The sequence below is a fragment of the Anastrepha obliqua genome, chromosome 5 (assembly GCF_027943255.1).
Source record: "Anastrepha obliqua isolate idAnaObli1 chromosome 5, idAnaObli1_1.0, whole genome shotgun sequence".
Taxonomy (NCBI): Eukaryota; Metazoa; Arthropoda; class Insecta; order Diptera; family Tephritidae; genus Anastrepha; species Anastrepha obliqua.
In genome coordinates this window covers 80,244,781-80,388,959 of record NC_072896.1, presented here as the reverse complement: position 1 = coordinate 80,388,959, position 144,179 = coordinate 80,244,781, and the positions used below count along the sequence as shown (strand labels likewise).

At 36.1% G+C, this 144,179-nt stretch overlaps 1 protein-coding gene across 1 annotated transcript; it reads left to right on the top strand.

Annotated features, from left to right (window-relative positions):
* The first annotated feature begins 53,155 nt into the window (after positions 1 to 53,155).
* Positions 53,156 to 114,345, top strand: LOC129248848 (uncharacterized). The gene is made up of 7 exons (XM_054888459.1): positions 53,156 to 53,224; positions 54,009 to 54,254; positions 73,727 to 73,966; positions 85,485 to 85,620; positions 113,501 to 113,763; positions 114,021 to 114,144; positions 114,230 to 114,345. The coding sequence occupies exons 1-7, from the start codon at positions 53,156 to 53,158 to the stop codon at positions 114,343 to 114,345; spliced, it is 1,194 nt and encodes a 397-aa protein (XP_054744434.1).
* The last annotated feature ends 29,834 nt before the right edge of the window (positions 114,346 to 144,179 follow it).

Here is a 144,179-nt window from a genome sequence, read left to right as displayed (position 1 = left end):
ATATACATTTTTTTTACAATTCTAATTACCTGAAGCTGTCTTAATACCGCATGTGTCACTAACAGTTTATGAATAAATGAATTCTTACGTTAAATATACTGCTTTTACACTACTCCAAGCAACCAAAAATTAAACTCGTTCCACATGCAAATATTTTCTCAAATAAGTCCGTACCTAAGGGATTAAAAATATAACTATATGCCTTTGAAAACTCTATAGAATCTAACATACCTGCCCACATAACAGCGCTACTCATCTGCAAATCACTATTGAGAGCGCTCTACTGCTGTTAGTGCACACGGAATACAGCACAAGGCAAGTGTTGTGTGTGAACTTGTACATTTACATACATATACGTGCTTGTGTTAATGCTGTTGTTGGGTCTTATGTTAAATTTCAAAATTGTACAGATCATGGAGCAACAATCCATTGCAATGTAGAGAATTATGTTGAATCGTTTATGTTATCACAGGTGAATATTTACATGCAGCAACTAACATTGCTGTTGGCATTTACATTTTCCTATACTGTTGTGGTTTTTACTACTTTTAGCTAATATCACTTTTTTAGACAATTTTAACTTTTTTTAGATAATAATCCAGATAAATTCAGAATTAGGATGTATGTATTAGAAAAAAAAACTATGTTTTAAAATGCTTGATAAGTATTTTTTAAATGGCATTACTACTAGAATCCATAATACTTCTCGAATTTGCTACGATCGGTATGCTGTATTAACGCCGAAAAACGGGTGCTCAGCCATAATAAACCACATAATTCGGGGAAAACTGCACGGTGATGTATACTTCGATAAATGAATCAACTATTTATTTAATAAATTTTTAAATTATTCTGAAAAAAAAACGCCAGAAAGTTAATCGGAAAGAGACATGATTTGTATTTACCTTTCAATAATTTATTATTCTTAGGGATTTTATAAGTCTATAAATATAAATATTAGCTATTTAATTTTATATACAAACGGAGCCGCGTGCATTAGCTTATAATTTATAAATATTTCACTAAAAGTCATATATGAAAAATAACTTACATTCCTTTCATACGAAAACACCACTTGCCTTACTTGCTACTCGAGTCTGTTTGCTCACTGTTACTATTACTAAAAGATTACTAATACTTTTTCAGAATCAGAATCATCCGACTCCACCGTCATCATGTGAGAGAAAGTTAATTGTTTACGTATACAGGGATGTTGCTACTCTCAGCTTAAGTAGCGAAATAGTCACTGGTACTGTTACTAGTTTTGTACCAGAAATTTGTTTCGCTAGTTGAAGTTCTCCCTGCTGGGTCATGCGAAATTGTGGTTTTGTGTTCTTATAATTGTATGTGTGGGTGCTGTCAATTCCTTCCTTGTGCTCGAGAATGTTTTCACTTTTGTCATCTTCTTCGACATACTTCAAATTCCAACCATTCGGAAATATATTTACAAAATATTCCTGTACGAAGTTCATATCTGTTTTTTGTTTTATTTACTTTTCGCTATTCAGAATGCTTTCCTTCTTCGCAGCAATAGCTCCTCAACCTAGCGGTATTTCGTAAAATTTGAGTAAGCTCAACGTCATACTCATGCCGGCGGTTATTTCATTTCTTGTGTAAGCAGTTGTCCAAAGATGTGGACGTAAGCAAAATATTTTAGGACAAAGGAAGATAAGTTGGGAGGTAAGCTGTTATGTGAGAAAATAGTGAATATATGGATATGGTACAATACGTTTTTACAAAAGCAAAATGTAAAATTTTTTGAAAGGGTAATTCTAAAGCGCTTTGGACGCTCTACTGCTCTATAACAAAGGGGAAACATTTTTAAGTTCACAAAAATACAGAAAATTATAATTCGAAAGTTTTACTAGAATATAAAATTGAAATGAAAGCAAAAAATAAAAATCAATAAATAGATTCCTCGTTTTTTTTATATAAAAACAAAAAAAAAACTGAAAGGATAAAACACCTTGTTTCATACCTCTATAAGCTACTTATTTTCGTGATTGGTTATCATCTCCGTCTATTAAAGTGTTTTGAACATTTTTGGCCTTCCAGAGCGCTACTTATCCATCAGTATCGAGATCACCACTTTTGAGCCAATTAAACCAAATTTCAATCGTAGGTTTCGCTAACGTAGGCGTCTCCAAGAAGAGGAGATGCTGCAATCGCAAGTGCATATATGAGGTCGCTGGCAGTAACTACGAGTCAAGTCCGAAAACTTAGTAGCGAAACTAATAACTTACACATTTCCACCTACCTTGTCTATATAAGTAAAAGTGTAAATTAAATTGAAATAACTATATGCGTTTTGACTTTTTTTTTAATTATTACTTGCTCATCTAATATTCTTTTTTTCAATTATAATTTAATATTTATTCTTTCCACTCTTTGAGTTAATTTTTTTTTAAAACTCGCTGTTTGAATGGGAAATTTTGTTTTTGTTGTTTTTAGCCCTCATCATTATACTCAATACTACAAAAGCAGTCTCTCCATGCCATCAAATAATGCCGATGGCCCACTTTAACCTTGAAAGTCAATACATTTTTGCATTCACTTGATCCAAATTTCGATTTGGCCACTTAAAAGTGGAGGTCTTCAAAACGAGCTGATTAAAGGCTGTATCAGCTTCTTCAGATATTGGAAAAGTTCACCTAGCATTTATTTTTGATGTAGAAGAACAAGAGGAACTCATAGATACTAAATTAGGGTTGATGACCCATCAATTGAATCTTTTCAATACTCAAAAACTAGATAGATGAGAGCAGGCATTGTCTTGATGCATAACGATTCGTCTTCGGTAGTGGTTCTCCTTAATTCTCCGAAAACTTCTGCCAAATAAATGGTTGTGCACCACTCAGAATTGACTGCTTTAAGTTCCTCTAGTGATACAGTTGCGAATTTTACCAGATTTTCGGAAAAAAGCGACCTTCTGCTTTGAGGTACTTTTTGCGCAAACAACTTTTGTTGGATTAAGCTCATCTTGGAACACCAATACTATCCATTGCTGTTTTGTTTCCAGCTCATATGCATATATCCAAGATCCGTCACAATGTCATGGACATGCTTTGAACCACCGTGGTTGAATTTCTTCAATATTTCTTTACACCAATCAAAACCAGTCTTTTTCGAGCAATTGTCAAACTATGCGGTAGCCAACGGGAACAAATCTTCTTGACGATCAAATGTTCATGCAATATTGAATGCCCAAGGATGCCTCTGTCTCCCGGTATGCAACATGACGATCTTGCGTTATCAACTAATGCACATCATTGATTGTGTCTCGCACAACAACCGTTTTAGAGGATCTTCGCGAAACTCGTTCTGCAGTTTTGGACGGGCACGTCAAACTCGTTGTATTTGCGTTTCACAGTGGCTAAGTGTAGTGCTTAAACCCAAAAGTTCAAAATAGGTTAATCAGTGCCTTGATAATCCACGTCAGGAATCATACTAATTCATCATACGAAAATTTCCACATACTAATTCCTTTTTTTGGATGAGTTAAATTTTTAAACTCACTGAGAAAATAGCAAATAAAGCTCGTAAGAGAAAACGCTATATATGTATAAGTTTATGCTAAACAAACACGATAGTTCTAAAGAATATGATCGCTTTATAATTCTGACGTCATTCTAAGCATCTTTATCAGCATCGAGTCAGTATTCCAATGAGAATTGCACAACCTTTCAATTGTTTGATGAATTGACGCTTTTGTGAGTGAGAGGGAGTTAGGGGCAAGTAATTTTAATCAATTAATTGCTTCAAATAAAAGATAACTCACTAGATTGAAGAGGACTTAAAACTTTTCCCACACATCCTCTGTTATTCTTAGTAGTTTAAGAAATGCTTTATTTAAGAGGAGCAAGCTTTAAACGTGAAACTCTATCACTCACAGATTGACAGCTAAGTATAAGTATTCAATGTGGGTCAAGCAAGCTGTAACGCACGACCGAACGATGAGCAGTTAAAACACACATTGACATACACTCCAGCTTCCTACGTGCATACTCAAGCTTTCATATTTACGGAATGCCAATCTATACAATGTGAAAGCGTAGATATGTAATATACAAACTGTATATGTACATATTTATGTATGGAATTACTTATCCGAATGTCCATCTCAGCGGTTTGTGGTAAGCTGCTGATATGCAATATAAGTAGAATTGGGCTATGAAAGCGAAAATGGTGAAAGAAAAGAGAAACGGGATAATACTATAATTCCTTATAAGTGCAATATCGAATTGAAACAATATACGTATGTAAAACGGAAGCATTTGAAGAGGAAAAGGGCTATGGGCGAATAGTTATAAAGCGTGATGGAAGGATAAAGCTGATAGAGGGCAAATAGTTATGGCTCTTATGCGCAAACAGCCAGCTAACCAAGAAAAGGCAATCAATTTCTATGTGAATATTAGTACGAATATGTAGGTAGTTATGTATGTGCGTTACATATTTAATTATATATGTATGTATATGCATTCACATTCCAACACATATCTACACAATACAAATATTTACATAACTGACATGCAACGAAGTGTAAGTGCCAGTAGTTTTTATGACTTGATAGCCTTCTAGTAACCTCGACGAAAGGTAATGAACAGAAAAACCTCTTCAAAATACATTTGCCAAGGTTGCTGGATTTGAGCGATAATCGATGAGATGATTTTATAGTAACCTTAAACCAAAACCAAATATTTGTATGCGTGCACACACGTACATATATAAGTGTGTTGTGTCGGTGCATGCTACCTAGCGCCCAGCAGGGAAAAACCAAACTTTCTAGTATTTAAATATTCTAAATATTTGAAATACTCGTATTTAATAGCAGAAACCATGCCAGTTCCTTATTGACTAGAATAACACCGGCGGTGAAATGATTAATGATCGGCCACCGTAGCCAAATGGGTTGGTGCATGACTACCACTCTGGAGTACTTAGGTTCGAGTGTCCATGCATGAAACACCAAAATGATGGAAAACGTTTTTTCTAATAGCGGTCACCCTCGGTAGGTAATGGAAAAGCTTCGAGTGTATTTCTGCAATGAAAAAGTTCCTCGTAAAGTTCCTCCCTTCATTTGTGGAATAACATCAAGAGGCACTCCACAAATAGGAGGAAGAGCTCGGCCAAACACCCAGAAAGGATGTAAGCGCCAATTACATACATCACTTTTATGCCAAAATGTGCTGTGAATATAGCCAAATGAGTCTAATGTTGCAGGCAAAAAAATATTTTTAAAAGTTATTTATAAACCTTGAATTCGGTGATAGAGATGAACTGGGAATCCAAAAGGTGCTGCTATGTGTTCAGGACTTCGTTTAAAACTTCAGTACAACACTGAATACAGATAACACAATTTTACATTTACGGAGTTCTTCGCCATAATTGCAACAGTGGAAATCGTATCTAAAAAAAGGTTCGAAAAAATAGAAATTAAAATACTTTCGGACAATCAATCAGCCCTCAAACCTTTAAATAGCTTTACATATATTTAATTCAAAAGTCCTTATAGAGTGTAACAATGCACTCAATAAACTGATGACTCTTTATCAGGTTTGCCCGAGATGACGGACACGAAGGAAACGAGAAGTCAAACTTTTATGCCACAAAATTGGCGGAAGAGCTATTTATTGAATCAATTCCACTTTTCGGCTTTAACAAAAAAAAACAGATAATTAAAATTAAAAAATTGATCCTCAATCACTCTAAAAAATTCCTAAAAACGAACAGATAATCTGCTCTAACCTTAAATAAAAGGGGTATACGATTACTCTGGCTGCAATAAACATTTCACTACATTAGGACTATCTAGCACCAGGCTCTGCTGTGACGAAGGCTCTGCTGTGACGAAGAGCAGTCCATGGAATACCTAATTACCAATTGTGAAGCATCAGGTCACAGGAGACACAGAATCCTGGGTTCGTACCTACAAGAGGATAAAAACTTAAAAATGTTCACTCCTAAGCAGCTGGTTCGATTCCTCAGACTACAGTCTGCGTCAGGTGAAAAGAGCCAGTTTTTTTCTTGTAACTTCAAGATATATTTCGATTTGCTTTTTGTTGCATAATAGTCCCACTCAAAGGCTACGACGCCAGTGCTAATTCAGGTTAGTGTCGTGCGAAACTCTCCCGTAAGCGCAACCAAACAAAAATGAGTGAGAAATACGCGTGGAAATGTGGAATCAGCGGTATAAAGTGTACAAAAATGTTGATGAGCTTTCCGAGCGTGCCTTGAAGCGAGTGACGACAAAAAAGCATGATAAGGTGATATACTCCAACGGCTTCTTGAGTAATTCCAACTCGTAGTTTTGTAAATAATTTCATGTAAAAAAAAATTAAAAAATATATATTCTATACTTCGTGAATAATCGCGGTTCCTTTTTTCTGACACAAACACACATAATTAAAATTATGCACTTAGGGGCGCACATAGATCAATCTGGTCGCTGTGCATAAAGGCCTTAGCCCCTCCCGCACAACCATTACCATTACCACAGACGAAATCCACGGAAATAAGAGGCACAAGACACATACAAATTTATATGCGGTTTTTTTTTGGGGGTAATGAGCTTTTACAAAATGTCAAATTAAATGTGAACTTGTATTTTAATTAATATATTTTGTTTCAAAGGATATTTGTTATATAAAAATTTATGTCCTTAAAATATATTCTCTGTGTCTTTCTACATTCCATAGCTTTCTGATATTGCCGATTCCCGTCCAGTACCTAATATTTCGCAACCATGATATCTGTTTTCTACCAATTCCTCGTCTTCCTTCGATTTTCCCTTCCAGAATTAATTGTAGAAATGTGTACTTTTTCGTTTCGTAGTATTTGCCCTAGATAAGTCATCTTCCTTCGTTTACCCGTCATAAGAAGCTGACCACCTTGGTTTATTTGACGAAGAACTTCGATGTTGGTAATTTAATGGAATTTTAAGCATATGTCCACAATTCCAAGGCCTCTATCCTCTTCATATCTGCTATTTTAGGGGTCCATGCGCCGATTAACTTTAAATGCAATTAAGAAAAGCTCTTCAATTGTTAAAAAAAAAATAGTTTCTCCACAAAGCCCATTGCAGTAACCCTGCATATCAAACAGGAAACCAAAACTTAACTACTGTTAATTTTATTAATGTTCTTAAATTGAATTTTTTTTTCCTTGTTCACTCCGGGAGCATAGGGCCTCGACAAGACTGATGTATGGCCGGATAACTAGCATTTCATAGATGTCCGCGATATTCTTCATAATATGGCAAGAAGATAGAACACGAATTGATCGAGCTAAAAAGTGGCCTGTTAGTATTCCAATTCACAAGCGGTAATTTTCCCTGCAGGGCATTTACTCGTACTCGTAGAGCCTTACACACATAACCGATAATCCCGCTTAATAGGTTTTTAGTATAATTTACAAGTGTGTGATAAGCATCCCAGCCCAGCCAAGCTGCCGTCGCCGTCACCGTAACTGCCAACTCCACAACTATCATCATCAGTAATTATTGTGTTGATGATGAAGGCCATAATGAATTGGTAGATTTAGTTGTTGAAAATGAGCTTGGCAACGTGCCGCACATTATTTTAGTTACATACGATTTGAGGTTTCCTTCACTTTAAACTAAAGGTCAGACAAAAAGGTGAAAGTTTGTGCCTATTAACTTTGGTTTGATTTCAATTAGCGCACAAAGGTTGAAAAAGAAAAAAATATATATTGCAAATGGGGGGTTGAGGCGTTGCCAGCAAATTATATGTAAGCCAAGCTGATGAATTTCGGCAAATGAAAAATGAAATAACAATAGTAATAAAATTACGGAAGCTGACGCAGTAGATGTGCAAGCAAAATACTTGCTGGATACGGTATTTTATTTCTGAAATGTGTTTAAAGGACTACATTCTAATGCTTATTTCTCGCAATATTTTTGGAAAATAAATTGCAACTGCCTGGTTGAACTTTTTTTTTCAATGCTCAAAATCCTGTATATGAAAGGTAATCTGTATGTATGTAGAGTTTGTTTGAAGATTCTTTAGCGATAAGTGACGCTGGCGTCAAGATATAATATAATGAATTTCTGTATAGTCCTCTAGAGTGTTTATGGTGGCTTCTTCTCAAACATTCAAAAACAAGAAAAAAAAATTACATAAAAATTATTTTTTTGCTGCATTGCTCGAGCAAACATTGTCATTAATTATGCAACAGGACTTCATTAATGTGGCTGCCTCTGCTGGCTGCGCAGTGTATAAAAATGAGGGGTGACTTTAACTTCATTGCAATAAATGCCCCATTTGGGCTACACAACGCTTTTAAATAAGTTTGCAATATTTTCCAATTTTGTTCAAACATAAAGCGACTAAATTAATTTTGATGTGATACTCACTTAGCTGGATTCAAAAGTATTCCGCGCTATAGGCCACCCTGTATATATTGTATGCATACTAAATTATGAACTTTATGAAGGATTTTCTTAAGGAAGGCTTTTATGCAAGCTGTTTCTATATTTTCTGTGAAAATAAGTTTTCAGTTAGCACGAGGTCTTCATTATTTTATTAGGTGCGCAACAAAGTTCTCGCTGTTTTTTTGATGAATATACAATTTCATTCTGAAAAAATTGTTACAAGTGAATCATTGAAAGTATTGCACATCGCTGGCTACTACCATTTCCTATCTTTCTGGTAGATCTCGTATACCGTCACGGTAAGACTGTTCATCTTTTGAGGCTATCCACGGATCAAGCCATTTTTTGATGTCTTTCGATGTCGATCGGAACATGTGAATATGGCGGTTGGGGTAGGATTTCCCACTTCAGTGTTTGCAGATAGGTTTTAACGGGTTTGGCAACGTGAGCCCGAGAGTTGTCATGCTGTAAAATTACTTTTTAATGCCTCTCCGCGTATTACGCCTGGCACTCGTGCAGTGCTGGGCTCAATCGCATCAATTGAAGTCGATACCGATCCACAGTGATGGTTTCGCTTGGTTTTAACAGATCATATTAAATAACACCAACATGTTCCCATCAAATGCATAGCATAACCTTCCCAGCGTGAATATTCGGCCGAGGTGATGAAGTAGAAGCATGACCGGGCAGTATCCATGACTTTATTTTTTTTTAATTGCTGTGATGAATCCATTTTTCATTACCCGTCACGATGCGATGAAGAAACCCCTTCCTTTTTTGCCGCTGGAGCAGTTGTGCACAGGCGAAAAAACGACGTTCAACATCCCTTGGTTGTAACTCATAGGGAACCCAAGCCCCTGTTTCTGAATCATTCCCAAAGCATGCAATCGCTTGGAAATGGATTGACGGGTAACTCTTCTTGCATTTGACACGGATCTTCATTGAGCAATGCCTCCAATTCAGCATCTTCCCAGGTTTTTGGTCTTCCTTCACGCGGACGTCGTCAACATTAAAATCACCGTCTTGTAAACGACGGAACCAATCTCGGCACGTTGTTTCACTTAAAGTTGCATCTCCATAAACTTTTTGTAGCTCTCAATGCGCTTCAGCCGTCGTTTTTTTCGAATGAAAGATTAAAATCAACACTTTCTGCAAACGACGATTATTCGGCACAAAAGCAGACATTTTCACAAAACTAAAAGTATGTGATACCAAAACAAAATCACTAATGTGTCGAAGCAGTTTGTTTACCATATGTCTAAGCTTGGTTTATGACGTTTAGGCTTAGTTAGAATCGACTAGCACACACTGCTGGCGTCATCTATTAAGGAACTTAGTTGCGCACCTAATATATATATATATATTTTTTTTTTCGACCGACATCCGATACAAAGCGTTTTTTTGTAACAATTGTTAGTTAATATTTTATTTAAAGCCACAACTTTTTTAAGTTTTCAATTTTATAAAATAAGATTATGATAAGAGGCTGTGAAGTATGGACATTTCCACATTTTTTCATTTATCTTTTGTGTCAACACTGCGCTTTGTGTTCTTGATCCTGTGGTGGCATATGTTTCTACTGGATTGTAGAAATTGCGGATAGCGGAATGGCAACTCTAAAATGGAGCAAATGTATTAAGTGAGCTGATATATTGGCATAGAATTGACTTCCTAGCAAGACACCTGTGGGCGCATCCGTATTTGTAACTTCACCGTTTCAGCAGCCCCCAATTAAATCGTTACGAGTATAAAACATTTCACAAATAAATATTATTTATAGGAATTATAAAAAAAAGTGATTTGAATGATTTTATGTACTCGTATAAGTAGCAAAATGCATTAACCAACCTGTGCTAGCGTTGATTGCGTATACGCTACGTAATACGATTAGTTAAAAAGTCGTTGCTGGGGATTTCAATGTCAATAGTTTATATTTTTATTGTATGTATCGGGGTATCAGGGCACAACTTTCTTAAACTAAGGAAACATTTAATAAGTTTAGTGTTTTTTTTATAAAAACTAAAAGCGCTTTAACATGCCGTGGTATAGTATTAAATAAACGTATCTAAAAATTTAAGATATGGTAAAAGAGCATTGGATATATTTTATTTAATGTAAAGCAATTTCATAACTTCACAACTTTTCATAAAGTAGGAGCTAATTAATATTTTCTTACATTTCCTAAAGTGTATTTTACCTAGTCTTTGTGTAGAGGGATCCGTGAAATCAAAAGGCGAAGGCCATATTGAAAATAACCCCAGCAACCAATTTTATGTGCATATCACTTAGTTAAATATGCGTAGCTTATGAGCAAAACTTTCCCACGATTGTCGGTTGTACGTTAGCGGATCTACCCGGGTTGTCATCTGGATAGGGACTGTCGCTACAGCAGGATTCTTCGTATATGTGTGGGGAATAGGAAGCCATATAGGCAAATGTGGAACTTTATCATCTATTTGTGGCGTTGAATCCTTTTCTCAAGAGACCCAACTCGAAGTAATAAAATAGAAAATTTAACTTTGAAATGTCGACAGAAAGATCAAACGGCTAGTACATAGATATATACATAGACTTTTTCCAATTCAAGCTTTTGCTTTTATTGGGGGCTAAATTTTGGAACATCGTAAAAAAAATTCGATCTGGTTCGACGAAGCTTACTGACGTAAGCAGTGTTACTCTAAGCCCATTCAAATAATATAAAAGAATATATGGGTTAAATTATTTTGGATTGAATGGCACAGCTCATTAAATATTTATTATTTTAAATATTTTAAACTATTATTTTATTTGATTACTGTCAAAATTACGATTTTGGCGTCGGTCCACTTTTTATTAAATGTTGCTTCAAGAGTTCTATTTTTGTTCTATTTTTAGTCAAAGGGTAAGTCAGCTAATAAATATATAAGTAAATAATAACTAAATAAAAACTAATAAATAATGAAAGTTTAACTAATCCTCGACAGCTAAATGTAGGCGCCTTATAAAATTGTGAATTTACGCTCTCTCACTTAATGTTTCCTGTTTCACATCATTAAACAACAATTTTTGTATGGAAACTATTCCCCAAATTATTTTGAAAATTAGTATGCCTTTTTTCCGAAAAGGTGCAATAATTAAACTAAATAAGTGACCCGTAAGTGGATTTCGGGCTCCACTAGTGGAGGGTAAAATATCATAAGAAGGAAAAATAGTAAAAGTTCGTAGCTAAATGTGATAATTTTTTTATTTATTTATTATTAGCAAAAACTTAATAATAAAATTATTCAGACACTCTAGCTGCCAAAACTTTCAACGGTCTTTAACAATTTAAATAATAATATCCTTTAGCATCTCACATGACTTTCCCGGCAATGCTGCATGTAAAAAAATGGTCTCTCATTTTATATGGTTTTTTTTATCAAAAATCCTGCATTTTATTTAATACTTTAGACATGGTTATTTGCACTTAAGAGGTTATATACAGTTAGAAGGCCGAAAAGAAGCAAATTTCTGATATCCGGGAGCTCCTCTCAAAAAACACGTTTTGCGGTGACAACTATATCTCTCAACTGGATCTTCTGCAATTACAAAACCAAAACGATTTCGCTAAAGTAATTGCAGATCTAGTATTTAATCGAAGGAATAAGCAAAATAATTTTTTTTTTTGGCAAAATAGTGGTTTCTCTAAAAGTCAAAATTTCGGCCTTAAATTGTTTATAAAAAAATATTTAACGGTGAGAAAAAATTTTCAATTAATTACTAAAAAATGTATTTAAGAAGCTCGTGTTAAAATTTGAGACTAATTGGTTTGGCCGTTTTCTAGTAATTTTGGTCACCGACTTTGAAAACACCATTTTGAGAAAAACGCATTTAAAGTTTGCCTTGTACTTTCAAGCACTCTGAAACGCATTTTCAAATTTGCGTAACTTCGAAAATATTCACCGGAATGATATGAAAATTTCAGTGCGTATTCTTAAATGTACCTGTATGATATACATTATGAAAATAAAATAAAAAAAAAAAACAATTTTTTTGAAAATTTTAACTGTATACTCTGTGGGCAAAAAATAAGGTGAATTTATTTGTCAAACTTCGCGGGATTAAAATTTCGCTCTAGTTATTTTTTTCATGAGTTGGCAGCACTGTTAATAACATCTGGACCAACTGTCATGTGAATGTCATTATCAGTAATATATTTACGCTTGTGTTTACCAAACGACCAGGAGTGCATTTTTCGATTTTTACAATGTCTGATTTGATTGAGCAGAAAAGTGCCATCAAATTTTGTTTGCGGAATGAAATTTCGGCTGCGAAAACGTTTAGCATGCAGAAGGCATTTGGTGATTCGACCATGTCGCAGAAAAATGTTTATAAGTGGTACAAAGACTTGAAAGAAGGTGGAGAACGTGTTGATGACTTGGAGCGCTCCGGACGACCTTCGACGTCAACAGATGACCAACACGTCAATAAAGTGAAGGAGCTAGTGTTCAAAAATCGACCGTTGGCTGTTGAAGACCTTACTGATATGATCGGAATATCAGAAGGATCTATAAAAACCATTTTGAAAGACCATTTGGGCCTACGAAAAGTCAAATCTCGTTTGGTACCGAAAACTCTCAATTTCTTGGAAAAAAGTCGTCGCGTTGATGTGTGTGTAACAATGCTTTCAGACTATCAGGACAAGCTCAAATGCATCTTTGCGAGAGATGAGACTTGGATTTATGCTTACGACCCTGAAACAACCGACCAATCAAGCGAATATCGTGCTGAAGGCGAGGCCAGACCGAAAAGAGCACGTCAAAGTCGTTCAAAAATAAAGGTCATGATGACAGTTTTTTTCGATTTTCGTGGTGTAGTGCACTATGAATTCCTTCCACCTGGCCAAACTGTTAATAAGCAATATTATTTGAGCGTTATGCGTCGTTTACGTGAAGCAAATCGTCTAAAAAGACCAGAATTATGGGCCAACAACTCTTGGTTTTTGCATCACGATTATGCACCGTCTCACTCTGCACTCGTTCTTCGTGACCATTTCGCCAAAAATTCCACGCATATCGTTCCGCAACCACCGTATTCGCCTCATTTGGCTCCGTGTGACTTCTGGCTATTCCCAAAACTCAAGAGACCACTCCGGGGAACGCGTTTCGAGTCGATTGAGGAGATAAAAGCTGAACAAAAGAAGGTGCTGATGGCTATACCGGAAATGGACTATTTGGCATGTTTCGGGGATTGGAAAAATCGTTGGCGTAAGTGTATTTCATCGAGAGGAGATTATTTTGAAGGGGATGAAATATATTTACAAGAATAAATAAAGATTTTTCATTTTACAACAAATTCACCTTACTTTTTGCCCTGCTGAAAAGGAGAAAATTTTGTAATTTGGCTTAATGTTATGGTTCATTCAATAATATTTTATTTCTCTTTGTAAATTATGCCCGCATTCATATAAACTAGTCCAGAAATGTTAGCGGGATTTCAGGACTTCGGGTCGCGGGATCCCGAAATCGACCTCCCTAATAGCCATCAAGTAGAATGTATGGGCATTGGCATTGAAATGCAGTTCATAACTACGTGTGCACATATTTTCTGAAAGCACACAAGCATACCCATTGTGTGTTTGATCAACTGATGAAAATCTCGAGCGCACAAAAAGTCATTTATTCCATTTTTTGCACACATTTTAAGGGTAATTTGTATGCGCAAAGATTTTGCTCGTTGTTTGGTTTTATTACACTTTTAGCACTGGCAAACTGTCTGCTGTATCTGCTGTGTATCATAAAGGCTGACGTTTACTTTGAGTGTCTTGCACAAGCAACTGTGTATGAATGTGTGTACACGCACAACTACACTTGCATGGACATACATACATGTAAGCGCTCACACTTTCAAAGTTTCGTTTTTTGTTTGCGCACTTTCGCAATGCTTTTGTGCCACACTTTCACATTTTCAAATAATACTTTTTTTCTCTCTCAACCCAGTAGGTACCATAAAGTATAATTTTGCCAGGCTCATGCCTATTTCTGAGCTTAACTTGGGCGCCTCTACTTACAGCACGCATAAAAACCCATTCGTCTGGCTTTGGCGGGAAATTGATTCCAATCAATCAAACTCACTTATTGTTTTTCTCCTTCATACGCCCTTTTGCATTGTTTATTTTAGTCTTGTATGTGTGTTAGTGTGTTGTATAATTTACGCTAGAATACGTTCTTACGTATATTCGTTTATGTACAGGTGCATATGTAAATATGTGAGTATGTATGTGTTTGTATATAAATGTATGCGCATAAATACACAAGAAAATGCAAGGTGAGTAGGTAGCCGACAGCCGCGACGCATCCACAGTTTTGTTTACTGTTAAATCTTTTTTCGCATTTTCGCCCTTTTACTTTATTCATAGGTACTCGCAGCTTTGTATTGATGCGCTTGTATTGGTGTAATTGTACACAACTGCAATGAGTTATTAGGATTAATTTAGATAAATGACTGTACAATGAACGTAAATGGTGCGCATAAATATTTCATTGAATTTCTATTAAAGGCATCCCAGGGCGCACATTTGCCCACATACAATAATCTTGGCGGCGGGTGCATATGCGGCAGCTAAGCTAAGGCAAAATAAGCACTAAATGGGTACTTGGCCTAAATAGAAAATTGAACAGTTAACACAGCGTTAATTTAAGTACTTTAAAAAAGTGAAAAAACCTTTGAAAGAAATTGAAATTCAAGCAGAAAATAATGTTGGAAATAAAATACTATTTTATGGCAGGCTATAAATAATACAACTGACATACGAAAATTATCACATTTTATCAAAAATAAGCTACTTCATAGAATTAGCAAATGTTTTCATATGACTTTTCGAAAACTCAAAATTGTAACGCCGAAAATTATTCGATTTTAAACTATCAACTTAGATTAGATAAGATTTGTGGGAAGCTGAAAAAGTCAAAGCACTCTGTCAGTAGACCATTGTACTACACCCGATAGATATCAGAAAAAGAATAAAGATATGAAAAATAAAAGGTGGATCGCTGTTGAAAATTTCTTGCACGGCGGGTGGCGCATGATTTCCCAATTCCGCCCCTCTTAATATTTCAGGATCGATTTAGCAACGCGTTGTCGTGCCGCAAAATCAGTTTGTCATGTCTACCGTACCATTACTGCAGCCTTGCTTTGAGAGCTCGATTCAAACGCATTGGATGCAGTCGGTAACGATCGCCAGTGATGGTTTCAGATGGTTTAAGGAGTTCATAATAGATAACACCCTTCTGATCGCACCAGATGCACAACATAACCTTTGAAGCATGAGTTTTTTTTTGGCTGTCCATGGACCTGAACATTTTTGCGATGCGATGCAGAAAACCTCTTCTTTTCGGCCGTTCAAGAAACATCTCACATATCACCAAACGTCTCTCTATACTCCTCTACTTGAATTGATGTCACACCCAGTTACCTGCTTTCTGGACTGGAGTGTAAAAAGTCACAGCATAGAGAATCATCTTGTCTGAAATCTCGTTTGGTATCGAACGGCTCGGAGAAGTTATTTGCAACTCTGGTGGAGCTTGTCGTAGCGCTTAACATCATCTGTTATAGCCGTACTAGTTATGTGGAGATACCAAACTCAGCCATAGTGATATAGAGGTCATTCCTATCTGTGCTAGTCGTGGACTTTATCGGTGAAGAGATAATGTGTGTCAAGTTGTCTTTCCTGGATATGGCGTATCGTGAAGATCAAATCTATGGTGGACTTATCAAGTCTAAAGCCCAATTAGTTTCCTGACGATGCGCTTCATTCTCTCATATAATATGCTCGACAAGACCTTATGTGCGGTGCAACTTTATCCCGTGGTAATTTGCGCAGATTGTAGAATTATCCCTCTAATGTATTGGAGTATAGAGTGTTTTTTAGCTGCTTGGTTCTCTCGATATCGTTAACTATGCTTTGACAGCAGGAAACGGCAAAATATCTTGAAATTTCTGTTCAGTATGGTTCATAGTGAATCGTCTTACGCCAGAAAAAATTTTCTGCGCTGTTAAATATACTTCGGAAAAAGTTGCATAAATCTATTTGCAAATTTCATAGAAAGAAGTGTTAAAGAAGACGCCAAAATGCCAATTAGTTTTCGTTCTCAACTTTTTGGGCTTTGTTTTTCGACTACGTTAAAAATTTTACTCAAGGATCTTGATTTACGTGCTTATAAAATACAGCTAGTACAAGATAAAAGAGATTTGCTAAAAGTAGTTCTAAAATAGTAGTTTTTTTCACTCATTAATTTGCAGGCATAGAAATTTGAACCCGGCAACGCTGGAGTTTCCCAAAGGCGTGAAAAAAAGATCATCGTGAAAAAATGAAACTCGGAAAAATTGATGAGACGTTTTTTTTTATTTGTTTTTGGTAATATAGAAAAATAGAGAACTGCAAAAGTTTTATCTTTTTGTAGATATTATTATGATATGATTTTTCAAAAAAAGAAAAAAATTTATACAAAACCAAAAAAATTTAAATATTTTTTTAACCATTTTTAATTCGAATAGAAGAGATTTCATTACTAACGAGAAAAAGCTATGATTTATTCTAAAACATCGACAATTTTTTTCATTCCACTTACCAATGGAGATAAATCATAAAAGCTTCAACTTTTCTGAAGTTTGAGAATAAAAGAATGTTCTTCGATTTGGTAAGATTAACGAAAAAAAAAAATTTGGAACCTTTTTTTTAATTCAAATAGAAGGGGTTTTATTGCTGAATTGTGCAAGCTATAAAACTCGTTAGTTTTTTTTTTTTAATTTTTAGAAGTTTGCGAACAAAATATGACTTTTTCAGAAAGAAAGAATCCACATCAGTGGTAGAGATAAAACTCGGAAAGAAAAGCAATTTTTTTTCACAAACTTTTTAATTAATATAGAAATTTAGAATTTGGTACTAAATGTTCATTCCAAAGGATTGCTTAATTTTTTTTTTAATTACGCACGCCAAATCACAGAATTCATAAAAATAAAAAGTGGAGAAAACTAGCTTTAAAGTTGTAGTTTCACCTCTCAGTTGCAGTGCAACAACGGGACTTCTCATCATTTTTAAGTATTACTTTGAGTTTATATTCTCAAACACAGCTTTGTTCCCCAAGTTTTTTGGCACACACTTGTAAAAGTGTGAAAAAGCAAAATAGCTCTCAGAGAAAGAGGGAGACATAAAAATACGAGAATAACTTCTGGGTAAAAACAGGGCAAATTCTGTCACATATTCTTACGAGTATTATCTGTTGATTTTCAAAGTTGAAGATCTGTAATAATAAAGTTTTTGTAAACAAAATTGTTGACTTATATACAGTCAGTTTGACAGTTTTACAAGTTGAAGCTCTTATGATAGAATATTAAGTAAACAAGAATCATCGAAATATTTTGCCGTTTCTTTGAAAACTTCAATCAGTCTGGAGCTTATGTATTTCAGCTAACGTTTATTCAAAGCTCTGTCATCACCCGATGAATTTATTAGCTCAGCAGCCATGACTGTAGCGCAAGAATCTTTGTCAATTTCTTCTTCATAAATTTAGAGTTATGTAAGCAAACTCTTTAAGTATATACGAAAATAAACAAAAATACTTGCAAAACTGATATTTCTTTACAACGATCAGTTTCTATTCCAATAATTATTTTTTTAGCAATATATCATTTAACTAAACTTTCACTTGGTTGGTTGGTTGGTTTAAGGGTAACCCTGCATCGGAGTGCCACATAGACCGCAAGTTGGGTCCGTTGTGTTGCCCTAGAGCTCATTATATTGTATGATTTCCCCACCTAACCGAGATTTTTATTATAGATTTTGGTCCAAAATATTGATTCGTTTCGATAATTTAATGAGAGATTCGATTTTCAGGTCCGAGAGTATTGAAAGATTGTCAATTGTTGGAGAGCCTAGAAGAGCGAGTCGACTTCTGGCTAAGGCGGGACAACTGCACAGCAAATGCGTGCTCGATACTTCCTCATCTTCGTCCTCGCAGTACCTGCACAGGTCGTTTTGAGGAACCCCGAGCCGACGTGCGTGAGTGCCCAAAAGGCAGTGGCTGGTGATAAGAGATATTATATGCCTTAGTTCGTGTTTCGATAGACTTATAAGGGTTTTTGTCTGTTTCAGATTGTAGGATGGCCAGACTTGCCTGGTCGTAACGCAAATAGTTTCCACTCGCCACCTCCGATCAGCACTTTCACTTTGCCTTGACAACATAGAACAGCTGTTGATTTGATACTCGTTAAACACTTTATCGGATTTTTCCAGCAAAAATCATTCGGACAATTTTTTCCCGCCTCTCAAATTTATCTTCTCATTTTCCAGAAATTCAAGTATCAGGCCATTTCTGGCAAAAACTGGCTACCGGCTCTGGAGCGTCTGGGCACAAAATGTATATTTGAGATCGATTGTGGCGAAAAAAGTATCAATATTTTAGTGCATCAAAGCAGAGTGTTAATATATTTATTAATACAAAATTTTGTCACTAAATATGCAGTTGTTTTTTCCTTTTATTTGCAAAAAATTCGCTTTATTTCGGAATAGAGAGTGCACACTTGTGCGTCGCATATGTATGTGTTTTTATTACTTAAGCGAACGCAAATACACAAACGTATTTACATGAATGAAAGTTTTTATTCAGTTCATAAAAATCAATTGTTGCTTTTATATTTGCAAATAATTGGCAACATTTGTCAAAGCCAGTCAAGGGGATTTTATGTTAAAATAAGCAAGTTTAGGTTAAACCTACAATTATTATGCGCTCGTCAAACAGCTTCCGGCATTTTATGACAAACAAGTACATTGCCTTGGTAAAGTTGCATACGCAGTTAAATATAAATGCTTGAGCCATATTGTTGTGTGTACGTACGTATGTATGTATGTGTATATATAATTCACAAAAGTCAACAAATTTTCCTTATTTACATGCATTCCAAGCAACTACATACGTATAAGTATGCGAATTTTTAGATACTTCCTCTCACTTATGGTTTGGTTGCGCATACGCCGTGTAGCTCCCGCATTCGAATGCTGCTGATTTATGTTCATACAGCAAGAAGTAGATGAAATTGCAGGTTTTGTCTTCTACTTTTATGACCAAATCAAAATGTGCGCTAGCTTTATTATTTTCGCTACATATAGTATGCACCTATGTATGTGTGAAAGCTTGTACGGGTTTGTATGTGTGTAGCTACTCATGTACCGTGGCAGAGTTCAACGTTAATAATTCCATTTTGCGTATTTATATTCGGCTATATATACATATATTTTTATGCATAAAAGAATATTTTGTATGCTTCATCTGTATCGTCCGATTTATTCGTACTTGCATTTGTTTTTGCTTAGTTCGTTATACTTTTTAGCACTTACTTTTTATTACATTTTATGGCCATCTGCATTAATCAATTCTGTGCTGATTTGAAGAGATTATATTTGCTAGCTGCGCCGGCCATACTGCTTCTGTATCGCCAAAGATGCTTCCCACGACTTCTGTTGGAGGGAGAAAGAATGAAATGCTCCGTTTTTGTATGCGCCGTTTGCCCCATTCTTTTAGCTGGAGAAACAATTGTGCAAGTAGGCTGCATATACAAGTACTAAAATTATGTAGGTTTAGGCATGCGTGTAGATGTATTCATACACATCTAAAATTGATGAGCTATAAACACAGCTGCTGCTATTACTGCCGAAGGCGGTTTTATTTTCAAATTGTGTTTTTACTTTTTGTTGTTTTTGTTTATGATTTTTGTTTTTTTTTTTTGGTTTTTTGGATATCTATTCTTTGCTTTGTGCTCTCAGTCGCCAAACTTTATATCCTTTTGTTTGTATTTTAAGCCTCTGGAAAAAATATTCATGATTTTTAAATTTCCGCTATGATTAAGAAAATTCTGCATATATAAAATTTTTGCGAGTTTATCGAGTTTGTGTGTGACTACCGTTGAGTGATTTTGGTTCCCAAGTCCGTTGGATACTTGCAATACCAAACGATGGAAAATATCTTTTCTAATAGCAGTCGCCGCTCAGTAGGCATTGGAAAACCTCTCCGTGCATTTCTGCTAGGCAAACATTTGCAGAGGCGGCATAAAAAAGGTGAATAGCGCATAAAATTTAAAATACTGCCTAGGCCGTAATTCTGAACCGATTTCGACAAGAAATTTTACTCTAAAGATTCTCGAATAATATGGGGTTATTGAGTTGTATATTTTCAGTCAAACTATATTTTTTATATTGTATCATAAAAAATCTTTATATTGTAGTTTTTAGAAATCGAATTCAGCGTGTTTTTGAAATGGAATAAATAATTCTGACTGTTTCCATAGCCCCAAAAAATCGTCATTGCTTTCCGATTTTACGCTAAATGTGGCACTGTACGAGGGAGTTCAATAAGTACCCGTGCTAGAAATAAGGACACAATTTTTTCCAATTTTTTTCATTTTTCAACATAGTCGCCTTAAGAAAACACACTTCTCCCAACGCTCCGGCCTTTTTTAACCCATCCAAAAAATTACATTTGTCAAACACTCAAAATTACGCCTCTGTCTGAGATGACTTCCTCTTTTGAACTCAATTTTGTTTCCCGCGAGCCATTTCTTCATGTTAAGGAAGAAGAAAAAGTCACAGGGGACAAATCGGTTGAATGAGGGGATGCAGCAGCAATTCATAACGCAATCTATGCAGTTTGGCGACGACAACTCCAGATAAATATAATGGTGCGTTATCGTGGTGAAACAGCACTTTATTTTTTCCCCTACAGCGGCCGTGTCTCCTTCAATTTTTTGTGAAAGCGGTCCAATAACTCACTGTATTATTGTTCCGTGATCGTTCTTCCTTTTTCTAAAAAAATCTTGAGGATGATGCCTTTCGCATCCCAAAAAATCGTCGCCATAACCTTTCCGACCGATGAGACCATCTGCGCCTTCTTTGGAGCAGATTCACCGGGAGAAATTCATTGTTTTGGTTGTTGCTTAGTTTCTGGTGTGTAATGATGAATCCAAGTTTCATCAACGGTGACAACTCGATGCGAAAATTCCTTCGCATCTCGCTTAAATTGCTCCATCACTGGTCGCTCCTCATCAAAAACGGATGTTTGCCCACGTTTAAATTCTTTGAATCAATATCCAACTGTGATCATAGATGGCGAAGCGTCCCCATAGACAGTATCCAACTTTGTTTTTATCTCCTCGCATTTTTCTCCACCCAAAAACAAAAGACGAATTACCGAGCGAAACTGCACTTTTTCCATCACGAAACTCGTCTTACTCGAATAGCTGCCAAAGTCAAACTAACCTATCGAACAGTCTGAAATTTGTTTTGCCGTCGTGTGATAGATGGCAGCATACGATGCTAACACCAACTTGGGAACGCCATCATGTGTTCAAACACGGATACTTATTCAACCATCCTCGTATTATGAGAAAAAAAATTAAATTTTTCATTGAGGTTAATGTTGAATTTGTTTAAATTAAAGAAAATCGCCTTCCAACGTGTTTGCATGTATAAATTGTGGTTAAGTTTTAAGGGTCGGTGTTGATTTTGAATAACATACAGTTTTTTTGGGACAGTATTGTCATTTCTCTTCATTATGATAATATTGAAATGGCTCAATTACGAATGAAACAAAATGTCGGCCAAATAGTCACCGCGACCTCGGCGGCTTCGGCGGCACACTTCCATCCGATGGTCCAAATTTTCGATGATGCTGAGGCATATTTGAGGTTCTATGCCGTTAATGTGCCGAATTATCTCATCCTTTAACTCTTGAATTGTTGCTGGCCTATTGACGTACACCTTTTCTTTCAAATAACCCCAAAGAAGGAAGTCTAACGGTGTCGTTGACGTTTACGTGTGGTTCACATTCAACATCGGCCCTTGAAATTTAACCACTCTTATATTTTTCATAACCATTTAAGAATTTTCAGAGTTTCACCGATTTTGCTCTAAATGCGAGACTATATGTATAAAAATATCTAGTGATGTAGTTTGATTTCAATGCCGAGTTTTATGAAATTATGAATGCAGAAAGTTCAAGTTGAAAAAACATGCTGCCTTAGTTGCAAAAGTTCCATACCGATAAGAAAAGCTGCTCAGTTGGAGCTAAGGCATGACTAATTAACTTATTTTCGAGGACGCTTAAACCACTTGAGGAACCACTGTTAAAGATTTCTCTCCAAATTGGACTTCCAATATATATATAAGGAGTCTTCCAAAGACGCTCATAAATGGTTCTTTAAATAAAACATATAAAAATTTAGATTTTTTTAGGTCTCACTATTTTTATTCAAAAAACACGGTTCGTAGGAATTATGTGCAAAAAATGTGATATCATTTAAATGTCAACCATGAGCACATCTGCAGGTGAAATCAGCTAAACAGTCGATCCGTCGGAGGTTGCTGAGCGGCACTTTGCACCACAATAGCAATATTCTCAACAGAACATCCAGCTTTTGGTCTACCAGTCCTTTTTCTATGCTCAACAAAACCAGTTTCTGGACATTTTTTTACCAACCTTTGGATTGTCATCCCGATGATTATTTCCACCAAATAAATCATGAATTTTGCAATATTTCGTTCTTACAGATCGACCATTTCCCCTAAAAGTTTCAATAATTTTGACGCGTTGTTCTATCGTGTATCGTAATAAAGGTTGTCAAAAAAGTCTTGCGGTATTTTTATTGAATTTTCAATTGTTCATAAAATTGGTTATAATAATGCGATTTAAGTCAAATATGCGCCGTTTTGTTCGATGACGAGTTCCCAACGAGATGCCAACTTCATAATGCCCCTCTTATAGAAGCTCGCTTCCCTATTGTCAAAAAACTCGGAGAGCCAATTTTCACAGGACTCTCTTGTGGACAACTTCCGACTACCAAGCTCGTTCGCCATGGACAGAAATAGGTGGTAATCACTTGGTGCGAGATCCGGACTATACGGTGGATGCAAAAGAACCTCCCATCCGAGCTCCCGGAGCTTCTGGCGCGTCACCAAAGATGTGTGTAGCCTGGCGTTGTCCTGATGGAAGACAATTCGGCCTCTGTTGATCAAAGATGGCCTCTTCTGCATGAGTGCTGCATTCAAGCGGTCCAGTTGTTGGCAGTACAGGTACAAATTGAGCGTTTGGCCATAGGGGACCAGCTCATAGTGGATGATTCCCTGCCAATCCCACCAAACACACAGAAGAACCTTCCTGGCCGTCAATCCAGGCTTGGCCACCGTCTGGGCAGCTTCACTGCTTTTCGACCACGACCGTTTGCGCTTCACGTTGTCGTAAGTGACCCACTTTTTATCGCCAGTCACCATCCGCTTCAAAAACAGGTCGATTTTTTTGCGATTCAGAAGCGATTCGCATGCATCCATACGGGCAAAAATGTTTTTTTGCGTCAAGTCGTGTGGCACCCATACATCGAGCTTCTTTTTGAATCCAAGCTTCTTCAAATGGTTTATAACGGTTTGATGACTCATGCCCTGCTCTTGGCCGATGCTACGGCTGCTACTATGCCGGTCTCTTTCGATCAATTCAGCGATTTAATCGCAATTTTTGACGACAGGCCTTCCGGACCGTGGCGCATCTTCGATCACCTCTGCACCAGAACGAAAACGTTGAAATTGTCGTTGTGCGGTGGAAATGGAAACTGTATCGGGCCCATAAACTGCACAAATTTTATTGGCAGCATGAGATGCATTTTTGCCTTTATCGTAGTGGTACTGTAAAATGTGCCGTATTTTCTCTTTATTTTGCTCCATGTTTGCGACGCTATAACTCACGAACGACTAAAAGCAAACAACAATTAATCAAACACGTGTTAGCACGTGAAAAGAGCTTTCCAAAAAGCTCTAGCGTTAACCGATGCGACGAATACAACTAGAACTACGCGCTTGCAAAGACAAGCTTGCGGAAATACCGCAAGCCTTTTTTGACAACCTTATATAACAAAGTTACCGTCTAGCACTTATTCACTACTGACATTAAGACGTCACTTGTGAAAGATCTTTTATAACCTTAGAGCTTTTGCCATATTCCAGAAGATGACTAGTGTGCTTTTTATACCTATCTTCACCCACTAAAATTGTAACATTTACACTCATATCATCCATTTTGCTTGTATCTTCATAATATTTCTACTACAAAAATATTGTGCAACTTTTCACAAGAAAGGTCAAGTGACAGTCACCACAGCGATAAGTGGAATTAAAACGAAAAGAAATATGTATAAAGTTGTTTAAAAAAAAAAATAATAATAATAAAAACAGAGAAACAGAGAAACAAACAGCCAAGCTGATGCAAAAAATATGTTTTAACTTTTCAATTATTATATCGAACGCAACTGCCAACTTTCACTATTTCTTTCTACAGCGCATTTTACCACAACTTTTTATGCGACAACCATCTCGCTTATGCATGAACAATTCAGCTATGTTATGTATGTTAGTGCATTTGTTTGTCACATACACTTATGGTCGGTACACAACGTTTTTAAATCCACGAAAATGAAAATGTGGTTTTCTTGTTCAAACTTATCTTATTTTACAGCTTCCGGTACGCGCGTGTGTGGATGTAACCTTCACTTGGCGTTGTCAGCACCATTTTTACCGTAGGAAATAATAAAGTGTATTTACTTGCAGCCACAGTCACAAACTTTGGTTCAACTCTTCGTCGTCGTATTTATCCTTGCTGCTGCTTGCCAAGTTTATTATTTTATTATTTGTTTTTTTTTTCTTCGCTTTTTCTTGTTTTCGTTCGGTGTGTACGGTTCCTACTTTAGACGGAAGTGGAAATCGACTGTCGATTGGAGCCAAATATGTTTTCTCAATAATTTTACTTTCGTAATAATCAGCCAGCAATCCATAGAGTCTCCAATTTTTAAATCTGATTACTTGCTGTTCAATATCTTGTGACATAAAACAAATGATTTTTTTTCTTAAATCCAATTTTAGGCGACAATGTAAAATTTCGCGTAACAACGTTTGCCCAAAACTGCATGTCAAATTAAGTAGTAGAGTTTAAGTAATTTTCCACCGTTGAATCTTGATATTTCCTACATTGTTTTATGCTATTTTAAGTGGCTCCAAACAAAAGCAAAATTCGGATGTATGTTGCATGACAGATTTTGTTCCTCAAAACATCTGGTTAAATTTGCTTATGCAGCACCCAGTTCTTAAAAACTCTGCCTCCACCACTATTCTGAAGCTCCTTTTTTGCCAAATATCTTGGCGATTATTTCTGAGAAGACCCGGAAAATTTACAGGGAGGGACTTGTTACCCCTTAGAAAGGTCTAAGGGGTTTAAGCAACTTAGCTAGGGGATGGAAATCAAAGGCTGTGATACCTGCTGTGATAAGCCTTAGGACCATTGAGTATCCTATCTTAGACAAGCAACCTAACTTAAGCTAAAGCTTCTTGTTAAGAACAGAATACAATGCAAGATAGGTTTAGAGTGGAAAAAATGTGTGCTTTATTACTTCTCAATGAAAATGGGCAGCATTGTCTTCCTCTATGAGACTAGGTGAAATGGTTGAAGTGCCAGTCTGGCACTCCTCAAGTACCACTAAAGCGCCGTTTTGGTAATGAGACTACGAAACAAAAAAAATTGTTCGGCATTGCCATATTTCGTAATGCGTTAGCAATAAAAAAAGAGTTTGGTTTTACAATTTTATTTTTTTTCGAATAGCAGTAGTTGTTCAATTGCCCATCGTACTTTTCACAGATTCAAATTCCATTGGTCATCATTCACTTCGTCAATTCGTCAATCCATATTCCTGAACACATCTTTTTTTTGCTTTCAATGGCACAGAAACTAACTCGCTTTAGTACAGGGTGGCTGATGAAAGCCGCTACCAAAAAAAATTGAATACCTTTTTTTCTTTTTAAGTTATCTGTTCCATTTTTGTTTTAATTTGCAGATTGATCTTTAAAATTTATTAAAATGGATAACTGGGACACGCAAACAAGAATTTGGATAGTCCGCCGCTATCACGCACTGGAGTCCGTAGTTTTGGTACAGAGAGAGTACAGGCGGATGTTTGGCGGCAATCCCCCGAGCAGATGGACCATAATGAGACTGGTGAATAATTTTGCTGAGCAAGGAACAGTCGCAAGAAGGCCTTATCATCGAAACCCACCAGTTCGGACGGAGGAAACGATCGCTGCTGTAGCTGCAGCTATACAAAGCAATCCAAGGGTTTCAACAAGAAGCTTATCTGCTCAACTTGGTGTCAGCCGACAGTCTTTGCAAACAATAATGCACAAAGATTTAGACTTATTTCCCTACAAAATTCAAATGGTTAACAAACTGAATGCAGCAGACTTGCCGATTCGCTTGGAATTTTGCCAGAAGATCCTGCAAATGGTGGAAGAAGACCAAAACATGTTAAACTGCCTTTTCATGTCTGATGAGGCCCATTTCGATTTAAACGGCAATGTGAACAAACAAAATTGTCGAATATGGAGTACTTCTAACCCACAGATACTCCACGAGACGGAATTGCATCCTCTTCGCGTGACAGTGTGGTGTGCGGTTTCTTCACGCTGTATTGTCGGGCCTTATTTTTTTGAAGAAAATGGTCACACCGTTACGGTTACTGGCGACCGTTATTTGAAAATGCTGAAAGAATTTTTCTATCCAGAACTACGCCGAAAGAGAATTCCTTTCAACTCTGTGTGGTTTCAACAAGATGGGGCAGCGTCTCACATAGCCCAGACTGTTATGACAGAGTTGCGACGAAAATTTCCCAATAAACTGATTTCAAGAAACTCCGAATTTCGTTGGCCCCCCAGGTCGCCTGACCTTACTGCACCTGACCTTTTCTTGTGGGGTTTATGTAAACAAGAAGTTTATAAAACAAAGCCAACAAATTTGGATGAACTAAAGCAATCCATTCGGGCAACAACTGCGGCTATTCCTGTCGCAACTCTCAAAGCAGCAATGAACAACTTTTTACTAAGATGCCGCACTTGTGTCAACGAGCATGGGGGGCATTAAAATTAAATTATTTTTAAAACTAGTTAAGCTACATTTAATAAAATTTTATGACCTTCAACTTGAAAAAAAAATAAATGAATTCCATACACTAAAAAAAAAGTTATTTGAGTTTCTTAATGTAGCAAAATTCATCAGCCACCCTGTATTTACACTGCTTTTAAAATAATTCTTTGGCTAGTTATCAAAAAAACTGTCAAAGGCCTAAAATCAGGGATATAAAGGTTCATAAAGAGAAAGCTAATTCTATACCACTAATGCTTGAATATCATCCGTGATATTCTGTTTGCATACAACAACATCTTTAATGATCGGAGGTAGAAAACGCTTAATAAAAAATCGTAAATTCAATACTTTATTAAGCAGCTATTTTCAACTGTCAGGACGTGGTTTAAATTTTTATTCCAGTGTTTTATGCATTTATATAGCCTTTGATGAAATAGGTAAGATATGACTTCAAGGTATTTTATACCGAAATGCCCTTCAACAAAATACAGAAAAAATGGACCCTTGATTTAACATTTAAAAAAAGTAGATGTGCAACAAAAAATATTATTTTTTTCTAATAAACTTTAAAATCGAGTATTTTGAAAATAGTTAAATTTTGCGCATCTGTCACAAATTAACCAAAAATAGTCTAAATAATACACCAAGAGATTTGGTGGCTCCAAAAACACTCAGGCTATTTAAAACTCTAGAAAGGGGGTAGACAGTCAGGGAGGAAAGGAGAAAATTGTCAGATAAAGAGATAAGGAAGAATAGAGACAGAGATAGGGGTATTTAGTCCAGTGAGAACTTCTCAGGTTTTTTGGTAAATTTGTATATATCCTCCAGTTTTAGAGAACGAATATTACTCATTCTCATGACATTGGAACCCAAAAGTCGTAGCCTTGCTCTAGCAAAGGCAGAACACTCACAGAGAAAGTGCTGAGTGCTATCCGCCTCCTCCAAGCAAGACAGGCTCGTTGGATCCTCAATGTTTCCAATGGTGGTCATATGCTGACCCCATGGGTTGTGTCCTGTAATACTACCGACCATCAACCGAACGTCTTTCTTTCTAAGTTTTAGTAAAAAGTTTGACAGTTTTCTGTTCGGACTTGTCACAAAACACTATGCAGTTCTGCAGCGTTCTAGACCGGACCATCGCCCTTTATGTAAATTGCATATATAATCGCTTATCCAATTCATGATTCCTGCAGAACTGATTCCGATTATTGGCTCTGGCACCTGTGGGGGAACGGCTGATCTACGGCTGATCTACGGCTGGCCCCTGTGGGGGAACGGCTGATCTCGTTTCCTTGAACACCGAAGGGTCTTGGAACCCATATAACTATAAGCCTATTCTGTCTTGCGACAGAATTAAGCTTATTTTTACATTCTTGAACAATCTTTGAGGTTTGCTTCGCGTTCTCCAGTGCAGCCTGACTGTCACTGAATACTCCAATCCGTTTCCCGCTCCTCCTCCTCTCGATTATCCATTCGGTTACTTTCAGAATGGCACACATTTTCATTTGAAAAACAATTGCCATTTCCCCCATAGCATAGTGATACTTATTACTATCGATTAAGTACCATCCGGCTTCAGACCCTATTTCATTCTTGAACCCATCGGTAAAGAAAATATCTGTCAAACCTCCCTGTATGTATTCTGAATTGTTCCATTGCTCACGCAATCTAACTTCAAATTTCCTTCCAAATGAAACTATGAGTATCAGGTCGTCTTTAGGAGCCAAAAATAGTGGATGCTGCTCAGATAGCAAGTTAAAGATTTCTCTGTGTTCCAAATTTCCGTCTTGGTGCCACAAACTATATTTACGGAGTCTATACATTGCTTTTATTGCTTCTTGCTGTATCTTAAGATCAAAGGGGTGCAAATCAAGCATAGCATTTAGAGCATCACCAGAGGTTGTACTCATGGCTCCCGTAATACATAAAAATACACCTCTCTGCAGTCTGGGTAATTCCCGGAGTGTAGACTTAACCATGCTCCGCCGTCACCAGACCACAGTGGCGTAAGTGATGATTGGTCTGATAAGTGCCACAGCAGGTTTCAGACCCCAGGTTCTACCAAAGGCTATGCGACATTGCTGAAAAATCCTTATTGCGCGATTCATCTTCAGTGAAACGTGTGTCTGCCAAGTCAGTTTCTTATCCAAGATTAGTCCTAGCTAATATATATAACTTCATCGAGAAGACCAAGTGTCACACCTTTCAGTGTTGAAAGACTAAGTCCTTCCAATTTCCGTTTTCTCGCCAACAAGACTATGGTGGTTTTGTTCGAATTAACGGAAAGACCTTGTCTCATGCACCAGTCAGCGATTTTGTAGAGAATCCTCTGCACTTTCGTGCTAAGCCTCCTTAAGTATTTATCAGATGTTAGCGCAGACACATCGTCCGCATATGTTTGAATATGAAAACCGAGTTCCTGCATCTCCGCTAGTACTTCCATTTAATACTCTGTCCAATAAGGTGTTGACAACATCTTTATTGGTCTTTCAAAATTGCATGACAGTCACTTAACGAAATTCTTACAAAAGAATTTTCGAAATATTCTAGATTTCTTTACTTCAAAGCAAATCAGAAATTCAGTCAAACGTCAAAAATATGTGGGAAAGAAATATTGCTCACTTTATCCTACATATACAAATACCCAAATAGCCAAGTTTCCTAGAATTGTTACTTTAGGAGTTACAGAATGAAAATTAATTGGATTGAGTTCACGCAAATTCTGGGGGTGTACATCAATCTAGCGTAACAATTTTCCACTATAAAGAGTTTTTTAAGATGCAGATCTTATTTTTGAAACATGATCTATACGAGAGTAAGCGTGGAGTGATAAAAATACGTTTTTTACATTTGGGTGCTTTAATGTTTTTAATATATCCACCTATTAAAAAGAAAGTTTTGTTTACATACTTTTTGACAATAATTCACAATAATTTCCTTTGATTGCCATTCGCAAGTGTGCAGGTTCGAATTTCCACATTTGAAATACCCAAGTATGGAAAAAGTTTTTTTTTCTTAATAGCGATCGTGTCTCGGTAAACAATGGCAAACCTCCGAGTGTATTTTTGCCATGGAAAAGCTCCGCATAAAAAATCATTTGCCGTTCGAAATCGGATTAAAACTGCAGGACCCTCAATTTGTAGAACAATATTCAAAACACAAGCTACAAATAGTAGGTGCAGCTTGACCACATACCCGAAAAGGGTGAAAGGGCCAATTATATATATTTTCAAAAAAAATATAGGTTAAATCGCTGTTTTTATGTATATATGTAGTAGTGTAATAAATACCACAACTTCATTATGCTTGCTGTTTTATAAAAACGTACAAAAAATAGTTGAGCTTTTCTCCATTGAAGTAAAGCATACGCAGTGGATACCACAATTATAATAGATTATTCACTTTGAAATTTTTAAGTCTTTTAATAATTTAATTTATTAGAAAGTAAAAAACTGAGTATGCAGCATTAGTATATAAAATCTATAGCTTGGTATACATTGGGAATTTTTTGTTTTGTTGCGTAACAAAAAAGTTGAGGTCGCACGGTGTAATAATTTTAACCATTTGAACGTATTTTTTAACCCATTTTCGGCAGCTGGTCGATTTTTCGACCACCAACTTCGGACTACTCCAATATCTCAGAAACTAAATGTAAATTTATTGATCAATTTTCACAAGTTTTAAGTTTGGAATTTAGTTAATTCCTAGAGCATAATTTTTTAAGAAAAAAAGGTTCAGGCAGATTTTTGTAAAAGGATGAAATTATCACTATTTTTACGTGTTTTTTGTGCAGCTGAAAAAATAATGAAAAACAAAAAAACAAATAATTGTTACTAATTTATTGTGAAGAGAAAAGCTGAAATTAAGAGAATCGAAAAAGTAACATATCGATATTGCAATAATTTTTACTGTTTCATGGACGTAAACTTTAGTGGTCGAGAAATCGACCGCTGGCCAGGAACTGTCATGTAGGATAGAACAAAATCTAGCAACATTTTTTTTCTTATTGAAAGAGATGAAAGTGAGTATCTTTGTGGTATAGGAAAGGTACTACCCCTGCAGGGAAAATCACTACTAGTGAACCAAACTTCTAGTTCAGCAGGTATTGCAGGTATTTTCTAATTGGAACTGAAAATCCATCAACTTCCAACGCGGTAGGCTTAAAAGTAAATCTGATTTTGCCCGTCCCATATGGCGTAAACCCAGAGATTTTCAATACACAAGGACCCCAATAAATGTGGAAGCAATCAAATTGGAAGAAATTGGTAAGCAATCAATCCTTTTTGTATACGTATATATAATTGCACCATTTTGTAGGCTCAAAATCCCCCTATGATCTCTTTGCATTGTTTTCTGATAATAATATTATCACAAATATTATATTACCACTTTCACAAATGAGTATACAAACCAACACAATGCTCCAATTAACATCACGCCAATCGAAATACGTAGGTTTATTGGAATATTGTACCTATCGGGGTACCATACTTTGCCACACATTGACCACTACTGGTCTGTTCGACCGGACATGGGAGTTACAATTGTGAAGCAGGCTATGAGTCGTAATTGGTTTAAAAAAATTAAGCAGTTTTTCCATCTCGCTGACAATACGAATTTAAACGCAACAGACCGTTTTGCGAAGGTTCGTCCTATTACTGACGCTCTCAACAAAAAGTTTATGCAGTTTGGAGTCTTTAGCCATAATCTCTCTATAGGCGAACAGATGATTCCATACTTTGGACGCCACTCCTGCAAAATGTTTATCAAGGGAAAGCCAATCCGGTTTGGGTTTAAAACATGGTGCTTGTGATCTGAAAGTAGGTACTTATTTTCTAGTTCATTGTACGGGGGAGCAGCAACCCCTCACGATAAAACTATTGGTCTAAGCGCACAAACAGTCTTAGACTTGCTTGCCAACGTATCTGACCCTTGGTGCCACATCATATTCTTTGATAATTTTTTCTCTTCATACCATCTAATGTGCCTTCTGAACGAACGTCGATTTTTTGCAACTGGTACTATTCGCGAAAATAGAATGGGCGATTCTCCTTTGAGAAATTTAAAAAAAGAAATACGAGGAACATTTGACCAACTACTTGATCATCAGCAAGAAATATTGACTGTTCGGTGGAATGATAATGCTGTAGTAAATGTTATAACTAATAACTCCGCAGTCAATCCAATTATTAGCACTAAAAGATATTGTCGGAAGAAAAAACAAACTATCACTATCCCGCAGCCAAAAGTTATTCAAGAGTATAATCATGGCATGGGTGGTGTGGATCTCCATGATAATTCGGTGGCAAATTATAGAATATGTATGAGACGAAAAAAATGGTGGAATATGGACAAATGCTCTTGGCATTCCAATGGTCAATGCATGGAAACTTCATTGTATGATGGCAAAAATTAAAAAGATAAAACCGCTGTCACAAATTGATTTTCGTTCCAAAGTCACAACAGAATTATTGAATTACGACAAGGACGAGGACGAGTATGAAAACGAACATGGAGAAGAAGGTCCATCGAAGCTTCCTCGGATCAATGAAAGGGTACACGCCGTCATGAGAAGCATTGAAAACAAATTTCGGCGGTGTAAATTTTGCAAGAAACATACTATTTTTACTAGCAAAAAATGCAATATTCATTTACATACATGTTTTGATGATTATTATACAAATTTGTAAACTGACTTTTCTATCAATAAAACAACAAAAAAATATTTGTATTTGAAATAAAATGAAATAAATTGACTTCGTGTGCTAAATTTTTTCATAAATGTTGTATTTTTTTTTTTAATATATTTGACGGTTTTTGGCCAGCGGTCGATTTTTCGACCAGTCCATATCTAAAACACCGATGGTCAGAATTTTTTTTTTGTTTTAATTTTTCTTGATTATGGTCCTATAAGCACTGACTAAAAAGGAAATGGAAAAATTATGTCGAATTCTTGTAGCGGCCGAAGATGGGTTAATCACATGGCATTCGTTAATTAAATGTCAAAACTAATTAAGTATGGACACCAAATTTTCTAGCTGCTGCTTTATCAAGATGGTCGCTGCATATTTCCAAAGTTTGAGTGCACCTAGTAAAGGAGCCCTTACTTCGATATATACACGTACGTAGTGATTTATGTATGCATAAAAATAAATATTTTGTAGGAAAATATAAGCACTTATTTGCATACGTACTAGTCGATAATGCATGAAGCTTGCAAATTTATGCTTTTCTATGCCATGAAAATATGCAGTCAACTCCGCCCAGCGTCACGCTCACTATTTACTACTCTTTTTTCTACTTTTCATATTAAAACTTAGTACTTACTACCCTTCGTGCGCTACCTATTCACAACAATATCTAGCGTATCATCAGACCACTCAGCCAGTCAACCAGTCAACCAGGCAGTCAGCCAGTCAGTCACTCAGTCAGCTGTGGCGGTAACTGCCGCATGCACTGTCTGATCAAATCGCTTTGCGTTTTTGGCGTGTAATGACACTTTTCCACATGTTGACTGACATTTAGTAGCACAACTAGCGCGCTACCCAGCTTGCCACTTTGGAAATATAAGCCACACATGTCGCCAACTTTTCAGTTTTGCACTTTTATGAGCGTAACTGAGCTGGTGTTGTTGCTTTTGTTTGGCGTTGCAGGCATATTACATGTCTCATGCACAGCACGCTTGCGCCTTTCCGCTATTTTTACTAAGCTAACTACTCACATATACACACTCACATACACAAACACGCGTATATAGCTATTTGTACACCACATGCTCAGTTACCCACTATGCCAACATCACCATAAATTCTCATTATTATTGTTGTTATGACATTGTTTTCCTTGTGCTGGCCCAACTTCTTGTTTGTTGTTGCTATACTAGCGTTCTAGTTATTTGTAGCTTACTAAATAGTGGCATTATTTTTCAGCCTTTGAGAAGGGGAAAAAAGCTTCTCACCATGTGGCCACCCCTCCTCGCGACATTCTTAGTCAATATGAAAGTTGGTTGTTTATACACCTAAGTACGAGTATGTATACACGAGTATATTGTTGTACTTGCTGCTGACGCTTGAGGTGCCTCCAAAAATCGTTGAGACTCTTTGCGGTGTCATACATAATTTCATTGCTGTTGTTGTTTTTCTGGTAGTTGCTTTTACTGCTTTTCAGTAATTTTGTTCAAACTTTCCTCTACCCACATATGCATACAGGTATGTATGTGTATGTGCATGGATGTGTAAATGAGGATGTGTACATACATATGTACACTTGCAGGTGTAAGCATATTTGCATAGCAATTACTGCACATTTTTATGCAGATACGATGTGCAACATGGATTTGCTAAACGTTTCGCGGAACTTGTGAGGATTAATTCTTTTTTACAGTTTTTTTTATTTGATTTTTTTTCAAACTGGATTTAAATCCCACACAAAGTAGCGCTCATGGGTAATGAAACTAGTATTTGATTTATAATTATGGGAAATTTAATACTTCTATGATTTATGGAGAAAACCGGACCAGCTACTAATTTTGAAAAATTATAAAGTCCAAGAGAGAACAAAAATAATATTGCAGCTAAAACGTTGCGATCATGTTTTTGAAGCTTTTGTCCTAAAACTTTTTCCCTTTTTTTGGTCTACAAGTTTTGCTCACTTTGGAAGTGACTTCATAATTATGCGATTTGATACTAGTTTTGTACAATCAGGAGACTTTTTTAAATATTTCAAAAAACCATAATCGCTTGGTAAAAAGTCTCAACTATACATTAAATGCAACAGAGCCTCCTATCCGAGCTCTTAAAGCTTTTCGCGCGACGGTAGCGTCGGCAGCTGTAAATAACAATAGAAATAAAACTTCCTGACAATTTGTTTATTTTATTTATTTTTATCAAATTTTTTATATGAGTATGCAATTCATTCTCACACAAAAAGTTTATCAATTTAAGGTTACAGACTACAAACAATTCAACAATTTAGTAAAAATTTCAAACCTTTTAATCAGAACCCTTAAAAACGTTTTGGTGTATGCAGATTTTTAGCACATACAATTTTGATATAACAGTCCAAGTTTCAAGTGGCTCAAAAGATGCATAGATTTTTGGCAAAACATTTTTCCATGAAAATTACACTAAAATGAATTTTGAAATATAAGCCTGAAATACTAGCCTACAAATTAAAAAAAAACAAAAATTTCTCATAAAAATTTCAAAATTTTTAATAATTTTTTTTTTCTTTAATTTCGGGTAGAAAGTTTCATAGACCATTAAGTTTTGCTATAATAAAATGCAAGTTTCAACTCATCTACAAATTGCAATAATTTTTGGGAAACATTTTTTTTTTGTGATATTACCCTAAGGTTTTTGACATATTAGCCCAAATGCAAGTTTCAAATGATTCAAAAATTGCGTAAGTTTTAGGGGTTTTTTTCAAAAAATTCTCTTAAAAATTTTCCACTTTTTAATAAAAACTTTTTAAAAAATTTCATGACCAATTAAGTTTTGGTATAACAAATTGTTGATTTTTGATAATTTTTTTGCAAACTTTGCACAAATTAAAAAAAAAAAAACAATTTGTTAATTTTTCATAAAAATTTCAAACTTTTCACAAAATTTTAATTAATTAAAATTTAGCAAGTGCAAGTTTCAGACGATTCAAAAATTGCGTAATTTTTAGTTAATTTTTTTTTTTAAACTTTATACAAATTACAAAAAAAAACACAAAAAATTCTCATACAAATTTTCAACTTTTTAATAAAAACTTTTTGAAAATTTTCGAGAAGAAAGTTTCATAATCCATTAAGTTTTGGTATAACAAATAACATTGAACTTTGTACAAATTTGAAAAAAAAAAATTTTAATTTTTTATAAAAATTTCAAACTTTTTAACAAAACTTGTTTGAAAAATTTGGGGTAGAAAGTTTCATAGCCCATTAAGTTTTGGTATAATATTAATATTATTATTATAAGTGCAAGTTTCAAGAGATTCAAAAATGGCATTGATTTTTGGTAATTTTTTTGTACTAAAAAAAAAGGTAGATAAACTTCATAAAAATTTCCAGCTTTTTAATAAGAATTTTTCGGGTGGACATTATTAATCACTCAATATTGAAAAGGAAAGCTTTAAAGGACTCAAAAATTTTCGACATATTAGACCTTTCTAGTGATGTTGCATAAGAGTAATCGTACTCTTTCTTTTGTGAAACTTCAAACATAGGTGCGACATGGCAACTCACAAGATTTACTTTTTTTTAATTATTATTTCAAATGAATTAAAAACAAATTTAATGCGAACAAATTTTAGTGAAATATTGGAAAATCCCTCAAGATTTTTCTGAATCTGCTTTTTCACAAAAAGTTGGTTTTAATCGTTAACCACTTTGCCCAAAAGCGGTTATACTTAGAACATACACAGTGCTAAATAACTCTAACTCAGGGTCTTATTGATAAGTTTTGATAACTTACTTATTTCTCATTAAACTTTAATATATTTTTATGTGATTATAGATCATTTAATTACAATGGTCATATAAACCCAAGCTTGACACTTTGTTTGCATGAAAATTTGAAAAAATTTGGCTGTTTTTTCAATATTAAATGAGTGTCGAGCATTTGTTGTATGTATGAAGAAAATGCACAAAACTGCCAGGAATAAAACAAAATTTAAAAATATACGCAAATTCTCAAGCACTTCAAACTTGCACTTTTTTTTCCATAATCCAATAATGAATGAAACTGGGCATCCGAAATTTGCACAAGGTTTGGAAATGAATTTTGGATTTATGCTTTTGTTCTGTTTTTTTAAGAAAATAAACTATATTTGCATAAATGAAATATTAAGAATTAAAAAGAGAACAATAAAGTTTTTAAAACTTTTGAATAAGTCCATGTGACTTAGTTATTTAACGCAGGGTACATTGTTTTCTATTTGGCTGACACTGAGATAAACTGCCGACTTTGGTATGAGAATCCTATGACATCTCAACAAATTTTCGGTAAATGTCCAATGTTTTCAACCAAGGTTAAGTCGGGCAACTCACTCCAACCATAGAGGTACCACTGCGTAACCACGGGCACCTCACTGTTCATTTTTCATGGAACCATTTAGACGCTCTTATGAAGCGTAGAATAGCTTTCATCCCACCACTGGATATTCTGTAAGAAAGCCAAAATGGTATTTTCCTTCCTTCAATTACAGAGGAAGTGTTCCACTGTCTCCTCCTCTTCAGCGTCTCTACAACTTCTGCGGTACTCTTGCGAAAATATTCCTAGCCTAGGAGAATGCCTACCAAACAGCCAATGACCGGTGACAAAAGCCACGATCTCCGTCATGTACATCTTAGGTAATTCCCCTGATATTTTCTTATCTATTTGCGCCCAAATTAGCCTGGTTGTAAGGCAAGTATTTTCTTTTCTTCATGATGTATTGGTCGTTGGCTGGGTCATATCGTCCGAATGGATACAAACGCTCCGGCTTTGAAAGTATTCGATGCGGTACCCGCTGGTGGTAGCAGAGGAAGGCCTCCTCTGCATTGGAAAGATCAGGTGGAGAAGGACATGGCTTCACTTGGTGTGTCCGATTGGCGCCGGTTAGCACGAGAAAGAAACGACTGGCGCGCTTTGTTAAACTCGGCCAAAATCGCGTAAGCGGTTATCGCGCCAATTAAGAAGAAGGTGATGATGTATTGATATCAACTCTCATTCTTTCAAAATTTTAATAACGTGGGATGGTCAAATATATTTGTTCGCATTGTATATCGCATAATTTGTCAATTATTAAAAACAAGACCATTCCAATTGCTTCGAAAGTTAGTTCAAGTGCATAAAAAACAGTTTACTGATTTTCATTTTATAGTTTAATAAACAGTAAAGTTTCTATGCAAAATATGGTCGGATGACAGCATGGTTGCCGATTGGCTTTTAAGTCTGCTCTGCCCAATCCATAAGAAGGATGATCCGGCAAACAGTGCCAAGTACCGCGGGATTAATCTTCTAAATATCGCCTATAAGGTTCTTGCGAACGTAATTTATGAAGGACTGAAGCCCACCATCAACCAACTGATTGGACCTTATCAGTATGGCTTAGACCTAGAAAGTCTACCATCGACCAAATATTGACAAGTTCCAAGTTTTGTTTTTATTTTTATCCAAGTTTTGGGTAAGACCAATGAAAAGAGAATCGACACACAGCATCTTTTCGTCGAACTCAAAGCCGGATTCGACAATATGGAAAGGAGTTATCTGTATGCCGCCATGTCTGAATTTGGTATCCCCGCAAAACTAATACGGCTATTGGAAAGGATCTCTCCGAGCCGTTTGCTACCAAATGAGGTTTCAGGCAGGGTGACTCGCTGTCGTGTGACTTCTTTAACCTTATGTTGGAAAGGATCGTCCGAGTCGCAGAGCTTAATTGCTCAGGCACAGTAATTTATGAGTTAGTTCTGCCTTTTCGAACTAGATAAAGCGGCAAAGCGAATGAGTCTGGTGCGAAACGAGGATAAAACGAGGTACCTTCTGTCATCAAACAAACAGTCGGCACGCTCGCGTATCGGCACCCATGTCACTGTTGACAGTTATGATTTCGAGGTTGTAAAAGACTTCGTTTATTTAGGAACCAGCATTAACACCGATAACAACGTCAGCCTTGAAATCCAACGTAGAATCTTTCTTGCCAACAAGTCCTACTTTGAACTAAGTAGGTAACTAAATAGTTAAGTCCTCTCTCGATGAACAAAACTAACACTCTACAAGGCTCTAATCATGCCCGTCGCTTAGTGTGTTTGAGAGAAAGATTCTGCGCAAGATTTTTGGACCTTTGCGTGTCGGCAACGGCGAATATTGCAGGTGATGGAACGATGAGCTGTATGAGCCTTACAGCGACATAGACATAGCGCAGCGAATAAAGATCCAGCGGTCACGTTGGCTGAGTCATTTCGTCCGAATGGATACAAACGCTCCGGCTCAGAAAGTATTTGATGCGGTACCAGCTGGTGGTAGTAGAGGAAGAGGAAGGCCTCCTCTGCGTTGGAAAGATCAGGTGGAGAAGAACCTGGCTTCACTTGGTGTGTGCAACTGGCGCCGGTTAGCACGAGAAAGAAACGACTAGCGCACTTTGCCTAAGAGACAGGAAAAATGTGTCGCTGAGGATTAAATTTGTAACCATTTTTTGTTAATAAACGTTTGAGATTGAAAAAAAGTCTCATTTCATAGGTATACACCTGTGTTGCGCGTTTTTTCCATATGACAAATACACGAAAGACGAAACATCGTCACTTTAAACTTGTACTTTACTGTACTTAAATTTAATAAACTATTAAACTCAATTTTTGTTTTTTGAATTCTGATTTTTTTTACTGAAAATTTGTGGTACTATTATAAATCTTTTACAAAGTTTGAAGCTTGGATAAATATCGTTTTTGTTATAGGATGAGTTTTATTTTTTTTTTTAAATAGTAGAAATTAAAAATAAAGAAATAGGTTGCGCAAACATGTCGAAAATTGGAGGTGCCATGTTCTCATTTAGAGGGTGGGGATACTTTATTTTCTCGGTAGGTGGCTGTATCGATCAAACAATTTCAAGTTTATCCTCGTTGCCAAGGTGACATTTCACATTAAAAAACGTATTTAGCTGTTAGGTGTTAACAATGGAAGTCAACAAAGAGAAAATTCGGAACATTTTGCAGTTTTCGGCTTTGATAATGGATTTCTTTTTCCCCAAACGGTATTAATCAGCCTCTATTCTGATAAACTATGATACTTACATATATCAAATAGGTGCTTACTTATTTATACTTGTTTATAGTTGTATTTTAGCATATTTGCAAGTTTTTGTATCTCTTCAAATTTTTAAAACTTTAAATTTGTGTACCCCAAAAATGTATGCGCCATTTTTTAAAGCACAAAGACTTTACGTACTTAAAATTATTTGCGTAGTATAATTAGGAGTATTACGCAGAAAAGCTTCGTTAAATTTTCTCAAAGCCTTTGTTGACAGGCAGTAAGCTTTGGATGAAGAAAAGCTTTTTTGCGTTGAAGTATGCAAATAATGAATAATAAATAATAACTTTTTGACTCAACCAGCGTTGAAAGATTTACGGTGCATTTTTTCACCCCCAATTTATGTTATTGTCTTTAAAATGAAGTGGCTTACAATTTTACGTTGCTTTTGAGTGGCAAATGATTCGACATTGCTCGACGAGGGGCGACTTTTACTATATAAAAAAAAAAAAATATAAATGTAAAGCTAGATATTAGACTAAGCACACACCCGCTGGACAACAAGTAACGGCTGGTATGCAAATGTGGGCGCTAAAAACCCATTTCTCTAAAAATACTTCACGTATCTAGATACTCAGCTTAAAGACTTATTTTGTTACTTCTTTTCACGTTTTGACATGGGTCAGCCTGTCCTATTCTCAGTAATGTCACAAATAATTACAGCTATTTATATTTTAGCACACAGGAATACAGCGCAGTCATTCATAATAATTTCCAACAGTGAATTAAACGCCATTTATTCTTAGTAGGGGCATTAGTAGGTAGCAGAATTAGTTAAGAGCCTCCGCTGATGGGCAACCATAAAATTAATAAAATGCAAATAGTGTTCAGCTATTTTAACAATAACTTAGTGCTGTTTTTAAGTCAACAAAAAAACTTACCAACGCCTTTTATGAGACATATCATCTTGATTAAAAAGTTGCCAGAATATATTCAAAAAATTCAAAATATAAATTTATTCCTTAAAAGTGCCTTTATCAACTTAAAAGTACTCCCTATCAACTGTAGTGCACTTATGTCTGCGTTTGATCCAACTCTCGAAATATTTCTGGGACTCTATTTTCGATATAACCATAAGGCTGCTCTTTGATTTTTCCATTACTTCACTTCAGTTGATAAAACAAGTCGCCCGTTGTCATTTTTTGAGTCGCTCAAGTAGAAAAAAAGGGATCCATATCGTGTGGTTTTCTTTTCGTTCTTGGTGAAAAATTTACGAATAATGATGGCACTGTGCGACGGTGCGTTATCATGGTCCAAAACCCATGAGTTGTTTTCTTGCAAATCCTTTCTTTTTTGGGGAATTTCTTCAAGTAAACATCGCATAACTCCCAAACCTAATTAACTATCTGACTTTTTGCCAAATATTCGAGTAGCCCAATGCCGTTGTAATCTATAAAAACCCTGAGCTTCGTTTTTGTTTTGACTGACAACGACGTGGATTTTTTGCTTTACATTCGGTATTCTCCACTTACTCGCCTGATGTCTGAATGGTGTGTCGTACTCAGAAATCCACATTTCGGCTCCAGTAATAATGCGTTTGATGAATTTTGTGTCGGATTCAGCATTGGAAATCATTTTTTTGGCGGTATCAACGAGGTCTCTCTTTTGAATAAAATTCAAGTCCTTTAGGACCAACTTTCTAGCAACACGGCGCAAGCACAAATCATTAACTCCAAAGACCAGAATGGTTCTATAAGCAATGCTCAAGTCCTCTGCCTCCGCCGACTGATAAATTTTTCCTTCACTTTATTGATGTTTTCATCAGTCTACGATGCAATGACATGCCACTACGTTCGATTGATTCACGATCTCTTCTGAAGCGTCATGCCCCTTCTTAAACGGTTGTTCTCTTTAAGGTAGCGAAACAGTTTCCCAACATTTCTAAGGTTCTTGCACCATTGAATCCATTTTTAACGCAAAATTTAATACAATCTCGTTGTGCAAATTCAAGTCCATTTTTAAAACTGTAAAAAATCGAAAACACGTGCAGAGGTAGATTTACTCAGGACGGCGTAACTTTCATGAATGCCAAACAAAGGCGATGCAATAATTTGAAGGCAATTAAATAAATATATGCTAATAACATTGTACGACAGCAAAAGTAATCCAGAAATAATTTCATATCCACGTGGAACTAGAGGTTTTACGTGGTAAGGCTGCATATTCAGTTTTAAACTGTTTTACCAACTAAATTTTGTAAAAGGCTTTGAAGTTTGAAAGTATTGAGTTTGAATAGAAAATAACTCTAAGTTCTTATACTCATTATCTAGTATGTTGTAATATGGATATCAAACGAAAGAGGAGGCTATTAAACAAATTGCTTGCTTTCCGCCCAGGCAAATAAAGCATTTGAAAAATTAGTCCTCGAATACCCGTGAAATTTCCATCTAAATTTCTTTGAAAAAAAAGTATGGGTTACAGGTTTATATATGTAATAATACATACCTGAATTCCATTATCCTTGCAGTCTTATAAAAACGTAAATAAAATAGTTCAACTTTTCTCCTATGGAATAAAGCATGGCAATTGATACTAGAAAGATCCAAATTTATACTAACAAGAGTTTAAAAAAAATTACTGTAATAGCTGGATATGTGCATTTTTATTTTTATATTCAAATTGCTATCATAAAGTGAGTAGATTTTAACAATTTTTTGAACATTTACTTGTTCTAAAATTTAAGGGGACAGAGACCTGTAAAATTCCGAAAAAAAAATTCTTTTTGTTTCATAAAATGTTAATATAATCCTTTAAAAACATGTCGAAAAATTTTTAGAACGTAAATTTAAGTATTTCTTATATTATAAATCGTCAACCGTGACGACTCTATTCTTTGCGTTCGAGCGCTGGGAGAAAAATTTTCATGTATTCAAACTTTAGACGCGTTTTTCTCAAAACTATATTTTTCGAATTGGCATACACGATAACTCGAAAAGTTATTAATCGATTTCCCTGAAATTATGCACACATCTTTTTCATGATATTAATTTCTATGTGAATTTACAAGTTTTCGAACATTTTTCGAAAAAATAAATTTTTCGAAGAAAAATAGTAGGAAAATTCGCCCCAAAATTCATTTTTTTAAGCATTTTATTCCCCGATTTTGTTTTCCATTTTTGTTTAATTCATATAGAAATTATGACATTAGTAAACAAAAAAATGTTTGGTTTTTTGTATTCAGGTCACTCACGCCGATGCTACAATGCCCGCCGATTGAGAAGCCCTGCTGCGACCTTCCTGGAAGAATTGAGTGTACATCCGCCATTTTAAACGATGAAAATAAAAAAAAAATATGTTTATATTATTCTAATGTGTAAATAAACTGTATCCCAATTTTGAAAAAAATATATTGACTCTTTCATTTTAAATATATTAGTTTTATTGAAAGTCAGGGAAAATATGGCCGTTTACAGATATCTGTCCCCTTAAAGTACTTTGTAAAATATTTTTTTATGAGAAAATGAAAAACTGTGAGAAAAAAAATCCTGCATTACTTTATAAAATATTTAGTTTCATGTGCTCAAGAATTGTTTTCTAAACAAAAAAAAAAGACTTTTGTCGCACGGTGTAAAAAATATTATTATGAATATTAAAGAATAATAGTATCTCATCATTTCTCTCATGGCTTCTTCGCCTAAGAAAGGAGTACTTGTATGAACATCTAGTAAATATTTTGTGTTTTATTAACTCTGGACGTACATTCTTTTTGTTATTTTATTACTGATTCTGCTCATTATTTTTCTTTAACTTTTCGTACATCTTTAGTTGTGTTCGCACTTTTAGCTGCGCGAGTTGCTTGTAAGTATCGTTTCCCTCGGATGAGGATGATGGTGTGATCGACGAACTTGAGTCTGACTTGGGAGAGCTAAGTGAAGATGAAAATTCTTCTTAGGGCTTTTCTTGAAACGAGAATGATATCCCGTTGACTATTTTGCGTGAAAGATTTGATATAATCACATCTTCCAACATTTTTTTACGTGGAAAAAACCATAACAAGTGGTCGAAGTAAATGGCTAAGTCTCCTAGACTGAGTGCGCTTGACTCTACTTGCTTGTCCAAAAATATTGTGGACCTACTACAAGTTTTCAAACTTTAACGGACGGTATAATTGGAGAAGTTGCTCAACCAACATCGAAATCAACTAAGGCGCGTTTTTTAATTCCACTGATGCAGCGCAAATAAAATAAACAAACGCTGAGGAAATTGAAACTGAGGAATTTTGAAGCTAAATCTTTTTACAATGACTCAAATTAGGTTCAAATTACTAATGTCTTACTTGCAATTCGATGATAAAGCATACAGCTTACAGCTATAATAAGGAAGTTATAAAAAATGTTTATTGATAAATATCGGGATAATTACACACCTGTGTGGTTTGCCAACTCTCGAAGGTAACTAATAAAAAATGAAAAATTTCCGCGATTTCTCTGGCGCCTAAACGAAAAATGACTAAATCTTCATGTGTCAAATGTCAAAAAACTTAATAAAGTTCAATACTTACAAATAGAATTTTTATTTTAGTCTTAAGCGTAAAATGCACTTTCAGAACGAATTTGTGAAATTGAAACTGATTTGTGCTTCTTTTTAATTTAATTTTTTTCGAGGATATGGAAGAAAAAAACAAACATTAAAAATAAATAACTTAATTTTTAAGTTATAAATAAGCAAGCAATCAAATTATCAAATAAATATTCCGAACAAGAAACGGCATTTCTATTATGTGGTGTTTGGGTCTAGGTGCAATGTCCATCTTCATCATTGTTGGCTGGACAACCCTGATCGGGTTTTCGCCTGCTAAAGCATATACCTCCAAATGTCTCGATTTCGTGCCTCTGTCCTCCATGCTCGAAATCCCAAAAAGCCTGCGTCTTCTTCTACGCCGTCTATCCATCTAAACTCGGGCGGTCCCTCCTTCTCTGTCTGTGGCATTTAACGAAGAGTATTTGTTGAGGTGGGCCCGCAATATCTGACCTGCCCATCTGAGTGGGCATATAGTTTTTCGAATGTATGATTGTAGCGTTTCCGTCACTCGCCTTTATCGCATATCGCGCCAAAAATATTTCGCAGAATTCTTCTCTCGAAAATCAGTAGCTTCTGTTTATCTGCATCTTTGAGTTTTCATGTTTCACTATCGTATAATAGGTTAGAAATTATAATTAAGCGATAAAGTAAAATCTTTCTTTTTCTGTTTAAGAGGCGACTCTTTACGTGCTGGCAAAGTCAAAAATAGCAGCGGTTGGCCATAAGGATTCTGTGGCTGATTTCTGCAGAAATTTTGTTGTCATGATTAATAATTACCCCGAGGTATTTAAATACCTTCACTACTTCGAAACCACAGTCACCGATTTGTAGTATTTAACCCGCATTGGGTCTGACAGAGTCCGATGTAGTTGAAAATAGCGCTTTAGTTTTTCATTTATTTCTAAACCCAAATATTTTGCTGCTCTTTCAATACTTGCGAAGGCTTCTTTCAAGCTCGGAAAGGTGCAATGTTGAATAAGTGTAAAAGTGAGTGTCGTCGTTTAGACAAATAATGTTTTTACAGTACTAATAATATGAATGTGCTTAAAGGATTACCCAATGCCTGGTATTTTTTGAAGGAATTTAATTATTCTGAAGGTCGCTGAATTCTTATTATTTTTTATTAAATTATTAAATATTCTTATTTTATTCCAAGTCACTTCTTCAATGGCATGCTTAAAAGTTTAATCAAAATTGAAATTTTCAAAAGTCTAAACTTTTATTACATTTTACATTTACAGTTATATATGTATATAAATATATACGTATAATTGGAGCGTACACCCTTTCTGGGTGTTTGGCCGAGCTACTCCTCCGATTTGTGGCGTGCGTCTTGATGTTCTTCCACAAATGGAAGACCTACAGTTTTAAGCCGACTCCGAATGACAGATGTTTTTTATGAGGAGATTTTTCGTGGCAGAAAGTGTTTACAGTTACGCAAAGCAAATTCAAATATTTTTTACGGTAATATCTGCGATATTCATCGGCTCCAAAGATCGAACATAAAATTTACTTCAATATAAAGTTTTCTTTCTATATAAAATTCATTTAAATTTATGTACGAAAAAGGGTTTAGCATCAACCATTCAACCAATGCATACAAAAGTCACCAATTATTTTCCATTCATTAGGTTTTATGTTATGGTTGAAATGAATACTTTTTGCTGTTATTTTATTCTATTTTAAAGTGGTACTTAAGTCGGCATTATCAACTCGAAAAATTACCATTGCCAAAACAAAGAATTAAGTTCATAAAATTCCAGACAATTTGACAAAAAAGGCTTAGGCTGACTAAAGAAGAAGGCAAAGGAGACATGCCTACATACACACATACAGATGTGGTATGTAAATACAATAGAGACACATCTAAAACCAAAGTAAAAACAAGACGGTATGTTCTTCAAAACAGCAACAATAAAAAACAAAAATAAAAGGCAATCAACAGACAGACAGCCAACTAAAGGAACAGGCGCCAAAGTGTGCGACTAAAGTTGAGGCAATTTGAAACAAATAAACACCGACATTGACACCAACAATAAACAGAGCAACAACAACAATGGAATTGAGCAAACAATCTAGTCTCTTAGAACACAGTCAACATCACCATACGAGGCAGAAGCTACTAAGAGCAACACTTTGCCACCTCCAACAATGCGGACAAGGCAAACATTGCATACAGCACACAAACACACAAACAGATATGTGAATACATGAAAAAGATTGTATTTGGTGTAGAAAGAGTGTGCATTACCATGCGCTTCATATAATTTTATTTTGTAAATTTTCATCAATTTCAACTTCTTGGCAATTTCTGTTGAGGAAGTCAAGGAAAAAACAATTTTATTTTTATTTTCCCAAAGACTATGAGAAAATATTCCAAAATGAAAACAAAATAATGTGATTAAAATGTATATATGTATGTGTGCAACTAGCCAACAAATAGAGTAGCGAAATAGTTTACTGAGGCGAAAAAAAATTGAATTCAAAAATCAGCTCAGAAAGCTGGGAGTCCTTACAAGCAAACGTATGCCAACAATATGGTGTTGCATGCAATTGCAAAGTACTCGCCATAAAAGATAGAGGCGTTGGGGGTGGGTTGTAAGGTGAAGTTCCGGAGAAAACTAAAGTAATGACGGCAAAAGCGCAAAACAGCACAAATTAAACCCGAATGAAAATTAAACGATGCATGAAATTACTTCTTCAACAAAATTCTCCAAACCCCTTCACATAGTTTACAAGCAGTCGGCAGGCAGTTTTTTTTACTATCCACGTTACACTGACTTTATCACAGCTTGCACCATTTGCAAGCATTTTTTCAACACTCCTAGTAATTTTTTCGTCTTACAAGTCTTTTATTTAGCTATTTATTTTTTTATTCATCTGTTTTCATTTTTTTTTTTGCATCACATTTTTATACAAAATTTGTTTTCCTATTTTCCTCTCCCGTGATCACTTGCAGGAACCAACGGACATTATTGCAACCAAGTTCATATATGACATGCAAATATGCAGACATATGTACTTAGATATGTATAAGTATGTAGCCCAACATTTAAAACACTTGGAAATAAATAGTCACAACTGCTTTGTCGCCCACTCGACACTTCAAGGCTCTCATAGAGAAAAGTGCCGCTTCCATATTTCTTGTACTCAAAACACTTTAACAGCAACAAATGCTAATAAAGATACAGGTACGTTAGACCGTACCGAAAAACAAGAACAAAGTTCAGCATACACCCCTAAATTTGCAAATTTTTTTCAAAAAAATTTCTAAAAAAACTTTAAGTTTAAAAAAACTTAAAACTTTTTTAAACTTAAAAAAATTACTGAATGTAGGGACCGCTTTTTTACATTTTAACTCAAGTCTTCGGCATTTACTGTCCAGATTTCAAAGGTTGATATATCGAGGTTTTCGTCTACAGGAGACAACTTTTTTTATTTCTAGTACTTACCTACCAGAGCTCTGCTCTTATTTCCCAATAATACCACCCTAATGACAGTAAATTAAAGCTCCTCAAAATTATTAAACTTTTGCTAAATAAATATTTTAGTTTAAAGGTAATTTCGAAACTTCTCGAACATAGGCCATGCGGCAAACTTTATTCTCTTTTAAGATGGTACAGTTTTAGGTACACTCCCATTTAGCATTTTTTTGAAGTTGTGTTAGATTAAGCGAGACACTATTTTATCAAATGCTCACGCTATACCAACATATAAATTTTGTGATTTCTAGGCGATAATTTTTCAAGGACTACTCTTGTGTCCGCTTAAGTGATCCCGATCTATTGGTAATCCAATCAGCTTTTCCCAAGAAGCCTGTCCCTAAACTCTCTAGATAATCATAGAAACGGTCCACCAGAACCTTAAAGGGCGTTCTTCTTAAACCTGGATATTTGAATAGGCAGTCCTGAATGGATTCTGTCTCTTCTTCAGTTCAAAGGGCCTCAATTCAACAGAGGTTTTTGTGCGGTGTTTCAAACCAGGAAGCGATTTGGCCAAAAATCCAATATACCAGGAAGAGTTGAAGATCGAAAATAGTGAGAATGTTGAGAGAATTATCTGGCCTTTGATTGAGTTCACTTATTACTTTATTTATTTATTAGTTATTGATATTTCTTTATTATTAAATTCTTGTTATTATTTTTTTTTTATGCGACTTAATTTTATTAAATATTTATTACTTTATTTACATTATTTTTTAATTTTATTATTCGGCTGCAAATCTTGTAGTTGGCCTTCATTGAGCAGACTATATCTAGTCTGTCAAGCGCTAGGCACACAGATAGTATCCTATTCACTATCTCCTCCTCTACTCTTTATCTCTTGAAATACCCAGGATAGTCAGGCAACTAACTGAATTGTCAGCCTTTTCATTTTCTTATAAGGTTCTATGATCAGGAAATCAAACTGAGATTTACGATTCTAAGCAAAACCAACATTCCATGTGCATTTTAGTTCATTTATTCCAGAATATTCACTGAATCAGTTCTCTGATACCTAGAGCCATTACTGCACTTTAGGCAGCACCTTACTGTCCATATAAAGATTTGCACGACTGCTAGGTAGGTTGCTTACTATCTGCAGTAAGAGCTCTTAACTACATTATGAAGTTGACAGTGGCACTCACTCAGACGTGCTACAACATAACCAGAGTTTACGGCGACCTGTCCGCCGCAGTATCTTGTAAAATAAATTAAGAGCTATAATAGAGCCTGCCTTTTAGATTAGAGGTGACACAACCAATCACTATCGATTGTGGCAGTCAAGATGCTATAAAATCTCTACAGTGCAATAATACTTCCTTTAAAGTAGCAATTGAAGGTTGGCTAAGAGTTGCACCACGATTGTTATTTGCGTCTTTGGGCAAAGAGAAATTCCTGAAAATTGCATGGCAGATGAGTTCGCTAGGCGAAGAACTAATCTCTGTACAGTATGTGAGTTTATCTTTACCTTCAAGCAGACTTTGGAAAGATCAGACATTCACAAAAGGCCAAGTCTTGAAAAAGGCCTATGAAAAGAGAATCGACACACATCATATTTTTTCGCCTTTGAAGCTGCTTTCGACAGCACGAAAAGGTGCCGCCTATATGTCGCGTTTTCTGATTTTTGTACTCCCGCAAAACTAGTAGGGCTATGCAAGATGACGTTGTTCAATACCAGACTTCGTTTATCTAGGAACCAGCATTAACGCCAATACAAATGTCAGCCTTGAAATCCAACGCAGAATCTCTCTTGCCATCAAGTGCTACTTTGGACGAAATAGTCAATCGAGTAGTAAAATCCTCTCTCGACGAACAAAATTAACACTTTATAGGTCTCATGTCATCTCATCTCACAATCATGCGCGTTCTATCGTTGGGCGCAGACGCTTGGAAGATGACAACATCTGATGAGGCGTCCCTTGGAGTGTTTAAGAGAAAGTTTCTGCGGAAGATTTTTGGATCTTGGCACATTAGCGAATGTGACTATCTTAGGTGATGGAACAATGAACTGTAGTTGCTTTACGACGACATAAACATAGTGGAGTGACTCCGTTGGCTGTGTCTTGTCGTCCGAATGGATGCAAATGCTCCGGCTCTAAAGGTATTCGATGCGGTACCAGCTGGTGAAAACAGAGGACCTTCCTCTTCTTCTCTCGAGAAAGTGATGACAAGCGCGCTTATTGTGCAAAGCAAAAAGAAGAAGACAACTTTGAAATAGGTTGATCTACATCGCGTAAACCAAAAATTTATGGATAACGGAGCCCACTTGTGAGTTAACTTGTAGCCTTTTCAAAACGCAACACCGCTTTGGAGGTTTCGCCGGCTTAGAAACCGCAGCCATTACAGTATTTCATCATTAAAGAGATAAAATAACTCTTCTCAAAAAAAATAATTCAAGTTTGCTCAAAGTGTGTTTGCATTTATAGGTTCTTTACATACCTTACTTAAAAATTATTTTCGACAGGAGAACCAGTTTCAAACATTGAAGTCCCATAATTCGATTTCGATATCTAGAAAAAGTTGATTTTGTCGCATAGTGTAATTGTTGTAAAAAAATATATCTAATATAAAAATGAGTATTTGTTAGTCTGTATAGTGCACATTTCTATATTTTTCATCCGATTACTACAAAATTTTGATGTGTTATTGAAGGCATGTCGATGATAGTTCATAAATCTAATTGGGCCCACTAGGTGGCGCTGGAGCCTAGAAATTTGTAAGAATCATGAAAATGAACTCAATTTCAAATAAGGTGGACGAGCACGAATGGACGTCCTGCAAATAAATGCAACTGAATAGGCTTCTAGCATTTCAAAAATTTAGCATAATATTTTGAAAATGCTAGGGGTAGCTTGGTAGGTAGGTAGGTGAAATGGTTGAAGTGCACTTTGCACTCCTCAAGTAGCACTAAAGCGCCGTTTTGATACCATTATGAGACCTCCACCAGGCAGTCGAAGAAAGGAGCTCCTAGTGACCTTAGTCTTCTAGCTGCCAAACCCGGACATTTACAGAGAAAATGCTCTACAGTCTCTTTCTCTGAAAGGTATCCACAGCTTCTGCAATGGGGGTTAAATGGTAACCCTAGCTTTTCCGCGTGTGTGCCGATCGTCCAGTGACGAGTTTGGAAATTGAATGGCGAGGAGTCCAAAGAACTTTCTGAGTCCTTCGTATATCGTATTGCCAAAGGGTTTTCGAAATAGCACATGAAGAAATGGAGCTCCATCTTTTCTGCGCTTTCCTGGGAAATAATTTGTGCAGTTCCCCTTTAACAACTGTCAAGGGGATGCCGATGACTGGGTAGAAGGTTTCTGAGGCCAACTCACTCCCCTTCCTGGCAAGCACATAAGCAATTTCATTTCCCTCTTTGTTTCTATCTTCCAAGAGATTTGGTCTCTTCTTTACAGGAGTTAACTAATTTCGTACTGCTCCATGGCATCGTTAGAGCCTTAATCGCGGCTTGACAGTCGGAGAAAATGTTAATATCTCCCAAGATCCCGCGTTCCTTAAACATTTTGCATGCCTGCAAGATCGCAAAGACTTCTGCTTGAAAAACACCAGCAGTTTTAAGGAGATATATAAATTGGCTGATGTAGAGAAAACCCCTGCTCCGACTCCCGATTCCATCTTGGAACCGTCAGTGAAGACAGAGGTGCAAGCTTCGGTACAGATTTTCCCCTCGATCCAATCCTGCCTATTTGGAAAGATTGCTCTAGCTCTACCCTCAAACTCTAGTAGGTATAATAAAAAAAAATAAAAATAAATAAATATAGAAGAAATATATAAAAAAAGTTGGATTTCCAAAAATTCAAAATCAACATAAAAATAAAATCGAAAAGCAAAATAGTGAATTGATACATTCAATTCAAAATATTTATTTGCAAGGAAATACACTCATATGGAATTTCAATGGCTTCTTAGAAGACTAATACAGTTATATGCATACGTATGTATGAATATACAAACTGAAAATATATTTCGCGCTCAGCAAAGACCGTTATGTATTGACACGCATTCAAAATTCTTACAGCTCCTTGAAAGTGGTCCAACCAGAAGATTGGGATTTGTGACTTGCAAATACAAACAAGGCATTTATGCAAAGACAAACTGCTGACACGACGGACTGGTAGTTTAGCAGACAACAGTGTTGCACAAATACCAGCTCGAATATGTGTCCTATTCGTACACACAACACACACATTTAGGCATGCATATGCAATTACAAAAACAAAAAGAACAACAAAAAAGCCAACCGCAGTACGGGCAACAGCTGCGTGCCTGAAGCCGGTGTTTTGACGTATACACACACTCACACACAGGCACACTCACTCACTTACTCATACATAGTATGTGCAGACTGAATTTATTACATTCACATGCAAATTGCTCCAAACGACCTTATTATGCAAATTGCCAACTGCAAATGGGGAACGAAATTGATTTTCTCTACAACAGTTGCCACACCGCGCGTTCTTGCATCGCATAACCTCGGCATTCTTCATAAGACAGAGAAGTAATGCTTTTATTTTTGTTTTTGTGCTTTTGGTTTCATTGTTCAACAGTTTTGCAGCTACATTTACCCTACAGCAACATGCGAACACCCGGTCGCGCTTGTCAGCTAAAGCGGCGAAAAGCGCAAACAAACGGCAACCGTGCAAATAAACGAACGTCAGTGGGGGAAATATGCCACGCAAGCGTGAAAAAAACTAAGAAGCCTCACGCTTCACTTACCCGTGCTTACTCCTATGTATGTATGCGTGGTATTTGTGTATATATGTATGTGTGTGCGTATGGTTTTCGTTATATATTGAATAGAAATGTAGAATTTATAGAGCTGTCAGTATTGTGTAAGCAATTGTTGTATAAATTCTTAGTTTTGATACAATTCATTTTAGCACAGCTTTATATACAGTAAGCGCTCAAAGGACTTTCGATAACTGCGCTTTTATGTTATTTAAACTAAAGCTCAGCCATGCACATTACATTTAAGGGTTTTTTACAGAGGCAACAAAACAAAGACTACCAAAAAATACAAAAATGCAGTATAGAATTATAAAACAGGAAGATTTGCAGAATATTGGATCATCTGCGGTTTCGCCCCTAAACGTAAGATTTTTTTTTAAAAGGCACAGAAACTTTCCTAATTTGGCTTCTTTTTTCGTATATCTTTATTCACTCCGCTCGGGAGCATAGAGCTTTGACAAGACTCTTCCATTGTATACGGTTCTGGGCTGTTGTTTTTGCGCCGTCCCATGAGATGTCGACATTTGCTTGCTCGCGCCACATCGACCTTCTCGCTAAGGTTCCTCTGCTCCCTAAGGTTCCAGTACAGTGTCCTTCACGGGATCCTATCTGATGGTTTTCTATGTGCGTGACCCATCCATTGCCACTTCCTGTTTTTGATTTGCCATTGGATGGGCTCCTCATTCGTTGATCTCCACAGCGCGTCGTTGCTGGCGGTGTTCGGTCAGAATATTCTACAGATGATGTGAAGGCATTTATTGACGAAAGATTGTAGCCTCTGTGTGATGGTGTTGGAGGCCAGTCGTGTTTGATTTCCGTACAACAATACTGACTTCACACATGATCTGAATATTCGTAGTTTAGTGCGCCTGGAAATTTGTGAACTCCCCTATACTATATGTATTCGCCAAACGCCGTCATTGCTTTGTTTAGACGGCAGTTTTATCTGCTATGCCGTCTGTCGGGAGAGTGCAGCCGAGGTAGCAGAAGCTTTCAAAATCTGCTTCTTCGTTATTTGCAATTCTTTGCCGAATTTAAGCGTTCTTTTATAAAAAAAAAATTTTAAAATAAAATTGTTTACAAGAAGTTTTACAATAAAACGTGTGATGCAAATCTATCAAATTTTCTTGCCTCATATTCCTTCAAGAAGCCAGCTCAAGTGCATCCAAAAATAATTGAAGAATTTCATACCGACGAAGAGGAATTAGCACGTGAAACTGATTGGATTCTTAAGAAAAGGCGCCCAAGCAAGAAGCGCAAAGCAGACACATCACCCGAAATTCTGCCATCTTTACCAATCTCCCAAACCGCACATCAAAACGAAATAAAATCTTTGCATGTAAATTCGGCACCAAAGGAACGTCGACCACCACCAATAATGATAACAGGTGTGGTAAATTATCAGAAATTGTATAATGATATTAAAAACCAAGCAGAAAATGATTTTTCTATCAAACTTGAAAACAATAACGTTCACAAACTCAATCTAACTAACAGCTTGGATTATCGAAAAGTAACGTCGTTTTTAACTACGGCAAATATGCCTTGGCACTCCTATGAAAATAAACAAACAAGAGAAATTAAAGTTATAGTAAAGAACCTACATCACACATGTGACCCAGTATCTATAATATCAGATCTTAAAGAACAGGGGTTTGAAATAACAAATGCAATAAATAAACTAAAGTGGAAAACCAAAGAACCATTAAACATGTTTATACTATCCTTTAAATGTGAGGAGGATATTAAAAAAATTTACGAAATTACAAAAATCTTGGGTTCGATTGTCAAAATTGAGCCTCTTAAGCCATCTAGAATGATACCCCAATGCAAAACTTGCCAATCTTACGGCCACACAAAGAACTATTGTTGCAAGCCACCTCGATGTGTAAAATGTGCAGGCAAACATGCTACTGTTAGTTGCACGAAACCAGATACACAAATGCCCAAGTGCTGTAATTGTGGGGAGGAACATCCGGCAAACTACAGAGGATGCCTGGTAGCAAAGGAACTACAAAAGATAAGAGACAATAAGACAAAAATAGCTCCAACTAATTCAGCTAACCGTGGAAATGCTTTTGTTAAATACACTGAAAATAGACGCAGCACTGAAGTCCAAACAGCACAAACAAAAACATATGCAGATATTGCAAGAGAAAATATACCCACATCTCGAAGCAATGGAAACAATAGTAATGATTCACTTTCCCAAATTCTTTCGCTCCTAAACCAGCAAGAAACTTTTTATAAATCTCTGGAAAAACGTCTGGATCGACTCGAAAAGCTCGCAAATAAAAATTTATAAGGATGGAGAAATCTCTTCGAATTATGACATGGAATGCGAACGGTTTAACAAAACATTTGAACGAATTAGAACTAGTTCTTCAAATAGAAAAAGTAGATGTGTGTCTTATATCAGAAACTCACTTAACAACCCATACATATGCAAAGATGAAAAATTACAGCACTTATTATACAAATCACCCTTTAAACAACGCCAGAGGAGGAAGTGCAATTCTGGTTAAAAATAGTATACGACATACTGAAAAAGAAAAAGTTTGCATTGAAGAATTTCAATCCACTAGCATAGCAATAAATGTTGAAACGAACGAAATATGCTTAACTGCGGTATATAGTCCTCCACGACATAGTATCAAATCAGAGCAGTATAAACAACTACTTCAAAAGCATATGGGGAGACTCATAATCGGAGGAGATTTCAATGCAAAACACGTTCATTGGGCCTCGAGACTCACAACAACTAAAGGTCGTGAACTTTATAAAGCTGCAAGAGAAACTGGCTGTGAATTTATCTCCACCGGCAAACCTACTTATTGGCCAACAGACCAAAACAAAACTCCAGATCTAATTGACTTCTTCATTGTAAGAAAAATTTGCAAAAAATCCTTGCTAGTATATGAAGGAACAGACCTAAATTCAGATCATTCACCTGTATATTTAAAACTAAGTGAAGGCATTGAACTTAAACAACAAGCGCCTACTCTGACCAACAAGTTTACTGATTGGGAGTATTTCAAATATACGCTTAATCAAAACGTTCATAAACAAAATACACTCTCGTCACATAATGAAATTGATGAAGAAGTATTATTGCTTACCCAACAAATCCAAAATTCCGCATGGTATAGCACACCAACTCAAACAGCAAAACAACCTGGACTTCGTTATCCAAATGAAATATATTCCCTTATCGCCGAAAAAAGAAAATTAAGAAAAAAGTGGCAACGAACCCGACAACCATCGCTAAAAACTTTGTTAAATAAAATGACTCAACATTTAAGAGAAGAAATTAATAAACTAAAAAACGTATCCTTCAATCACTATGTACAGGAACTAACAGCGGAAAAAAGTACTGACTACTCCCTATGGAAATCTACAAAATACCTTAAAAGACCAACTATACAAAACCCTCCAATTAAAAAACCCAATGGCTTGTGGGCTAAGAGCGATATTGAAAGAACGGAAGTCTTTGCTGATCACTTAGAAAAAACTTTTAAGCCTCATGAAGTACATCATGCACCATTGCTTTCAGATATTCATCAATCTGAAAACCAGTTCTGTTTGTCTTCGCCTGCAGAGATAAAGCGTGAAATAAATCTGCTGAAACCTAAAAAAGCACCCGGCTTCGATCTTATCACCGCTGAAACCTTAAAAAATATTCCGCAAAAAACATTGATTAGGCTAACAAAAATTATAAATGCATGCCTTAAGCTAAAATATGTGCCAACGTACTGGAAAATTTCAGAGGTAATAATGATACCAAAACCTGGCAAAAGTCCTCACGAAGTGTCATCATACCGTCCAATCTCCTTGCTACCTATAATGTCCAAACTACTCGAAAAAATAATTCTGCAGCGGTTAAAGCCTTGGATTGAAAACAAACGCCTTATTCCTACACACCAGTTCGGATTTCGAGCAAAGCACTCAACAATCGAACAAGTGCATAGGATTACAAATGTGATAGAAGAAGCAATTGAAAATAAAAAAGTGTGCTCTTCCATATTTCTCGATGTTGCTCAGGCCTTCGACAAAGTATGGCATGACGGACTACTCCATAAAATTAAAATCTTGCTTCCAAAGGGGTTTTCGGACCTATTTACGTCATATCTAAATAATAGATATTTCAGGATCAAGTGCGATAGCTCTTATTCAAGCCTAAAGCGAATTAAAGCCGGGGTTCCACAAGGCAGTATCCTTGGCCCTATACTTTACGTGCTTTTCACATCTGACCTACCGGTCTCTGAGACTAGCACTATAGCTACCTTTGCTGACGATACGTGCATTTTAGCAATTGGAGATGATGAGACACAGTCCTCTCGCAAACTTCAGGAAGATGTTAACAAAATCACCGAATGGACTACAAAGTGGCGTATAAAACTTAATGAAGCCAAGTCACTTCATGTGGATTTTACAAACAAAAAAATTCAATATAATCCTGTATATATTTCTGGCACGAAAATTCCTTACTCCAATACGGCGAAGTACTTAGGGATGACGCTTGATGCCAAACTATGCTGGAAAGAGCACGTTAAAATAAAACACGTGGAATTAAACCTCAAAATGCGAAAATTAAACTGGCTTACTGGAAGGAGGTCTCCTCTTTCCATACAAAATAAACTTTTAATTTATAAACAAGTATTTAAACCTGTGTGGACATATGGTATACAGCTATGGGGCTGTGCCAAACAAACTCATATCGAAAAAATACAACGATTTCAAAACAAGTTCTTAAAGAACGCAGTAAACGCGCCATGGTATGTGAGGAACACTGATTTACATCGTGACCTAAAGGTGTCATTAGTATCAGAAGTTGTCAAACATTACGCTGTAGCTCATGCCGAAAGACTCGAAAAACATACTAACCCGGAGGCTCGGCGACTTGCCAATTTAGATGACCAATGCCGGAGACTTAAACGAAAAAAACCAAATGATCTTGTTCCAGAAATTTTGATGACTGACAAATATATGTAAATTCTGTCAGCTGTCTTCCATTTATATACGTATTTCCTGTAAATACTGTTGAATTTAATAAAATAATATTACTTGATAGTTGTGAACTAGGTGTAATAGAATGAAATGTATTTAAATATTTATAACGTTTCAATAAAAAAAAAAAAAAAAAAAAAAAAATATTCCTTCACTCTTTTTTCTTAGTATGAGGTGACTATACTCTCCAGTTGTAATTTCTGCATACTTGGCCCAGGTAGTCTGTTTTTCTTCTTAGTATCCACATTTCAAATGCTTCAACGCGGTTCATATCAGAAATGTTCATCGTTGTAGTTTCTATTCCATACAAAAAAAAAAACCGCCAAAATATATAATCTCTCAAAGCGTACTCTAAGATTTAAATTAAAATCATAGTTTCTTATAAAAATCAGCTCTAGCCATTTCTATGCGGCATTTAATTTCCATAAAATTTCTTGGCGCATATTTTTGTGGAACATTTTACAGCAATATTTTTTACCCGTGTGGGACATTTTGACCTTTATTCTTAAAATCTGAAAAATATTTAGTTAAATTTAAGGTTAAAATATTTCACAGAAATATTTCTGAGAACAGTTCAGTAGGCGTCGTCTCAGATGAAAATAGCGTACGATAATGGACAAAATGCATCATTAATTTCTTTGTTATTTAATTTTAATAATTTTTCTTGGAAAATATAGCTCATTTAACGATGAAAACCAAACAAATTCAGGCATAAAACTTTGTGCATGGACATATGAAATACCAAGCTGGGGATAAGCTTCAAAATCAAGTATTCACGCCAAACAGATATTCCAGTCCAAAATGTTGCGCATATGTGCCAACGCGCCATGATTTGCCTGCAACGATATAAGTCATCGTGATTTTTGAATGCTATCGGTGCATGAAGAAATTGATAACATAAATATAAGATACAACAACCGACTTACTAACACTTCAAATCCTCGAGCATCGAACCTATCAAAGCAAATCAACGTCCCTCGTAGACTTAAATATTTTATGCCCACTGATCTACCACAAAGATTTAAAACGTAGGCTTTAAGCTACGAACTCCATTGAGAGTCTTTATATTTGTAGTCTTTTCAAAATTGTAATTAAATGTTATATGTAATGTTATTTTACGACAGATTATATGTATCATAATAAATAGAGTTAAAAAAAATATCTGAAGAAATATTACCGCACATAAGATTACTCTGGGCAGAAGATAAGGTGGTAAAATTTTGCATGAATAGTAATAAACCAATGCATGGAATTGCTTCTGCTAGCATCGTAAAATCTTTTCCGGCCCGATACCATTCATTACTCAATGAATAACTTTGCCCCACTATATCGTCTGTACTTGAACATATCCAACTCGACACAACTTTAATTGTTCTCGAACTCACTAAATTACTCATGCCCCAACATACGTGAAGCCTGCAAGTCATCAGTACATACAAGGAAAGTGTTATATATATGCTCAGATATTCTGAATAACAGCATACAAAATATTTAGCATCAACCATTTCTACCATGAGTTTCGATATTACTTTATGTGAAACCATGCACAGTTTCTAAGTGGTGCAGTTCGATATAGCAGAACCTCTTTCAATTTGTATGGTTGTTTATATATTAAAACCCCAATTTGACAATTTGGCTTGAAGGATTTGTTTTCCATGCCAAAACATGTCCCTATTGTGTTTTTTTATAAATTTTCTAATCAGAGCAAAAATATCACTCATACGACCTGCAGTCCATATAACTAATATTTTTAGCCCTAATATTTGGTCCTAATCCATTCCACACATCAGTACTGCATGCAATTGAATTTTTAGATTAGGTCTTGTATTATATATATTTCGGGTGCTTTTTTAAGATCTTCACAACTTAAGACGGTAATACAAAACAGAAATCTTGTTTGAATGAATTCTTTTTTATTATAATCTGGTACATATTTCTGGCTTAAATACGGCAACAAATCGATTGTTATGAATTTTATAGGCAATCAAGTATTGTCGATATTTTTGGAAACAAAAATTCAGTCAGCATGACTCGATTGCTTTTTCTTGGCAGAAATACACTTGAAGGTTTGCCATTACATGCCGAGGAGCGACAGCTATTAGAAACAACATTTTCTAATATAACAATTAGTGTTTCGTACCAGGTATTTCGAACCCGTTTAATTCTGAATAGTAACCCATTTGGCTAAGGCAGCCAACGTCTTACGTATTAAGAGATGTTCCTTTTGGAATTAAATCCTCTATGATTTATCTTGGTTGGTTTGTTGGAGTATGGATTCATCCAACTAGCGCCTCCGCACTATTTTGTTGTCACATCCTAGCCACCAACTTGTTTAGTGGTAGTTTACACCACGACTACATCCAGTTTGTGTAGTTTAAAAACTTTATTGGGTTGTTGATGTGTAGGCCAGATAGTTGTTCCAGACTCTCGAACAGCGGTTTGCCCAGGGTTAACATTATGTTCTTCCATAGAGCAGGCCATTCACAGAGGAAATGGAAAATCACTTTCTTTTTCTCGTTGCTTACAACTGTGACAGTGCGTATTGTGAAGGATGCCCATTTTGGTTGCTTATTGTCCGACACACCAAAATCCAGTCATGCCAGCCGTGAATCTTCAAGCGTCCCGTCGTTTCATCTTTATCAATGATGGCGTTTGTTTGAGATTGCGCCCTGCTCATTTTACGTGTCTCTCCACCTCCATCTACAATCCGCGATTCGGAGGTAATTTGAGGAAAATGTATTCTTGATCGCGCCCAGTGGTGTGAATATCGATTCTGCAAGAACGTTATCCATTACAGATCTTGCCAATTCATCTACTTTTTCGTTACCTTGAATATTCCGATGTTCCGGGAGCCAGATTAAGGTAACTTTATGGTTTTCGCTCAAGGTGGTAAGGCATTTCCTATTTTATTCCACCAGTTTAGAGGTTGTTATAGCCGAAAGCAGTGCCTAGATTTCAACTTGGCTATCCGAAATAATGATTTTTCATAAATCTTCGAAACTTTCCAATTTTCCTAGCCGTTCTTTTTCATATTTAATAAATCCGTCAAAAGTGGTTAATAAAGACAATTCATACCAAAGCTTTTGAAAAAGTCAATAACTCTCTCTGGGTGTCTAACTTACCAATCTAGGCTTTCTTTCTATATTTCAATTTTGGGAGAAATCAAATCTTTCTTTGCCCAGCTGTAAAGTAGCTGCAAATTTTTTTTCGAGATATTCGGCGCCGGTTGGATACACCAAGTGAAGTTAAGTTCTTCTCCATCTGATCTTTCCAGCACAAGAGTAGCCTTCCCCTTTTGTATCCATTCGAACAACATAATCATGTCAACGGATCTTTCATTCAGATCTTCATAGTATTCTTGTGTGGTGCAATCTAAATCGTCCACATTTATGACATCACAGACTCATAATAGAGTCTCAAAGATCAGATATTTCATCTACAATGTTTTATTAAGAATCACCAATATAATAAAAAAACGGATAGCGCATTGAGTCTTTCCTCAATTCTTTGCATCTTATGGAAGCAATAAAATCATTTCTTTAGCCGTCTGAAGCGCTGCTAAGCCAAACAAAGTACCAACGTCCACAGCACAGGATGGCATAAACACAAAAATGCTTCATTGTCAATACAAGACTTGAAATTTACGATAAGCATAAAATCCGTTTAGTAATTTTCAAACAACTTCAATTTTTTTTTAATGTATGTTTTTCTTCACTATTTTCCATTTATAATAAATTCATTTTAGTTATGCGTTTACTTAATACAAAAGAAGTACTTCTTTATTTAATTTTAGCCAATTTTAGAATACCTGACTGCTGAGCAAAACAAGTCCAATGTGACAGATGAGGCGAAAAAAATATTAGAAATTGTAATTTCCAACTAACAACAACAAGCTACTGCAACTATGTCCGTGCACTGCATACATAAATAATCCATTAGCTGACATATGTTGAAGTAATGGATAACAACGAACCGTAAAAAAATTTAATTCTGCGCTCAGAATTATTTTGATTCTATAAAATTCGTACAAGCCTCATGCTTTAAGTCTGAAATCATTGAAAAACTGTAGAGGAAATCATATTTCACTCAAGATTTGCACAAATAAAAATCTAAAAAAAATAAGTTAGTGTGGTGGGTTGTCTTTGTTTGCAGAAGGAGATGCATGAATTCAAGGCAACACAACAGCTTCACGCAGTGACACTAAGCGACACATCAAAATAGCTTTGTTCCGTTAGTTGACACTGCTGGCTTTAATTATTTCGCATGCACCAACAAATGCATATTTTTGTGCCTGTGTATGTATGGATGTGCAATAGGACGGGTCGATTTCGTATTATTCAAATATTTAGATTAGAAAACAAACAATAATAACTTGTTCTAAAGAATGCTAATTGTACACACGAAATTATTTACTGCCTTAAGTTTAATCTGTATAAAATTTATCATCTTCGATAGACTCTTCAAGACGAGCATACCGTCAAGGAGAGAGTGGCAAACACAAAGTCGTAGAGAAAGGGGGGCTAAATTCATATACAGATGGTTCTAAGTTAGACGATAGAATTGGCTATTGAGTATTTTCGAAGGAAATAGGACTGGAACAATCCGTTCGAGTAACATACTACTGCAGCGTTTATCAGGCAGAAGATCTAGCTATGAAAAAAGTGTCGTAACAAAAACTATTGTATCATAAATATGTATATTCTTGGATATCCAGGCAGCCATTAATTTAGTAAATCCTGCTATGCTAAGATAAAAGGTTGCTCAGGAATGCCGGGCAACCGTGAATGATATTAGTGTCGTATTCAAGGTCAGCCTTAATTGGGTTTCAGAGCACAGATACGTTGAGGGAAATCGTAAGGCCAATGAGCTAGCTAGACTACAAGCAAGCTGATAATTAAAAACAACATTATCTAAGTGGCCAAAAGGTCATGGAGAGATGAAGCCATATGCGTAACAGCTAAACTACTATAGCCGCAAATAAATAAGAAAAAGAAAAAGGAACTGCTTAACCTTTCGAGAGAGGATATCTCGAAGGTCGTGGTTTGTAGAACCCATCATTGGCTACTTGACAGGAATTCCTTGAGATCTTTGAGCTTTCTCCCATGGATATTGTAGAAGTTGTAGAGATGAGGAAGAAACAGTTGAGCACTTCCTTTTGAATGGTACAGCCTTAGCTAAAATCAAAGCAGATTTTCTAGGTAGATTCTTTTTCAATTTCACAAAATGCGAAATCACGAAATAGTATCACAACGGGCCTGTAATGCCTAATTGAATTGGTCGTACACACCGACTACCTTCTAATCTAAACTATAATCTTAATAATAACTTCATAAAATCGGCAGCTTGAAAAAATCTTCCAAGGGAATCCGCGGTATTACATCGTACACAACTCGAAAAGCATATTCTAAAGACCCACCTGAATCAGACTCATCATTTGTGGATTGCTTTCAAGGATTTCCAGAATAAAATACTAGTCCTAATATTCTTCAAACTGTGTTTTGGAAAATAAACAGCAATTAAACTGAAGGTATCACGTGAGTGCATAAGTTCGTGAGTTTTTTTAAAGCTGGTTTTTAATTAATAAAAGAGATGTTTAAAGTATTTATTAATCAATAATATATTTTCCTTCATTATTTACAATGTCTGCCCAACGTTTAGGCAAATTTTTAATTCCCTGCTCAAAAAATGGTTTGTCCTTGGAGCCAAAATACGATTCGATATCCCTTTTTATAGCTTCTTTTGAAGAGTAGTTATTGTTACTCATATGGGATTGAAGTTCACGAAAAAGGTTATAATCACAAGGTGCAATATCCGGAGAGTATGGTGGATGCTTGCCTAATATTTGCCTTGCGATATGAGGTCTTGCGTTGTCGTGGTGAAACAAAACTTGCCGTCTATTCACTAAAGATGGTCGATTTTTTTAAGTGCCTCATTCGGGTTTGATAGCTGATGGGAATAATAATCAGCAGTTATCGTCTGGTTTGGTTCCAGAAGTTCATAATAAACAATACCGGCCATATCCCACCAAATAGACAGGATAATCTTCTTGGGGTGAAGGCCATCTCTAGGGGTAGGTTCTGGTGTTTCATCTTTATCTAACCATTGGCGTTTACGAACAGGATTATTGTAAAGGACCCATTTTTCATCACCAGTAATGATACGGTTCAAAAAACTTTCATTTTTAATCCGTTGCAGCACTCTCTGCTGAAGGTTGGCTACGGAAAGTCTATGCGGAACCCATTTTCCCAGCTTCGAAACCTTTCCCAACTGAACCAGGTGCCTGTGAACTATTCCATGCGCTAAATTTAACCTCTGAGCTATCATACCGAGGGCCAAATTCGGCTCAGCTTCCACGAGTTCGAGCAAGGCGTCGGAGTTAAAGACTTCAGGGCAACCAGCGCGCGGGGCATCCTCCACGTCGCAGTTACCACTTCGGAATTTTGAAAACCACTTTTGCGCAGTCCTTACACTCACGGTATCCTCTCCGTGAACAGTGTTTATTTCTGCAGCAGCAGTTGTGGCATTTTTACCGCTTTTATAAAAGAAATACAAAATATGCCTCTTATACGCGTTCGAAGGTTCCATTTTATTTTTTAACCATACGTGTTTCCATACGCGATTAAAATCACTTGTTGAATGCACAATATATCAAAGAAAATATAAATAATATAGTTCCGTTATATTCCGCGAATAAATTTTTGTATGCAAAAATCGTACAAAAGTGAAATTATGGGTAAAATACGCAGGAACTTATGGACTGACCTGATACTTGTACTCGTATTTCAAACTCATCTTTACCGGCTGATCGAAGCAAAACTCTTAAAAGTCAGTTGTAGTTATTTCAGAGAAAGAAGTGATTTTGAGGGAACTGGATAATTGTTGACCTATCTTCACTACTGAAATTTTTCCTCTATGTAAAGTAAACTGCTATACAAACTCTTCCGTTTTGTTTTGTATGCGGAATGCAGCTGGAGTGAAAGCGCTTCAAATTCGGATTGTTCCGGTAACATAGAACCGACTGTCGTGGGAACGCTCATTCGTTTCTCTGTGCCTACAAAGTGATTCTTCGATTCGGTTTAGTCGAGGATCAGCATTCACTCGACAACAAATGTTACTAAGAGTTGAGAGGTGACGAAATTCACTCTTTTCTTTTAAGGCATGAACGGCTGGCCTTTTAACAATTTTCATTGCTTATCGCGTACAGAGCGGGCTAGCAGTTACAAGAATATGAAATGCAACATTTTTCAAAAACTCTCAAAAACGAACTGTATTCGTGTTCAACACAAACATTTTTTTCGGTAATACTTGGTCGCTGATGGGGATGAATAGCTATTTTTTTGTAAAGAATTACTTTTTTATTTTTATTTAATAAAATTTATAGTTCATAACTATTAACTTTTCAAGTTATATTGAAATACTTACAGCGAAGCAATGAAAAATCAGTAAGAATTGAAAAAAGGGGTGTAATTATTGGGTGTTTGGCCGAGCTTTTCTTCCTATTTGTGGTATGCGTTATTATGTTCTTTCCACAAAAGGGTACCTTATGTACATTAGTGAGAACATAGTTTTCTTATTCAAGTATGAATTTTTAAAACCATGAAAGTCAATTTTCTCAAAAAGAATTTTTTCAGCAATAAAAATAAAAAAAAGATCATCATCATCATCATCATTATTGGTCTGCTGCAACTTGTGTCTCAAATCGTCTCGATTTCGTGCCACCGTCAAACCACCTGAGCGGCGAGCGGCCCCTTCTTCACTGGGCGTGGCCCTTACCAAAGAGTATTTCGAGCCATCGATATTAGCCCATCTCAGCCTAGTGATCGTAGTTGTAGTTATTACTGACGAGTGTGTGCACAGTTTTTCAAGTTCATGATTGCAGCGCCTCCGCTACCGTGTAGCCAGGTGGAAATAGTCCAGAAGGCGGTTTTTTAGGTGATTGTACAAAGAGAAGTTCCGCAGAACTCAATGAGTGTAAGCAAACGAAGATATACCTTCTGGACCTTTGCCTGGCGATTTCAGGAGACTTACGCAGTCTCGAAATAAAATCAGCATAAATAACCAAATTTAAACACACAAACGCAGTTTATAACTTTTTAATGTTACAAGGCGGCGTCAAATTAGTAAAAATTTTTTGTGTTTAATAAATTTTTTACTAAATAAAAAAAAAATCGAATGCTGGAAGTCTTTATTCTGACGCTTACGCGCTCCACTACTTACTTGTTTTGCAGCCTTGCTTATGCAACCAAATATGATTTGCAAAAATTATAAATATTCCGAAAAAGTTATTAATTTTGTGCCAGCCTGTTTATAAACAGTGAAATATTTATTAGGTGTGTCCTACAAAATCTTTTGGGCTACGCTTCTAACGTTTTACTTGTATTGCCTCTTTATGCAAGTCAGTGATCCCATATGTTACAACTTTATTGACCTAAATTTTGGAACCTTGGACTGTACATACTCGGGACAGAGTGTTCACAAAATATAACAGATAACAAGCGCCAGAAGCTCACCCACTGCATTAAAATGCATCTATTTTCATTTGAGTTTATTTAACTTTTATCCACACACAAAAAAGTCCACCCTAATGTATAAGTAGCATGCGAGCGAAGACATATTTATGCCAAAGATAACAGCTGGCATAGTTAATTGTTGCCTGGCTTTGTCTCTGCCACTGCCGCTCTGGCAAATTCATAATGTTGCTTTTGTGCTGCACGTAAAGGGGAAACTTTTAAGCGCATGCAAATGCAAGAAAATGACACATCAGCTGCCACATATTTTCTCAGCTAAACTGCCGATTGCGCTGCTTGTAAAGTTCAAATAAACAACAACAATTCTAGTCGTGTACGACACTGAGTACACAAGTGCAACTGTGTGCGTATATGTGTGCGTGCGAGTTTGAAATATGCCATACCGACGGGCATATTTGTATTTGCAGCGAAAGGTGAGCACCGGCATAAGTTTATCTTTTGATGTCACACTTACATGCACACACATACACAAACATGCGCGCATACTCATTAGCAAAGTTGTCGCAGTGTACGCATACACTTATTTGCATTCAAGTTCACAAATGTGTCCTTTGTAAGGACAACACGTGAGCAGCATTCGCCTTCTAATGCGTTACTCTCCCATCGCATCGCAAAGCTAACGCATTGCAGTTTTGCGCTTCGTTTTTGCTGTAGTTTTCTTGCTGCCACCTTTAGGCTTAAATAGCACTGCGGAACTTTCATGAATTCTCCATTCATCGCATCTTGAATGTACCACAGCGGCATGACTTTGCTGTTAATGATATTGTAGCCTGGCTTAAACGTCCATTGTTTCGGTAGCCGCCTTTTTTGCACGCCTTTTGCCATGACAGCCCTTTTGTTATAATTCTGTGCTGTCAATGCTGGTTTATGTGCATGTTAATATTATGTCTGTGTCTGTGAGCGGATATGCGGTGGCACTCATAGTTTTTACAACCTTTCCATTTATCCTTGCTGATCTTGTTCTATGCATCTTTGTGCCCTGTACGTGTGTATGTGTGTGTGTTTGTATGAGGTCGTCTGTCGCTTTGCTTGCTTTGTTCCAGCATTGTCGTAGCACTTCTTCATTACACATTTGTGTAAGTACGAAATACATGATTCTTCAGAAACACTACGTCATTAGCGCTAAAGACAAAATTTTAAATTAAACTTTGCAAATCTTTTTCGCTCTCAGTAAAGAAGAAAAGTGCTTGGAATTTTACAAATAAAAAGTGAGTTCAAAATGAAAGAAATGCTCTTGAAATCTGCTCTATAATACTTATTTCAATGGACAAATATATGCAGCAAGAATTTCCGCTCATCTCATCTGAGATACTCAGAGCCCAGGCTTAGCTAACTAAGACCGAATAGTTACAGGTTTTTGCATATTTGTAGATATTAGTTACGACAAATACAATTGTGTGAAAAGGGGTAATTTTTGGAAAATATGATTCTTAATTCGAACGCAATTAGAACTGAATGTCGCTACTCAGATATCAGTACTTTTTTGTCACTATAAATCACGAATAATTCCTACAGTGGAAGATTTTAGAACAATTAGTTTTTAAAACTTAAGTGTGCACTAAAATAAAATGTAATTCAATGATTTAGAAAATACATTATTGGGCCTAGAAAAATCAAATAAAATAGAATTCGAAATCTCTTTGAATTCTCGAAGTGTACCCACTAATGGAGGTAATTCATACTGAGAGTTAGTTGATGTTGGTCGTTTCGACTACTACTGGTTAGGTTTTTGATCGTAGCTTTCATACCTCACTATTTTTCGTCTCACCCTTTCATATTAAAGTAGCTGGTTTAGTTGTGAAGCTGACGTCAAGTGCAATAGATGTGTTGTGTGCTTTAAGTCAACCGGTGTATTAGTGTTTGTAAAAGTAGCGTAGTCGAATCGACGAGGTTTGCTGGTTTACAGGTTTACTGGTTTACAGGTTTACTGTAACTTTTTTTCAGTACTGAAGCAAATGGCTACATACAGATTGCTTGCCGATATAGAAATGGGAAGTATTTATAGAAAAATGTCGAGGAAATTATAAGCCTCTACCTTACAAGTGATGTATATCCGAATGTATATCCCAAACAAGCCCGCCAAGTATGGGGTAAAGGTAATTATGCTGTGCGATAGTGCAACAAACTATGTGGTAGATGCAATGTCATATCTAGGCAATGGTTGCAACCGTGACAATATGCCTCTTAGCGAATTTTGTGTGAAAGAACTCATCAAGTCTGTTTACGGCTCCAATCGAAACTTAACTATAGACAACTGGTTCACATCTATCCCATTGGCAAAATCGCTGCTTAAAGAACCGTAGAAACTAACCATAGTCGGTACATTGCGTTCAAACAAGGCTGAAATTCCTCAGGAAATTAAAGTAAAAATTGAAAGGAAAACAGGAATTGCAGTATTTTGTTATGATAACGAACTGACACCGCTATCGTATATGGCGAAACCTAAGAAGATAGTGTATGTGCTGTCGCCATGTGATGAAGAGGGTACAATGAATCCCACCAGTGGCAAACCAAGTTTAGTGGAGATTTATAACAAAGCAAAAGGTGGCGTCGACACACTCACCCAGATGTGCAGTGTTATGTCTTGCTCAAGAACAACAGAGAGATGAACTGTGTGAACAGTTATGTGATCTATGCTCATAATATGATAAATTAGAACAAAAAACCCCCATCGTCTCGAAATATTAAGAAGAATCTTCACAATTCGCTGGCGACACCGCATATGAAACAGCGCTTGAAGCAACCCAATCTGCAGTCAACCATACGTGGAAGCATCCAAGATATTTTAGCAGAATCAATTGAGAATATAAAACCTGGGAATTCAACTCAAACTAATAAAAGAAAAATGTGTGCCTTCTGCCCCTATCAGAAACCCCGCATGACGAAGACAGCGTGCTCATTGTGTAAAAAAAGTATATGCGGTGAGCACAAAGTGGATTTGGGCACCTTCTGTTCAAAACACTAACTTTTTATTTTGTTCTTTGTTTTTTTAATATACAACTATTCTTAACTTTTTAACAGTAAAAAGCTTTTTATGTTGACTTTTATTTTTATTTTTATAATAGTAACTAAATGTGATATTTCATGAGACTCATTGAATAAAAACACTAATAAATTTGTTTAAAAATAAAAACCAAATTTGAAAAGCTTTGTTTCTTTTTACTTAGACAATCTAAAATATTCATAATGTTCTTTTTCAATAGGTTTTGGGGTATCTGGTGTGCTCCTGGCTTTTTGGAAGCCCTTTTTAAATCATTTTAGTCGATGTGACTAACATTAGGAAAAATGTATTAAAAATATAATTGGTTATGCAGGGAGAAAAAAATTTAGTAGCTAGCAGTAAGGCGAGGCAATCGATAGCACCACATGGGAATCCCATGCACAAAAGGCATGCGAAGAATAGTCTTTCTGCTTTCGAGGTACTTAAGATTAATCTGAAGGAGGCGGGAATTGTACGGAGGAATGGGGTGAAGAAATTTAAGAAAGAAGTCACCGCATGCGATTTAGATATGATAAAATTGATGTGGTTACGGAATAAAAAAGGCATTTAAATTTATACCAAGTTCTTTGATCTCCTCAACAGACTGGAGGGGAGTACCAAAGTACTACGTTACATACTTAAGATACTGAGATAAAGGTCAGACAGGATGCCACAATCACAATCTATTGAACCCTAAAGCCACCTTCAGAACTCTTAAGCGAGGAAAAAACTTTTAGGTCGTCCGCGTAAAGCAAGAAATTAGAAAACGAAAAAAGGCTGTCTGTGTCATTAATAAAAAGAACAAAGAGTGAAGTTACTAAACTACTCGCTTGAGGTACGCCAGATAATGCAATAAAGCAAATAGAAGAATCCCCCTCGACTGAGACCACGCAGCATTTATTACTTTAACGTAAATACAGCCAATTCAGAAATATAGAGCGGAAACCAAACATAGCTAACCTGCGCAATATAATGGGATACTTCGGCGAATTTATTGGAAAAATCGGTGTAAAGTGTAAACAGTCAACTTGGAGCCGAAATAAAATTTGTCAATGTAGTATTCACTAAAGACCGCTGGGTTAGTAAGCGTAGACGGTTCAGTGACAAAGCCAAGCTGGTCGAGATTCTGGTTGTTGAAATCTTGCATTATAAAATTCTATAATATTTGATAAATGTTTTATTTATTTAAATTGAGGTATTTACAATTTTTGTGCTACAATATCCAGTATTGTCAAAAATTAGTTGTGCAAAATTCGGCATAAAAATTCAGGGAACCATTCGGATAATGAGAAAAAGTGAGAACATTCATATTTCTTCATTGCTTTTGAGTTTTTTGATTCAAAAATTAACACCTAGCCGTAATTAGATTATATTTAATGGTATTCACCCACATACGAAGCGAATTTAGCTGTCCTTACTTATTCAGAGTGGCACCTCAGAGTCCTCCGCAAAGACTTTTAGAGGCGCACAAAATGAGGAAGTGTACGAAACTATGGGGGGTGTACTAAAATAATGCCCTGTACTAAATGCAAGTAGGAGAAGATAAAAATTTTAAGCAAATTTAATGCAGTAGGAGAGTTAAGAGTGCGGCAGGTACCCAGACTCTTTGCCTGTATCAAATGGAAGTATGGATTTTGGATTTTTTAACTTAGAAATAATGCGATTGAAACCTGCTACTCGTGGCTTTTAGGACCGTTAATATTCAGGCTAGTTTTAATTATTTGCAAGTGTTTTAATAAGTTTAGTAAACTTACTAATTGGATATATTTTATGTGTACTCAAATGTAGAGTAAATTAAAATCTGGAAATACTTGCATATGAAAGCTAATAACTGCTTTTATTAATCTTATTATTATTATAAAGGTACTGTGCGCTGCAACTTCACTGCAAAGTTTACTGAGGTATTGTATATTTCAATTCTTTTTACAAATACAACACATTCTGGTTCAAGTGACTGTTGCATAAATTATATAAATGCACGGCAATACCACCAATGGGGTGTAGTCTAATTCTGCTTGGTGCAGGAAATTCACAAAAATGTGTACAGAATGTTCAGTCCGTTTCACATAACCGACAGATGATAGTCTCAGAGAGGCCTAGTTTTTTTAAATGATTTCTAAGGCAACAGACCAAATAGTCTTAAGACTACTCCATTAGTCACCAGAAAGTCACAGGTATGCCCCTTGTCTGCTTCTACAGACATATCTGCCCCTTTTTAGCAAACTGATCAGCCATTTCATTTCCTCATATCCGTATTGTGCAGGACTTCAACCTAATGATACTGTATTGAAGTTCGTTAACGTGCTAAGAAGGTTCTGACAGTCATTTACCAGTACCAGTTTTGTGGCCATTACAGTTGATAGCAAAACTTTCACAGCCACCTGACTATCTGAAAGTACATAAGTGTGGGTTCTTCTTATTTTCCCACGCAGAAATTCCTTCACACATATCTCAATGGCGTCTGTTTCTGCCTAGAAGATTTTTGGGTAAAAAACCCTTTGAAATTGATTTTTTAAATTTAGGTCTATTGATTTCCACCCCTATTCTACCATTTTTTTTTTAATTTCAACTCATCAGTATACCATATCTGGGATCCGGATTTGCAGTTGCCAGAATTATTTCTGCAAACCCTACGTTCATTAATAAGAACTTGAAACTTCCTGAAGAGAATGGGTTTAGGTTATAATGTTCCAACCCTCTAAGGAATAAGATTATGTCAAAAGAATAAGATCTGTAAACGTTCCTTCATATGCCTACTTTTTAGAATGGAGATGCCTTTTAATCTTAAAGCGCTCAAATGAGCCTTCTTTTTAATTAAAATGGGAACCGATGTAGTGAGCTGTTCTGGCGCATAAGTCATTTTGGGATCTTTTCCAAAAAGTCATGTACAGGCAAAGAATATTTTTGTGGCACCGAAAGAGGGCTCTCTATTAACCCATCGAAAACTGCGCTAGTCCCGTTCGCTAGGAAAGGGAACATCAACCTTAAATGTTCTGTCCTAAGAGAATCAACTCTTCCACTATCCACAGAAACGAACTACCTTGGCATAAATTTTGATAAAACTTCCTGGTGAACGTTCCATCTTGGAAATGTAGTCACTTTTCCAAGATGGAACGGGGCACTATTTGTCTATTATGCGAAATGGTTTCATCAGCATAACACTTAGTGTGGAAACTTAAGTTGTTAAGTTTTTAGAGAAATTCATCTACTACTAATATCCACAAAAGAGGAGAGCATAGTCCCCCTTGCAGGCAACCACTTATGGCCTTAATAGAGTTTACCGTACACAGAAAGCTCCAATTTAAACAGAGTCGTCTGTATATTGAAGCTAGTCTTTCCTGAAAGGTTATGCATACACTTACAATAAAGGTAGGTATATCTATAAAACAAAAAAATATTAATAAATCATAAAATTTATTTTTAAACTGCAATAAATCAGAAATTACTCAACTTATTGGAATACAGTGTTTTTGCTATACAACTCTGAAGTGTTTACTATCAATTTGCATTAATAGAATGTTTCAGTTTTTTCCTATTACTCTTCAAATTCTGAAAATAAAAGGAATTATTTTCAATTGGCAGTGTATCAAACTCTACTAAGCGGGCATAAGCAACCAAAGCAAAGCAGAAAAATGATTTCTCTCTGAATTCGAAATCTGTTGTTTTGTTATTGTTTTTCTCAATACTCAGTCGTACGTACTTTGCCTTTGTGGCGGAGCAGCCAGGTATTTGCTGGTATATCAAATGTATTAAAATACAAATACATACATTTTTTCGCACATTTTGGCTAAAGCATCTCTTAAAAGTATAGTTTATTCGGTGTGGCAAAAAATAGCATTTTCGATGCGTGCTAATTACTTTGAAGAATTTTAACTGATAGGATTCGAAGCCGCTTGCGTGAGGTAGCAAATAATGCAGTGAATTCCTGCCATCCTTATAAAAAATAACAACTGCCGATCGGAGGCAGCACAAAACTATAAGTTTCTCCATTTGTGGAAAAACATCAAGACGCATACCACAAAATTGGAGGAGCAGTAAGTGGAAGGGTGGAAGTGCCAATTATTCTTACTATTATTATGTATTTATTTTCAACAATTACGTAAATTGAAATTCTCAGATAAAATGTTTAGTTATCTAATTGTAAATTCAGTATTCTTAAAATATATTTCCCCCGTTGCACATCCATTAAACGCTTTGCAATTGTCTTTAAATTTTCATGACATGTACTAACATAAATTTCAAAAGTTAAAAATAAAGACTACTCTAATATATTTATGTTCTCGTACAAATACAAATGTACGTGCATATGTAGACGTCCATGAGTTGGAAATATTTTAAGAATAAGCAAAGTACTTCAACATTTATCTTTTTCTTCTTGCAGACATATCCAACTCACTCACAATGACCGAAGTGAAAATACCCAATCACATAATGCGTTTCAAGACCGCCGTACTCGGTTGTCGCTACAATCTGGATGGAGAGGCGTTGTACTCAGTGAAGTGGTACAAGGATGGGCATGAGTTTTACCGTTATGTACCGCGCGACAAACCACCAGGGCAAGCCTTTCCATTGCCCGGCGTCAATGTAGATGTAAGTACACACAAACTACACAACACTGAAGGTTATTGATGATGGTGGAGATGAATATTTAAAAAGTATAAAATCCTTTGAAAGCATATTTATTTATATATTTACATACACACAAACAGCTATGGGGCTTATGTACATGCATATTTCGAAGTTGGGTTGCTGTTCAATGTAAATATGTACATATTATACAATAAATACAGACTTGGTTTACTTTATTCAGCAAAATTATTTGCTTAGGACTTTTATAGCTAATCATAAACAAAGGCTCGACTAATTTCTTTGCCTTTTGCTAAGTACAAAATTTTGACTTCAAATTAAGTAAACGAATTTTCCCCGGCCGCACTATTATATATTACATATAGATATGTAAAGGCATTAGGGTGACGCACCGAAATTATAAAATTTATTATGTTCTAAGACTACCGCCGGCCATCGTAGGGTTGGTGCGTGAAAAGCGGGTTTCAAAATCTGGGCATGAAGCAACAAAAAAAAGAAACAGTGTTTTTTCTAGTGCGCCTCGGCAGGTAATGACAAACTTCCAAGTATATTTTTGTCATGAAAAAGCTTCTCATAAAAAACCATTTGCCGTTCGGAACTAGCATAAACTGTAGCTCCGTCCATTTGTGGAACAACATAAAATAGTGGGAGTAGCTCGGGCGAGTACCCAACAAAGCGTGTAAGTGCCAATTATTATTTTTATTATTGTTATTGTCCTAAGACTTCACCAAAATATTTCGGAAGAATAAAAAATTTACTCTAAATATCCGATTTGAAAGTAATTAAAAAAATTGATTTTTTTAATGAGATAAGTTTTATTTAATTTTTTTTTCTAAGCTTAAATATCTGTATAAAAATGTTAAAACCCTTTTACATTTTCGGAATCAAGAAAATGGAGGTATACTAATATTTGCGGAAAAAAATGTTGGCGTTAATAGGTTAATTTAGCAAATAACGATAAAAGTGTGAAAATAATTTTCTAATAATAGCTTAGAAGTGCAAATTGGTCTAAACTTAGCTGAGCTATTTAAATTTCTTTCAAGCCTACCATCCAAACAAGTGAAAAATAGCATCAAAATGTCATTATTTTCATTCCTTTAATACAAATTTTGAAATATTTTAATGCAAAACTTTTTGACTTTAACTCTTCCATCATCTGAGAAAATTATTTTTAGGAAAATTTTTTTAAAAACTAACATAATTTATAAAATGCTCGATTTTTGGGCGTTGAACGAACCCGGTTCGGCTTGCGTAAGCCTTCAAAATTTCGAAAATATTTGGGCGGAAGACTTTAAATATAATAGATTTCATAATTCCTATAGAAACACAGTACTATTCAATTATGCGAAGTGATGATAATGATGATTAATAGCTATAGCGCCGATCAGTTGGCGCATAGTGTCCATAGTAAAGAGTGATGCGCCCAAATGTGCTCAAAATTAATCACCCTGCAGGAACTTGGACATATCCAAGCCTACGCAGACGATGTGTGCGTATTAATCTCAGGACGATCACTTGCAGTTATATACAATAAAATGCAGGTAGCTATACATGAGATTGAGTATTGGTGCGAATAATCTTTCGGTGAATCCTACAAAAAGTACCTTAGTGCTTTTCACTAGAAAACGCAATATGGAAGGCCTGTTACTACCCACATTGAAAGGGGTAACACTGCAACTGTCTTCTGAGGTTAAATATTTAGGAGTAATTCTAGATAGTAAGCTTACCTGGAAGAAGCACGTCGAGCAGAAGGTCTCTCGAACACTAAAAGTCTTCTGGCAGTGTAAGAGAACCTTTGGCAAGACATGGGGTCTAAGACTGGCGATAGTACACTGGCTGTACATCACCCTGATAAGACCCATTATTACATACGCCTCTGTAGTATGGTGGAAAACCACAATGGTTAATTCCAGAGTAAAACCTCTAAATAGGCTACAGAGAAGTGTGTGCTTGGGTATCACAGATGCCATGAGTACGACATCTGGTGATGCGCTTAATGTCATTCTGAACTTCCCACCTCTAGGTCTTCAAATTCGAAAAGAAGCAATGAAGGCGGCGTACAGACTCAAGTTAAACGGAGTCCGGGGAAATGAAGTAAGCACTGGTCACTGTCAGATATACCACCAGTTGTCGACGCGGTGCACAGTGGACAATCGCGTGCCTTTCGTTAACTTCGGTAGGAGGTAAGATATTTTGATCCCAGTTAGAGATTAATGGTTAAGTCCAGAGAACCTATTAACGGGATATCAGCACCCTTTCTACACCGACGGATCCAAAACCAGAGATGGAAGCGGACCTGGATGGTACTTAGACGAAGACACTAAGTACTCCTAAGCCACAGGACAGATGGCCACGGTATTCCATACGGAAGTCTATGCCATCTTGAATGTGGCGTACTGGCTAATTGAGAGAAAGTGGCGCGGCAACTGTATTGGAATTTGTAGTGACAGTCAAACTGAACTGAAAGCCCTTGCTAATCCACGCTGCTCTTCGAAGCTAGTCGGTGAATGTAAGACAAGGCTGAACAGTGTTGCAAAACACAACAAAGTTAGTCTTATTTAGGTGCCTGGGCTTTGTGGTATTACCGGGAACGATTAAGCTGATAAATTGGCAAATGAAGGCTCTGTAAGTATGTCACTAGGCCTTGAACCCTTTCTAGGTGTCAATTCGGCATCGAGAGCGTTGGTCTGAGTCGAACTCGTGCAAAGTAGCCAAGTGCTTTGTGAAAGAACCAAACAGGAAAACAGCAACTTTTCTCCTAAAACTCAGCAGAAAGAACCTGAGAGTACTGGTGGGTGTAATCACAGGTCACAACAACTGTGGTCAGCATATGGCTACCATGGGGGCAGCCGATATGCCTATCCTGTCTTGAGAATGACAACACTGCAGAGCATTTTCTCTGTAGCTGTCTTGCATTTTCCAGAATTAGACTAAGGATATTGGGTTGCGATATACTGCGTATAGATAAAGTTCATACTCTTCTACATACATCTTCAACATCTTCTGGATCTCTTAAGATTCATCAATGAATCCAAGAGATTTATGGAAGAGTGACCTCCACTTTTTATCTTTCCTACCTCTATTCTGTCTACTGAAATCTCTCCGGGTGTAGTACAATGGTCTACTGGCTGAGTGCTTGGACTTGTCCAACCCCCCACAAATCTAATCTAATTTATCTAATCACGCTATCGGAGAATTTATAATTTTTGCATATGGTGTCGTACGTCAATCATACGATATTTGACACTTGTGAACTGTAATTTGCACGCACAGGTCGAAATAAGGATTTTCATCACTCAATATAGTTTTTTTGTAGAAAAGTTATTCAATAATAAAATTGGATTAATTTTGTGCCACCTTTTATATGCATATATATACACATATTCATATATACACACACATATACAATATATATACATAGATACTTACTTATATACTTATAACTACTTTGAAAAGTTACAAAATGACCTTCGTGTTAGCCATTTTCGATACTTAATCTCTTTACACTGTGCGTGGCCCCCTATTTATGGTTCTGGCGTAGTCTATGCCATTCATATCCGTTTAATATTACAACACAATTTTTTCTCACATTGCTCTTTTCGCCATTTAAATCGATGGCGGCGGTAATGTACGTGCCTGTTGTACTTTCGGTCCTGAGCGTTCTTACCAATTGCCTTTAGCTGGCTGCATAAACCATGGCACGTGGACCAAAATGGAATTCGAATACACAGGCACAGCACTGCGCATACCATATTCCACACACTCGTACCGCAGTAGCAATGGTAGCTTTATAAAAAATTTAATTTCAGTTTTATTGCAATTTATTGCAATGGTTTTACACTTCGCTGTAATAATGACCAATAAGAAACATGACTTTTGTGGCGCAACTACGATCAGCTATGCAGCCAGTAGTAGCCAATAAAGCCCATAGGGAAAACGTTCTTGCACCTTTTGCTTTTTGTGGTCGATAGGAAACGCACGTACGTGCCGCTCGACAGTCTTCGCGCACACACATGCACTCGTACTCACACACATGAGGGCTCTACAAACACATGCGTACATATGTAAGTTATTCAGAAATTCTTTCTCAAGCACTTTTTCACTCTGTCGGACAATGATTAATGTCTACCACCCAATAATGATTATGTTAATGATGATATTTTAAAAACGTGCAACAGCTCACTTGAAGCGGCAACTAAAAATAAAACCTCTTCAATAAGAGTTTTTTTAAGAGCATGAAAATTTAAAATCATTATATTAAACAGAAATATTTTTGGAATGAATTCGTTTTTATTTTAATCTGGTAGATAATTTCATGGTATTTATTTGATAAGAAGCAAGTCCGGCATACGACCGGCGCGGGTGCGCGTTAAATGGAACAGTCTAATTTTTCTAATAAATCTGGCCGTATGGCGTAAATGGTGGCTAAAAGGTAGTAGTCCGGTGTGACGGGTTCAAAAAGTCGAATTTTTTTTTTACATTTTTCGGAAGAAAAACATCTTAAAAATATACTATAAAAATTTCAGACAGAAATTTTTTATTATTTTTAAAGTTATAGCTAAAATAAGAGAGCGTGGCGTAGTGTGTATGAAAGCGTGTGACACGCCAGCAGCAGCTGCTCTGACCGTCTTTAAACGCGTTTTTCTCAAAACCATGTTTTCGAAACTTCGGGGAATCACTGACTCAAAACAATTCAACCGATTTGGCTAAAAATTGAACCCGTTATTCTAGACATACATATCTAGATCCCGGACCTTTATAACATTTAATTTTTTAATAATGAACTATTTAATTTAAACAATTTATGAAGAAAAAAAATTAAATTTTGAAAACTTTTTTCACGAGTCCGCCATTCTGTTTTTGTTTTTTATTTTTATGTATATTTTAGGTTCGGGACCTAAAATAAAGTCTACAGAATAATAATCTCTTTTAATTTTTTATTTCTGATGACTTTGGAAGGCTGTGTGTTTCCCCGAACCAACTCATCTTTTTTTTAAAGACTCCACTTTGACGTCAAAAATATTAAAGAAACTAATATAAAATTAACTTTACAATTTTTTTTTATATGCTTCAAAACACCAATAAAAGCATGTAAAAACTTTAAAACGTTCGTATTTTATTATCTTTTTAAAAAAGGTTCATGAGAAAACGTCGAAATTTCGGTCGTTACACCGGACTACTACCTAAAATATTGCATGGCAAGTTGCGCCACCTCGTTGTTACCAAACATCATCGACGTTTGGCTGATTAAATTTTTGTTTCCAAATCGGCTCGATAACTCTCATCATTCATCGTAACGGCAGCTCCTTCCTTATTTCGAAAAAAATAAGGAGCAATCAGTACTCAATAAATTTCGCGAACATATTTAATTTTGTCAAATTAAATTTCCACCATTTGGAAGCGCTGTTCTGCCGTTAAACGATTAGTGATGACTTGCCAAACCTTACCAAAGTAATGTGAAAACAATTTGCCACTGTTAAACCAGCTAAAAAAACACCCGACATGTAATAAATAAATACCTGAAAATAAACGCAGTGCTGGTTTTAAAATTACAAGTAAATGCATAAAAATCTTGTAAGTATTATATAGGGTTCTTTGATCGAGTCATAACATAACTTTTGCGGATCTCTATCGGAGCAACTTTTTACTGCACTTAATGGGCTTTATTTTAGTTTACTCTACAATTTTCAAGCCAAGCTGAAACGAAAAAAAGTGCCACAACATAGTTAAAAATAAAAAAAAAAAATTAAATTTAATCAATTTAATTTTAATTGAATTAAAAAATTTTTCTAAAACATTAAAAAAAATCAGTTAAGTTGAATTTATCATAATGAAAAAAGAAAATTAAAAAAATATAACTTAATTTAAATTTAAATCAAAAAAATGCAGCTTAATTTTTTTTTTTTAATTTTCTTTTTTCATTACGGTAAATTCAGCTTAACTAATTTTTTTTAATTCGTAAAACAAATGTTGCTAAAATTAAAAAATAAAATATATCTTAATTGAAATTAAAAAAACTAAACTTAATTTTTTTTTAATTTAAGCAAATTTTTTTTCCGAATTAAAAAAAAATTAATAACTCGAATGCAATGATATACATTTTATTTAAATAAATAAAAATAATGTAATTTTTTCAAAAAAATTAACATTTTTTGGACAAATTTTGAATAGGTGAAATTTCACCTATGTGTGATTTTGGCACAATAAAATCTATTAAAAAATTTTCGAAAAAAAAATTTTGAGAATTTATCCAAAAAATGCCCTTTTTTTAGATCACATTAGTTTTATTTATTTAAATACAATTTTTGTAATTGTATTCGAATTATTGGAGATTTACCAATATAAACCTGCATACTTCAAGCAAAGCTGGTCTTAATGTCATAAAGACTCCATATCTTTCTACCGTGGGCATCCGTGCACATCTTTAGCGGGCTTTGATGGCATATTTTGCTTGAATGTTCACCTGCCACGAAAAGACAATAGCGGTTTCTCGACAGCAACATTTTCATAGGGCACATATATACACTTTCTTTTGTTGTGAAGCCTATTTCTCCTATTAGTCTCTAATCGGTGCTGACATGTCTTCCGCTCTTCGTTGTAGGCGAGTGCTGTTACGAGTATCATCGACTCCAAAAACGCAGATTAATAATTTAAATATATGTATAACTACATAGCCAACAAAATGGCAGAGCAAAAATTCGTATTCAAAAGACGCTCCGCTTTACTTTTCTCAAAATCATAACGCCAATATAAGCGCAAATCGAAATATCGTCGATATTCTTTCAATTAGCCCAATATATGTATTTTTGGCATTCCTCTTTTAGGTGATAGATTCAAAACGTGAAATTTAGAATAATCTAAGAAAGTTTTATAGAAGATTTTATAAGGATCGTTTCTTAAGAAACGCATCCATTTAATTTTCAGCCAAGAGACAGATTCGCCCTCGGTATTTTGTACTGTTTTGTGTTATTGATTCTTCTAGTGACTTTGTCGAAATAAAATCCGGCTGCGATATTCGTTTTACCGAAAATTGCTTTTCCCTCCTAGTATTTTTCATCAATTCATAATAATAATAATAAGTAAGCTATTCGATAGAAAGGAATTACGCAATATCAAAAAAAACCGTTTCAATATTTTTATTATTTGACTGGGCAATTTTCATCCACGTTAATGGTACTTTAATGTTACGATTTTGGCCTGAGTACGCATCACTATAAGCTACTTGTATTACGAGTCCTTCATATGCGCTGAAATGTATGGTGCTACTTCTTGTGCACCTCTTGATGCTGTAGTTTCATCCCATACATACATATAGATATCGTCATTATGGAAGCCCAAGTTTGTTAGTCAAACGAGGATTCTTAGTATTTGCTGGAATTTTCTTTGGCTTTTTTCTGGTCCTCTGCAAGACCGATCCTAGCTCCTTCGGCATTTTGTAAATGTACATCATGACTTTCTCCAAGATGTAATTTCTCTTACTCATTATTGCACGCTTGGACTTTTCTATTCAGTAAATATAAATTATATGTAATTTCTTCCAATTCTCGGCTTAGACCACTTTCATAATTAACACTAAATGAATTCCGTATAACATTGAAATTACATCCACTAACTAGAGGTTCATTTTTGACGATATCGAGAAAATTACATTAAATACTATACATATAGTTTAAGATACTGTTAATGTAAAATAAGCGATAAATTCATTTTTTTTTTTTTTTTTTGAAATTTCGACTCAGACCACTTTCATAATTATGGGCACATTATGTTACACCCTTTTTCGGTGTTTGACCGAGCTCCTCCTCCTCTTTGTGGCGTACATCTTGATGTTGTTTCACAAATGGAGGTACCTACAGCTTCAAGCCGACTCCGAACAGCAGATCTTTTTTATGAGACAAGTCTAACGTCAACTCAGTTCGCAATAAAAACAAACAAAAGTAAGAAAAATTACGTGTTTGTGCAAATTCAGTGAATGGCTTTGTAGTTTTGTAATTTGTGGAATTTAAACTAATCAAACTAATGAAAGCGAAATGTCGTGTATTAAATTGTGAAAGCACCAATTAATATAAAGCCTCGAAATGTAGTTTGTTTGCGATTTTATGCGGAAGACGCTGTGGCAAGAAAGTATCTGTGTGTGTATATAGACTTTCTTGTGTTTCATTGTTTTCATTGCTTTCGCCTACTCTTCCTCTTCACAAACAAGTAATTCCCCTTCCTTTTGCTTGTTTATTCATCTGATCTTACGACACGGCGAATTCGGAAGGCGTAATATGTTTCTCTAACATTCTTGCTTAGTGTGTATGCACAAATTAATTTATGCCACTTTTTACAGTTTGCAGATGTGAATCTATCCAATCTATCCATCTAATTTATCTGCGCTACGTAACTAAAAATCTTAAAAATCTTCGGTGGGCTTGCAAAACCTGCAGTTCACCTAAAACAAATCTGGTGTCCATGGTTTATCACGCGGAGGTAGTAGTATTATTTTTGAATCCCTTTCCTATTTCCATTTTTTATATACGAATATCTATAACTTGTATGAATTTCTTCAATTTTTCAAATTCTGAATTTTTTATTTTTAAAGTCGTACGCTATATTGGATCCGCCACTTTGGATTTTGGAAAAATACATTCAGACTCGTAATCAGCGAATTGAAAAACTCCGCTATGCGAAGTTTTAGTAATTATCGAGCGATGACTTGACATTTTCGCTCTTTTGAGAAATTTTTGTTCTATAATGCAGTGTTACAATGTTTGTTTGAGTAGAAATGAACTTAAAAATTTCAAAGCTAAATTATTTTTTTTGTTGCCATATTATTTTCTGTCAGCGAACGCGCGACATGCATATACCTATATCAGTACAGTAATGCATTACACATTAAGAAAATTTTTTTCTCATACTATTATTATCCTAAAGGAACAATAAAAAGGAGAGAAATAATTCATTTCCATTTTAACTTAACGATTTATGAGTTAAAATATAATATTTCTTGCTGAATTGTAGCATAAAAATAAAACATAAGTGCATAAGCACAAGTGCAAGAGCTTTAAGAGAAAAAAGAAAAATGGCAAGTAAATTAAAAACTAAGGCGGCTTCCAATGCCACAAACCAAACAGTCGTGACTGCAGAGCCACAGTCACAAACTTTTGCAATTACAATAATTTCTAGACGAAGAAAATCCAACGCATCGCACATAAGTTGCACTTTGTAGAGCAAAAGTTTTCGAGGCAGAGTAGAGAAGCAAGATTTGAGGAAAATATTACATGTTCCTGCAGTTACTGCTGCGACTAAGTGCATGTATGCATTTAAAAGTAGTATGAAATATGTTTTAGCCAGGCGTACTTTCGCAAGGGCGTGGGAAAAATTTAAATAACTTTTATTATTATCATTTCTTGTATTTTAAAAATAGAAGCAATAAATAAAAAGCATTAAATTTAATGCTGCTTCCATACGTTTCTTCTGCTGACCTTGAAGCCTGTGCATTACTGGCTGCTGCACTTTTATGGCATAGCCGCAGCTTGCGTTTTTTTCGCGATTCTGTGCGCGAAGCTTTTGCATAAAAACAGAAAAATTTAACTACTTCGAAAATTTTTTAATCACAAAAAATTTGTTAATAATTTCCAACTTCGCTGGTAGTGAAATATTTTGCTTTAATAGCGCCACTCAATAGTGCGCACCAATAAATCTTTATCCTTAATAAGTTTTCGCCAGTTTCCGTCGCTTTTTTCAATATGCCTTTCTCTTTGCCACATTTGGTTCATTTTAATTTTTGTTTTTTAAAATAATTTTTTTTTAGTTTTGTTTTCCTTTTTTGTTTCTTTTTTTAATGCTGCCAAAGTTTTCGCAGCTTTTTGTTGTCCTTTCCGACTCAATAATGAAATTTTAGTGAAAATTTCAAAATACATTAATCTTTATTTCACTAACGCAAATTTAATTGCATGACTGACTCACTTTCTTTTTGCAAACATTCACTCTGCTGCTTTTTTACTTCAAACTTTTTCTTGGCATGTCCAACTTTTACTTCCATCATTTCCCGCCAAGTTTGCGCGCAGAGAAGTAAACAAATTATTTCGATGCCAAGTCATGATGTGTCAGCATTTGTGAGCATGAAAACTCTCCGAGGAGGAGTATGAAAGCAGGTGAAGAAAAAAATACCAAATTTTATCTCGCTAGCATTTTTGGTCGGATTAGAGGTAGTTTTCTGTTTTTTTTTTTTTTTTTTTTGTTGTTGCTTAACACTGACCATACGACATGATTTTGCAATTTGATCTAAAAATTTTTCGAAATTTCGTCTATAAGTTTTAAAGTTTTTTATTCACATCATCTGAAAAATTTTGTATGCGTAAAAGGAGATACACGAGTACACCGTCGCGTCAAGAAGGCAAGCGAAAAAAATGTTTTCTTGTGTTCTTGTTTAGAAAAATCTCAGACATTAACAATGAAACAAACTTCGTGAGTGAAGATTATTTTGATTAGGCAAAGATGAGTTTCGTCAGTAGATTTTGTGCACGAATATTGTTTATTATGTTTTTCTTAGATACAAAGACTGATACAGTTGAAAACATTTTCAATTTATAAAATAAAATATTGAAGTAAAGTTAAAAAAGTCTCAAATGGAGAGAATTGGGTATCGCTCTTACGGCTGTATGTAGATGGACGGCCGGGCTCATATTACGTTCTCAACAAAATTTGTGGAAAGAAAAAAGTGTAATATACATATAACCGAGATTTATGTACAACTTTTTCAACAAAAAGGAAAATAATAAAAGAATTGGATTGGTAAAATATTAAGCCAATGTCAAACAATAAGCTGTTAAGGCTGGCAACAACATCAGACACTGTTTAGCTTAGGGAGAGTGGGAGAGCGAAGTATAGCGGAGTGTCACCTGAGCTTCGTGGTGAGCTCATTTGCGACTTTATTTATTTGAATTTCATAGCTTGCAAGTTCGTTAGCGCACACCAATGCAGTGCGCGGTTAATTATCTTTTAATAAATTATTAAGCCTTGTGGCTCGGGTGACTCTTGTAATGAGTCCTGTACTCTTTATGGAGCACATGACTATATATGCACGCAGTGTATTCTCCCAGTTTACAATTTCATATGCCTTTTGAGACATGAAGAGATTTCCATAGCACCAAATGAAGTGATAAGCAAAAATTCTAAATTTGCAGCATACCTACAGGCGCGTTGGAAATTTAGCGTAACTCGCTGAAATAAACAAAATTTCATTAAATTTTTTTCAACATTATTCTTACAAATCATCCAACTTAAATTGTTGAAATGGTTCCTTATAAATTTACGTGCTTCAAATAAAATATTTCATTTTACATTATCTAAATTTCTCTTATAGATACTTACACTACACGTACTAAAACTTTGTATCCCTTCTAACAATATTCAACTGAGTTTATTCAAGGACAATAACTTTTGTGAAATTTCATTAAAATTGTACAACAAAATGGAATTAAAAATAAAATAAACATCACTTCCACATTCATGTCAATCTTCCTATTTTTTTAAGGTTCGCAATTCATCAGACACAAAAGTTACGCTACGTCGCGTCACACTGATGTCGACTGGACTCTATAAATGCGAAGTTTCCGGCGAAGCACCAGCATTCAACACAGTTTCCGAATCCGAGACGATGACCGTTGTCAGTAAGTAAAAAATTCTGTAGCAACCACTTCCTAGTCTAACTGCATTCGCATATGCAGCTGTATACATTTACATACACACAAAAATACATCTATGTACATATCTATGGTACATTTGCATACTCGCGCGCATACAGCACTACACTACGAATAAACTGTATATGTATGTATGTATGTGTCGCGGCCAGCGTGAACAACTCCAACTGAAACAACAGGGGGCATCACAAAAAATGCGACCAATTAATGTGTTGAGTTCAGACTCGTAGTGGAATCTCTAAGCGTACAGCGGTATGAAGTCGGGTAGAGGGGAGCTTTGGTGCTAATAAGCCAGCTAAAGTCTATTTAAATGTTAATTAAGCGTCAAAATTATTTATAAAGACTTTGTGCCAAAGCGTCCACGAATAGGCGTCATGGTGTCTGATTGTCGTGAGCTCCCTCATTTCGTGTTTCTAAGCGGAAACTTCGGAAGAGCTTAAAATTTAGTTGCAGTAGTTAGTTTAAAGTTTCTAGCAATAATTTTGCTACTGATATAATTTCATTTTACACAAAACACTAGCAAAAGAGTTTACAAGTGTGAACCAAATGCTAGCAGCAACAAAAAAACCAAAAAGAAAAACAATAATTCACGGAAATGTTGCCGCACAATAAGTAAGTGGCAAATGGGCAAGATAAGGCCGATGGTAATACAGCATTCGTGAAAAAGATAAAAAAAAACCCCATCCAAATTGTGGTAAAATTTAATAGGCGCCAAAGAGTTAAGAAATTTAGTCATTTCCATATTAATGAGGTTTCAATTTTGACTGATAAATGTGCACACGCCGGCCACCGTAGGCGAATTGGTTGGTGCGTGACTACCCTTCGGAAGTGCGTAGGTTCGAGTCCATGCATGAAACACCAAATGACTAAACAAGTTTTTTTTTAATAGCAAGGCAGGCGATGGCAAATCTCCGAGTGTATTTCTGTCATGAAAAAGCTTCTCATAAATGAAATGTCTGCCATTCAGTGCCGGAATGAAACCATAGGTCTCTCCATTTCTGGAAAAACATGAATATCCACACCACAAACACCCAAAAAGGGTATAGGGGTCAATTATATACAAAAGATCCAAATTTTGATTGGCGAGACAAGCACAAATTGAAATGAAGCATGAAATGAAAATAAAATGAAAATGGAATGAAAAAATCATAACTTTGAATACATTATTTTGCCAGTACAAGGCATAAAATTTATATGACAAGGCTGACTCCGCTATCGAAGAAGTAGTTTGTGACAAATGCAGCAATCATAAATCGTTTAGGGCAAAATCTTTTTCTTGAATTTGGTAACTCACTCCCATATCGCCAGAAGTAATCGAACTTCTTCTACTACTTAGAACTTCCGAAAACCGTTACTGAGACCCAAAGTTTATTAGAAGTTGTTTATGGCTATGAATACATATTTGTCGCTTAATTTTGTGTAATTTAAATATTTTCAATATGGCAGAGAAGACATTGAATATGATTCACTCTCGTTACGTACTTACGTGTCAAGATTCAAAATTTGTATGACTGTTTTTATGGGTTATGAGAAGAGTTCAATCGTAAGACGGAATTTTGCTACCTCGGAAGTAAATTCACACCAGCACAGGTGGGACGATTGAAGACATCGCACACTGTATCAACAAAGCTCGTACAGCATTTTCACAGCTATATATATATATATGGGTTTCATATTCCATATCAGTCAAAACTAAGATACGAATCTTCAATTCCAACGTAAAATCGGTGTTTCCAGATGGCTGCGAATCCTGGTTGCTTACATCCGTGCTCATCCAAAGACTGCAATCTTTTGTCAACGCGTGTTTACCCAAAATTTTGAGAATCTGGTGGCCTCGAGTTATTTCAAATCAGGATTTGCTTATTTCGACCAGCGAAATCCCAATCGAGCTCATCATCAAACGCAAACGATTAGGCTGAATAGTCCACACTTTACGCAAGGCGCAGCAGCAAAGCTTGAGAGGCTGCTCTGTGGTGAAGTCCGCAAAGTGCAAGGAACCGTCGAATAGCAAAGACATCCGGTCGACGAATGGTGGATACGGATCTATTAAACTCAAACTCTACTTGGAATTAAAACAACTTGCACACAACTCTGCGCCGCAACTGTTCATGAAGGTTAAACTATTGCCCTTCATTATTCACTTCACTTTCAAATTGCGCATATTATGAGAGTATAAGCCACGGATTATTCACCATTTCCTTTCCAAAGGGTTTTAGCGAAGTACAGCACTCTAGTGCTCAGGAGGTGAAATAAATTTAAAAAATATATAATTTGAGTTATTTGAAGCTGTAATGGGGAGAGCTGCAAATTATAACTAAATATGTATGAAATCGACTAAAAGTATTGTATTTAAGACAATCAGTCTTGTTATTTGATAGTCACACCACGTATATTAAAAAATGCATAGGAGTAAACCTAGTAAACAATCTCCAGTTTGTAACAGGTGGCGCTAAAGTAATCCTCAAATCAGATAATGCTATAGCTTTGCGATTGGCCCCTAATGTCAGTTCTGTTTTAACATTTGTGTAGTAAACACATGCGAAATACACGTTAATAAACAATGTTCTGCTACACTGCCCCAGAACGCGGAATATTGCTGACTATTTATTTGACCAATAATCGGTCGGTGACTTTGGCACAACGTGAATTTCGTCGCAGATTTCCTCGCCGTCCACCTCCTACTGGTGAAACACTGCGACGTTTAGCCGCTCGCCTCGAAGAGACTGGCACAACACGAGATGCTGCCAGGCGTGGCAGACCCCGGAGTAGCCGTTCTGCAGAGAATGTTGCTGCTGTAGCCGAGGATGTCATGGAAGCGCCGTCGACATCGACCAGACGACGTGCCACGCAAATGGGTATCAGTCGACGGTCTTTACAGCGAATTTTGGTACAACATTTGAAGATGTTTCCGTACAAAGTCCAGACGGTGCATCAGCTGTTAGCTGCTGACCGCCAATCGCGTCTAACATACGCTCAAGCCATCCTTAATCACCACCAAGAGGAAGATGATTTTTCATCAAAAATAATCATGAGTGATGAGGCCCATTTGCATCTTAGCGGGTACGTAAATAAGCAAAATTTACGCTTCTGGGGCACTGAAAATCCGCGTGTAACCCACGAAGAGCCAATACACTCGCTCAAAATCACTGTATGGTGTGCTGTTTTCGCTGGAGGAGTCATCGGACCTTTTTTCTTCGAAGACGTCGCGGGCCAAACGCAACTTGATGAATTGGGATTGGAAAACATGTGGTTCCAACAGGACGGTGCACCGGTATACACTGCACGTGCCACAACCGATATGCTGAAGGATGCATTTCCCGGGCGCCTAATCTCCCGTTTTGGCGATTTGCACTGGCCAGCAAGATCGCCTGATTTGACCGCTCCAGACTTCTTTTTGTGGGGCTTTTTGAAGTCGCGGGTTTACATATGTCAACAAGCCTCAGACTCTTACAGCTTTTAAAGACAATATCCGTCAAGAATGTGAGGACCTATCGCCGGAAGTTTTGGCCAAAGTGATGGAAAATGCCATAAAAAGGGCTCAAATGGCAATCAACTGCGCCACCTTGTATATATAATTGGCGCTTATATCGTTTTTTAGATGTTTGGCCGAGCTTCTCTTCCAATTTGTGGTGCACACCTTGCTGTTGCGTGTTACACAAATGCAACTTTATGCCTTCTCCATTCGCACAGTCTCCGGCTACAGCTTTTGGTGTGGATCTTGACTTTGTCTTTCTAGCAAAATATCAACTTCCAGCTTATGAAATGCAAGAAAAAATATCAGCAAATGTCAGAGCCTTTCGTTGCACAAAAAAATTTCGTAATTCAAATGAAGCCTCTACTCCAGGCTTGAAATTGTAGTAAATCTAAATTATCTGAATATACTTTTTTATCACTATGGCCGCTTTCTGATTTCTCTATTCCATAATACCCACTGCAGTTAGTGGAGAACTATTCCATGATCATGAGTTTCCTTTACCGTCAACTTTGCTGTATAAATGCAATGATACTTCATGCCCGTCAAAGGACTCAGTGACTACTATTCCCAAGTGATTTCTCAAGTGAGTTTAATTAAAAGAAAAAAAGAAAATAAACCATTATCAAAATACCAAACATTCTTAAAATTTATGTACAACATAACTTTTGTGCAGATTACTTTACCTTCTTACTCGCTTATTCTTTTGCTCCCCTTACGTAGGTACTTACCCTAACACTGCAAAGCACAGGAAGGTTTATACGTAGACGAAATGTTTTCATTTGACCCCATAAATTGCGGGATATTAACATACATACACACGGCAATATTTTTTCAAATGTATATGTATACATAGACGATTGTAGGTATGTACTTCACCATTCCATTGCAGGGACAAATCACTGGTTACAAACTAGTGCTTTTTGGGGGACTTTAAAACAGGTGCAACTCTTTTTGTAACGAGGAAGTGGAGGGTTTTTAGAATGATGCGAAAGGGACGTCTCTTGTGTGTATGCTCAGCATGTATTTTCCCATTGTTTGGAACCAAAACTAAACTTGATAAATCAGATAAACACTTGTGTTCAAAATAATAGCATCATTTAACAATTTTTGTATTTTTTATTAAATATTTTTTTAGTATTTTGTTAAAATGTAGTTCATCCAATGTTACAAAAAAAGAGAACTTCAACCTAATGACATTAGCCTTTTGACTTTTGCTGGGCCTCTCATAACCTTTTTGAAATAGAGCTACCAGATTGAAAATTGTAAGAAGTTTTTCATCAATGACTCGCATTCAATTGAAATTACAATAAATTTTATAGAATAATAAATAGAACAAAGTGAGTTGTGTATTTCCAAACTCCAAAAATATAAGGTACCTATGCAAAGAAGCCGATTATATATTTTTTTAATTTGGGAGCTTCATTTTTGTACCATGACTCAAAGTTTCAAATTTTGTAAAAAATTTAAACTATAATTAAACAAATTCTCAAATCGTTTCATTTAAACCTTCAGAAAAGCGTGAATAAATATGAAGTTTTATAACTCACAAATTACCAGTTTAAACTGACTCAAAATTCGCGTTGATTTTTGATCATTTTTTATACTGGAAAATGTTTATATGGAGAAAATGTACATATACTCGAAAAATATACCAGAATTTAAAAAGCTTCAAAATTTTTCGAAGTTCTAGTACAAACTATGGTACGTAGGTAGGTAAAATGGCAAGAGTGCCACAGGCACACTTCAAGTAGCACTTACGTGCCGTTTTGATACCATAATGTGGACCATTACCTGCGCAAAGAAAATTTATGGGAAGAGAAAATCTTCTACAGCCATCCAGTGCTGTTGATGTAGTGGAGGAGAGAAAAAGGATCTAGGCTAAAGAATTTTTTCAAGTCTTCCCCAAAGGACATGCTAAGGAATCTCAAGAGCATAGCCGCCAGAGCCGGACATTTGCAGAGAAAATGTTCAACAGTCTCTTTCTCTGTAGGATTCCCACAGTTTCTGCAACAGGGGTTGCACGGAATTCCAAGCTTCTTCGCATGAGTACCGATCAACCAGTGACCAGTGAACACCGCAATGAGTTTGGAAATTGAATAAGGGGATTCTCATCACCTTAAGCGTTCTATTTCTATCGTATTGAGGCCATAATGTTTTCGAAATAGCACACGATGAGACAGACCTCCATCTGTCTTGCGCTTTTCCTAGAAAGAAATTGTGTAGTTTCCCTTTAACAACGGACAAAGGGACACCGATGTCTGCGAGGGGGACAGCTGAAACCGGTTCTGTCGACAAACTATATTTTTATAAAAAATATAAAATAAATGATATAATAATATATTCCTACATTGTTTTTTATTTGTTGTTGTGACGGCGAGGTAGGATTTAAAATGTGTTCGGACATACAGCGACGGTGTCTGTGTGCCACTAAAACAATCCCTCTGCTTCCTCTCCTGGATGTTTCCTCTGCCCCGGAACTACAGTAGCATTTCATCGAAGACAGGGAAGATCTAAGTAGGCGTTCTGATAAAGACTGGCTCTTCTACTCTCCTCGCGTCCAGGATCGCCAGTTTCGTAGGCAGCATCATGCTATCGGCTCATCTTCTAGATAGATAGGTTAAGGTTAACATGTCACTTAAGATTCTATGTATGTCCATGTCAAGTTTTTTGGCGCGAAGGACTCGCTCTGTGTACGTGCCAATAAGTTGCCAATTTTACGCGATTTATACCATTTTTTCGATGATGTTGTCTGCACTTAAGGGACCTGGAACGCCTTCGACAGCTTTGCGTTCTAATTTCCATCTCACTCATTTGAAGGAGCATCTCCGTAGATGCATACATTGGCTTCCGTTTTCCCTATTTAGTTGAGATGCCTTCGAAAATATCCATCTCCGGATAGCAGCTGAGTAATATAGAAGATCACCTCTCCGAACTGCTGTCTGTCATACAATTTATCTATGTTTGATATAAGTCACGCCTTCCATCTGCCTTTCGTCTCCGACTCCCAGCGCTCTTGCCATATTTGTAGCGGCGTGCTCTAACTTGTTGTTTTGCGCTATTAGAATGGATGCATGTGAGGCGTTTGTCGTGCGCTTTTCATAGATCTTCAGTTTTCTTCGTTCTAAATAATTAATAAATAATATAATTAAATATTATTGCATAATAATACAATAATAATAACAGAAATTAAATAAACATTAATAATATAATAAAATAAATAAATATAATTCAGTGCACAAGGTGGCGCAAAATTAATCACCTTATCGGAAATTTTTTGCAAATGGCATCGTTTTCTGCGTCGTCCAGCTCTGGTATACGAACAGACAATCAATGGAGGGTGTAAATATTAAAACAAGATTTCCATTGCTCAGAATAATTCTGTTACTGTTATTAATTTTTTTTTTCATTTAATAAAGAAGTTAAAAAAAAATGATTTTTCATTTTGATGATTCATTTTGCGCCACATTTTGTTCTCAATAGTAGCAGTGTGACTTATAGCAAATCTTGAACTTCATATTCTATTCCTGTGAAGTAAAAAATTCTTTGCCGCTTTTGGCTTTATTTCATTTCTTAGTATTAAGTCTATGACTTCATAACCTTACAGACTGAAAGTACGGAAGAACTTAATGGAAATTGCCTAATGACTAATGACTAAGTGATTTCTTGAAGGCACAAAGATTTTATCTCTGACAAAATCGAGATCGAGGGGGCCATAGATTTTTATCAAGTTCAATAAATGCTCTTGTAATAGTGGCAAAATGAAAGTAATTAGATTCAATACGACTGGATGAAAAGGATAATGGAAATGTAGCTTCCTATTAGCAACGTCAAAGCTTATCTGCCAAAGAAATGTCACGCAGTCAATTTAATCATTCATAACATCATAAATTAAAATTCATAATTTAATGGTCCGCCTATTTGACAGAGGTTTCAGATCAATGAGCCAGAAGCGGGCACTAAAATGAAGCGATTGAAAAGCGAAACTATAGTAGTTACGTTGGATCATCTCAATTCTATCAGTAAATGGATTACAGAATGGATTCCAGATTTTTAAAGCAAACTTCAATTTTGAATGAACGAAAAAGTTAAAGAGCGACCTTCTGGTGTAGCGATCCTTGAAGTCTTACGCATAACGCTAACGTGAGGGAACGTAGAAGCAGGAGGCTTTAGGCCTATTATGTGGTTAATGTAAGGTAAAATCTATATCAAATAAGACTCCTAAGTTCTAAAATTCCTTAACTAGAAGAAGTGAGAATTTTAAGACCGAATGAAGGGAAGCGAGTATGAGATTTTGAGTGGGTCATGTGAAAACTGTTTTTAATTCAGAGCGCGAGCTCACATCTGACTGCGACGATGAAATTATTATATTATATATAGTTAGGATTATCCGATTCAGATTAGATCGGTTTGTCTGACTAACTATACGATACTGCCTGACCATATTTTCTATGATTTTCGATGACTGGGATATCAGAGTGCGGTCACATCTTGAACATCCGTATCAATAGAATGGAATAGTTTCAACCAACACTTTTTTTATTTGATTTGATGCTTTATTTGATCCATTAACAGCAAAAAGAGTTTCGGCCGAACAGTATGTTTTTTCGATATGGAGAATGTATTATATCTAATTTTATCTGTGCAATTTTCTATATTTAAAAGATATGACTGACCCCTCCAAACACGAAACTGTCAAAGAACTTTTTTGCAGCTCAATTTCACCAATAAATGGTTGTATCTATAGATATAATTGGCGCGTACACCCTTTCTGGATGTTTGGCCGAGCTCCTCCTCCTATTTGTGGTGTGCGTCTTGATGTTGTTCCACAAATGGAGGTACCTACAGTTTTAAGCCGACTCCAAACGACAGATATTTTTTTATGAGGAGCTTTTTCATTGCAGAAATACCCTCGGGGGTTTGCCATTGCCTGCCGAGGGGCAACAGCTATTAGAAAAAACTTTTTCTTAATTTTGGTATTTCACCGAGATTCGAACCTACGTTCTCTCTGAACTCCGAATGGTAGTCACGCACCAACTCATTCGGCTACGGCGGCCGCAAAATATACATATACAAATATATGTATATCCTGAATATGTTGCATCCAGTCGGAAGCGCTCGGTACTTTTTACTTCACCTTCAATAGTAAGAAGATATCAAGTTTTCAATTATATCTCCGAACAACCGAAAAAGTAAAATTTCAAGCAAAAACTGATATTTTCAAGAATATTTATACATAAAATATGATCACTGCTTACACAAAAAATTTCAGAAAGCGACCCAGTCACCATTTCCAAGTCACTAGAAACTCGCCAGTTCGGTGCTAGTAAATACCTCTGCAAGTATAAAAGTGTCTATGTTTGCTAGTATGCGAACAAATATTTTTATTGCCATTACCTTTATATGGTAGCCGTGTGCAGAGGTATGTATACCTAGCACTACAACAAGTGGGATAAAGTATGCGCCCCAGAGCGTCAATATTCGTGGAGCGTTGAGAGCGCTAAGCTTAAGTAAGGCAATATTTAAAATCCCACAGGATAATAAAACACATTACACTTTCGGTTCTATCCATCCCCATATACACACATGCATATATGCATACAAAAATATTTGTATTTGTTTAGAGTAAATGGGGTTTTTAAGCCACTAGCTAGCTTTGCATTAGCTGGCACTTTAGAGGATTGCTTGAAATGATGGCGGAATGCTCGCTGTGCTCCAATTTACCCGCAAACGCAGCATGAGCTGACGATGTGTTTATGCTGTTAAATACAGTTCGCGTTGTTTGTTAATTTTTTGCGTTGATTCGCTTGGTACTCGTAATAATATTCATATACGTTGGCCATTGCTGTTGCAGTACGAACACTTACTCATTTGTGTATATTAGTAATAAACTTGAACGCATGATGCATCCATGCCCACCCTCACGCATTTTGCAGCACATGCACGCATACGTGTACATACAAACACTGATATAAATATTTAGTATACGCTTGTGGATCAAGAAACGGGTTGAGTTGTGAACAGCAAAAAAGTTTTTCTTTCCTAGATGTCCGGTACATTTTCTACATTTAACGAATGCTCGAAATGCTTTTTCGGCAAAAACAATTATCAAAAATCAAAATGATTTTTAAATCAGCTTAAACTTGCATTTAATTGTACCCAAATTTAATGATTCATAAAACTGCATATTCGAAATTTTTCTTAAAATTCTGAGTAAAAAGCTGCAAATATTGATTAAAATTTTTAGAATTTTTCTTAAATTTGTACAAAACTTGAGACTTGACTCTCCATAATTATGAACATATGTGGTTTTTATAGCAGAATGAACTATATTTACATATAAAATATATGAAAATTAATAAAGAAAAAAATTTTCAAAAATCAACGCGATTTTTAATTACTTTAAACTTGCACTTTATTGGTACAAAATTCAATGGATTATAAAACTGCTTACCAGATGTTTTGGTACATATTTTTTTTTATTCTGGTTAAAATATTTGAAATGTTTATGAAAATTTCCTGTTTTTCTTCCCTTTTTTTGAATTAGTACAAAGCTTGAAACTTGGCTCCTTATGGTTTTTATAGCAAAATTAGAAAAGGAAAAACAAAATTTTAAAACTTGCAATAACTCCGTGCGTTAAGGTTATTGAACGCACTATATGGATCCCTCGCTATTACTAAATTTAAATTGTACTTGCTAACGAAAACGTATATGAAAGTGGAAACCTTGCGCAAAAGCAAGTGAACAGCTGTGAAGAGTGGGGGCAAATGGAGCTGTTTGTTTCATGAACATAATTTATCAATTATTTAGCAAGTTAAACACATACTCTCATGAAAATCGAAACATCTCTGCAAGTATCGAAATATTGTATTGTATCTCTTAGAATATACTTTACATAAAATAGTGTGTCAAAGTTCAAAAAGGTCTGATCTCATAAACTTTCTGCCCTTTCGAGAGCAAAATACTTGATTTTTTTCCACATCCTCGAGCTAATGGCTCAATTATTATGTCATATTTGTTTGCCTAGAGATCCATCTTTCACTCTTTCCTCTAGAAATGTCAAGACAAAATCCATTGTAGGTATTTCAAAATACGCGCCTAGATTTTGTTGTTTTAAAATAAAACATGTAAAAATTTAGACTCTTTCCGATATCAGTATTTTTATTGAAAACATCCACCATGAGCAACATTTTGCGCTACAGCAGTAATATTTTCAACAGTTCGTTCAGTTTTTGGTCTACCAGTCTTTTTTCTAACCTCAGCGGAGGCAGTTGCTTGAACTTTTTTAACCAATCTTTGAATTGTCGACTCAATCGGAGGATTATTTCCTCGAGAAAAGTCACGAATTGTGCAATATGTTATTCTTAAATCTGGATAATTTTTATAACAAGTTTCAATAATTTTAAAGTGTGGTTCCCTCGTGTCAAATTGTATATATGTCTACTTGACAGGGGTCAAAGATAACACACAAAAAACATGGCGTCTAGGAATTATTTACTACTGATATCAAACATAGGCGTCACTTTGGAATGGCGTTACCAAAAACTACCGTTCAAGAGTTTGCTTACTGTGGACCAAAAACAAGTGAATTACAAGTCAATCAAAACAATGGCAAAACAAAATAAAGGGTGGTTAAATTTTAAAAGCCGATGTTGAATGTAAACCACGCCTAAACGTCAAGTTTTTTTCTGCATTTCATTTAACATTTTTCAATTTCAAACTAACTCAATTTGAACCATAGAAAGATACACAATTAAGCAACGCGTTAAAGTTATTCAGGATTATTATGAAAACGGGCGTTCAAATCAAAATGCATATCACGCACTTCGTGAAGAAAATCATCTTCAGTGATGAGGCACATTTTCACCTCAGTGGGTTCGTCAATAAGCAGAATTGCCGCATTTGGGTTAACGATAAAATAATTGTATTTTATTCAAAATCGGCCCTTGAACCTTAACCACCCTTTACATCAATTGAACCTGCCGAATTACTCCCATATCCTCCGTATTCGCCAGATTTGGCTCCGAGCATTGATGAATAAAGCTAATTTTGATTAAAAAATGTGCTTTCTTTGTTATTTCTTTAATTTCATTGTTATACAAGGAGAAGTCCAAAATAAGAAAGACTTACGTCATAAAAATGTTTTTGATGGCTCCATCTTTTTAATGAGTTAGTGCGTTCGGGGTTACATCCCTAGCTGACTTCCAGTGAAAGCTTGGTGACGTTCGATTCAGTGGAAGCGAAGTTATTGCGCCTAAAGTGTCATTATGTTTGTGTCATCGGTACAAAAATGAGTTTCGAACAAACAGCTAATATCAAACTTTGTCTTAAAATCGATAAAGCATTTACCGAAACATTGGAATCGCAGAAAAAAGTTTATGGCGATGGTTGTCTATCTTGCGCTAGAGTACATGAAAAGCTTACATGTTTCAGAGATGTTTGTGAGGACATAGTAAATGACAATGAACATACGGGCCGCCCAAAATCAAAAATCACCGAAAGCTTCATCGAAATTGTTCGTAAATTTATTAAAAATGAACCCAAATTATTGTTAGAAATCATGGAATCGGAGTTGAGTATCTCTAAAACATCAATTTATGGCATTTTAACTGATAATTTGGGTTTACGAAAGGTCTGTGCACGCCTTATTCCACCCAAGTTAACTGAGGACCAAAAATTTCTCACAATTCAACATTCGAAAGACCTCATTAAGAAGGTGAAAAAAACGAGAACTTCCTTTACAACATTGTAACTGGTGATGAAGCGAGGTGTTTCCAACATGAACCTGAAACTGAGCGTCTAAGAGCTGAATGAAAGGCTCCACCCAATAAATCGCGTTTGGAGAAGTCAAAAATCAAGTCGATGTTCATTTATTTTTATAATTCCAAAGGAATTGTCCACAAGGAGTTCGTGTCAATGGGGCAAACCGTCAGTGCAATTTTCTATCTTGGCGATTTAAAGCGTTTGTTGCATGGCTTTCGTCGAATACGCCCTGAATACGGCGAAGGAGGAGGCTGACGCTTATTGCATCATAATGCACCAGTTCATCTATCCACTCTTGTGAGTGATTTTTTGACTAGAAATCGCATTTTAATCATGAATCAGTCACCGTATTCGTCTGATATGGCTCCCTGTGACTTTTACCTATTCGTAAAATTGCATTTGACCACGAAAGGAAAACGTTTTGCGTCCGAAGAGGCCATCCAAACGGCTTGTACCGACATACTGAAGGACATTTCGGATTCCGGTCAATGACCTGAAACACTCTTTCGAAAAGCTTTTAGATCGCGCAAAGCAATATATCGCGACCAGAGGGAATTATTTTGAATAAATAAACACTCGAAGTTATCAGAACAAAACTCCTATCGTTTCTATTTTAGCTCAGTCTTTTTTATTTCGGACTTCACCTTGTAGGTATATTGTATTTTTGGGTAGCTAAGAATACACATGAGTTTTTAAAGTAAGATGCAGAATAGTTTCCACACAAAAATTTTTTTATTTAATGATGAGCAGTGGGAAACACTTAGTGAAAAATCGTAAACTGAAAATTTTATCAAGCCGCCATTTTTAACTGTCAGTGCTTGGCTTAGATTTCATTGATGATTGTTATTAATTGATTTAGCTTTTAACTAAAAACAGAAAAAACCGGATCCTTTCACTAACAGTTGTTTGTTTATATTATATTTCATATTTTCATTTGATAATCTTTACAGTCACGTATCTCAAAAAGTGTAAGTTTTGGACGTCGTATGATACAATTAATTGAATCAGAACTGACCTAATTAATGTCCTGAACTATTTAAGACGACTCTCACGCTAACCCTGTATACTTCTGTATATGAACATACCTTCTTGTAAACACTGTTACAGTGAGGCAAACACTTTTGGTAGCGAATCCAGAAATGTGCTGTTTTTGGCGAAAAGTTCTGCTACATCGCTTTGGTTCGCCGATTTTAGTTTGCTGCTCCGCCGCTGGGTACCTGTGCTGGGCATAAATTTACCTCACATACGCAAATTCATACTATTTAAATACTATGTCAGTTAGATATTATTGTGAGAAGAAAAGTTATTGACCACTCTAAACAAATATTTACATACAAGGTGGCGCAAAATTTATCACCCTATCGGAAAATTTGTTATGTTCGCAATTGGCACCTTACGCCAAGGATATTTGACACTTTTTAACTAGACAGGTGCAGTGCTATGCAAAAACAAAATGTGATTATAACTTTTGTGCCACCTTGTATGTATGTAAATGAAATATATTTTTAAGTATCTGAATGAGTATTAAGTAGCTCGTATAAATGTAAATGCATTTGTAAAAGAATAATATTTTGACATATTAAATAACATTCATATTTGGGAGGAATAAATATTGAAGCAAAACTACTTTTTAATAGACGTAAATAAAAACTAGTTTTCATTTTAGAAATTTCACCTAAATATGCTTAGTAGCATAGCATCAAGCTTTTATTTCATTTGGATTTATTTTGCTATTCTGAGCGGATTTGACCGCAAAGCTCGTAAAAAAATTAGAATAAACTCGCTTCTGCCATCTGTATGTAGTGTTAAATGCGACCATAACCACGTACGCTCATGTTTTAGGTATATTAAAAATCCCAAATTATAGCAGATATTTTGGAAGGGTAAATCCTGGTTGTATATGGAAATGTGGAAGTTTGCTTGCTCGCTTGTTTGTTTATTACTTTTTTTTTTTGCTTTGTGTTATTTATAAACTCCTAAGCCGTCCAGCTGTTTGCAATGAAATTTTAGTGAATTGTTGCGCAAATGCATGAGAACTTATCCAAGTTTGTTTGGACTTCAGCGAAATATTTATAAAAAGTACGTTCATGGTTGATTCTGAAAATATTTGTTAATCATATCGAATTAAAATAATTCTTTTTTTAACTATTCCGCTAGGTAGAGGTGTAGTCGAGATATTTCAAGAAAGAATATTCGGATATGGGTGAAATTCAGAATATATATTTGCAAATTGCTTAGCAGAATTATTTTTCCAAAAAATGGAATTACAAACTCACGTAGTGGTCCAGACATTTAGTTGCGCACCTGCAACTAAGTTTTCGCTGTTCATCAATAGCTGCCGCCAGCAGTGTGTGCTAGTCGATTCTAATCCGATAACCTAAACGCCATAAACCAAGCTTAGACATATGGTAAACAAACTGCTTCGACACGTTAGTGATTTTGTTTTGGTATCATATACTTTTGGTTTTGTGAAAATGTCTGATTTTGTGGCGAATAATCGTCATTTGCGGGAAGTGCTGATTTTCCTCTTTCATTCCAAAAAAAACGGCGGCTGAAGCACATGGGGAGCTATAAAATGTTTATGGAGATGCTGCTTTAAGGGGGTCTTCTACCGTCGCGCCTTAATCTCGGGCTTATTTTTGGGAATTAATTACAAAGCAACCACTTGAGATAATGAAATCAGATTTTTTTTATTTAATTTGCACAAGTTTGCACTATTTAAAAATATATTTTTCAAATCGAATTCTTTGGCCCTGTGTCCTTGAACCGTCCTCGAGGTTGCCCTTGTAAAAATGTCCTAGGCGACTTTGTGGCACGCGATCGACCATTTTACTTATCTGAAATCAAAAAAATTTTTTTTTTTATCATAAAGTGTAGCGTTGGCTATGTTTTCCCAGTGGCGATTTTAAATATTTTGAAATTTGTAAAAAATGCGTGATTTTAAAAAAAAAGTTTGAAAATTTCCTCTTTTTTTTACACTTTAGAGGCCCGCAAAATTAAACTAATCAAAAATTGAAAAAAGTGGTCTGGGAAAACATAGCGAGATGTTCACTGAATAACTGGAAAAAAGATGGAATGAATTCGACAAATATTTATAGTAGATGTGTGACCAGAAAGTTGAAAAAAGTCAACTTTCGGGAAAAGGCGTTTAAAGATAAAGTTTGGTATAACACATGATTGCAGCATGCATGTATTCTCCCCGAAATGCTCATGAAGGAACATGTTTTTCATAAAACCCTCTTTATAGCATACTCTTAACATTAGTAGCTTTTAAAAAATCTAAAAAAAAAAAATCGATTTTTTCAAACCGTGACGGTAGAAGACCCCCTTAAGTGAAACCACTTGCCGAGATTGGTTCCGTCGCTTCAAAGACGGTGATTTTAGTGTTGACGACCGTCCGCGTGAAGAAAGGCCAAAAACCTGAGAAGACGCTGAATTGGAGGCATTGCTCAATGAGGATCCGTGTCAAACGCACGATGAGTTACCCGCCAATCCATTTCCAAGCGATTGCATGCTTGAGGAATGATTCAGAAACAGGGGACTTGGGTTCCTTATGAGTTAAAACCAAGCGATGTTGATCGTCGTTTTTTCGCCTGTGAACAACTGCTCCAGCGGTAAAAAAAGAAGGGGTTTGTTCATCGTGTCATGACGGGTGATGAAAAATGGATTCATTACAGCAATCCAAAGAAAAGAAAGTCATGAGGACTGCCCGGTCTTGCCTCTACGTCGTCGCCTCGGCCGAATATTCACGCTGCGAAGGTTATGCTATGCAGTTGGTGGAACCAAGTTGGTGTTATTAATTATGAACTGTTAAAACCAAGCGAAACCATCACTGGGGATCGGTATCGACTTCAATTGATGCGATTGAGTCGAGCAATGCGCGAGAGCCGGCCGCAATACGCTGAGAGGCATGAAAAGTGATTATAGAGCTTGACAATGCTCGGCCTCACGTTGCCAAACCCGTTAAAACCTACCTGGAAACACTGAAGTGGGAAATCCTAGCCCATCCGCTATATTCTCCAGATATTCTGCAATCCGATTATCACCTGTTCCGATTGATGGCACATGGTCTAGCTGACCAGCAGTTCCATTCATATGAAGACATCAAAAAATGGCTTGATCCGTGGATAGCCTCAAAAGATGAACAATTTTACCGCGACGGTATATGAGATCTACCAGGAAGATGGGAAAAAGTAGTAGCCAATGATGGGCAATACTATCTATGATTCAACTTTCATCAAAAAACTGCGCACCTAATATAAAAATTCTATTTATAGTCCGATTTAATAAAGCCCATAGTATTTGTTTGCATGTTTTTTATTGATGTCGAAAAAACTAAAATTGATTTTGCCGAATTAGTGCAATTGGATGTGAGATGTGATTAGTAAAATGAAGGGTGAAGGTTGTATAAGGAATAACCTGAATAAGCGGATGTGCCACCGGTTATTTTGAGATGAAAATACTTCATGAAATTACTTCAGGCACAGCCTAAATCATCAGGGTCAGCACGGTTTCTCTCATACTGAAAAATCTCTCTGGTGGAATTACACATACGCCAAAAGTCGCTAAAGGCGCACCCTATGTCTCCATTTCAGCATACCTATCGACAGGAGGGACCATGCTATGGGCATCGTTTTAGATGTGCCATTCTGCCACTTTCTTCTGCAGCCATCAAAGCCACGGTTAGCCAACGGTTTACTCTAACCCACAAATGAGCAGGCTGAGAGAGGCTGCAAATGGACAAAACTGATGTCACCTCTCATGTCCGACCGTGTGTCGCACATTCTCTTGCCATTAAGTAGAGGGGACTGTAGGCAGCTGGTTGGATTGATGACTGGTCACTTTTTATGGGCGAAACACATAGAAATGGTAGGCACCTCAGACAGTGCACTCTGCCCAGCATATGGAGAGGAGGATGAGATGGCAGATCACTTTCTGTGTGTCTGCCCGGCCTTCGTTCGAATCGGGCTTGAGATCTTTGGCACTGATGTGTTAAGAAGGGACTACCTTAGTTCCTTGGCACCACAAGATCTACTCAGATTTCTTCGAACATTAAGTAGATTTAAAAAAAAATCAAAAAAAAAAAACACTGCAGCTTAATAACCGTTTTACTAAGGTACAAAATTAATCATTAAGTTCGTTGAAAATAAATCATCCCTTTTACTTTAAATAACTTATTTACGAAATAAAAAAATTCAGAGTGATGGAAAACTTCATTTTTAACTTTAGGCACTCTATTGCTTATCTTTTGACTTACCTGTACTGTAGCTGTATAGTTCACACCTATTAAATATGTTTGGCGTACGACGGATTTTCTAAAATTATAAAAAAAAACTATAAAATATTTGAAGCAGATTACCGGATGAACAGTATTCACTATGGCTGCGATTAAATGGTATGTCGATAAAAACAAAATCATCAATAAAATTTTAACCAATCTTCGATGATTAAAAATGGCTGCTGTGTAAAGTTTTCACTTTCAAATTTTTTTTACTGAGTGTTTTCTACTTTTATTATTTGAAAAAAAAAAATTTATGTGGTAACTATTCTGAAAATTATTTCAAAAACTTTTATGTTCCTTTGGCTATCCAGAAAGTTGATCCAGGATACTCAAAATTATATCTTTTGGCTTTTTTGACTTCACTTTTTCTAATTTCTTTATACTTTTTAGCACTTTTGAAGTTTTTCGGTGCTGAGAAACTCTAAAAATTTTTAGTTGCTGCTTCATAGACAAATTTTTCCTTCTATGTACTATTTTATGGAGCCAATCAGTATTTTCTTCTGAATATTTGAGTCCATTGATTCTCTTTGCTTTTACGTCTTGCCTATTGTCTTGTCTCGTATTTTTGAATATTTTATTTGTTAATAAACAAACAACATTCCATTCCTTTTAAAAGTCGAGTAATTTAATACCATACAGTTGTATTTGAATGTATTTATTCAAAATATATTTACAATAAAAATTTTCATATTCAATCGCCGCACGTATCATTGAAATATAGGCTTTTAATAAAAACTTGAAAGTAAACATATTTTTTAGGCTTGAATTTTTCTTCTCACTTTGTTTTAAATACAGTCGTATTAGCGTTCCATATTTTTACTTGGCTTACACGTTTTTGCTTTCAACCCTTTTTATATGCCTGATCTTCGGTTCATGGCAACGGCGTTGGAATTATTTCACTGGTATAAATCTTAACATAAATCTTAAGTGAAATTTCCACTTCAGTTTTTCTTTTATTTTTAGTTGCAATATATTTTTCGTGTGTACGTGCAAAAAGCCATGCAAATGGGCTGGCATCGAGTCTTGCCAGTAAAACCTTTGAAAGTGAATGTGCAGTGGTGAGCTCATGTGAACAATGGAACAAATGAAAGCCATTGCATTTGTATTAGTTTGCAACACAAGAATCGATAATCATTTTTGAAAGTTGCATTTTGGTTTGTCACAAATGTTGTTTTCCTAAAGGTGTAGAGGTAGCTTGTGAGTGATTACTAACCGGTTGGTCCAAGAGCAGGTAAAAAGCATGCAATAACAAGCCCCCGGATTTATTTATGTCACGAAAGGCTGCTCATAAAAATTCATCTTCAATGGAGGGGCCTGTTTTACATTGCCTTTGAACGTGAAATGACTTCTTATGAAAAGCTTTTTCACGACAGGAAAGCACCTAGACGTTTCTCATTACACTGCCGAAGCGAAATCGGCTAGAAAAAACTGTTTCTCTCATTTGGTGTTGCATGTGTACAATCTGTGTGTGTTGCTATCATGAAAAAGCTCCTCATAAAAAATATCTGCCGTTCGGAATCGGTTTGAAGCTGTAGGTCGCTCCATTTGTGGAAAAACATCAAGACGCACACCACAAATAGGAGGAGAAACTCGGCCAAACACCCAAAAAGGTTAAACGCGCCAATTATATATATATATATATATATATACGAACCCCTTCAGCTACTGCTTCCTACGGCTTCTTCCAAAATACTCAAAAATTGCATTCAATTCTCCGCCAGTATTCATCGCACCCATCTGGGTCAGTGCCCAGTAATCAGCTATTGCTACTCTCATGTAGATTCAATGAGGAATTGGCTTTAATAATATCCTTCTATTTTTCCATACTCTACTCAACTTTTTATTGCCCTTACTTTTAATAGCATAAATAACATATTTCTCTTAAACTACACTTCCTACTCCGACCCTAACTACGAATACGGTTTGCGTTCCACCTCTGAATTTAAATTCAACTCCGACTCCGGTTCCAGCTCCAACTTTGACTCCGAACTCGACTTCGACTTGGACTTGGACTCTGGCTCTGATAAGGTTCAACCTTAACAGTTATCTACCACATCTCATCTCTATCTCTCTTTCCCTCTCTCTCTCTCCTTCTATCCCTCTGTCACTATTTGTACGCTATCTCTGAGAAGATTAACCTTAACAGTTACAGTTAATTAACATATCTCTTTTGTGGTCCTCTTCTGACTCCAACTCCTGCTCAGACTCCGGTTCCACCTACAGTTCTTTCTGCACTTCCGACACCGACTTTCAACCCGATCACGACTCGAGTGATGTCTCTATGAGAACGTACTTTTAACCATTAACTAACATATCTCTTTTATACTCCACTTCAGAATTCGACACCATCTCCGGTTCCAGTTTCAACTTTGATCTTCACTCCAACATCGACTATGAGAAGCCCGAACCTATAGTTTTATACCGCCTCTGAATGGCGTATGATTTTTAATTGGAGTTTTTTCATGTCATAATTTTACTCTGGGGCTTGCCACTGCCTGGTCGCCGTTGGAAAAAACCTTTTGTTGTTGCTCTTCTAACAGCAAAACATTCCCCATATACGCATGGGGAATGCTACTGGAGTGACAGTCCTTCGCCTAATATAAATCCAGATCGTGCCGGTAACTCAGAACCGACTTTCGTGAGAATGAGTAGCCACGCATAAAGCGCTTCGGCTGCGGTGGCCACAGCGCAATAAATAGCAGCAACAACTAACTATTACAATTTTCTTGTGCATTACACTCAGTTTATCACCGTAACTTTAAGCACTTCTTGCCACTGTGCGCAGTGGTAGTGCCCAACACCTGGCTTCAGTAACTCACAATCAGTAGAGTCGAGTGAAAAAATAACAGCAAGAAATTTAATAAAAGCCTTTGCAGTGCGAAACAAATCTCAGTTCTCTTACAACTTTATTTCACTTCGCATTTCTGCCATCTCTTTTGCGACTTCTCACATTGAGCAAAGTCATAGCATAGTTTGGGGCGCTCACAATAAACCGGCTAATATAGACATGAATATGGAAGATAGCAATAGCAGAAGCTCGGAAATATTGTTTACCTATTTCTTACATCCAAATATAACAATTTTATTCAAATAACGGTTGTTTTCCATAGCCTAATGGAGTTGAGCAAAAATGTATGTACATATCTTGGTTGTACACATGTCGCTGCTTGTCTAAGGTAGGTGTCTATTGGAAATGGGCGGAGTAGGATCTCCTACTATATTAACTCTAAATTAGTTAGAAAAAACTTGGATTACAGTAAATATGTTTGCCGACTGCAAAATTTTATTAAGTCTATAGGAGGAAATCGTCTAATTAAAACAAAGCTTTGCAAACGCCATAAAAAGAGGGAAATTGAACGAATAGATAGTAGAACGGAAGTATAATAAAACTCACCAGAAGTTACGGAGACCTTGAGAAATGTCGTTCATTATATGGAGAAAATGGGCAACACCACCAGGGAAAAAAATTATCAAAATTCAAGAAGAATTTTTCGAGTGAGAGTTTTCCCTTACACGATCTTGTTAGCAAGATTGAAGCCGGGGTGAAAACTGACGAATAACAATGGGCTTGTTCATGGACTTTGAGGGGGCTTTTGATAATGCCACTTTTGGCTCAATATCTTCTTCTGCCGAACGACATGGAGTTTATCAAACCATTGTAGAGGGGATACATTCCATGCTCTCTGAGTGGCTGTTAATCGCTGCTGAGAACAGTAGACTCTCTACTAGCGGAGATGCAGGAACTCGGTTTCATGTCCAAGCATATGCGGACGATATCTGTGCGCTAAGATCGGATAAATCCTTAAAATGGATCAGCGGTTCCCCCTCAAGGGCCAGAGCCAATAATCGGAATCAGTTACGCAGGAATCATGAACTGGATCAGCGCTTTTGTTGCAGAAAACTCAGCGCTGAGTTTTGAAGAAATAAGGGATATTCTAAAATTTTTGAAAATAACAAAAACAAAAGCAAAGTGGTGAAAACTGATAAAAATAGTATAGTGCTAGTTTCGTGGATAGTATGAACAATTTAGGTAACTGGCGCTGTTTTGAAAAAACAATTGTATCCAAGTCCTTCTCCTCATTGACAAGTCATCATGAATCGTTTAACGCCAACAACAGTTACAAATTGTGGAAATTTACTTTGAAAAAAAAAAAAGTTTACGCGAAGTTCACAGAGCACTGGCGGCATCATCGGTCCTTATTTCTTACGAAATGAGCAAAGAGGTTCCATTGCTTTGAATGGCAAGTACTATCTTGCCATGCTGGCTGAATTTTTGTTTTCTACAAGAGAGCGCACTTCCAATAAAAGAGTATTACCAATCAATTTGTTGCAATATTTAAGCCACCATCGAGGCCTTACGACCAGAATGTTAGAAAAAAGTAGTCAAAAATTGGACCATGATTCGAATGGACCATGATTCAATCCTATTTTTGACAACTTTTTCCTATCAATCCGGCCGTAAGGCAACTCGTAGCCGCGACGGTCATTTGCTGGATATTATAAATGCCATGAAATTATCTACCAGATTGTAATTTAAAAAAATCATTTGAACAACATTCCTGTTTTGTATGATAATTTTAAGTTATTTTGAAAAAAAAAAAACACCAAATATAAGTTAAAGTATCGCAGCGCTATCTTCGGCGACTTTCGAGCGGTAAATTATATGTGACTTTAATGTACCCTTTGATTTTATTCGCCTTCTCACTAATTAATATCTATAGAAGAAGGCTCTCATCTCACCTTTATTAACGAGCCAAAAACTATCTCTAGATTTGGGGTACCCTTAAATTTTTATCAACGACTTTACATCAATGAATTCCTGAAATTACAACAAAGTTGGAGTAAAAAGCTGCTAATTTAATCAAGTCACCTCAGTTTTCACTACAAATTTGAAATGCCCCACGGGCCATTTCAAGGTAGAAATGCTTTAATAAGCGATGCCATAATACAAAAATTCTCAGCCGAACAAACTCGTGTGGCTAGTGCCGTCAAACTTCTCTTGTAGTGCAATTATTTACAATTTTACTGCCTTTTTATGAATAAATAATCAATATACAATATTTTTTCTAAAGTTTGAAGTTTCATGTCCACGCGCCTGTAATCAAGCAAGTAGTAGTCACGCATAAGCCCACCCAAAATTTATTTATCTACGCAAAAGTGGCAAAGGAAAACTTCATAAGTGTGGAATCTGAATTTATATACAAAAATATAAACACAAAAAAGTTACTTTTATTATTAACAATTTCTTCGAAGGGCATTGCATTTCGTAGCAATTTTCTTTGATTGATTGAAAGCACCCAATCACCTGCGCAATCGCTGCAGGTAATTTCGAGAGTAGGCATTTTCCCACCCTTGCATTTTATTAAACTTAGAACTAAACTTTTTCTCCGACTCGATGAAAAAGTCATTTCTCTGGAACTCACTCATTCTTTGCGTACTTAATTATTAATCTCATAAGGCTACGAAGGGGTGGAGTGTAGGTATGTAATTTACCGGTCACAACTCGCTGACTCACATTAGTGTGAGTTTGCGTGTGAGTAACTCCACGAGTGAGTTGATTGTGCCTAAAACCATCCTTCGTTTGCAATTGACGACTTTTGTTTTAACAATTTTTGCTTTTGCATATTTTATTCACTTTCGGATACCTTTCACCCTTTCGTTGTGCGGGTATGGCAATGTATGTAAATGTGTTTTAATATCCTCTGGGCCTATTTTAAAAAGAGAAAAATCAAGAAAGTGGGCAGCTCAAAGAGCAGCATCATATTCATGATTTCACTATTTCCATATTTTTCTAGGATACCCCAAAATATATGCGCACTTTCCTACAGCTTCTAGTAAAAATTCATTTCGGTTGTTGCCCGACTTGCACCGCTGATTTGCATACTTTTTCAAGTTTTCGATAGAAAGATAATAATAAATGAAAAAGAAAACTTTTCAGTTTTAATATAAAAGCCGAATAGAAATGATGAACCTGTCCTGCAGCCCAACCTTTAGCTCATTCTTCTCCATGCGATTGATTTTGCATTTCTAATATAAATAACCTAGGGCGACAAATAAATAACATTTTCACGAATATGAATACCTTTGCACGCGGTACCATAAACCACTACATACTAGATATACTTGTACATATGAATAAGTGCATATGTATGTGAACACGTGAGTGAATATGAGTGAGTGTCTGGTGTGGCATTGAACCGTCATAATTTGCTAAAACCATATTGCCCCTGTGTAGCCCTGTGATGCCTGCGAAAAAAGCAAAAAACAAAAGAAAAGGAAAAAGGATGAATATAAAGCGTAGTATGCTTTCAGGCGCAAATTTGGTGTATGCTAAAAAATTACTTTCTCTTTGTTTGAAAAAGTTGTGCATAGTTAACATGAGTGTGACAAATTTTTCATTTAACTTTCTTTTTGACAAGCCTACACGCGAAAATTCAATTTATTCGAAGGCAATGACAAAGTGGGTGTAAGTAGCTTTTCTCACTTGTCCAAATAAGTGTGTGTCCCCGAGGCAACCATACGCAGTATGTATGAGTAAATTTTGGTGAAACAAAATTTTGGGTGGTGTAATGAGAAAAGTGGTGTGGATTTACTTACTTTCATTAAATTAATTACAACTTGAATAAAATTTTCAACTTGAATATAATGTCTTTAAATTTTCCTAATAGAGAACTACCAAGGTTTTCACACAACTATATAAGAAAGTATAAGAAAAATCTCCACTGATTCTTGTTGTTTCTGCGACTCATCTCAGGATACTCCAATGATATTCCAGGATAGCCATCCATCACTTCAAGGGTAGTTTAGTCCTGTAAATTCAGACTGAACTAAGTCGGTAGACTTAATATCCTTATGTTAACATAGATCCCAGGACACGTGGGTATCGCCTTCTTTCGCCCGAAGCCCGTTCTGCCACTCCCTTCTTCAGCCATCAAAGCCACGGTTAGCAAACGGACTACTTCAACCCACAAATGAGCCAGGAAAGCTGAAAGAGGCTGCAGATGAACAAAACTGATATTATGTACCTGTCATGTCCAGCGACTGTCGCAGATCCTTTTGTTGTTAAGCTGAAGGGACTGTAGGTAGCTGCTTGGATTGATGACGGGCCACTTTCTATAGGCGAAGCACATGGAAAAGGTAGGCATCTCAGACAATGCACTCTGACCAACATGTGGAGATTGCGAAGAGACGGCGGACCACTTTCCCAGCATCTGCGCGCCCTCCGCTCGAATCAGGCTTGAGGTCTTTGGCACTGAAGTGTTAAGATGCGACCACCTTGATGATCTGGTACCGCAAGACCTATTTATTAGATTTCTTCGGAGGTCGGCCAGATTTAAAAAAATATTATATTTAAAAGACACGGGGTCTACAATGGACTTAATGTTATCTGAGTGCAGTACTTGCTAGTTGTCCTGACAAAAAAAATTGAACTGAGTTGGCTATGTGGTGGACCATGAATGTAGTCTGTGTCATTGGACGCAAAGACATTCCTGGAAATCGCAACTTTGGTCAACTGGCCGATATGTAGGCATAGCAGACGAAAAATAGTGAGTTCGCGTAGAGCGAATGAAAAGTGAACTATAGTAGATCCCTCAACAAACTCGTCCAACCTTCCATTAGTACAGTAGTTGATATTATCAACGGCCACTGGCTGATAGTAAATATGTGAAGCGTATAAGGTTTCTCTTTAATGGGGTCTGCTGCAGTTGGAAGAACGAGGAGGAACACTTCTTCTGTCACTGTCTAGCTAAATACTTGCTTCTTTGACTGCATGTCTGACTTAAAACCCGCAGCCATCCACGGTATTTTATACTAGTTTGTCTGTGAGTAACGAAGTGGTTTCAGCATTTTTAGAATTAGAGAGAGAACTAGAGCGCGAACTCTTAGTATCACAACAATTCTCGGGGATCAAGTGCATACCTTTACACCTTCACGTGGAGTGCGAGCTACCGAAACCTAACCTAAACAAATAAAATTAGCAAAACAATTTTATTATAATGATTATTAAGTTTCTTCCTGCCCAGCTTTCTTAAGAACCTCTCTGGCGTTTCAACTACGAACTCCACCGAATTCACAATTATTAGAAACTCATTGGTCATATTTCCGGATGAATGCTTTAATTTTTCTATTAACTTCCATATTCAGTGCTCTTTTTCATCACATGTAATACTTTTGCCTAATAGAGATCCGTTGAAGTCCGAGAAAGAGGCACTGATCGACAAATCCTGAAAATCCTGTAAATCCTGTATATTTAGGTGCGTGGTAGACTCGTAGGTTTGCCATTGTCTGCTGAAGAGCGAGTGACACTTCAGAAACTGTGTCTGTTTGATATTTTGAGCCAGAGTTTCGAACCTCTGCTCTTCCGAATGGTAGTCATGTACCAATCCATCTGGCTACTGCGGCCGCCGTATTTTTAGTGCATACTCTTGCTTTAATCAGACTGCAATAAGAACTTACCTGGATCAAGAACCCTCCTCAGCTATCACGTTCAAACAAATGCATTACTGAGCCTCAGCGTTCTACAGTTAAACATTAGGACCCACTTTAGAACACAACTTCAGAACCCCGATCCATAGAGCCAACAAAAATTTCAGAAATAGTTATCTTCAACACACTAGCAGGCCCGAATCTGAAACAAACTGCGTCTGCAAGCACTTCCCCACTTTTATATTTTTAGATTCGCTCAATCAGCAGAGGGAAAAATTTTGTTCTCTTATAGACAATTGACATCCTGTAATAACATTCATGGCTACGATCTTTCACGCATCTTTACTTCCCGTAACTTAATATTCTCACGTTTAAAATCTACGGTTATCTGATTTACAACACAGACAGAGAAGATTAAACTCCAATAAGCTCACTGAGGGTGCTGGTCTTTGTCAAAGACCAAAGAAATGTTACTGAAATGGATTATTTAAGCCGGCAAGTTTTTAGCTATGCAGTGTCAATGCGATTTCCGGGTTGCCGAGTGGTAGAACGCAAAGAAAAAAATTCCGAACAGTACAGAACAGCCGTCCATCGCATCGGGCCTTCTAATGTTCCCAAAATAATGCAGCAGATGCGTTCGCCGACGATAATACCGTGCTTTGCAAGCTCTCTCTGGTGGAATACAAACACAGAAACTACCCAGCGAGCCAAGCCTACGCAAGTAGGGACATCTCCTAGGACAATCCCTAGGCATATCTTCTCATTCAATATCGCTTTGCAGACGTATATTATACATTCACTGGATTCGACTGAATATGAGCAGGCCTTACACGATAAATATCGAAAGTCCATTACCGCCTTGGCAAACTCTTGTGCCCTTAACGCTGTTATCGGAGGCCAATTATCTCCAATTGCAGGTGAAGCGTTTCAGCTAGCTCATGAGGCTTTCGTTACAATCGCGTGTTATAATCTGGTTGTAGATGCAGATTTGAGCAGAGGTGATAGAGATCTTTTGCGCCCATTGCCTTTCAAAAAACCTTATCCAAACCCAGAGCGCTCAGTTAACCTAAAATGGCACTGAGTTGGGAGGAGCGTTTGCTTACTCTTTTCTCAATATTGTAACTGCATGCGCTCGCATCTACTAAGAATTGACTCCCACTTAAACCTATTCATCTCATACTCTTCCATCTTTGGTTCCATTGAGGAAACAGCTCGTTAACTGTGAAAAGCGTTAAATAACATCGATGATGAGAGCTGATGATGAGCCTACGCTAAGAGAGGCTAATAAGCTTGTACAACAACAACAACAAGCACAGGTTGTCTTCATTTTGATTAAATGATTTGTTTCCTTTGTACAACAACAAGCACAGGTTCTTTTCATTTTCGATTAAATGATTTGTTTCCTTATTCCGGAAGATCTTAAGTGCTAAACAAAAGCATGCAACTCCAAGAAATTTCGCTTTCTTATATTTCACTTCAATTTTTTAAATTTTTTATTAAAAATCAGCTGTGGGTGAGTTATAAGAGTCTGAAATACGAACAGTCTGGCAGCAGTATCAACGTAAATTTACTATTGTTTAATTGTAATCCTAGTAAGCATTTCGATCGCTGATTGAACTATAAAAAACGTTGAAAAAAGTTTAGCAAAGCGGGACCGTGTGCGCAAAGAAAGTGGCAGAACTTGAATAGACTGCACGAACAAGTTTTTTTATTCTCTGAATAAAACATAAACTTAACAAATAAATTTCACTCTGGATTCAAAAATATTTTTACTTTTATCAAGTAATTTGAAAACTTTTAAAAATCTCTTTTCCATTTGTTTACTTTAGTCAAAATGTAGGAGATGCATTGCTATTAAATATCTATTTGAATTGTAATTATTTTCGCAATTTTCTCATTCCAGTGACACCCAACCATGGCCCGAAGATCACCGGCGGCCAACCGCGCTATCAAATAGGCGACGTTGTACGTTTGAACTGCACCTCGGCACCATCTAAACCTGTCTGTCATCTCAGTTGGCTTATCAATGGCGAACCGGCAAATCGTTCATATCTGCGACCCTACGAGAAGGCCATTGTGGGGCGCGAGGGACTCGAAATTGCGCGACTGGGCTTAGAATTTCGCGTAAGAAGTAGCCATTTTCGGCATGGCGATATGAAATTGAAGGTTGGTTTTTACTTAAAAAGCTTTCATATCACATTTGTACGTACGAGGTGGGGCAAAGGAGTACCTTAAATTTGGTTATAAAGCGGGTTGTGTTAAGAAAAAAGGATTGTGTTGATCGATAATAAGGAAATTTTCCTGGTAATTAAAATTGCTTGCGTATTTTATGGGAAAATTTCCGCGCTTAATTGTCACACCTCGTATAGACAAGTACTAAACTTTTTTTACTAATATTTCTGCATTTTAATTGTCATTATTAGTGTGTGGCCAAAATTTCCTCATTGTACTGGCAAAGTAATGAAGCAAGCGTGGAGAGTGACCGACAACAACGTGCGCCAGCGTTGGAGTCACGCGAAACTGTTGCTGCCAAATCGCGTGCACATGGTAACCTTGGCAACTCTGCAATTTTAAATTCACAGCATTGATCAGATTGACATTTTTACTTACTTATATAAATGTTTTGTTATAGGTTCCTCCTCGGCAAAGCCACACTCCCGTACAACATTACAACAATTACATTTGGTAACCCTGTTCAGCTTATTGGCGGCATTTAGTAACATTAGTTACAGTCTAACTATAAGATAACTAAATTAAATGTTTTTCGTGCCACATTCTGAAAATGAGGGCAACATCTAAAATGAAATCGAGAAGAAAATGTTGTCACCGACAACGGTAAACACATATTAAAAAGGACACATATCCTATGCCAAATTAAAAATCCTGCATTTAGTTTTTAGACTTAGATTTATGCATAAAATAAGCAAAATATGGAAATATGATTTGTAAATATACAGACATAAACTTAAAGAAAATTTACACATAATAATTTAGTAATTAGTTTATGAATAGAAAATTATTTATACTTATAATTTAGCAAAGGAAAGGAAAACGTAAAAAAAATATAAAAAAAATATTTGTTAAATATATGTAGATTTACGATATTTGTACACAAAAAAGTATAAATTTTTTCTCATTATGAAATTTTTAAAATAATGTGAAGAAACTGTAGTAGCTTAAATTTAAGTAATTATAATCAAATAAGTTAAAAACAAAAGCACAGAAACTCAAATAACAGTTGCATAGCTGGCAAACTCAAAACCAAAAACAAAAAACAGACAGAAACGAAAAAAAAAAACACAAAACGAAGAAAATAATAACAACAAACAAAAAAAATCAATGTTTATTGACTAACAAGAACTATAATGTTAAAACTTAAGTCCAATTTATAGTTCTAAACCTCAATAGAGTATCTAAAGGTTAAGAAAAAGCGGTGAAAATGGCGATTAATCTTAATTTAAAAACAAAAACAAAAAAAAACAAGTTCAACGATGTATGCACTACCCTACCAAAGTATGTAAATTCAATGTTCCGGCATAAAAGTCAAACTTATGAATCTGTTCCACTCCTCAAGAGAAAATATAAACATAAGAAAACCTTCGAATGCATTTCTACCCTAAAAGTATAAAGTGGGCCATGTAAAATTTGCTTTTTGAATCGGCTATAAAAAAAACGAATCAATATTTTTTCAAACTTTTTATTTTATTTTGAAGATTGAACATTGTCATTTATGAATGAAAAATAATATCGTTCAAATGACTGCCACAACTGGCTTTAAGTAGGCCACTCGATCAACCCAATTTTTAAGCACATTTTCGATTGTTTGGGCTCCAATTTCATGAAAGGTGAAAGGCAACTTCGATTTCGTGTTTTAAAGCATCAATCGTCTCTGGATGGTTCGCATAGCATTTGCCCTTAACGGCTCCCCACAATATATAGTCCAACGGGCTTAAATCACAGCTCCGAGGCGGCCAATTGATATCGGAATTTCGGCTGATTATTCGGTTTTCAAAAAACGGTAGCCAAAAGTTCGAGTGTAACTTTGGCAGTGTGCCAAGTTTCACCGTCCTGTTGAAACCAAATGTCGTCCATGTCATCCTCTTCAAATTTTGGAAACAAAAACTCGTTGAGCATGTCACGGTAACGCTCGCCATGTACTGTAACCACGGAAGAAGAAGAAAACTCACCACTTTGAAAATAGGTTTTCAATATTTCCCAATTTTGTTCAAGCGTATAGCGTCTCATTTCGTAAATGTCAAAGCTTTAAGTAAATTATGAACATTTCATTAGAACTCAGCTGTCATTCTGAGGTGGCCTTAAACTGTAGGTCTCTCCATTTGTTGAACAACATCGAGGCGTGCAATACAAATTCGAAAAAATCTCGGCCCAACACTGCTATTGCGAATGTCGACTCGCAGACAATATACATTTCCAGATTATGTCGTTTCTATTCTATTTTTGAATTGTGTAACTTGATCACCAAAAATGTACTCTATTGTGAATGGTCTGTAAGTAGCTGTGCCACTTTGTTAACATTTGTACGGAATTTAATTTTCCTTTGAAATAAACAAAAACCAAATAAATGTATTGAGCAGGCACCACAATTAAATTACACTGCCACGCTTCCTGCTCACCAGTGTTTTTTCCCAATTCATCTTGCAAGTCATTGATCCCAATATCATTTCCTGATGATCGACGCAAACATCTCTTTTTAAGAAGCTCACTACGGCTTCTTCCGGAGATGTTAGAACATGCAAAACATTTGAGCGCCCAGCAGTTGCATGAAGCTCGGCTCGGTCTTGAGCCAATTTCTTCTTGGCTTTGCTTTCGAAATCTGCCCAAACCTACGTCCAAAATTCCTTAGTATTTCAGTTATTAAATCACAATTAGAATATTTTACATTTAACCACTCACTGGTGGTCCCAAGCTATTTAGCTCTGCCGCTATAGATTCCCACTTTGGCTTTGCTTGTGGCTGTGCACACTAAGAAATTGTTGTAGAATAATAAGCGATTAAAATCTGTTCACAGTCGCTGATTTATCGAGCGATTGAGACTCAGAAATGCATCGATAATCGATAACCACTCAATAGACGTTAAATGCTATCCGCAATAGGAGTCAAATATCTGTTCAAAATACTGTCAATATTAGCAAGCCACTATGAAGCCAAATTTTTTTAGCACGCAAACATCAATTTTTCGTTTGTTTGCTGCCGGTATTATATGCTTTCTTTCGAACATAAAAAAAATCTAAGCCATTCATTGATGGCTCACTTTGTCGTCATTTTTCCCCTATAACGAATAATTTTCTTGCAGAACTCGGTTCAAATGCATCAGTTAAGCTCGAACTCCATGCCAGACTTCACAGGTATTGCAGGCGTAATGAGTAGGAAAATCTATATTTTCAAGCGTGACATTTGCTCGCAATTTTTCATGTTTTGCAAGGATTATTTGCGGGAATTTATTTTTTTATTGCATTAAATATCTGCGCACTTGACTCCTTTTAGTTATTTTCAATAATAATATTAGTCTCTTCTCAATGTTTAATGCTTAAATACCAAATAAAATACTGAGACCAAACTATAAAATTGTAGAGAAGAAATTATCGACTAAACAGATAAGAATCTGTTGAGCATAAAATTTCTTATTTCAAATAATTTTAATTTGTTTATGGAGATCTTCTTCAAGCACAATAACAAATTTTTGTGTTTATTTGATTGTCTAAATTTTAAGCAAAACTTTATATAAAATGTGGGAAGAGCTGCCTATTACATCTCACCGCAACTAATGTTCGAAACGGCTGTTTGCCACCAACGCCTGAAACACCTGTAAAAAGTCGTAGGTGGCGCGCAATTAATCACCCTAACGCAAATGTATAACTCTTAAAAATGGTCATACGCCAATCGTATTTGACAACTGCAGTGTGCATATGGATAGCAACCGAGCATATAAAGATCAAAATAAAGATTTCATCATGGAACTATAAAAGCAACTGCCGTACTTTATAAAAGTAGAAATTATAGAAAAATTCAAAAGAATTCCATCCAAATTTTTGAACTTGTTAATCTGAATTTTAAGAATGTAACTATATGAAGTTATATGGTTCATGAAAATTTTATAAAGTTAATTCAAGTTTTAAGCCGCTAAATAATCGCGTGGATAATAATATATAATATAATTTTTGTTTTTTTAACTGACGATTTTTGCACTTATGTATAAATATAAAAACAACTTTCTATATAAAAGCTTATTTCTTATAGCAAAGATGCACACGATGTTTTCAAAAAAATTAAAAAATAAATCAATTCCTTTCTTATTTGCATTTGTTTTATGAAAATAAAAACCGCAAGAGCCGGATACAATAATAGATGTGCGACATAATGCATTGGTTTGACCGCTTATTTATTTTTATTAATTTTTTCATTTTTATTTTTTTAATATAGTTCATAATAGAAAAAAAAACAAATAAATCCAAGATTTGAACTTTGTACAAAACTTTAAAAAATACAAGAAATTTTTATTGAAATTTTATATTTTCTAATAAGAATTTCTGGAGAAATTCCTGATGTACAGCTTTATAGCGAGCTTGTGACATTTTTTTTTGTTTTTGTGCAGAAGGTGTTAGGTGTTTTCTTCCATATAAAAATATGTATAAACAAACCTTTGCATGTAAAGTTACGTTGCGCGTGAACACTGCTTGGCATGGCGCAATCTTGCATTCTATATATCTTTTGCAGCATATTTCTTTAAAATACTTTCATACGATGTTAGGCTACTGTAGAAATAAAAAAAAAAATTCATAAAATGTGCCCTAATACCTGAAAAATTACATTCTCAAAGTATTCGGATGATAAAACTTTACTTTACTAACTACTTATCGGCTCAGGCACTCTCGTTGTACTCTACTGAGAATAGGAAATCAATTTTACTTTGAATAATAAACTGATTTTCAGTGACGGAAATCTTTATTTTGACCTTTATTTGACTCTCAATAATTGTCTGTTTGTGTACTGCAACTTTACAAATGTCAAGTATGATTGACGTGCTACATCATTCGGAAAAATTAAAAATTCCCTATAATAAACGCAATTTTATTGATTTCATATTGGCCGGACTCATAAATGAAATAAATCTGAAAATGGAAATTTTAAGCGTATACCTACACATATTTGCAGTTAGATTCCGCGTGGAAGTGCGAATTATTTTTTTGGCTGTATAGGGTGTATATTTTTAGCTGCATGAGAACTATCGATATCGATGACTGAGGCGGTAAAAAGTTTGATTTGCGGCGCACTTAGAGAATTTGGCTTCTATCTCTTGTCAGATATCAATGCGAATTTTATTCATATCAAGTAAGGATTTGAATTCAGTATAAGAATCAATTAAGCTGAAGACTCTCGTTATAGTTAGAACTATAGACCATAATCTCTTCAGGCTAACAAGTATGTTAAATTTAAATTTTAATCAATTTGCACTTTCTTTTTGGATTCTACATGGCTCAAATTTACCTTTTTTTGACTTTGATCATCATTAAATTAAGATGTTTCTTAAAGCTCTAAAAAAAAGTTGAATAGGCATAGAAAATCAAATTGTATTCTTGCTGCCAGGAAGATTCCAAAATGCTGTTAAAATTCTATAGTAGCCAATGAAAATTTTACTCATAACCATTCAAGTATTTGATATTGAATTGAAAAATTACAAATTATTACAACGGTCAAGCATAACACACAGTAAAATAAGAATTAAAGAAGTTACACGGCCCTGATAATTTACAGCATTCCTCGCAACGAATTTGTTATAAATCTACCAACTTTGAAATTATTGCGATTAAAATTACGAAAGGTAGGTGATTCAAATGATTGCTGGAAACTAGCAGCTTGACGAACAAGAACCGTTGACTCAAGAAACGAGCTTTCATTCTGAGAAGTTAGCTGAATCGGCTGTCGATGCAAATGTGGTCCTACCAAATGTGGACTTGAGCATCATTGTGTGAAACGACTGACTTCACCTTTACTTGATTTTGATGATGCTTGATTAAATAGTGGAGATATTGTGATACCCAGCAATTCAGGCTTATGCGGAGCAAAACCAATGATTTAGATAAAAATATCTCAAGAAGGAATTAAAAAGTGACTTGTTAAACTACTGCAGCGTAACTTCGAAATGTAAATAGGTATAATTTAAAATGTATATTTATGCCAATCAATGAATACATAAAATCAAAAGCATAAAAAGCCAAATTCACTTGGCCTAAATATAATATGCCTACATCCTGCAGTGCAATTAGAAAATCCCCCATTATTGACTATAAATTCATGATAAACCTATTTATAGTTTTCGAACTAAATTAATAAACGCTTATAATTTGTTTATTTTCTAATCTGCTGTCATTTAATCATACCAATGATTATTCTCAACAAATCTTAAAAATGTTGGTGTGATATTTTTTGTTAAAGTAGTCTAAGCTTGAGTAGCAATATCCACTAGACTTTTAATTCCAACTGATTTAGGTGAACCATGGAGAAATATGCACCAAGATTAGAATCAGTTTCAATTGCAAGGTTCATCGTACCAGATTACTTCATTGATGGAGATGGAAAAAAATATAAAAAATTGTAAACCAGCATGACTTTGCCGACTCACCGTGATCTCATATTAATGGCGTGCTCTTGAGCAATGGAACTTCAGAGTAGTATGAATTGAATAATATTTGAACTTTACACAATTGAGATATACCAATGACGTAAAGCCGTCAATAAGCGCTGTTAAAAAAATATGCTTGCAAAAAAAAAAACATTAAGACTCCACATCTTATGACAATGCCTTTAGGGCTTTTACCTCACAAAACCATGGGGAACTTTCGACATTATAATGAAATCCCATTAGAGTAACAGAAATTAATGAAATGTATGTGGAAGGAATGCTTATTGTATTGTGTCAGTGTACACCACAAATGAATGCATCTAAATTTTTTGGCAATGCCGCTATAGTGAGAGATTTTGATCGAATACACGTCCAACTCGGCCCGAAAACGTAGAATCAAAAGTTGGAGGAACGTGCGTCAAATGTTTTTTGAAGCGCGGTTTCAAGTATATAACTCTTTTCAATCTGTTTTTACCGATTTCAAGCAAGCGAATCAGTTGTTTTTTCCTCACGACAACTGACTTCAATTAGCAACACCATTTAAAGTCCAGTCCTTCTCTCCTTGATCTATCTAAAACAAAGTTGGTCTTCCTCTTCCTCTGCTGCCATCAGCAAGTATCGCATCGAATACTTTTCGGGTTGCAGCGTTGGTATTCATTAGGACCACTTAGCCTTGCCAGCGAAGACTCTGGATATTTATTCACTTTACTACCCCTTTGATGACGTAAGGCCCATAGAGCTGATTACTTAATCGTCAGCGATGTTCGAAAAAGCCGACTCGCAAACGTTCATAAAATTTCGGTGAATACTTTCTATCGCGCATTTCAAAGGCTTATCGGGTGTTTCCGTTGTCCAAGTTTCTGCGCCATACAGTAAGTCCGGCATGATAAGAAACTTTTGGAGGGTTGTTCGTCGAGAGAAGACTTTGCGGCTTAATTACCTCAAAGTGAAAAGTAGCACTTTTGCCAAGTGAGATTCGCTGTTAGGTTTCATGACAGGGACGATTATTGGTGTTAAAGCTGGTTGCCAAATAAACGAAGTCTCTTGTTACTTCAAAATTGTAACTGGCTGCAGTGGGGTGGGTGCCGATAAGCGAATGCACCGACCGTGTGTTTGATGGCTGGTTATGCTTCGTCTTGTTTTAGTTCACTACTAAGCCCATTATCTTCGCTGGTTTATTTATTTTGGTTTTTCCTTGTTCACTCCTCTCTGGAGCATAGGGCCTTGACAAGACGTGTCTTGTGTTGGTTTCGTTAATCTATTTGATTTCTGACTGCCGCTGGTTCATACCGCTTTAGAAAAATCAGGACGTACTATACGGTCAATTCTCATTGTCATCTAAAGGTGAAAAAAATAAAAATAAAAAATAAAAAAATTGTAAATAAAAAAATTGTATATATTTTTTTTTTTTTAATTTATATTTTTTTCTTATTTTCATATACATTTTTTTTAATCCAATCCTTTAATGCTGATTCTACATTGGCTTGATGATGCTGGCTATTCCTTCTACGCCCCTTTGTCTGACACATATCAACATTGAATAAATTGAAAACCATTAAATAAGTTCAAAATCAAGCCTACAAATAAACCTATTTTGAGAAAAAATTTCTGAAATGACCAAAACACCAAAACATTGGATCACCTAACATTGAATCATATTAAATGTCGAAAGTCAAAATACAAAAAAAACGAAGAAAACGAATCCAAACTGTCTTTTACGGGTAATTATTGGAAAAAAGTAACTATGTTTTTTTTGTTTTTGTTATTATGATTTTGTTTTGTCTTTATATGTGAGTAAAATTTGTATACATAAAAGCTATTTTAAACAAAATTTTTTTGGAAAAATTAAGTTTATAGAAGAGAAACCAGCACAATTCGTTCAGATTAGTCTATTAATTTCTAAGGCTTTTCCCTAAAATTGGAAGGGTTAAATTTATTTAATTTGTATCCAAATTTCTTTGAAAGAGTATTCGCCGTAGCCGAATGGGTTGGTGCGTGATCACCATTCGGAATTCACTGAGAGGTCGTCGTTGGTTCGAATCTCGGTGAAAGCAAAATTAATAAAAACATTTTTCTAATAGCGGTCGCCCCTCGGCAGGCAATGGCAAACCTCCGAGTGTATTTCTGCCATGAAAAAGCCCCTCATAAAAATATCTGCCGTTCGAAGTCGGCTTGAAACTGTAGGTCCCTCCATTTGTGGAACAACACCAAGACGCACACCACAAATAGGAGGAGGAGCTCGGCCAAACACCTAACAGAAGTGTGTGTACGCGCCAATTATTTATTTTTTTTATTGGTGAATGCGTTGGTTGGTTTAAGTGGTGATTCTTCCAGAATCCAACTAGCGCTTCCGCACCATTTTGTTGCCACATCCTCGTTACCAACTTGTTTGCCAGTTATTTACAGCATGACTATATCCAGTCTGTGCGGTTAAAGAACCTTATCAGGTTGTTGACATCTAAGCCAGATAGCTGTTTCAGACTCTCGAACAACGGTTTACCCAGGGTTAACATTCTGTTCTTCCATAGAGCAGGCCATTCACAGAGGAAATGGAAAATCAATTTCTTTTTCTCGTTGTTTACAACTGTGACAGTGTGTATTGTGAAGGATGCCCATTTTGGTTGCTTGTTCCCCGACACAGCCGTGAGTCCTTAAGCGTCCCGTCGTTTCATGTTTATCAATGATGGCGATTGTTCGAGATTGCGCTCTGCTCATTTTGCGCGTCACTCCATCACTATCTACAATCCGCGATTCGGAGGTAATTTGAGGAAATTGTATTCTTGACTGCACCCATTGGTGTGAATACCAATTCAGCAAGAGCGATATTGATGGCAGATCCCCTTCTTGCCAGTTCGTCCGCTTTTTCATTACCATCGATGCTCCGATGTCCCGGGAGCCAGCTTAAGATAACTTTACGGTTTTCGCCCAAGGTGGTGAGGCTATTCCTGCTTTGCTCCACTACTTTAGAGGTTGTTGTAGCTGAACCCAGGGCCTGGATTGCAGCTTGGCTATCCGAAAGAAAGCGATATTGCCCTTAAAAGAGGGATCTGCGATTAGTAGCCTACAAGCTTCCCTAATTGCCAGTACTTCCGCTTGAAAGACACTGCAAGCATTAGGGAGACGCACAGATCTTTCAATTTTAAGTTTATGAGAATATATACCAGCTCCAACACCACAATCCATTTTACTGCCAACTGTATAGACTGTAGTGTCGAACTTGTTTCGTGAGAATTCCTTATTCCATTCTTTCCGAGATGGAAAGAGAATGCGTACTTAATCACGGTTTTTTATGTTATTATATAAAAAATTGCAAATTTTTACACAAAACTATAAAAGCTAATTTGTAAAAAAATATTCTTAAAAAAATAAAGTTCATAGAGGAAAAAGCAAGACGATTTGATTAGATTTATCGAACAATTTCCATTAGATTTATCTAAAAATTTCAATTAGATTTATCTTAAAATTTCCATGAGCTTCACTTAAGATTCGGTCAGTTTGATCCAAACACAGCAGAGAGGTTAAGTTGTATTTAAAATTTTTGACATTTACTTTTTACTGTCCAGTGTGCATTGAAAAGAAATTTAACAAAAAGCAAAAAACAAAAAATTTGCAACTCAGTTTGGCGTAGGAATTGGAGTGTGAAAAAAGTCACAAGATAGGGAGTCAACCTGTTTTAAAACTCATTTGTTATCAAACGCCCTGAAGAGGTATTTCCCGATTCTTACGGATGTTTCTGTTGGTCTTCTATTGTTGTTGTATTGTTCGTATGTATAATTTTGCTACATCTGGGCCACCATCACATTTACCAGCCCTTCAGAAATCAACGGGAGTCAGTGTACTTTAGGAAAATGCCAAGCTTCTTATGTACACTTCTCAGCCATTTGAATAATTGGCTGCGCGTGCCTGCAGCGAACCGGTGATTATCTCGTTTCGTAGATAAGCTAACTTGCGCAATTTATTTCAAGTGGAAAATAATTATAAACACGAACAATTACAACAAACAAATTCTTGCATACTTCCGAAATGCAAAGTGGGTTGTACCGCAATTTACTTGCATACAACAACATACACGAGCACACACACTTGGAAATGCAAACACGTACAGGTCACGCAAGCCACTTTTCGCCCGAACTGATGGGAAAGTGAAAGCATTTTCGCAAAATAAGCCCGAATTTTATGACTCACATGCAGATTACAATTATTATAAATGGTTGTTTTTAAATATTACTCATACGTTTGTGTGTGTGCATGTGTATGTACATACGTATGCTTATGTGCGTTTAAATGGAAATATTTATATGAGTCATATGCGCCACATGTACCCTACATCTGAGAATTTATGAGTGGCAAAGACATTTTTCACTTCAAAGTAGTCAAAAACAATTGTGCCACATTAGCTTGTAGGCATGTTGCATGCCACAATAACCATGTACTTTTTTGCGTTTATTGCTGCCATTGTTCGCCTGTTTATTGTTGCTGTAAATATTAGCATAAATCGTCAGCGAAAATGCTGGCGTTGTTGCGTCGGTGTGAGAAAGCGGCTTATTGTGCACCTTTTTCCAACTAATTTGCATACAAAGTGCAGCGCTTAGACTGCACGAGCCGCTGCTGCAGCATTGAACACGCAACAAGGCAAAAAGGCAAGAAGTCAATTCGCTCGCGTGTATCGCAGCCAACTGATCTTCATTTTTTTTATGTTTGCATGTACATACATATGTATTGTATTGTATTTGTACGAGAATTTGATTTCGTTTTATTGTAATGCGATTGCGTTTAATTTTTTGTCTTCAAATAGGCCGTCCAGTTGTAGCCTCCCAGTCCATGCAGTAGCACTGAATTTACATACAAATGGGTAATGTGTACGAAAATCGTGCAAAAAATATTTCGACGGTCTTGAATTGTCTGGCTACTTCAAAGAGATATGAAAGAGGAAAAATATAAAAATAAGTAAATGAAAAAAAAAAATGTTTTAACTAATAAAATTGTAAATATGAATAATGTCTTTTAGCATGCCACACATCTAATTGCCTAAGCAAACGAGTGCATACACATATCTACACATCCACACTGAAACATACATACACACATTCATATATACCTACTCTTCTAAGCTATAAGTACGTCTATGCAATACCAGAGCCACGCAGCTGATTCATGTTCAACACGGCTGCGTACAAATACATCTACGTACATACATACACATAAACGTAAATATATTTCGTGATATGCACATACGCACATGCATACATACATGTGTGTGTAACTGTATATCGTCGCCACGGAAGATAAGTTTTTGAATGTTAATTTATTTATAAATTTGTAATATGAAATTTTAATGCATAGTTTATTTAAGAAACAAATACTCTGTACATTTCTCTCAATACATTGTTTATACATAAATATATTTATTTGGTTATTGAGTAAGAGAAATAAACTAAAATAAAATCAGTATTTCAAAACTAACGCACATTTGTTTGAACCTTAACAGAAGAAAGGCCTCAGTAATAGGACATATACCCACCTTCTACCGCAGCCGAATGAGTTGTGGCGTGAGTACCAGTCGGAAGCGCACAAGTTGGAAATCCAGGGCACGAACCACCAATTGATATAATCGTTGCCCCTGGGCAGGCAATGAGAAACCTCGGAGTGTTCGAGTTCGAGTGTAACTTTGGCAGTGTGACAAGTTGCATCGTCCTGTTGAAACCAAACGTCGTCCATGTCATCCTCTTCATGTCACGGTAACGCTCGCCATTTACTGTAACCACGGAAGAAGAAGAAGACTCACCACTTTGGAAATAGGTTTTCAATATTTCCCAATTTTGTTCAAGCGTACAGCGTCCCATTTCGTAAATGTCAAACATTTCAGTAAATTATGAACACATTTGACATGTCATTTGTGTTACCATTCTCAAAAAAATAGGTGGTTCAAAAAGCAAACGCTATATGGCCCACCATACAATGGAAAAAATCATGTGTCGAATTTTTATTTTTAGACTGTTTAAAAGCAACGGAAATTTATGAACGAATGTTGAAAGTGTATAAGAACATTTCGCCATCAATTAGTACAGTAGAAAGATGGGTTGCTGAATTTAGACGTGGTCGTACAAGCCTTGAAAGTGTCCAAAAAGAACACCAGAAATCGTTGAAAAAGTATTGAAAAATACAGGATATTGTACTGAGGAATCATCGAGTGACTTAAAGAGATTTAGTAGCAGCCTGGGCATCTCACTGGGTAGTGTAAGCAATATCTTGACAGAAATATTGGGTTTCAGAACCCGCATTCGCTAGCAATGGAACAAAAACCCATTCGAATGGGACTTTCTCAACAACATTTAGGGCATTTTCGAAAGGGTGAAGAGAATTTTGTGTCTGTCCCATAATCCTAAATTAAAACAAGTGGCTAAAGAGTGGTGTGAACCTGGTTCTTTGGCTCCGAAACGAGTTCATGTCCTGAAATTGTCCAAGAAGATGTTGGCATCAGTTTTGTGGAATGCGAAAGGAATCTCGTTTGTGAATTACTTGCAAACAGGTAAAACAATGAATTCTGAATATTATTGTAACCTTTTAGACCAGTTGAAGTAAAAAATGCGTGAAAAAAGACGCAGCTTGAAAAGGCATAAACTTATTTTTCATTAGGGCAATGCACCACATCACAAGAGCTTTTTGATAATGACTAAAATCTGTGAATTAAAGTTCAAATTGTTGGAGCATCCAGCGTATTCACCTAGTTTTGCCACTAGCGACTTTAATCTGTTTCCGGACGTAAAAAATCATGCCCTGAAAAGCGTTTTTCATCACATGATGAGGTCGTAACGGCATAGCATAGTGGTAGCATATTTTCAGCCCTTTCAGATTCTCCCTTCAGGAATGGAACTCATAGAATCTCGTTGGAGCAAGTGTACTCATGTTTCGGGGGAATAAACTGAACAATAAGGTGCATTTCAAGTCATAAAGTTGTGTTTTTTTTCCTTGCTTACTCCTCTCTGGAGCATTGGGCCTCCACAAGAATCAGTCTTGCGTTGGTTTCTTTAATCTGTTTTGGTTTTTTTTTTTTGTTTTTTATTTCTGACAGGGTAGGTGATTAGCCTGCCGCTAACAGTCCTAAGTAGTGGGAATGCCACCTGAGTTGCTTAGGAACAACGCCTTCCTACTGCTTGTAGCGCCATCTGGGTCTCACATTTTTCTGGCAGAAGGATCGCACATATGGTTGAGGTCTTCACTAAGTTTGGTGTGTCTGCGCTATTATTGCTATTCCTCTTGCTGGCACCACTGACGCATTGTGTAACTGTATCTTTTTCTTTGTTTTTTTTGCTAGTTTTAGCCGCCACAATGCAACTAATGCGCAGACTATTGTGCGAGAGTAAGGATGGAAAGGATACGTTTTTTAAGGAATGGAATTGGAATTTTTTTTTTTAGGAACAGGGAAATTAGGTAAATTTGGAAAAGTGCGAGTACCGTGCTTTACGTGGTATTTGAACCAACAACCTCTGGGATGGCAGGCTAGTGCACTACGCTAGACTACCGAGGCCGCGTTTTTCTCACCGAATCGTAAAACTTATTGAACAACCTACTACATATTATTTTCTCATATTCATACCGCTCAGGAGCATAGCGTCTCGACAAAACCCATCAATCATACACCGTTCTGGGTTGTTATTTCTGCGCCGTCCCATGTCGTTATCTGCTAGCTCGCGCAACATCGGTCTTCGCCAAGTGTTCTTTGGCCAACTGTGACTTCTGCTCCCTTGTAGATTCCAGTCCAGTACTATTCTCGTAACGGCATCGAAACTATAGGATTATTGTTCCATTACACAGGTCGACAATGTTTTGTCCTATAAAAGTGTAGGGTCATTTCCGAAGTAATTTTTTGCGTAGAATCCGAATCCGGGGGTTAAATTGCTCTATCACGTCAGGATTTTGAGATATCCTAACCTAAAAGTGCAAAAAACGCTGTTTTTGCCCATTTTTGAGGTTATGTACCTACACAGATTTTGCTGTACGTCGATAAGCCAGCAACAATTCAAGAGCTAAAGGATGAGATAATTCGGCACATTAACAGCATTGAACCTCAATTATGCCTCAGCGTCATCGAAAATTTGGACCATCGGATGGAGGTGTGCCGCCGAGGCCACGGCAACCATTTAGCCGATATTTTGTTTTGTACATAATTGAGCCATACCAATATTATCATAATGGAGAGAAATACTAATAATTTCTTGAAAAAATTGTATGTATTCAAAATTAACACCGGTCCTTGAACTTAACTTAAAACAAGACGAAGACTGTTCCATCGGCCACAAAAATGACGGCGACGATTTTTTGGGATGCAAACGGCATCCTTATGGATTTTTTAAAAAAAAGGAAGAACGATCACCGGACAAAACTACAGTGAGTTACTGGACCGATTTTACCAAAATGGAAAGAAATGCGACCACATTTGGCGAAAAAGAAGGTGCTGTTTCACCACGATAAGGCACCAGAACATTCATCCGGAGTTGTCGCCGCCAAACTGTATGAATTGTATTATGAATTGCTGCCGCCCCCTCATATTCACCCGATTTGGCTCCCAGCGACTTTTTCTTGTTCCCTAACATGAAGAAATGACTCGCGGGAAAAGAATTGAGTTCAAATGAGGAAGTCATCGCGTAGACAGAGGCGTATTTTGAAGAGTTCAACATATGCTAGTTTTTGGAGGAGTTAAAAAATGGCCGGAGCGTTGGGAGAAGTGTATCTTTCTAAAAGGCGGCTTTGTTGAAAAAAAAAAATTCTTTTTTTGAAAGAAATGGTAGCTTCATTTCCCACACAGGTACTTAGTGAATCCGCCTCCTATAATTCTAAGCAGTTATTTGGTTTTCATTTTTATAATTCTATTTTAGCGATAGAAATTGGTACGGCATGTAACTTTTTTCTATCGGCAGAATGAGAACTAGAGGAATATACATCAACAAATATACATGGTGGCACAAAATCAATCATCCAATTTTGTTTTTAAATATTTTTTTTTACCATATAACAAAAATTATTTTGAGGCACAGGAATTTCTATTTTGACCTTTACGCGTTCCATTGCTTGTGTGTTTGTACAGGTATAGTGCAGCTATCTAGTTCCCAAGCTTCAAATATGATTGATATCCGCCATTTTTGCAACAATTAAAAAACTTCCGATAGAATGATTAAATTTGCGCCACTTTGTATATACATACCCTATGTATGAATATATTCTGCATATATATTTAAATATATAGGTTGCCAAAAAAGTCTTGCGGTATTTCCGCAAGCTTGTCTTTGCAAGCGCGTAGTTCTAGTTGTATTTGTCGCATCGGTTCACGCTAGAGCTTTTTTTAAAGCTCTTTTCGCGTACTAACACGTATTTGATTAATTGTTGTTTGCGTTTAGTCGTTCGTGAGTTATAGCGTCGCAAACATGGAGCAAAATAAAGAGAAAATACGGCATATTTTACAGTACTACTACGATAAAGGCAAAAATGCATCTCATGCTGCCAATAAAATTTGTGCAGTTTATGGACCCGATACAGTTTCCATTTCCACCGCACAACGATGGTTTCAACGTTTTCGTTCTGGTGCAGAGGTGATCGAAGATGCGCCACGGTCCGGAAGGCCTGTCGTCGAAAATTGCGATAAAATCGCTGAATTGATCGAAAGAGACCGGCATAGTAGCAGCCGTAGCATCGGCCAAGAGCTGGGCATGAGTCATCAAACCGTTATAAACTATTTGAAGAAGTTTGGATTCAAAAAGAAGCTCGGTGTATGGGTGCCACACGACTTGACGCAAAAAAACATTTTTGCCGGTATGGATGCATGCGAATCGCTTCTGATGCTTTCCATTTCAATTCAACCGGGCTACTCGGGTCATGTTCTTCGATTTCGATGTAACTTAAATATGTTGCTCTCTGGTCAAAATAATGAGACACGTATTTTTTTGTTCGCCCGAAAAAAATTTTTTTCAAGAGTTATCGGCAATTTTGTTTTTTGCCTCAAACTCGATTTTTTTTAATTATATAAGAAAAAAATTTTTTGAAATGCCCATAACTTAGTCAAAAATGAACCGATTTTAATAATTCTGGGTTCAAAATGATCGTAATTACTTACACAAGCGACTTCATGTAGAAACAATTGCAAAAAGTAGTTGAAAATTTTTTATTTAGTAAAAAAGAAAAAAAATTTAAATTTTTTCAAAATTCAATATTTCAAAAAGGGCATTTTTTTTTTTTTTATAACTTTTTCCAAATCAAAAAAACATCTCAAACTTTAATTGAGCTGCATGCCTAGTAGCTAAAATGCGTTGTTTTTGAGTAATGAATTTTTAAGTAAACACCCTGTTTCGCACTTTTTGTTTTTTGCAAAATAAAAAATTTTCAACTACTTTTTTGCAACTATTTCTAAATGAAATCGCTCGTGTAAGTAATAACGATCATTTTGAACCCAAAATTATTAAAATCGGTTCATTTTTGACTAAGTTATGAGTATTTCAAAAAATTTTTTTCTTATATAATTAAAAAAAATCGATTTTGAGCCGAAAAACAAAATTGCCGATAACTCTTGAAAAAAAATTTTTTCGGGCGAACAAAAAAGTACGTGTCTCATTATTTTGACCAGAGAGCAACATGTTTAAGTTACATCGAAATCGAAGAACATGACCCGAATAGCCCTTTTGAATTGAAATGGAAATAATCTATATAAGAAAATTTTTTTTAATTGCTCATAACTTAGTCAAAAATGAACCGATTTTAATAGTTTTGGGTTCAAAATGATCGTTATTACTTACACGAGCGATTTCATGTAGAAATAGTTGCAAAAAAGTAGTTGAAAATTTTTTATTTTGCAAAAAACAAAAAGTGCGAAACAGGGTGTTTACTTAAAAATTCATTACTCAAAAACAACGCATTTTAGCTACTAGGCATGCAGCTCAATTAAAGTTTGAGATGTTTTTTTGATTTGGAAAAAGTTATAAAAAAAAAAAAAATGCCCTTTTTGAAATATTGAATTTTGAAAAAATTTAAATTTTTTTTCTTTTTTACTAAATAAAAAATTTTCAACTACTTTTTGCAATTGTTTCTACATGAAGTCGCTTGTGTAAGTAATTACGATCATTTTGAACCCAGAATTATTAAAATCGGTTCATTTTTGACTAAGTTATGGGCATTTCAAAAAATTTTTTTCTTATATAATTAAAAAAAATCGAGTTTGAGGCAAAAAACAAAATTGCCGATAACTCTTGAAAAAAATTTTTTTCGGGCGAACAAAAAAATACGTGTCTCATTATTTTGACCAGAGAGCAACATATTTAAGTTACATCGAAATCGAAGAACATGACCCGAGTAGCCCGGTTGAATTGAAATGGAAAGCATCTTCTGAATGGCAACAAAATCGACCCGTTTTTGAAGCGGATGGTGACTGGCGATGAAAAGTGGGTCACTTACGACAACGTGAAGCGCAAACGGTCGTGGTCGAAAAGCGGTGGAGCTGCCCAGACGGTGGCCAAGCCTGGATTGACGACCAGGAAGGTGCTTCTGTGTGTTTGGTGGGATTGGCAGGGAATCATCCACTGTGAGCTGCTCCCCTATGCCCAAACGCTCAATTCGGACCTGTACTGCCAACAACTGGACCGCTTGAATGCAGCACTCATGCAGAAGAGGCCATCTTTGATCAACAGAGGCCGAATTGTCTTCCATCAGGACAACGCCAGGCCACACACATCTTTGATGATGCGCCAGAAGCTCCGGGAGCTCGGATGGGAGGTTCTTTTGCTTCCATCGTATAGTCCGGATCTCGCACCAAGTGATTACCACCTATTTCTGTCCATGGCGAACACACTTGGTAGTCGGAAGTTGTCCACAAGAGAGTCCTGTGAAAATTGGCTCTCCGAGTTTTTTGACAATAGGGAAGCGAGCTTCTATAAGAGGGACATTATGAAGATGGCATCTCGTTGGGAACTTGTCATCGAACAAAACGGCGCATATTTGACTTAAATCGTATTATTATAACCAATTTTATGAACAATTGAAAATTCAATAAAAATACCGCAAGACTTTTTTGATAACCTATAATAAAGGCTGATTGAGATATGATTTAACCACTTCCTTTGTCAGTCAGTTGCTACACACAATAAATTCGTTGAGTGTGCCTTTGTGTGTACTTGTAAATAACTCCATAAATACTCTTTAGCGCAAACTAAACAAATGTTATAAATTATATGTATGTACGTATAAATTTGCTGTAACGAATTACTGCTTCCGCCACTATTATTATAAAAGCGCAGCTGTCATCATTCGTTTTCCTTTTGAGAATAATCTACTAGGATATTTGCAGCGTATCAGTTAGCTCATTTGTCGGATATCCGTTTGCATTTTTTTTTTTTTTTGGTTTTTGCATTTACTGTTTATATTTTTGCGTTGCGTTGTTGTTCTACTTCGTTACGCCGTTGTATACTTCCGCTATGGCTACTAATTTGAATTCCATTCGCCAGGAAATTTTTGCAATGTGCGTTCGTCTTTAATTTCAAATTAAATACAACACAGGCAAACGTTTAAATATACACGCGCACATAGATGAGTACATACATACATACGCACAAATTTATGAAATTGGAAATAGCACGGAGAAATGTCGTGAAAGAGAAACACAACAACAAAATTGTCTTTCTTAAATAGCAATGCATTAGATGCACTCCAAAAGGATTTGGAAAGCTTTGAGAGAGAATAAATAGTGAAATTGTTTCCATTGTGAGAAGAAAGGGATAATTTGGTGCTTCTCGAACGCCGAGAACCGCTATCCAAACATTCAAAAGTTTGTAATTTTTTTTATTTTGAGGGGAATGCTTTCTGAAATTCCGCAACGTTTTTTTAATTAAGTTCGTAAAATGTATAAAAAAAAATTAAGTAAAATTTTTAATATTGAGGGGATTGCTTTCCAAATTTATAGAAACATTTATTTATTTTTTTTTGTTTGAGGAACATTTTTCAAAATTTCTAGAAATATCTATTTCTGTTTTTATTTATTATTATAATTTTTTGAATTTTGAGAGGGATGATATTTGAATTTTTAAAAATATCTGTTTTTGTATTTAAGCTTATAAAATTTCAAACTTTAAGTGGAAGCAGATGTATTAATTCTTTTTAACTTAAGTTAAAAAAAAACTGTGAATTTTTAGGACTCAAAATTTCTTCTTCTAAGTTTGTATAATTTCGAATATGGAATGTTTCTTAAATTTTTAGAAATGTTCATTTTTTTTAAGTTTATAGTTTTTTGAACTATGAAAGTGATTCTATTGGAATTTTCCAAAATATTATTTTTTTTTATATAAATTTTTCTTTATTTAAATTGGAAAAACTGTGAATTATGAGTACACATTTTTTTTCGCTTAAGTTTACGAAATTTTGAATGTTGAGGGAAATTGAAATTTGAAAAGCACCAGGAGATTTGGTGGCTCCTAAAACACTCAGGTTAAAAAGCCCATTGTAATTAAAGCTCTGGAAAGGGGGTAGAGAGTCAAGGAGGGAAGGAGGGAAGGAGAAAAGTATCAGAGAAAGAGATAGGAAAGAATAGAGACAGAGATAGAGATAGTTAGTACTGTGAGAATTTTCCAGATTCTTTGGCAAATCTGTAAATATCCTCCAGTTTTAGAGAACGAGTGTTATTCATTCTCACGACATCGGAACCCAAAACTCGTAGCCGTGCTCTAGCAAAGGCAGGACACTCACAGAGAAAGTGCTTAGTGCCATCCGCCTCTTCCAAGCAAGACAGGCTCATTGGATCCTCAATGATTCCAATGGTGGTCATATGCTGACCCCATGGGTGGTGTCCTGCAATGATACCGACCATCAACCGAATGTCTTTCCTTCTAAGTTTTAGTAGAAAGTGTGCCAGTTTTCTGTTCAGACTTGTCACAAAACACTTTGCAGTTCTACAGCGTTCTAGACCGGACCATCGCTCTTGATGCAGATTGCCTACATAATCGCTGATCCAATTCATGATTCCTGCGGAACTGATTCCGATTATTAGCTCTGGCCCCTATGGGAGCACCGCTGATCCACGGTTGGCAAATTCGTCAGCAATTTCGTTTCCTTGAACACCGGAGTGTCCCAGAACTTATATAAGTACAAGCCTGTTTTGTCTTGCGACAGAATTAAGCTTCTTCTTGCATTCTTGAACAGTCTTTGACATTTGCTTCGCGTTCTGCAGGGCCTTCAGTGCAGCCTGACTGTCACTAAGAACTCCAACCTGTTTCCCGGTTCCAGGCCCTATTTCATTCTTGGACACATCGGTAAAGAAAACTTCCGTACAACCTCCCTGCATGCATTCTGGATTGCCTGGAATCTGACATCAAATTTCCTTCCAAATGAAACTATGGGTATCAGGTCATCTTTAGGTGCCAAAAACAGTGGATACTACTCCGACAGCAACTTAAAGATTTCTCTGTGTCCCGAAGTTCCATCTTCGTGCCAGAAACAATATTTATGGAGTATACACGTTGCTTTTATTGCTTCCTGTTGTATCTTAAGATCCAGGGGGAGCAAATCAAGCATAGCACTAGGGCATCACCAGAGGTTGTACTCATAGCACCCATAATGCATAAAAATACACTTCTTTGTAGCCTGTACAGTTCCCGGTTTGTGGAGTTAACCATGCTCCGTCGCCATCATATCACAGAAGCGTAAGTGATGAATATTGAGGGGAATGTCATCTAAATTTTTAAAAATATATGTTTTTTTTGTTTTTTTCTCTGTTCAAGGGAATGCTTTCCGCATTTTTAGAAATATTTTGTAAGTAAAAGAAAAGCTTGTAAAACTTAGATTTTTGAGGTGAATCCAGTGAAAAGTGTGAAATGTGTATGGTATGTCAAAAATATTTTTTGCAGTTAACCTCAAATTCATTAATTCATTTAATAAATGTTGGACCATTTGATCCTCCCTTATATGTGAATTCGTCATAATTTGCTAATTGTACAAAAAATGAGCAGGTAAACTGAAATTGAAAATTTAATATTTTTATTAATGACGATGTACCCTCATGTGGAAAACCTCCCACTTAAAATACTTTTTGAATTCTATGTTTCGTACTTCACAAATCTAAAATTAACTATCGGCCATACGTGACGATTTTTTTCGAGGACTCAATTTTGGTGCTCTCAATTAAATAATAAAAAATTTCAAATTCGGAAAAAAATGCTTTGCATTGTCTATCTCGAAATATTTCAGCCTTCTATAAAGCCTATTAAATTTTCGTACACAAAATGTAAGTTTCAAGTGACTGCAAAATTGTGTTGAGTTTATCAATTTTTTTGTCAACTGTGTTGGGTGTTTCCTTCCCTATGAAAGAGGTTTCGAGTATTCCTGTCGTTAATAAGTCCTAGTGCAATTCGTATAGCAGTGTATATCAAGTGCCTAGCTCCAAGATAGAAGGTAATGGTGTGCAGCGCCTCATGTGAGCGCTTATGTCGAAAGACCATAAAGACTTCACTTTAGCTCGCTCTCAAACGAACTTACGGTAGCTACCCAGAGTGCATTTTTTGAAGTCGATAATTGGAGATACTGGGAAAAAATAAATTTCTGGCTGCTTCCCTAGTGAGGGACTAAAGTGCTACTGACTGGGTTGCATCGCAATAATTGATAATTCTGATGCTTGCTGATGGTAGCAGATGAAGCAGAAAAATAAATTTGCGTTCGCAAAATCAAGCGGAAAAGATTTGCCTCCACTTGGTTCCGTTTAGCACGATGAAGAAACGATTGGCTCGCTTTGTTGACGATCAGGAGAAAAAAGAATATCCTCACAGGATATTGCAGCCACGTTTGTAGTAAAGAATTGTTTGGGGCTATACAATGGGAAGTTATTGGGTAGTCTTTGGGATAACTAAAGTGGCAGGCTGGCTAATTGCGGAAGATGTTGAAGAATTAAAAATTAAAACCAAGGTCTGTAATGACAACTAAGCTGTTCTAAAGGCCTCAGAAGCCGATCGCACTTCTTCAAAAGTAGTTCGGGAAAAGAAGTCCAGAGTTGAGGTCGTGAAAAGGTGGAATGAGCTTGAATTGGGAATATGGCTGTCGAAACACTTTAGCGCTCAACTGGCAGATGAATTAGTGAGCTGCGTTTTTTGGAGTACTTAATTGGACCAGATCTAATTTCAGGTGCATGCCTAGTGGAAACTAGGTGGGTACATCAATGCTCTCAGTCATACATCTCATGAGACTCATTGGTGGAGTACTGATACCTGCCAAGATGAAAGCACAACTCCTGCTCAGACAGAGAAGGAGTGAGCAACGAGATCTTATATAACTACTTACAGAGCACAATCCATGGATACATATACGGTTAGCATAGGCACACTCGACAATCTAATCGACTTTGGAGGATGATTATAGTACAGGATTTTTTCTCCGATGCTGCCCTTCTTTTGCCTTAGACTTAGATAGTTCATTTTTGGGTCAGATATACTGAGAACGGACGGCCCACAAAATTTTCCTTTGACCAACTGCTAAGGTTCTGAAAACATTTGAGAAGTTTGAAGATTAATAATGATTTCCTACGCCTACCTGTCGCTTGCTCTCTCATGTCCAATATTGTCTGAGTGCTTTGGAAATTTTCCGTTCATTCACAATTTCATTCCATTCTATTCCAATTGGGTTAAAAAGCAAAACGAAAAATCACAATTGCTTGTTATACCCCAAGCAAATGTGGCATTAACAAAGGAAGAGATCACAATGGCTGTATAAGGCACACAGTGCACGTCCGGTTTCCTTTTCTATTTAAGTTTCACCAGCGCCTCTTTTCTTAGCCTCTTGTTTCTAAATTCTCAACTACAACAGAGAATACACAAATAGTAAAAAAAATACTAAAAGCAAACTAAAAGGCAAAATATAAGAAAAAAAAAAAACAAAAAGCAAATTAAATGCTGAAAAGCTTAAGAGGAAGACACAGCAATATCAACATATTTTCCATGTAACTTGTGCCACCCTGTCCACAATGAACCAAATTAAGAAGCCAGCTCGGCAGTTCGCTGAGTGCAAATTGTCCAAATGCCGGAGCGGAAGTATGGAAATAGCAACAGCCAGCAAGCATACATTCCCTGGACAAATGCGCATAGCAAATTGAGACAGCAACGACTTTTTAATGCTTCCTCGTCTTCAAATTGCCGGTGACATTTTGAGGCTGATGCCGTTATTGGATTAGGGAAATCGCTCTGAATCGGGCAGCATTCAGTCGACTTTTGGACTTTTGTTAGTCGTTGTGATGTTAATGTGTCGCTTTGTTGTTGCCTTTCCGGCTGTCATCAGAATTGTTGGCACTGGTGCGTGAAATTATTTAGAAAATGTCAACTTTACTTTTCGTTTGCATTATTGTTCCCTCTTTATTCTGGCACTTCCTTCTTGAATTGAGTAATTGTATTCATTTGCGTTACTGTTGAACAGTTCGTTCGTAAATTAGTTGAAGGTCAAATGACTGGCATGAGTGCATGTTTATGCTTCCCTGCAATAGGACTGTAAGAAAAATATGCCATTAAAAGGATATGATATTTTATGTATTATTTTTAAAACAAGCCTTCAGAAAATACATTTAGTACCTATAGCCTTCCAAGTAATTACTTACATGGTCCATCTTTAACTGAAAAAGAAAAACGAAATTCTTTAAAGTCTATCTATCCATTTTCCTTGGCATGAAATAGAATTGTGGATAGCCGGAAATTTTCCAAATTTTTCAGGCAATATTGCCTATTTTACTTAAGACCTAGTGAGAGAATCTAACAGAGAGCGGTATTTTGGTAAGAGCTCATTACTCCTTGGAAATTTTCTAAATTGTTTCAGAATCTTAGCACTTTACATATCAAGGGACAGAAAATGTACCATAGGTCATACATCTGGCCTAAAAATGGGCGATCTAAGTCTGACGAAAGACGGATAGCCTCAGAGAAAATGTGCTGTACAATCCTTATCCTCCAAACAAGATGTGCCCAGTGGAGCGTCGATGGGGTCTATGGTGATTATATGTCATCCCCATAAATTGTGCCTTTTAATTAGCTCCACAGAGCTCGTAGCTCACTCTTTTTCTGTCTGAAAAGGTCCAATCAGGTATTTTTAGTTTACTTTTTGGGTATCGGAACTATACGAATGGCTATCATGAGCTTTATTAATAAAAACTTTGATGTTACTGCCTACTTCTACTGTGCTTGGCTCCCAAATTCACGACACTTCATTGCCTTGAACACCGCAGTGCCTCGGCACCCACATATATTTAAGGGGTTTCGGTGGTCTAGAATTTAAAAAAATGGATTTTTTGATATTTGATATTTTTTGACAATTCCAAAGTATAGAATATGAATAAGAATAAAAATATACTGTCAAATTTTTGGAAGGATATTGCCAGCATTTTCGATTCTACAGCCGTTTTAGCAGGTAGAGTCAGATTAGTCACGCGGCCACTCTCAAAACTTTAAAATCAATTATTTCAAAACTACTGTTTTCTGCCAGGAGTTGTCAAAAAACAAAAAAAAAAAACTATTCAACCGAATCGTCTGAAATTTTAATATGTTGTTCACAACATTAATGGGTATCGCCATATTAGAATTATATTATTATTTCTATTATTTCGTATTTTTTTTGTTAAAAAATTTGTTTTAAAAAAAAAATCCGATTTTTAGAGTGTTAAATTCAAAACCGCGTCATTTTGTCAAATTTTATTTATTCTAGGACATAGCTACAGTCATAATGATTAATATTTTTTTGGTTTTTGTGTTTCAGATAAATAGAAGAGCCAAAATGGATAACACCGTCCAGATCCAACTTTTCGGGAGGGTCAACTAAATATAAAAAAAAATGTTTGCATTCTTGTATGTAAAAGAAGTTAAATAAAAATCCTAAAAAACTGAAATCCCGTTTTTAATTTTTTTTTGTAAAAAAAAAATCCTGAAAATACCTTAAATTTTCGAGCTCTAGACCACCGGGAGCTCATTCAACTTTAGCACGGATTTCAGCTCCACTTTACATTCTGTAATTCTGTATAATATCAGTACTCAATCGGTCTGCAACTTACAAAAAGGTGAGCTGTTTTAAATCACAATCCGATCATCATCAAAGTGGCTGATTACGCGATTACTCAGGCCGATAAAATTTAATTGGCCTGCAGGACTAACAACCAGAATGCAATTATTTAAGTGTTTTTCACTTTACTGAACCCACATAGCCATAGCACGTTCCAGTTTCAGTTGGCACTTGGTGTTGATGTTGTTCTACAAATGGAAGGACCCACAGTTTTAAACCGATTCCGACCGGCAAATATTTTTTATGAGGAGCTTTTTCAAGGCAGAAATACACTTGAAGGTTTGCCATTACCTGTCCATGGATGACCGCTATGAGGAAAACATCTTTTTCTATAAGTTTGCTGTTTCATGCACGTAGATTCAAACCTAACCACTTCCGAATAATAAACAGGCACCAACCCACTTCGGCGGCCAGGTTAAACATTACAAACAAAAAAACGATTTTTGGTTAATTTGAGGCGAGATATGTTTTAAAGGTCATAACAGTATCTCGAAGTACAAACTCTCCGCTTCTGATCCTATTTTTACACTCAAAAAATTTTTATTTGCCTCTGAGAAATGGTCTGTTGAATTTACAGCAGATCGAATTTACCTAAAATAGTAACCACTGCTTTCAACGGATTTAATGATTTTGCTTCCACGCCAACAATTCTAAATTCAATGTCCTATACTGCACTTCGCAATCTTCGGAGAAATATAGTCTGGTTGTTGGTTCAAAATTTTACCCACTAAGGCTGGCTAAGGCGAACTTCTTGCGCAAAGAATCTATTACTGGATGATTTGTGTGGCATTTAGTGCCTACTTGGTGAAACCAGGAAGAGACGTGATCGAATTTCCGCCGCTCCAGAACCACACGCGCAGGGTATAATGGCTTCCTCATGACTACTTATGAGATGGGCACTAACTATGGCAAATTTACTTGTTAATTCAGCGATTAACCTTTTCAGCCCCATGGTTGAAGTTTGTGCGAAATTTTTAAATTTTTTGTCGAGAACATCTTTTTATGAACCTAAAAACATAATAAGACTTTTAATTTCGAAACTCACTTCCTCAATGAAACAAAAAATACTCTGTAAAATTAAAGTGTAATACAGGGTGAGCCAAATAAAACCTACTAATGTTAAGCACAAATAACTTTTTTATTTCTTGACATATTTATTTTTCTCTTTTTGCAGGTTATAATTGAATTGTTGGAAATTTATTATGGAACCCAACAGTACAGCACAACGCGTTAAAATTATCGAGTTTTTCTATTCTTGTCAACGATCAATTGTTTTAACGCAGCGTAAATATCGGCATATATCGGATGAAGCGCATTTCCATTCAAAGAGTTATCCCAACAAACAAAACTGTGGATTGTAGAGCTCTGAAAATCCAAGGGCAACACACCAACATCAGTTGCACCCATCTAAATGTACTGTTTGGTGCGGTGTTATGGCCACTAGAGTTATGGCCACTAGAGTTATATTTCTTCGAAAATGAGGATGAAACGCCGGAATCCATTTCAGAAGCTTCTTACAGAACTTTTTGCGGCCAATGGCGGAGCAGTGTCCTAATTTACGGTTTCAAGAAGATGGCGCAACTGCGCATACTGCTAGACAAACTATGGACTTGCTGCGTAGTAGTAGTAGGTCTTATTTGGCCCACCCTGTATCACCTTTGCAATACTTCAGCTCTAAAGCAACACTCATTTAGTCCAAATTTCAATTTACCAAAAACATCTGAACTCACTTGCTTTACTCATTTCCACAAACAGTACGACGACACTTAAATGGTCGACAATTTTGAGGAAGCGGTAATTCTTTAATCAAAATATGGCATATTTCAAATGAAGAGAAAGAAACGCACAATCGATTAATATCGATCACACTTTTCGACTTTACATACAAACGAATTTATAATAAATTCAACCAACATGTAGAAATGAGGCATCAGATTTTAAAGGGCTAAGGAAAGCAAAGAAAATCAGCTTGAACCGAAAATAGGATTTTCTAAAGAAAAATCGTCGTCTCATTCGTAATGACCACACATACATGCATACATATAAGTAGAAGTGACATTTCAGAGCATCCACTTTGCCTTTAATTTTTAAGTTAATTGAACCTTTTAAGCAAATAAGTCGAAGTGTTTACTCAGAATTCGCTTCATCCGCCATTTGATGGCCCACCGTTTTTTTTCATAAAAATGTCTGTTGAGTTTTATTCTCCTCCTCTGTTTGTCATTAACTTGAGCACTTTTGTATCCTACTCCTTCTTAAATATCTGAACTGAAAGTCCTCCATGCTCCATGGAGTGACTCATCATTTTTTTACTGTTTTTTTTTATTTAAGTGCATTCGTCAATCCTCATCCGCAATATTTATCTTGGCATCAGTTGTGGAAACTTCACATCAGATCAGTTGCATTGAGTTCATTAAATATGTTGCGGTCGTTGAGTTTATCTTTTCAATATTTAATACGCTTAAATATTGTCGATAGATGCAACATGTCAGTGAAATTATATTTACTCAACTCGTTGGGTACACAGTTTGCAGGAGTAAATTTGCATATATGGATGAACACACACACACATACACATATGTGTATTCTTATGCTTCTGTACATTTATAAATTAAATTTTTTATATTTATTTGTAGCAAAGAGTTGAGCTTTTTGGAATTAAAATTCCGCAATGAGCATTACCCCGCTTGTATGTGCATGTGTGGCAGCAAAATAAATATTGGCAGATGTGTGCATGTACATACATAAATATTATATAGTAAATATAAATTTTCAAAAAGCCGATTTACGTTTTTGTTTTTTCTTTGTTTCTTCCAATACAAATCGGGGTACGTATGGGGCGTTTCCCTCATTAACTTCTGCCACAGCTGCAAGAACGAAGAAGAGGTGAGGAGCGCTGCACACTTCCTCTGCAACTGTTCCGCTCTTGCCAGGATGTGATATTGCTAGCTAAATTCTTACTTTTTTAGTTGTCTTGCAATCTTGAAATCGGCAGCGATCCAAAGAAGTGTTTCACCACAAGGGAAACCAGGTGATTTTGAGTCCAAACTATTGAGTTTTTTGCTAGTAAATTGCTTTATTTTACAAAACTAAAAACCAAGCATTAATACATCATGTTTCGACTTGACTCTAGCAAAATTTAAAAAAAAAATTAATAATTGTGAAAGTTATCGCCGTTTGTGTGGAGCGCGTTTGTCCAAATGTCTCTTGCGGTGATCATCAGAAGTCTTTGGAGATTCATCGAAAATCAATCGGAAAAGAAAAATTAGTTTTATTAATAGATAATCTAGTGCCTGATCGAAGCTTTTTGGAAAATCAACAATATGGCGGCCTCAAGAAATATTTTTCATATCAAAAATTCTCTAACATTTAACCTCTCATCTCCATAATGGCAATTGAACCCTGAAGCAAGCGCGTCTGACTACTATACAAATCCACTGTGCTACAGCGGCCGCAATGTTATATTCACATCAAGTAACGTTATTCTAATTAACCTAATTCGAATATACAGTAGGGACCAAAGTGTTTCCATAGTTAACATTCTCAACTTTGTGGGCCAATAAAATGCAAACGAATGAAGCAAATCAAAAAAACTTTTTGTTCTAATAATATGTCTTTAAACCTCAACAAATTGCCGTATATGATAAAAATAAAACAGAATCAGTAAAATATTCAAACAAAAAAAACCAAAACAACTCGCATGTGTACAATTTTGCACCTTCCGTTATTCTTACTTTTGTTTGATTTCTTAATTCTCTTTTCAGCAATAGACATGCGGTTTTACCGTTATATGTTTTGTTTGTTCATTCTTCGCTTATAAGATCCAGAAAATCACGTGTTTCTTATTATTCGAAGCAGATTTGTTGATTTTAGCAATTAGTCTATAAAGTACCGCGAAAAAATGAAGAAGCTTTCGTCTGATGTCGAAAATAGTATTATTAGCCTAACTGAAAGTGGCTGTTCGACTCGTGCTATTGCAGATCAGCTTAAGATTTCCCATTCATCGGTGTCCAAGGTCCAAAAAAGACGAAATGTTGCACCCAAAAACATTATTAAAGGCCGTAAACGCCTCTTAAAAGACTCTGACGCCAGACTAATGATGTCGAAAATGAGATCTGATAGTTCCTAACACCAAAGAAGGCATCTATGGACATAGGAAAAGACGTGAGTCGGTGGACAGCTAGAAGAGCACTGGCTAAGATTGGATATGTGGCAAGTGTGAAAAAAAATAAACCAGCTCTATCCGAGAAGAATGTCAAAGCTCGATTGAAATTTGCCCGGGAACACAGAAACTGGACTCTAGATGACTAGAAACGTGTTATCTGGTCAGACGAATCCAAGTTCAACCGTTTTCAGTCGGATGGCAAGCAATACTATGGGCATAGACCCGGCGACAAGCTTCAAAAACACCATGTGAAGCAAACCGTCAAGCATAGAGGAGGCAATGTCAAAGTTTGGGGATGCTTTACTTGGTGGCACATTGGACCATTACAAAAATTTGATGGTATAATGTTAAAAGAAGACTACCGCAATATTTTGCAAACCCAACTATCAAATTTTCTCGACAAGTGTGCATATCCCGAAGAGGAAATTACTTTTCAACAAGATGGGGACCCGAAGCATACTGCCAAAATTGTTGCAAATGGTTAAAAAGCCAAAATTTTAAGTTGATGGAGAGGCCAGCTCAAAGTCCCGACCTCAATCCGATTAAGAACCTGTGGTCAATAGTGAAGCGACGGCTCGGGCAATATCAATCAGCGCCATCCAACCTAGACGATCTTTGGCAGTGTGTAGAACTGGAGTGGAACCGAATTCCAAAAGAAACCATAGAGAAGTTGGCCGAGAGTCAAACCAAACCGAATAAAAGGTGTAATAGCTAATAAGGGTCTGTGGA

What these genes read in the sequence shown, in the direction of transcription:
- LOC129248848 (XM_054888459.1), top strand. Translation starts at nt 53,156, where the DNA reads ATGCAGTATAGAATTATAAAACAGGAAGATTTGCAGAATATTGGATCA. An exon ending in CAATAATGATAACAGGTGTG is followed by an intron (nt 54,255 to 73,726) that starts GTAAATTATCAG and finishes GAATAAGCAAAG; the next exon opens with TACTTCAACATTTATCTTTT. An exon ending in ATGGCGATATGAAATTGAAG is followed by an intron (nt 113,764 to 114,020) that starts GTTGGTTTTTAC and finishes TGTCATTATTAG; the next exon opens with TGTGTGGCCAAAATTTCCTC.